This window comes from Pinus tabuliformis, chromosome Q (genome assembly GCF_031772625.1).
Source record: "Pinus tabuliformis cultivar Carrire ecotype Pingquan chromosome Q, CPIR1, whole genome shotgun sequence".
Lineage (NCBI taxonomy): Eukaryota > Viridiplantae > Streptophyta > Pinopsida > Pinales > Pinaceae > Pinus > Pinus tabuliformis.
The window spans coordinates 1,194,948,414-1,195,092,592 of record NC_142296.1 but is presented as its reverse complement, the minus strand read 5'-3'; the positions used below and the strand labels follow the sequence as shown (position 1 = coordinate 1,195,092,592).

At 38.1% G+C, this 144,179-nt stretch overlaps 1 protein-coding gene across 1 annotated transcript; it reads left to right on the top strand.

The window, feature by feature from the left end:
• Positions 1-45,391: 45,391 nt before the first annotated feature.
• LOC149224004 (ATPase, V0 complex, subunit E) lies at positions 45,392-109,749 on the top strand. Its single transcript, XM_089385987.1, has 3 exons — positions 45,392-45,684; positions 109,061-109,108; positions 109,341-109,749. Exons 1-3 carry the CDS (start codon positions 45,587-45,589, stop codon positions 109,405-109,407), a joined length of 213 nt encoding a protein of 70 aa, XP_089242113.1. The 5' UTR covers positions 45,392-45,586; the 3' UTR covers positions 109,408-109,749.
• Positions 109,750-144,179: the final 34,430 nt, after the last annotated feature.

Genomic DNA, 144,179 nt, shown 5'->3' with positions numbered 1-144,179 from the left:
GATAAAAGATGAAGGGTTGAGCAAGGTAAGTAGGCCAAATGAGCCCAAATTGTTACCAAAAATTGGGGCTCATCATCACCCCCCAGCTAAAATATTTGCTCATCCTTGAGCAACTTAGTCCAACTCTTCATCCTTCATTGCTTTTACTGCTACCCTTACATCCCAAGCCTCTGTAGTAGTGTCCTCCTTGCTGATATGAAACCCAGCTTTCCTGTTCACCTCTTCCCATTGTTCATTGTCATCCTTCTCTGCGCTGCCTTCAGTCAATCCTAGCAGCAGTGGTGGGTTGAGTTGAAGGCCAATCCAGCTGGCCTGGAGGTTTTGCATGGATTTCTTGTAAAGGTCTACCCTTACCAAAGCTTCCCTCATACGAGTTGGGGTATGGTACTCTCGGATTTTCAAACTATGTGCCAATGTATTCCACCTGCGTGTGCATGCTTGGGCAGCATTTTCTCCTAACAGTCTTTCCATGTCTTCAAAATGAGCTATGGCTTGGGCCTGTTGATCCATATATCTCAAGGAAGCTGTGGGATCAATAGACAAGTGTTGGTGTGCTGAGATGAGTGCAACTGGATCCTCTGGTTCTGCTCGAATGAACAATGGCTCGTTCAATTCTCGGTTCATGATCGATTTTGCTTCTGCTGCTCTTTGATCCTCATGGTTCAACCATGAAGCGAACGCCATCAATTGCATATCACCCAAGGCAGTATTGGGATCCCAGGAAACTACATTAGGCAAGGCCAAATTGTGGAGGTAGAACTCTGCTAATTTAGCCTTATCCTCGGACGAACTAGTACTGCACAATTCAGAAAATTGTTGTGGGTCTTGGATCTGAGAAATACCTCTTTGTGCCAAGGTATTTATTTGGAACTGCAGCCATTGGTCTTTCAAGTACAAACCATAGGATTTTGCAGGTTGTCTGCATTGTATTGCCTCCATGGCCCAACTGGCCATGCAGGCCAATTGTGCCTCTTTTTGCTGCAACTGTTCTTTTAGAGCTTGCACTTCAATTTGTGCTTGCTGCTCTGCTTCCTGTAGAAGTGTCATTGGCTCCTCAAGACCTGTGGTCAGTTCCTTTTTGCCTTGTTGTTCTTCTGTGGTGTCTTTGGAGGATGTACCTGTCCCTGCCTTCAGCTCCTGTAGCTGCAATCTTAGTTTCTGGTTTTCTTCCTGTAGGTACACTTTTTGGCAATTGGCCACATGTTTGGCCATGGCTAATTCACTCCTGGCCTCCTTGAGTTGCTCTTGTAAAGGACCTATGTCCGCCACACCCTTTGACTTGGCGATCTTCATCCACGTGTGTGTACGGACTCTTTCTTCCTCTAATGCAAAAAACAGGAGCACAGTAAATTTATGCGGTATGATTTTCCCCGCCTCTAAAAAGGTGTAGTATGAACTCAGACTAGGCTAAGGGCTGGGCTCTGGTATATGTTCTTTTTCTACCTCTTTAGGTGGCTCTACCTCACCCTCCCTTGGTGGTGATGAGGGTCCTTCTCCTTCCCTCTTCTCTGTTTCCTGTAGTCGGGCCAGAGTTTCCTGTAGAACATTTTCAGCCTCCTGTAGCCGAGCTTTTTCAGTCAACAGGTCTAACCTTTCTTGCCACTTAGTTTTCTTTGGGCTCCCTTTCTCATAGGTGACTGTTATCCTTGAGGGGGACTTTTCCTTGGGAGAAGTAGGGGTATCTTCAATGACAATCGGGCTGCTGGACGAAGGTTGTGGTTTGCCCGTCTTTATTCGGACACTTCTTCGAGATTTAAAGTATAGAGGGGTCTCCCTCTTTCTCTTCTCTTTTGGATTAGGTGGTGTGCTGAGAGCGGCCAGCACAGCTGCTGCCTCCCTTGCTAGAATGTCCGCCTTCTTCTCCTTGGGTTTTACTTTTTCAGGGCTTCCTGTAGAAGACCCTGTTTTAGCCAATTTCGGGCTTCCTGTAGAAGACCCTTTTTCTGTTTTCAGGCTTCCTGTAGAAGACCCTTTTTCTGTTTTCGGGCTTCCTGTAGAAGCATGTTTCTGCTTTCCTATAGACATAGGTGTCACTACCTTGGCTTGCTTTGCTGCATGAGTTTTGCTTTTTGGTTGGGTTGCGGGTGCTGATGAGGTACTTGTGCTGATGTGGACCTTCTAAGCTTTGTATGTTCTGCTCTGCAACCTTTTCTCTCTTGCTGACAAGATGGGTGTGTCATCTTTTTCTTTGTCATCCTTTTTCTCATGCTTCCTCCTTTGTTCTTTCTTCTGCACTGTGGTCAGGGTCTTCTGGCCTGTTTCTTTCTTTCCCGCGACCACTGATTCTTTTTCCTCACTGCTGGAGGAACCACTTTCTTCAGTCAACATCCTTATGTCTCCATCTCTTGTCAAATTTCTGAATGCTTCCCATGAGAGGGGAACCTTATATGAATGAAGCGCATCCTCAACAAGAAGTTTGATCAATCCATCGTGGGCTACCTGATCTGGTATGCCTTCTTTTAACTTTGTGGCACACTCAATTAGAGACTGTAGCAGGAAATAAGGGATGCTCAGTTTGTTTTCTACAGGAAGATCAATCTGGTGTCTCAATTCAGTGAGCAACCTGAAGTGATACCCGTACACAATGCTAAAACGGCCTTCACAGGTTATATACTTCATGATCTGCAGGCTAACTTCATTCCATGGTGGCAGCAAACTGGTTCTACGTACCCCATTTTTGTCCTCCGAGAATTCCTCCTCAGGTGGAAATAATTCTTTCTTGGCCTGCTGGCTCAACTTCCTTTCTTCCTTATCCCATGGCAAACCCATTGGAAGTTCAGTAATTCGACTGATATATTGTGGGGTGAGCTTGAGGTTTAGGCCCCTGAAGTTCACGGTGGCCAATGTTTTGGATTTCGGCCTCAAAGCATGTAAAAATTCTTCTGCCACTTCGTCGTCATAACCCTGCAACTTGTCACAAAAGGATATCCATTGCACCCGTGTGAAGCGCTCCACCACCTCCTGGTTTTCTCTTAACTTTGATGAATCAGTGGGTTCCCGTCTAATAAACCCACCCGACATGATAAACACTGTTGCTAGAGGTGGCGAATGCGGACGAAATTTGGCCTACTGAGATAGAGCGTATAATTACGCTTCTGTCATGCACATAATCCACGAAACTTATCCCTAAGGACCTTAATACAGTTTAATTATATTGACATCCTGTAGAACGACAGTTTATGCATGGCAGACAACAATTGCAACCATTTCCTACGACCAGACTGTAGACGACGATTCTGCCACCTTTAAAAACCAATTGCATGGAGAGTTCAGGGTTACCTTTTTATCTGCCACCTTTTTACGTGAGGAACCCGCCTTCCTGTAGAAACAACTTTCCTGTAGGAGCAGCGCGTGATTCCTGGGGAAGACTGCAGTTGGTTTGCGCTCTCGGTGTTGCTTCACAGCCGTTCTGATAGCTAAAGGCTTGGAGTTTCGAACTGCAGAGGGATCCGAATGTTCACTCGAGTTTCAAACGGTGAATGATAAATGCATGCGGGCAATCTAGCCGATTAGATTTGAATCGGCAAAATCCGTGGCGCGGGGGTGAGCTGTCCCCGCAGGACCATTGGATGACGTCGTTCCATCATTTGTCTGTGAGTTCACTTACTACCGCATCATCCCTCCAGCAGATCCGCCGTCGTTTCTTCTGCTAAATCCGTTTTTCCCGACGGGGATTGCTCTCACGTGTGTGCTGCCCATTCCTTTTGTCACGGCCGCCACCCAAACATCCGACTGGACCATTAACCGGTCGACGTGGCCAGTCAACTGGCCATACAGCCGCTCAACCCATTCACTTCACACTTTGCAAACAATTCAAAGTAAAATTCATGCAATCTGACGGAAGAAAGGGTCGAGACACTTACCTGCGCGGCTGCAACACGATTTTTCGAGTTTTGGACAATGATGAATGGATCTATCTGCTGCTGGTGAATTTGCACAGGCCCGGAGGTTCACGTTTCCAGGTTGCCGACGATGGAGTTGATGCTTGGCTGCATGCGTCCGCATTTTCATTGCATATGGCCAACGCTGTGAATAGTATACACTCTAGCGGGCTTAACTGTTACAGGACTCCCGCGGGATGTCTTGTGACAGTTCTTCCTCCTTGGGTGCATGCTCCACGACGAAGGATCTGGCCTCCCGATCACGCTCCCAGGGCTTCTGGATGACTGGGATGGATATGGTATGAGATCTCAGCGTTTTTTTTTTATTTAAAAATTGCTTTTTCTTGATAACTCATCGATCTGCTTTGCTGGTGCAGGTAACTTCGTTGCATGTCGACAAGGATGGCAGGACGAGGTGACAACAATGTGCAAGGGAGGTAACAATAGCTTGCATGCGTCCAAACCGATCCTTAGTTGTTATATCTCCTCATAAAATGGATTATGGGCCGTCCTGAACTTCTACAGGAAGTTTCCTGTAGAAATACAGAGCTTCCTGTAGAAGGCACAAGAAAATTCCTTTGACCTTGATTTGAGTGCTCCTCCTGTCATGAAATGTCCTTCTTGCAACCTGCAATTAGCCAATGGAGATTAGTTTTATTTTTCTTTTCTTTTTCTCTTTTTTTTTTGAAAAACAACTAGGGCGCCTCATGGAGGTTTTCACCCTAATTGCCTGCCCTGGGCGCCTCCAAGGAAGGTTTTCACCCAGAGATCTTATTCCATTTTTATTTTCTCTTTTTTCCAACCCATTGACTGCCTCATGGAGGTTTTCAATCAATGAGCCAATCTAAGGCGCCTCCAAGGAGGTTTTCACCTTAGATTTTTATTTTTCTCTTATTTTCATTTTTTTCTCTTTTTTTTTTTTTTTTTTTTCTACCCTACCCTACTTGAAAAACAAAATCATTTTCAAGTATAAGAATACTTCCAATGGAGCCATGTGCACATCGAGATTAGAGAAAAAATGATGTGAAGGCTCGAAATGCATGCTTGGACAAGTATCCAGATCTCAGAGACCAAATGATCTAACTTTGAAGGGATCAAACATAGCTGAGGAAGAGAGTACCACTGCAACTTAGTGACCATCTGAAACCATATCTCAATATAGCTCTGATATCCTTGGTTCTTTTGTTGATCTGGATCATGTTTCATGTCACCTTCTAACATGACTTTCTCATCTTCCTCTTTTTGTTGATCTTTCTCTTGAGTACATGGAAGATTTGATGGTAACCATGAGGGAACTCTCTCGATCTTTGATTCTGATCTCTTCTCTTCATCAAGTGCAGCCCATGGTTCTTTGATCTCCTCTTTGGAATCTTCTTTTGCTTTTGGTCCTTCAATGTTGTCAATATAATCTCTGCTTTGCAACACTCTTCCTGAACTTTGGTGAAGATCATTGGGCTCAAGAGGAGATGTTTGGATATGTTGTGCCTCAGATTTGCAATGGGGTTGAGCTGCTCCATTGTGTGGTTTTGGAAATGGTACGGGTAGTTGAGTGGAGGTGTGAAATTGAGATGGAGATGGATGGCATTGTGGTTGGGTAGGCATTTGGGGTTGCCTTGGTGGAGGAGGAGGCGATGGTTGTGGATGAGCAGGTGGTGGAGGAAAATAAGTGGGAGGAGTGTTGTATTGGGACGTCCACTCTTGATGAGGTGCATTCCACTGAGGCTGTGGCTGAGCATAAGAGTGAAATGAATGAGCAGCTGGTTGGGCGTAATATGGATCTGTGAAGGAACAAGGAGGAGGTGTGAACTAGGAAGGATGAGCAGGGGGACCCCAAAAAGGCATGAAAGTGGCTTGATAGGGGTCATAATAGGTCTCGGGTGTCCCTTGAGTTCCTGCTGGTAAGATCTAGGTCCATGCGGCCAACTTTGGTTCATGTAATAGAGTGATTCAGTGGCTCATTTGGCTCTCTGATATGCAGCTTTGAATCTGGGTAAGGAAGGGCACTGATCTGTAGGATGGTATTCTTCACAAACAAAACAAACTTCTATGGAGTACAATGGACATTCGTTCCTAGGATGCCTTCTAGGGCATCTAGGACAAAAAATGACCAAAGCCCTCTTGGCTTCCTCTTGCTTCTGCTGGATCCGCAAGGTATCCAGTTGCATGGCAAGAAACTGCCTCATATCACTCTTGAAATCTTTGATGTGATTTTCAAATTCATCTTTGGACAAGATGTTGCTCCCAACATTTCTGCTTGTAGCCATTCGCTTAGAGGAATGTTTTCTTCTTCTTCTCCCCTAGAGGTTCTTTAAATATGCCTTGATGTCCACCTAGGGGTTCTTCAATCACAGCCATCGAAGAAGAGAGAATCTTGGCTGTGTGAAGCAGTGGGGGTGTTGTGCAATCATTTTTCTAACTTATCTCTACTCTTACAAGGCATGAAATGAAATCTTTTTGGTTGATTTTTGCTTTTTTCTACTTCTACTTGCAAAACTGAAATAGATTGAACTGCAACTAACTATCTTGCTAAAATGAAAATGCGGAATTGAAATGAAAGCAGGAAATGACTAATCTATTTTGCTCAAATGAAATTGCAGGAATGAAATGCTAGGCTACGCTTGCGGAATTGAAATGCTAATCTACGCTTGCAGAAATGAAATTGCGGAATTGAAATGCTAATCTATGAAAGCGGGAAAGGCTAATCTACTTTTGCATAAACGAAATTGCATAATGGAAATGAAATAAACTACTTACTAGAAGATTGTAGTGGAAAATAGAAGAAAAGCGACAATCACCAATACTCTGACGCTTCCCCGGCAACGGCGCCAAAAAGATGGTGGGCTCCAGTATTGTAGCAATAATGCTACAACTCCTGGAGCTTCCTATCTCTAATTTTATCAACCCGATAGTTCGTAACAAACTTGGAAGCGACGATGCTGTATGCACAAGTACTAGCTCTTGTCGCAGCTGTCACTTGGTCAGCTGGCACAAGTCCGCTAGGGCTCAAGCCAACTTCTATATGTTCTCAGAAGAAGCTTTTTAAATGATGGACGAAGGCTATCTCAAAGGAAATTAACCTACTTTGCAATAATAAACTGAAAGCCAACAAGACATGGAAACCCTAGTAAACCCTAATCTGACTAGCTTAGTCCTTACGATGCAACGATGGGAATGTAACTCCTAAAAATGATTCCATTACTTCTAGTGATATGAGATGCATGAGATTAAACTACCTCCATTGAAAAGAACACTGTTTTTATATTTTTGCTTAAGTGGTTGGAGTTATTATGACATGTTTCTTATTAGGTTTTGACTGTGCAGGGGTGGTTCGAAGGGAAAGAAAGCTTGGGAAAGGTCGGGAGGGCTAGGAGAGGTTCCAGGGGATCCAAAACATCATTCCACAGAAGTCCACACGTTCAGGTGCTCGGCAACCGAGTTTGCAGGCTTCTACAGGATGTCTGCAGGGGATCCTACAGGAAGCTCGGGACTTCTACAGGAAGTCTGCTAACTTCTACAGGATGTTCTGTGGTTGGAGTTTTGGGTGATGGAGGAGTGGAGGAGTTGTATGGGTGGATAGGTAGAATGGAAAGGGAGCTTATGATGGCTCAGGGACAGAGATATGAGATGAGGAAAGAGTGGGTACAGTTGGTTGGTGGATAGAAGGGTGGAAGCAATGAAAAGTCCAAAAAGATGGAGCTACGTGAACAGTAGAAGTGTTGGAAGGCAAACGAGCTGAACAGAGGTTGGGTAGGTGACTTGGGCGCGTTGAGAAGAAGAAGAAGATAACAGAGTGATGCAACGCAGTGTAAAGGAAACAAATCTGCACAAAACCGAGAATTCATCAACCTATCCTAACTGTGTTATTAAATCAACGAACAACAATGTAAACTTCAGAGAAAAATCGTGCATGGAGTTGGAATGAAGAAGTACTGCTCAAGATCAGAATGCATGGATGGATCTACAATTGAAATAACTGTGTTGCAGCTTGAATGAAAGTATAAGACTGTGTTTTTTTGGTGGTTGGTACGGTCTACACCCCCAATCTCTAAACAGAGATGGCAGTGAGGGCACTGTCAACCTTTTCTTGGAGCTCTAATGAATTCTAATCCTCCTACTCTAATCTAAGCTATTGAAAGCACTTTAACCATAAACTAATCCTACTCAATCACATTAAAGAAATTAAATCAGCAGACTGTGTTTTTCAAATGCATGTCAAAGCAAAGAAATGAAGTGCTAAAAGGAAAGACAAATAACAATACAAGGAAAAGGAGGTCTATTGCTCTCAGGTTGGGCCCTAACCTGAGAGCTATAGCTCCCTTAAAAACTCAGAATTGAATCCAAAGCTACCTGCCTTTATTGAATAATCATGAGTCTAACATCATGCCAAAACTGGCTTACAAAAAGCAAAAACCGAGCTGTAGCTTGTGCTTAGAAATTGCAACAGTAGTTCAAAAGTTCAAAAAACTCCTATCAAAGGCTACAGCCTTAATATTTATACATGATGAGGATCAAGCTGGCTTCCTCAATAAGTGGAGCTTGGCTGTCCAACTGAAAGTTAAACTGTTGTTCCTGTAGAATCCGTTGGCTGCCTTTAAGCTCGGTGGGGAGAGTTGTTGGAGCTCGGAGTTAGGGTGGAAATCACGAGGAAGGTCATCAAGACTGTGGACAACCTCCCTAAAAACCCGCAATGCCACCTTGGCTGTCTCCTTGTCTCCATTTGCGTGGTCTTTTGCTCCCTTTAATGCCAAAAACCTGAAATCATCATGTATTAGCCACATAGATATAATGCCTGCCCTTGTTCCTACAAATAACACAAATATACCAAGAAATGAATGCATAAGTGATAAAAGATGAAGGGTTGAGCAAGGTAAGTAGGCCAAATGAGCCCAAATTGTTACCAAAAATTGGGGCTCATCAAAGGTCCTTATCCCAAAGGTAACATCCATAAAGGTAGGATCAAGGGCTCTAAATGGTAGTACTTGACTATATATCCATCCAACAACTACCAACTCATCGATCTTAAGGCTTTTATTAAGAGAAGCTTCTGCTCCATTTTTTGAGAAACTGCTTGAAGAGGACCAGCGTGGATTTCCCTATCAAAGGTCGTGCTACCAACACTAGTCACTTGTTAGACAAAAGATTACCAGCATGAATTTGCCTACTAAGAGTAACGTTGGTCTTGCAAATTAGGATTTTTCACAAGTTTCAGAATTACTTCAAGACATTAGTTCTCCATCTCTTCAAGGATGTGTTGAGCATACAATTCATGGTGAATGAGTTTACATGACTTTTGTTGCTTTATGACATTTGTGACGACAGTGGCACAAGGGACGACACTTGAGGTATAAAGTTGGGAATGTGACAAAATACTGTGTAACACATTTCTCTACATAGAAACTAAAAATGAAAAATATGATTATTGACATGCAATGTCTTCCATGTCAAATGCAATAGCTCCAGGTGATGCAACAGGGAAACACTGAAGGCATTGAGCACAAAATATCTTTTATAACCTTGACCCTGTCTACCCCAGCTAAATGCCTAACCTTAATCGAGTAGTTGTTCATGAAAAAATGATCATTATAGATGACCTGGAGTCAATCCTTGTTATATCTTGACACCAATTAAATGATACGATGTTAATGACATTTTCTATAGATTGTATATGTATGGTTTTGTTTGGAACATAGTATTAGTATCGAGGCACAACCAATCTAGCCATACTAGTGTAGTTGTAAAACCCTTTGCAATATTTTCCATCAAGAATTTATGGATGTGTTTTTTCTATTCTTCAACACATTTTTTGCTAATATAATCTATCCTATTATTGTATAAAAAAAATTGTAGGTAGGATCCCAAGCAATCAAGGATAAGGTGGTGAAAGGAGGGAGACACCTAGAAGAAGCAGAAGGAGATAATTGCAAGTCCATCAAGCTAAGACTAAAAGAAAGATAATGGCTCTATAGAGTTTTAAATGTATCCTCCTGAACTCAAGTGAAAGTATATATATTCTAAGGGCACATTAGGGTTTGGTTTCTAGTTAGTTAATTGATAGCTAATCACGTAGCTAAAACATAGTTAGTAACTAAATTACTCACATGCTTTTGTAAGGATCTAGGTTGGTCTTGAATATGATTTTTGTAATTTATTTTTGTAATTCCCCCTCCCACATTTACTTTCTTTTACAAGCCCTCCAAATAAATGTGAAATAAGGTGCCACTATGATATGGCCCAACTGCCAAGCTTTAGTTATGGAAGAGGGGTCGACAACTAAGACTTACTAACCACAAACTAACATCCTACAGGGCTTACAAGAGACTCAGAGGCCAAATAACCACCCCAAGTGACTAAACCCTGACCTGGATAGCTTTTTCAATGACCTAGACTCCTAACCATATGCACAAGCCTACATAAGTGCAATTGTGACCCTCCAACCGCATGCACAACACAGTCTCCATGCGATTGCAACCCAAATTCTCCAGTTCAAAGGGTGCAGTCCTAATATTTGAGCCACAATTCCAGTTCAGCCTCTAGAACACTGCCCAAAACTTCGTAAGACTTTTCAGAATGATAAATGACTTGAAGATAATGCTAATCATACAAAATTTGAATAATAAATTGACTTAACCAGGCTTAACCATGACAGTCATTTCATCAAACATATGGTGAACATGTAAACTACAAGTCATGAATTCATATCTGATCACAGGAGTCTGAAACTTATCTTAGAATCGCCAAGAAGGTCTAATTCCCTCTCATAATAGTTGCAATAACACTTGTTATCCCATGCATTCATTAACCATCAAATAGTTATCAAATGCTTAACAAGATATAACTAGAATACATTGCAAATCCATGCTTATGACCAACATATAACCAGATAATTAACCATGACATAACAACCATCAAATTTCCATAATAACATGTACAAGTGCTCATAGATTATAATAAAAAAATAGTTCTTATTAATTAATACAAAATCCAACCAAGTCAAGGACTTCCACGTACCGCCTGACCATAGATTGCGCTGAACCAAATCTTTCTTTCATCCAATCACCCCCGTGCCATATTCCAAGCATTAATGTGGGATCTTAAGACATAAAAAACCATGGCTTCCTAGAGATTAACAACCTCCACCCTTAGGCTACCATGATCCTGCCAAAATCGGTCAAGACATCACTAAGCCCAAAACAAGCTTGGATGCCTTAGAGTTTCTTCACCATTACCTTAAGGAAGTTTCTAGTCTCCACCCACCTATCAAGGGCTTCCTGGAGATTAAACCACCTCCACCCCAAACCCTTAGGAATATTACTGAGACCACCTCACCCAATTCCAAAACCTTCTGATAATCAAAAGCTCAACCAAAAAAGATCCCATCACACCATGGATATCCTGAAATGGAAAGGCAAGGTTGAAACCATTGTCACACCAAGAAAAACCCATGCCAATGACAACAAAAGAACCAAATACACAAATTCATGCATCGTGCTTTCACAAACCAACTAGGAAATCACACATACAACCTATTACCTGCAAATCCTCCTATTGGAGATTCTTGGTCCAACCTTCCTTGCTTGTCCTTTGCTTTCCTTGTCCTTCATTTGCTTTCCTTGTCTTTCTTTATCTTTCCTTGCTTTACTTTCTCCAATTCTATAGTGCTCCAAGAATACTCTAACTGTGCAATGGTATGAGAGAATAGAAGAGAGCTCCAAAACTGAACTAACAAAAGTCGTGAACTAATCCTCAAAACCATTTTTATCATTGAGGCCTCTATTTTCTTCAGTTTCCTCTATTTTTCCTTTAATTCTTCTCTCATGCAAATTTTTGACCCTTCATCTCCTTTTTCTCCTATTTTTCTTCATTTTCATAAATAAAATTCCAAATAATTCCTCTTTGCCTTTGCCAATTTCCTTAACCACAATAAACCGAAAGTGACACCCGCTAGGATGTTTTTCATAGCACTCATATTGGAATACGTGTCCCTTGAACTTAGCCTTATTTTGTCTTTATTATCCTTTATTACATGAAATCTTAACCTGGGGATGTTACAAACCCCTCGCCTTTGGGGGAACATTTTCCTCAGTGTTCCATGACACCTATGACCAACAAACCACTGAAAACAAAACATATTGTGCATGGAGCTTTATAACCCAACTCGTTGTAGTATTTACAATGACATCTTGCTAAAAACATGATAACCATATTGTTCACTACAGCTTTATAACACAACTCATTATTGTATTTACAATAAAAACCACATATACATATGCACATTTGCTTTAACCAACAAATAATCATATTGTTTATCGAGCTTTATAACGCAACTCGATACAATGCATATTAATATACACATACATACATATGTACAATTGCTTTAAGTAGCAAATAAAAGGATATGATGTTATTAACAATGTTGGAAATCCGTCAACGAAGGGGTCTCCCCGATGTGAAGTCCCAATTATACCTCACACCATTTGGGATAGGAGCCCCATCCAGAATATGACTCGTTTGTCGGTTGTCTTAAAAATATGCCTTGTCTCTAACTATCAGCAAGTCAGAGGAGTGCAAATGTTCCCTCAAAAAGCAAGGGAGGCATGCCTGTTGAGTGTTTGTTCGTATGTGTGTCAAAGTTCTTTTAATGCGGAAGGGGAGGAGAAATGAGCCTCTAAGAGAGAGGTAATAGTACCACCCTAGTAGAGACATACATAAACAAGAAGAATATGTTCAACATCAAGTGGAATAATCCACAGAGATGTGACAATCCTTACAACTAATAAATCAACAAATGCTTTTTTAATATCCAGCAAAATAGTCCACGAGGATGTGACAATGATAATAACCATTACAACACATTCTCAATATGATAAGTACCAAAATAACCAAAATATTTCAACTACTTTAGCACATATGAAAGCAAACATGAATTACAAACATTCACATAATAGTCTTACAAATATCCATAATCCATGCATGAAGAACGTGCTAGCCATAAGGAATATGATATTAAGAAAAAATTTCAAGACACATGTATACAATGAACACCACTAGCTCCAGTAGTGGGGCATTGGAGCCACTCCTTGCTCCACAAAAGAACTAGTTTGTCTATTCAATTCCTTGTCGGATGAGCCAAGGTGAAAGTCCTTTACTCATATAGTGAGGGTGTATATATAACCAATGAGGTGATGCTTCACCTTCCTTGTAACTCTTTGACTACCATCATGACTATTTGACTTTCTATGACCATTCAACTTTTACATGACTCTTCATACTCTGAATGTGTCCTTTGGACTTCCACTTTATAATACATTTTGAATAGAAAATTACAGAACCCACAATAAATAGGTGGTGTATGATGACTCGTGACCAGAAATGACATGACAATGATAACAGGGACTGCATGATGATGTGGCAGTGCCAAGATGTCCTTATTTCTACTTCTTTCTTTCTGTCTTTAGTAAGAGATGTATCTAATGTTTCATCTTCATGAGAGATATGCTTTGTTCTTCATATCTACCCTCCAAAGGGTTATGAATCAGATGGAGTCTTCATGTGGTTCTGATCTTTGATCTTCTGTTGTAATCTAGTGTTCCTTCATCTTCTTGTTTGATGATCATCTTATCTCTTCAGCTCCTTAGGTGTCTTATAGCATGTCCTCCTTCTTCATAATCTTGTCATAACATGATAGAGCTCCTTCATTTGCAATCCACTAATGACAAGACGACATCAGTCCAATAAACCCCTATCTAAGATGTTGCATGATGATCCATTGCCTGAGCTGGAACTAGGTGGTAGGCTGAGGCTCAGTGACTGCGCAATTGCATAGCTCAGGTAGTCAAGGGTCAAGATTGAGCCTTGAGATTGCATAATGTGCAGTTCAGGCTTGGATTGAACAAAAATATTGTGTAGTTGGTGAGCTCAGGGAACCAGGCTAAGGGCTTGAACATTGATTTTGCCCATTGTGTAGTTCTGGAAGACAAAGGAGAATAGGTGATTGCACAATTGTGCAGCTCAAGAGCACAGGGCTGAGGCTTGAGCTATGATACTACCAATGCACAGTTCAGGCTAGACTATGCAGGAAGATTATGTAGTTTCGAGGCTTAGTGAGTTAGACTGCAAGGTTTTGCATTGTTTCAGTCAATTGCGCAGTTCTGGTAGGCAAAGAAAACCCGATGATTGCGCAGTTGCATAATTCAAGAGCTTAGGGTTTGGGCTTGAGCTCATATACTGCGCAATGCGTAGTTGGGGCCAGGCTAGAGGGTTGGATAATGTAATTTTGGGGGGAAAGGTCTAGGATTGAGCACTAGAACTATGCAATGCATAGTCCTAGGAGGCAGGAATTGCACATTACACAATCTCAAGGGATAGGGTTGCAGCTTAAGGGTTGGAACTATGTAATGCGCAGTTGAGAAAGGTTGGATGAGGCTAGGTTGTATGGAATTTGTTATGAAACCATCTCACAAAATATAGAAAAGATAGATCAATGCCTTAGAAATCAGCCTCTTCGAGGGGGAAACCTCCTTTAAATTACACAAATGAACAATTCTTGGATGATACAAATGACAAGACCTCCTTTCTATATATAGGAGTCTAATGGGTCCCAATACAATCAAAGCCTACATAACAATAATATTGTAGGGGCACAACAATAACAATAGTGGGCTTCTATGGGGCATAATAATAACAACACGGGGACTATATGGGCACAATAATAGAATAAGGGGGTTGCACTAATAACAATAAGGGGTTACACTAGTAGTACAGGGACCTAACAGAAGTTTCCAAAAAATGGCTAAGTGTGGGATCAATGAGACTGATGTGAACAATGATATGACTTGGTTGTGATTAGATAATTAGAAAAATTGATGACATAACAACATAGATCATCCAAAACACATTAACAACATATTTCCCTCAATGCAACAACTTTGCAACGGATTTACGACAAGCGTGATAATAAAGATACACTTTATGATGACACTTGTGCGACAATGCTTAAAACTTTGGGAATGAGTGTGACAGGTGTTTACATGATAAGATCAAATTATTTTCATGAAGATAAACCCTTCAACCCACCAAAATGAGCTTATACACATTGTGTGATAGCTAACATGCGTAAATATTACATTTACTATATGAAGAGAAAAGGAGAGCGACACTTGCGATATGCGAACGATATTGAAAGTGACACATGCCATATTGAAGATAACATGAAAACGATAATAATTAAAGTGAAATCAAGCAAGGGCGATAGTCAAAAGCATGAAAACAACACTCATGAAAATTAAGGTCCACAAAAGCGACAGTTTGAAAAAACTCGCCGAAATAGAAGTACAAACACGACCAAAAGCAAGGGAATGTCAATGACAGTGTGCACTAACTGTCAACATGGGTTGAACATTGCACAAACATTATCTGGAAGGACTATGCTTATGCTTGTTCATGCTTGCATGGAATAATGCGTTCATGAACTCGTTGCAAACTAAGCATGTATGAGCAAGTGACTTCAGTCGATCAAGAACTAACCACGAAACGACTGATGACAAGATCCATAGTAGGCTCCAAAATCCAAGTATAGGAAAATTTTTGGAGGGTGCTTGTCGCATCGACAATACTTGGCGACACACTGGTAGAACTCTAACTTCTCTGCATTGGTCAATTCAGGGTCTAGTTCTTCAGGAAGTATTGATTAATCGTCAAGATTACCATGGCTTCCCCACTTACCCTATGCATAAACATAGTCCCCTTCATTCCTTTACTCGGTTAAACACAAACATAAGATCAACGATCACACAATGTTTTGAATCAAGACATGGTAATGAAGTTCACCAGCTTTAGATTTTCATAGTATAGTTTTCATCTCTAGTGTTGCTCTACTACCAACAAGCCTTGATAGTATCCCGACGGAGTCACTTTAGGAACACAAAAATTGCTCTCCTCCCAGCGATCCTGGACAAATACCCCGACGAAGTTGCTTGCTTCACCTCTCTGAATCAACACTTATTTATTTAATGGGAAGAAGAGGGATCCTAGATTATTAAAAGTAGGAGAGGTTGTCCCTTCATAGAAGTATATATAAGACCTCTGGTATTGGTTTGCTCGTTTATATTTTCCCCTTGTCCTTCTCTACTTGATTGGATTAGCCTGAAATCACCGAAACATAAAAACTCGAGTGTAGAGATGAGGTTTCCATAATAGACATGGAGATCATGGTTCGACACAAGGATTTCTTAACGAAAGGATTGTATTTTCTGTTAGAACATCATCAACCAAAAGATGTAGCCAATACAACGAAGAAGGATAAAAAGTTAGCCAAATGTTGCAGTGTCAGAAAGTCCATTTCTATTTTTCCACATTCCCTTTTGAGCCAACAAAGCATATTCATGCAAGGTCTTACAAAACAAACAAAAGACAACACACAAGAAGGAAGCAAAACTAGAAGGCTAACTGGAAAGCTGATGCGAAACTAAAATGAGAAAACACAAGACAAACTACAGAAAACGAATGCAAGATGGATGTGCAATTAAACTAATATGCAACTAAACCTATTCCTAATCTAATCATCTATAAGTTATGGTCATGTATAATGAAATTTCCAATGAAGCCATCGTAATAACTTTCCACCTGCATTCACAAAGGTATAAGCAATTAAAACAGAAATAAAGCAATGTGCAATACAACATATAAGAACTTGAATAACTTGCATAAAAATTTGAAGGTCTTTCCTGTTAGCATAAAGATAAGCCATAGCCATTATTTCTAACCAGTTCACATTCTTACCTCTTTGATGAAAACCATCATTCAACAAACCTCAAAATCTTCTTGTGAATGTGCCTTCAACTACACCGAACTCTTAGCAAGCATGCCGAAAGATCGAAATTTTTTATTTGCGATGGAGCCGGTGAGGTAAGGTTCTCCAACCATTCAGTGATTGGATCGTAAAATTCGTGATAATCCTCTTGAAAACCCTGAAATATTTGAAAATATGGATTTTCAATTAAAGGAACGAGATTACAATGAGAATATTGTGAGGAGAAATAGATATTATCATATTCAGCAGGCATGTCAAGACAGGGAGGACTTGACATAACCATTTGCGAGTGTGGAAGTGCCTCAACCGCTTGACAAGTACTCGGATAGTGAGATGTTAAACCATAAAAATCAAAGGATGTAAAACGACTGTCATTGGATGTGTTGATGGGAAAATAGTAAGTTGAACGACAATCATCAGAAATAGAATCACGATCAGATGGGATGATTAAAGCATCAGATTCCTATTTTGTAATTACCAAATATAAATCAATTTGAACAGTTCCGCAAATTCTCTGCATAATAGAATCATCTTCCTCACATGACGAGTGTAACAAACCATTTTCTTGTAACTGGTTACACACTGCACTAGCATCGTAATTGTCAAAAGAAGTAAAAAGGAATGCTAGTATAACAAACACATGAAACTAGTCAGGGTAAAACAAGTGAAGAAGAATTTGATTCATAAAACAAAAATCCATAAATTCACTTATACTCAAGAGGATTTCAGGTGTGATGAAGAAAAAGATTAGCATCTGAATATTCACAAGAAGGATCAGGAGCTGATTGTTTTCAGAAGAGTGTGACAGGTATGACTCCTTTGGCCAAAGATAATCTTTAGAATAATCAACTTCACAGTTCCACTATTCTATGAGAGATACACATTCCAAACCTGAGTTTGATACCGGATATTTGCATGAATCTGAATCATCTTCAATCCGATCAAAAATTGAAGCTTGAAGATTTGAAAGATCATTTCCACAATGCCAAATATATCTCAAGAAAGAATTTACATCGAGTGCAACCATGTAGAAAGAATATTTTTGCGAAGAAAACCAAACTTGACTCAGTTAAGGGGTCTTACTAGAGTTGCGAGATCCTGACATAACCGTCAATGGAAGTTGAAGTGCCTCGACTCTCCGGCGAGTCCCGAAAATTTCAAGGATTGTAAAATCGCATTCCGAAGATTGAATTAGATCCTGCATGGTGTGAGGGTAACTTCTTTCACTGACTTGGATGAGATCACTATTAACCAGATGGAAACCATATTTGTCATTTATTTGATCATATTTTACAACTTCGAAAACCAGATTACTCAAGCCGAAAGATTCTTCTGATCGCAAATCTAGAGATGGATAAATTTCATGAGCAAGTTGATTTGAAGAGTTGTCTTCATGCAAAACAAGAGATGATACAAGATAGAAAGGATACTCAATGATATGATTGTTTTCTCTTTCATCATTGACAACCTCACTACCTTGTGTCAATTGAGAAGTAAACTCATGCAATGAAACTCTTTAAGAGCATGGAGTATCTTCATCGCAGGTAGATGCATTGCAAACATGAGAGCACAAGAAAGAGTGGGATGGAGAGGAAGTTTCGATGAGAGCATTTTCTTCGAACGAAATAGATTCCAAATCTAAATCTTTCAAATTAAAATTTTCATGAGAAATAAAAAGATCAACTGATGCACTTTGGCATTCACCATCGCATACATCAACCGAATTATCATCATTAGAATGATTCGTCCAATACTACGGATCTAAACAAACTCATTTCGTTTGATTCATTACCGAGATTAACATATTCAACATCAGTCAACTATAAGGATAAACCATCTTCACACGCATGATTTTGAAAAAGAGAAGAAATATTGAATGAATATTCACCTTCCTGCTCCTCTACCTGTGTAATGTGACTCTCTTGAACCCATCGCAATTTGGGCCAACAACTTGAAAATTAGGAGAGTGAAAAAAACTAGTTGATGGAGCAGATTGATCAAGTGTATCACAATACAAAGAGTCATGACATGTACATGATAGAGGATGACAGAAATCTGAATCACAATAAAGACTAGAGTATGAGTGTTGATACTATCACGAGGAATAGAAAAAATGGTTTTCACCGTAGGATTCATGAGCCATTCTAGGATTTCCTCTATTGGATTTGAATCATGAAAAGTAGAAGGAGGATGATAGGATGGATTAGTGGTTTGATGTGTAGATTTTCCAACTTTACGATCATTGCAAGGAGGCACCCGCATTGGAACTAAAAAAGGAGGAGGACAAGGAACAAAAGGAATAGCAAGTTCCTCCTCTAAAATTAGGGGTGTCTCTTGGTTTACAAGAATTGGGAATGAAGAAACATCAGGTGGTATGGATTCATAGTGCAAAAAGATAAGAATCAAGCACTCAAACTCTTATTTCAAGAAATAACGGTCCATATCTTCTTCAGTAAGTTCATGACAAAGGTGAAGGAATCGATAAGAAAAATCCTCAACTGACTCATTAGGCTTCATTCTTAAGTGTTTGATTATTTTACAAACATCTTGGTATTCATACCTATCAAAGGCTTGATGAAGCTCCCCAACGAAATGATGAAAATAATAGATGGAAGCAGGTGGCAAGGTGCCATTGATTAACACAACCTTCAAGGGAGAGGAAGAAAAGCACACAAGCAAACTCTTCATCATTGATTTCATAAGATTCACAAAATTTAAGAAAATAAAAGATGTGCTTGGTTATGGATGTTCCATCCTCACCATCAAACTTTAACTGAGACAAGTGATAGAGAGGCTCATCGGGGATTGAAAATTGACAAATGGATAAATTGGAGAAACACCCCAGGAGTAAGATTTTAGGATGAGCCATTTTAGATAAGAGGTTCAAAACAGACTCAACAGGCACAACTTGTCATCTGGCCCTCCTTCTAGCGCCATTGTTGACGGTGCTAGAAATCTGTCAACCAAGGGTTATCCCTAATGTGGAGTCCCAATTAGACCTTACACCATTTGGGATAGGAGCCCCATCCAGAAAATGGCCTGATTGCTAGTTTTCTTAAAAATATGCCTTCGCTCTAACTGTCAGCAAGTGAGAGGAGTGAAAATGTGCCCTTGGAAATCAAGGGAGGTGTGTCTGGTGAGTGTTTGGTCACATGTGTGTCAAATTTATTTTACTACAGAAGGGGAGGAGAAGTGAGCCTCTAAGAGAGAGGTAATAGTATCACCCTAGTAGAGACACACATAAACAAGAAGAATCCATTCAACATCAAGCGGAATAGTCCACAGAGATGCGACAATCATTAAAACTAATACAACAAGGAAGGTTTATCTAATATGCAACATAATAGTCCACAAGGATGTGACATCAATAATAACCATTACAACACATTCTCAATACGATTAGTACCAAAATAACTGAAATAGTTCAACTACTTTAGCACAAATGAAAGCAAACATGAATTATGAACATTCAAAATAGTCTTCCAAATATCTATAATCCATGCATGAAGAACATGTTGACCATAAGGCTTCTGATATTAAGAAAAATTTCCAAGACACATGTATATAATGAACACCACTAGCTCCAGTAGTGGAGCATTGGAGCCACACTTTTCTCCTCAAAAAAACTAATTTGTATCTCTAATGCCTTGTGGGAGGAGCCAAGGTGAAAGTCCTTTACTCATATGATGAGGGTGTATATATAACCAATGTGGTGATGCTTCACCTTCCTTATGACTCTTTGACTACCCTCATGACTGTTTGACTTCCTGTGACTTTTCGACTTTTACATGACTCTTCATATTCTAAATGTGTCCTTTGGACTTCCACTTTATAATACATTTTGAATAGATAATTACATAGTCCACAATAATGATGTGGCGTATGATGACTCGTGATCGGACATGACATGACACTGATAACATGGACTGGGATGATATGGCAGTGCCAAATTTTCCTCTGTGTTGCTTCTTTCTTCCTGTCTTGAGTAAGAGATGTATCCAATGTTTCATCTTTATGATAGATATGCTTTGTTCTTCATATCTACGCTTCAAAGGGTTATGAATCAGATGGAGCCTTCATGTAGTCTTGATCTTTGGTCTTTTGTTGTAATCTAGCATTCCTTCGTCTTCTTGTTTGGTGATAATCTTATCTCCTCAACTCCTTAGGTGTCTTCTAGCATGTCCTCCTTCTCCATCTCCTTCATCATCATCTTGCCATAACATGATATAGTTCTTACATCTACAATCCACTCATGAAAAGACAATATCAGTCGGATAAACCCTTATCTAAGATGTTGCATGATGATCTATTGACTAAGCCAAAACCAACTGGCAAGCTGAGGGAGAGGCTCAGTGAGTGTGCAATTGCACAGCTCAATGAGCTCGGGGAGCCAGGTTGAGGGCTTGAACATTGATTTTCCCCATTGTGTAGTTCTGGAAGATAGAGGAGCCTAGGTGATTGGGCAATTACGCAGTTCAAGAGCTCAGGGTTGAGGCTTAAGCCTTAGGACTGCACAATACACAGTTCATGTTGGATTGTGCAAGCAGATTGTGCAGTTTTGAAGCTCAATGAGTCAGACTGTAGGGTTTTGCATTGTTTTAGACAGCTACATAGTTCTGGGAGGCATAGCAGACCTAGTGATTGTGTGGTTGTGCAGTTCAAGAGCTCAGGGTTTGGGCTTGAGCTAGAGACTGCGCAAAGCACAATTAGGGTTAGGTTGGAGGGTTGGATTACGCAATTATGGGGGCCAAGGTTCAGGGTTGAGCACTAGAATTGTGCAGTGCACAATCCTGGGAGGCAGGAACTATGCATTGCGTAGTGTCAAGGGATATGGTTGTAGCTTGAGGGTTGGAACTACACAATGCGCAGTTGAGGAAGATTGGATGAGGCTAGGTTGCAGGGAAGTTTCCAAAAAATGGCTAAGTGTGGGATCAATGAGACTGATGTGAACAATGATATGACTTGATTATGATCACATACTTAGAACACTTGACGACATAACAACATAGATCATCCAGAACACATTAACAACATATTTCCCTCAATGCGACGACTTTATGACAAGTGTGACACTAAAGATACACTTTGCAACGACCGTGATGACACTTGTGTGACAATGCTTAAAACTTTGGAAATGAGTGTGACAGGTGTTTACATGGTAAGATCAACTCATTTTCATGAAGATAAACCCTTGAAACCACCAAAATGAGCTTATACACATTCTGTGACAGCTAACATGCGTAAATACGACATTTATTATATGAAGAGAAAAGGGAGAGTGGCACTTGCGATATACGAACGATATTGAAAGTGACACATACCATAGAGAAGATAACATGGAAACAACACTAATTAAAGTGAAATAAAGCAATAGCGATAATAGAAAACATGAAAATGACACTCACAAAAATGAAGGTTCGTAAAAGAAACAGTTTGAAAAAACTCACCAAAATAGAAGTATAAATGCAACCAAAAGTGAGGGATTATCGACGACAGTGCACACTAACTGTTGACATGGGTTGAACATTGCATAAACATTGTCTTAACGGAATGTGATTATGCTTGTTCAAGCTTGCGTGGAAGAATTTGTTCATGAACTCATTGCAAACTAAGTATGTGTGAGCAAGTGACTTCAATGGATCAAAAAGTGACCATAGAACGATAGATCACAAGATCCATAATAGGCTCCAAAATCCAAGTATAAGACAAATTTTGGAGGGTGTTTGTCGTAGCGACAACAGATGCATGCATTAACAACAAGGGAATCCAGAGGATCACACCTCCACCGTTAAAGTAATACTAGGATTCACCTCTTTCCCAAGAAATCCAGAATCCACTACTAAAGTCAAACCTACATCTAATGTCTAGCACTACGAACCTTGTGCTACTTGTCCCCTTAGTGAACAATTATTGACCCATTGTTCCAAGGCACACTCCTAATGTGCTTTTGATTCCATCTGGAAATGCTAATTACAAAAAAAATCATTCCCTGACCTTCCCTTCTCTACTACATAGTCCCTCAAGCAATTCGGTCACCCCCTTTTGTGCAATCACTCACCTTCCAAGTTCCCCGACATCCCCTTCTCTGCTACATAGTCCCTTGGGTGATCCATCCCTTAGCAAGGCTTCCTCACATCGGAAGGTCCAAAAACCAAGGCATATCCCTACCTCAAAATCATCATATTGGTCATAGCATGCTCATGGAAATCAATGGACATTATTGGGTACCAATGTCCCACAATGGCCCTACCCCTAAATGTTTTACCAAATGTTGTAGCTACTACAACCACGCTCCAAAATTTTTCCCATGTTTTTATTTTCAAGCCTCCCTTCTATCCATAAGAGCTTATCTTTTAATTTCATCAAGTATTCATGCTATGATTGAGACTTATTTTTTGTACTTTGCTTGTGATATTTTGTTTCAATCCCGATTTGATATCTTTCAAACACAAGCTATCTCTTGACTTGAATTTACATCATTGTTAATCTTCCCTCAAGAAAATGTGTAATCTTGGAAGGCGGGCTAGCCTTAAGGATCTGAATTGTGCAATCCAGATAGGCAGGCCAACATTGAGCTCAAAAACTGTGCAATTCTAGGAGACAACCTGGCCTTAAGCTTAGAAATTGTGCAAAGCTTTCCTTCAGCTGAGAAACTTCACAATTCACTAAGTTAAGGAGTTGCCCAGTGGTTGGGAATTACACAATCCTTCTTGGTGGTATGAATGGTTGGTTTCCCTAAAAAGAAAAAAAAATAAAAATAAAAAATCCCTATAAAATAGGGAGTGGATAATTAGTTTCCCGAAGGATGACACAAGTTTTTATTTTTCATACTTTCTCCATGTGTTGCTTTTTCCTTGAATTTAGGCATGTGCATCATAAAACCTAATCAATCTATATCTATATAATAGACACCCCTAGAGCTCGTTTTCAAATTAGATCTTGGAGCTATGACTGGCTTTCCCAAGGAGATCAAGGGGCCTTCGATGGAGTTTGTGATGCTTTCTCAGGTGAGTTTTGCTTTTGTCATCTTTTGTCGCTTTTTCTATTGCTTTTTGTCGTTTTGCTTCCATGAGTGTTGTTTTGCTTGTTTCTTTTCATGGTTGCTGTCGTTTTAACTTATATCATCTTGTACAAGTGTTGGTTCAGTATATCATTCACCTTTTGCAAGTGTCAGATCAGCTTCCTTGTTTTTTCCCATTAGTGGTCATTGTTTCAACGACTCCCTATGCATGTTGTTTTTCCTTTTGCATGTTGATCTTCTACACTTAATATTCATTGATCTATCTTTCCTTCTTTAGATCTAAACTCTAACTTACACTATCACTCAGATCTTCCACTTTCTTATCCTATTTCCAGGCAGTTCTGCCCTTTACTTGGCCAACAATTGCCTTGTTCAACTGGACATTGCACAAGTCCAAGGTTCAAGCTTCATTCTTAGCCTCTGAGACTATGCAATTCTTAGTACCTGGCTAGCCCAACTGTGCATTGCACAATTCTAGGGTTCAAGCCCCACCCTTGTACACTGAGACTACGCAATGTGCAGTCTCTCCCTCAATCTACTCAAGCTGAGACTACGCATTGTGCGGTCTCAAGCCTCAAGTTGCTCCCTCGGCTGCTAAGACTGTGCAATGCACATTTGAGGAAGCCAACCTCTTCCCTCAACTCAAGATTTGTGCATATTTTCCCTTCATTTTTATGGTTGCTGCCTGGATCTTACTTTGTCAGTCATTTTGCTTAAGGTAATTCGTGTTTTCCATGAGTGCATTTTCCTCCTACAGGTATTGCAATTGTTGAGTGCTTCTCTTCATTAGTCATTGTCATCATGGCACCAAAGAGATCTGCTTCAAAGGAAACCATAGAAAGTAGCACTAGGGAGGAAATTGAGAGTACTCTAATAAAATTGCTAGTTTTTTCAGATACTCAATTATTTATAGAAAATGAGTCAGACATCACAAGGCACAAAGTGAATGAGACATTGTCAGCAAGAAGCTTCGGAGCAGATCTTGAAGATCGGTAGGTGTATGTTAATGTCCAAAAGTTAGGGTTGCACAAGGTTGCTTGGAGGTACCTGAATTTCCCATGTGTAAATGTTGTTAGCTATATAATTTATCACATAAATTCCAAGACTATGACTCTGAATAGTGCCAACGGACAAAGGCTTGCCTCTTTTTTGGCACTAGATTACCATCTCATGTACCATTTTCCATAACCAGAATCACTCATGGATTATTACTTCTATGCAGCCACTAGCTACTCTAGCACAAATGAGGTTGTCAAACGCTGAGTGAAAGAGCTAACAAAGTTTTGTCAGAAACCCACCAACACCTACAAGACAAAATCTCTTAGGAAGGCTTATCAATACTTGATAGTTTTGTGTTGCAGGATCCATGGTCAGTAGAGTACTCAGACCTTCCCTGAAGGGTGGGGATTCTTTCTGAACTAGATTGTGAATGAAGGAAAACCATTCAAATGTTCATATTTGCTAGGTCAACAGCTGAAGATCTATGTAGCTAATGCCCATAATCATCCCAAGGGAAAGCAAGCCATATTTGACATGTCTACCTACTTACTGGATGCAATATGCACTCACAATTAATTTCCTGACATGAATTGGACTTGGACACCAAGAGAGTCTACTGCACATATTTATTGCAAGCTGCTTTCGGAGTGCAACCACAAAGGAGTAATGGAAAATTTGATTGATCACTTCCTCATTCCATTATACAAGTTAATCTTTGAGGAAGAGCCACCTTGCATGTCACGTGGGGAAATGGAAGCAGTGTCAAAGATAAAAAATTGGTTTGCCTCACCAAATGACACTTTCCTTAGAGTGTTTGGAAAACATAATTCACTGCATCTTCTACCGAGGTATGCCACTCATAAGTTGGTCATGCAAGAGGTTTCTTACCATATTTCCACAGCGTTCTCTACAGTTATGCACAGGAAGAAGAAAGCACCTTGGATCGCTCTTCCTTTGCAGATTGGATTGTATGAAAATCAAGAATCTAAAACTTGTAGACACCGAAGGCAAGTAGATAGAAAATTTTGCATTCGTTCCTTTGGACTTCAGTCTGTACAATCCTAGGAATGTTTGTAAAGACCATTGTGTAAGGATTCATTTTCAGTTTCCAAGCGAGACCTTTCACAGGTTCGAGGAGGAAGAGACAAATAATTATTATAATGCCTCCAAGTCTTGTGAACCAATCAATTTTGCTGGAACATCGCAAGTTACTTCGCAGAAGGAAGTCACTCCATAGGAAATACCAACAAAAAGGCACAACCCAGTGCGTGAAAAGGGCAAGAGGAAAGTTGCGCATAGTTCAGTGGAAGAGCAGAGCCGCAATATGAAAGTAGATCCAATCATCTTGAAAGCGACCATAGCAACAGAGAAGAGGAGGAAGAAAAAGAAGTAGGAGGAAGAGATGAAGGAGAAGGAAGAACAAGAGTAGAGGAAATAGGAAGAAGAAAGGTAAAGACAAGAAGAAGAAGAAGAAGAAGAAGCAACATGAAAATAGGTTGAGGAACAAGAGCAAAACTAGCTACCAGGAGAGGAGAGCGAACAATTGCAGGACAAGGAGCTTGCTCAAGAAATTGAAGAGTTAATTGTGATTCAAGACATGGAGGTGGAACCAGAGCCATTGAATCAAGATGTTGATTTGATGTCGAGCACTCAACAGGTCACCATTCAGTCTTCTCCCCCTTCAACAATAAAGCAAGCTCCAAGCGAGGAAGAGGAAATTGTTCCTCTTAATGAGGGTCTGATCATGGACACGTACAATCTGACTTATGATGAGCTTCAAAAGAAGATTGTACAAGCAAGGAAGAAACATTTTCCAAACGATCTCACATCTCCTGCATTCATCAAAGAAAGGGTGATTGTGATAGACACTAGAAGGAATCCAAATGCCATTGTCGCAGCCAACTTGGCCTTTGAAAGTGCTATAAAGTCAAACATGGAGTATTTGATGGTCGAGAACAAACAATTAACAAATAACTTACAGGATGTGAGTCAAGAAGTTGAACAACTCCAAGTAGAGGTCCAGAATGCATCTCCCACTTAATTATATCTGGAATAACTTAAGGCGGCCATACTTAGTGAAGTATCGGCATTGGGAGAAACCATGCAGAGCTTGAATGAAGAGCTTGTTACCGTGCATAAGTAAGTTGTTTGCTTACACGACATGTGTCAGAAGTGTAAGGATAATGCTCAAGTTCTCAAGGTTTTCCATACAGACATCACTGCCATGCATGAGTGGTCAATGCAATAAAAAGGGGCACCGACCGAATTGGCGAAGAAAATAAGGCAACTGGTAGAATTGGAGAAAGCACAAGTGTAGATGATCATTCAGAGTAACAAACACTCGCCTCATTCACCGCCAAAATTCAGGCCTCGTATGCACGATTGTACACTAGTATGGATATGATGGTGAAATCGCACAAGATCCCATTAGTTGACTCACTCACTGAGGTCAAATGCAAGAATCAAGTCAGGTAAGAGGTTGAAGAATACCTGGAATGATTCAGACAGGTCACTAATAAGGAATATCTTACAGTGAATAGGTAGAATATGCAAAAGTACATTGGTGGCCCTATCTAGATCAGTACCATGTTTCTCCTGCTCAAGAAGGAAACTCAGATTGGTTCCAAATCAGTGTACCTGGATGCCATGGAGGCTAAAGTCCACTTCCAGCCTAATCCCATCACACAGTTTAGGGAGGTCATCGTGTAATAAAAAACTTGGCACCATCATGTGACTGAGAAATTAAAAGTCAAAGTTGTTGAACTGAAGTTTCCCCAAAATCAAGCTTAACTTATTTGTCTTATTAGGTTGTCTAGTTGGCTCTACCCAATTTTGTCCTATATGGGTACGAGTATATTGTAATATTCTTTTGTAATTAATTTGTAAGTGGAATTCCAAGTGTCAATTGTGGAATGTGAAGAGTCATTTTGTAAATAAGTTGAAGAGTCATGAGAGAAGTCCAAGAGTCACAAAAGGGAGATGAATAGTCACCACTTTTGTTATAAATATGTCCTCACCGCTCATGTAAATGGCTTTTGGGAGCCAAGATTTTGGCTAGGCTTTTAGCTTACAATCAGAAGCTTGGGAGTTTTGTTGAGAGCCTTGGCTTCTCCATAGCATAGAGGGAGTATCTTTCTTTGGAGGAGCAGGTGTAGACTTCATGTTCCACTATTGGGACTAGTGGTTCATCAATGGTATATGTATGCTTGGAAATTTCACTTTAATAAAAGCTCAGAGCCAACACATTTTCATGCATATGTTGTGAATATAGTAGTACTATTCTTGTTAAATTTGCAATTCTTTGGAGGAGTAGGTGTAGACTTCATGTTCCACTATTAGGACTAGTGGTTCATCAATGGTATATGTATGCTTGGAAATTTCACTTTAATAAAAGCTCAGAGCCGACACATTTTCATGCATATGTTGTGAATATAGTAGGACTATTCTTGTTATGTTTGCAATATATGTTATTTCATTTATGCTAATGCTTATGAACTATTTCGTTTGCATTAGTATGAATCTTATTGAATATGTGTTGTTGTTTATTTTTGTCATGGTTAACTTGTGAACTATTTTGCAAGCTAACTCGTGATGTCTTTATGCTCATGTGTTCCTTTTAAGCTGTGTACTATTACAGGCTTTTAAGGGGATCACTCATCTTTCCCTTGTGTGTTAGAAGCTTTCATACATTGCACTTTACCTTCTGCAGAGTCACACTCTTCTTCACCGAAGTCATGAATACACCACTCTATGCATTATTGTAGCCAAGACACATCATTAAAACCCACTGCTTCGACAACTGGTTCGTATTCTAGATGGGGCTCCTACTCCAAATGGTGTGAGGTCTAATTGGGACTTCATATAGGGGAGACACCCTAAATGTTGGTGGGTCTAACATTGTCAACACCAACATATTGTTTCCTTTTCCAATTCCTTTTTATTGTTGCTGCTAATTCTTGCAATCAGTTTCAACCACCCAAACCGGGCACTTCCCTGCTTTCTTGTACCAAACACATAATTGCCATTATGGTAAAAAGGAATTAAATTTCAAAGCATACCTTATTGGTGGCTCATCAATAAGGTACACTTGCAATTCTATTTACTTCCTATCACAACAAGTCAAACTAGCTCTTTGACCAAATCATCATGTATAAACATATCGCATGTGGTTAGCTCAAAAAGCAACCCTCATAAATCAAAATCATAGATCACATGCAATCATAATAAATCAGAATCATAGATCACATGCATAATTAAAAAACTGAAATAAAATGCTTATACATATTTGTCAAATGATTCTTTTGCTTCTGCCTTTGTTCTTTGTCCTTTTCGTACACACACTGAATCGGTTGCCAAACCCGACAAGCACCCAGTGCCTTCTCTTCTCTTTAACCATGTATACACACTGGTTTGGTTTGCCAAAACCAAGAAGCACCCAATGCCTTCTCTTCTCTTTAACAACGTATACACACTGGTTTGGTTTGCCAAACTTGACAAGCACCCAATGCTTGCTCTTCTCTTCAAGATTCAAGGGACTCCAGAGACTATACCACCTCCTCCCTCAATATTATCAACAAGGGTATCCTGAGACTAAACTACCTCAACCCTCAATATCAACAACAAGGGCATCTAGAGACTAAACAACCTCAACCCTCAATAACAACAAGGGTATACAGAGACTAAACCACCTCAACCCTCAATATCAATAATAAGAGTGTCCAAAGACTAAACTGCCTCAACCCTCAATATCAACAAAAAGGGCCCAAACAATCATATACCTGCTTCTCCCATCACATTGTAAAACACATACACATACACAGTGTACAACACAGCACATACACCTACACCCGATGTACAACACAACACATACACCTATACCCAGTGTACAACACAACACCACCTGCACAATATGTACACAACACCACATGTGCACAATAGTAGTACTGCACATCTAGCGACCACACTGTCTCTACCAAGTAACCTTGCTTCTAGCGTCTTTCCACTATCCATGCTTGTCCCAACATGTCACAGATCATACTGCTTTCATTCCACCGATGTATCCCTCAACTTTACCTTCCATAACATAAACATAGGTACAATATAAGCACACAATCTCAAATCATGTCCACGTGATACTGACTTCATAGATATGTCAGGGCTACTATGCCCACTTGATACTAGGAACCTCTTCATGTCATCCACCTACGTAAGCAATCATTCCTCCACAAGCATGATCCCCGGTGATCCTGTCAGACAACGTCATATATATATATATATATATATATATATATATATATAAACATTAGCGTAAAGCAATCATGATCCCTGAAGACCCTGTCAGACAATGACATACGTACATACATATATACATGTATAGACATCAGCATAATCATAATCACAACACAATTACTAGATATCATAAGGTCAAGGTTAAGATAACTCCCTTTAGTCGTGCACAACATGCACAACATTGAGAACAATAGTGCCCAACGTAGTTAAGGCATCTAATGCCTCAAATCCATTCACCTTACCTTTCTTGATTACCTTTCTCATGTTTGTCCTACCACCATCCATTTACCCCAATGGACCCAACCAATCAAACTAACTGTCATATTTTTGCCTTCAGCTGCCCTTATGCATGCACCGACTTCATTCGGGTCTTACATTACTTGTTGGATTCCATTCAACTCTCCCTAAGCTCCATTAACTTTCCTTTCCCAACCAATTCCCAAGATCCCCAAAACATAAAAGGCAAGAAAGAAAACAAGAAGAAAACCAAACAACATTACAACACCATAAACAAAGTGGCATGGCCATGCACTAGACATAAACAAAATCGCAAATCAAGCACAATTAATTCACAAAGCACCGAAAGCATAAGACTCTCAACATACACCATGACTTAATCCCCGTGGGTTCCTAATGCTTCTAAGGGAAAGCTAAACTCAAGTCTTCTTCAAGATTTCATGGCAGTCTCTTTTGCCATGCAATCCCCTGCATCATAATGCCATAAACACATAATTGCCAGTGCTTAAATAAATATACAATATACATGTTACCTTACCTTGTTGTGCCCAGTGCACTGACTTATAACTAAACATGTACATATATCATCTTTCAAGGGACTCCAATTCTCTTGACGGATCCAGCTATAACTAGAAACCAACTATTATGCATGCATCACCCAACATTAACTATATTAACAAACCAATTGTTACCTTGTTGCACTAATATCAAGCATGTTGCCCTGCAAATGTTCATACATGTCAGTCACATGTTCCAAAAATCAAGATATCGTGTCTGTTGAGATTGCAACAAGATGATGGAGCTTAGTGAAAAGAATCGCCTTCACTAAGTGGGCCCGCAGGCTATTTTTGGCGCAAGTCTATTTTTAGACTATGTCTATTTTTAGACATATGGATCATGTCTATGTTTATGGATGATTGATCAAGTTGGGAAAAATAGATGGACTTCTATTTTTGATGAAAGTGTGAGTGATCACAGTGTGAGTGATCAAGTCTATTTTTAGACTGGCTGTCAAAAATAGAAAAGTCAAATATTATTATCTCACAATAATATTTGGACTATAAACTTAATCTTATTCTCTTGGAGCACTTCAGTTTGAGCTACGGAAGTGGCACATGCAGCTGTCAGAAGGAAATTCGTTTTTCTTATGAGTCAGTTGAGTTGTTGCATGCATGACTTCAGTTAGAACTCAAGTGAGTTGAGTTTAGTGGACTGGAGGTACAGTTGATGGAGTTGTGTTCAGTTTAACTTAGTTAAACTGGTTGTAGTTAGTCTAACTGCAGATAGACTAATGATGAGTTGTTAAACTAATTATTAACTCATAATACAACTAAAGAATACATCAGTTAACTCAGTTGCATGTCAGTGCATGTTCAGTTCAACAGGGACAGGTGGTAGAGAATCAGATTGCTATCAGTTGTGACTATAGTTGTGCACCAGATCTTGCACAATCAAGGGATTGAGTATGCCAATGAGTTTGCTCACGTATTTGGCCCACATTTTAGCCTTTTCTCACGTCCAACAAAGTGTGAGTGACTATTTTGCAGGTGAAAATCGAGTTTGGGAAGCTATTCTCATCAGTTCTTGAGCAGGTATTGAGCAGTGGAGGCAGGCAAGCAGTGGAAGAGATTTGGAGATCAGATCTGAGCTGTATTGTGTGTAACGGAGGTGGAGATACTTGTGAGAAGTATTATGCTGTGTAATGTTACATGACTCAATCATTAATATACAGATAGTGTGGGGTTTTTTAGCGAGATGCTTTCCCCGTGATACATACTGTGTTAATGTGTGAATGCTCTTGATGTTTTATTGTTATTGATGCTGCTATATTCTTGATCAACGTAGAGGAGATTATGTATTATACATGTTCCGCTTAAATTGTATGATCAGGATAATCTCTGTTGAATATGTGTTAAATTATTCAAAGTTTCTACATGGTATCGGAGCAGCTTGATTTGTAGAAGAGATTTTTACAGGATATCAAGCGAGGGTTGATCGGAAGCAGTTGAGTTGGTTGCTGGTGGAATTCGAATTTGCAGCAGTGTTTTCTTGGTGACAATGCAGCAATGTCTTTCAACGGATTGCGATTGGAGTATGCTCTTGAGGGCAGCTCAAACTATATTGCATGGAAGGACAGGATGGAGGCAGTATTGGATGATAACGGGCTGAAGGAATTCATAGATACGGATATCCCAAAGCCTACTGATGCTACTCAAGCTGATGCTTGGCAAAAGAAGATCGCAAAATGTCGAAGAATTCTGTTGGAGGGCGTGAAGGATCACATTGTGTCCAGCCTCCATGGAAAGGCTACTCCATATTTGATGTGGAAATCATTAACAGAATTATTCCAAAGCAAGAGCGATCAGAGGAAGCTGGCGCTCAAAGATAAACTCAGTAACAATAAAGGTGAGAATGGATCTTCATCAAAGGTATCTGATGAAGAGAATTGTGCTTTGGCTGCCAAAGCAAAGAAAGGGAAGAGCAAGAAAGCTTCTCAGTCTGGTGCGAAAGGCAAGAAGCAGGATATGTCCAAAGTGAAGTGTTTTCACTGTCACCAGCATGGACACTATGCCACAAATTGTCCGCAGAAGAAGAAGAACAAGCAAGCTGCTGGATCTGCAGGGGGAGAGGCTTTAGCTTCTCAGTTTGAGCTTGATTTTTCATTGATCGCATGCTTGGTTTCAAGTGTGATGGGATCAGTGTGGTTCTTGGACAGTGGTGCGTCTTTTCACATGACGGGAGATAGAGATTTGTTCTCTGATCTGGAGGACAAAGATCTTGGAGTGCACATCGAGATGGGCGATGATGGTAGATACAGTGCGACCGGTATCGGTACCATTTCCTTTGAGAGGGAGTCTGGTAAACCCTTTGTATTGAAGGAAGTCATGCATGTTCCAGGATTGAAGAAGAATCTCATCTCAGTGGCGATGTTAGAAGACAAGGGGTATGATGTTGTTTTCAGCGAGGGAAAGGCCTTCCTGCGCAGCAAGACAACTAGTGAGACCCGGAAGATAGGGGTTCGAGTGAGGAACCTTTATCAGTTGCATGTAGATGGATGCGCAGCAATGGCAGGCAAGGCAGAAGGATTGGTGAGCCGGGATGATGGCGAGTTGTGGCACAGGAGATTGGGTCACCTTCACCATGGAGCCTTGAAGATACTGCAGCAGATCACTACAGGGCTTCCTAAAGGCACACTTGCGCAGTCAGATCAGTGCAAGGGGTGTACTTTGGGGAAGTTTGTGAAAGCCACCTTTCACGAGAAGGATAGTCGCGCCACGTCGATCCTTGAGAGAATTCACACAGACGTGCGTGGACCTTTCTCAGTTGCTTCGACAACAAAACACAGGTATTATGTGATTTTTGTTGATGATTTCTCTCGTAAGTGCTGGATCTTCTTCATGCAGAAGAAGAGCGAGACATATTCAAAGTTCTGTGAATTCAAAGCACAGGTCGAGAAGGAGTCGGGGAAGAAGGTGAAGGCTCTTAGGAGCGATAATGGTGGTGAATACATCTCGGACGAGTTCAAGGATTTCTGCAAGGCAGAAGGGATTCGTAGAGAGCTCATAGCTCCCCATAACCCACAGCAGAACGGGGTAGCTGAGCGGAAGAACAGAACGATTGTGGGTGCTGCACGGGCAATGTTGCATGATCAGGGCCTACCCCTTCACTTGTGGGCGGAAGCATGCAATACAACAGTTTATGTGCAGAACCGTTGTCCTCATAGGATACTTGGCATGAGTACACCCGAGGAGGCTTATTCTGGTAAGAAGCCTGATCTTTCTCATTTGAGGATTTTTGGTGCTAACGTTTACATGCATGTGACGAAGGATGCCAGAAAGAAGTTGGAGCCGACTGCAGAGGTTGGGATATTTGTGGGGTACACTGATACGCCCCACAACTATCGTGTGTATTTGCCAGACAGTGGTAAAACTGTTGTGCGACGGGATATAAAATTTCAGGAGGAGAAAGCCATGAAGTGTTCGCTTGAGAGGGAGCTACACTTGCATGCAGATGAGGAGCTATTAGTTCCTAAGGATGAGCTTCAGGACGTGGATCAGCCACAGGACGAAGTTCATGGAGTGGAAGAGACCACTCATGCAGCGCCAACCATCAGAGGGCGAAAGCGCTTGACAGAAGCTGAGCGACTGGCTCAAGATGCAGAGAAAGTTGTAGGACCACCTACAGCGCAACGCAGGCAGAGACAGTCACCTGATCGGTACACTGGATACATGGCTCTTATGAGCAAGTGTGTTGTGACTGAGCCATCCTCTTTCGAGGAAGCTGTGGAGGATCCCGCATGGGTAGACGCCATGGTGGAAGAGTATGATTCTATTGTCAGAAACAGTGCATGGGAGATTGTTCCTAGACCGGAAGGGAAATCAGTGGTGGGTTCGAGATGGATCTACAAAGTTAAGCAGGCAGCTGACGGGAGTGTGGAGAAGTACAAGGCAAGATTTGTTGCCCGAGGCTTTTCACAGATTGAGGGGATCGATTATGAGGAGACCTTTGCACCTGTCGCAAGGTATTCTTCCATACGAACGATTCTTGCTCTCTCAGCGCAGATGGGATGGCACATTCATCAGATGGATGTGAAGACTGCATTCCTCAACGGAGTCATTGAGGAGGAGGTGTACATTGAGCAACCCGAAGGTTTTGAAGTCTTCAGCAGCGAGTCGCATGTGTGCAGGCTCAAGAGAGCGCTGTATGGGTTGAAGCAAGCACCACGTGCTTGGTACACACGGATAGACAGCTATTTCACAGGACTTGGATTCTCCAAGAGCGAGGCGGATCCGAACCTATACCAGATTGTGGTGGAGGGTAAGTTGCTTATCATTGTACTGTATGTTGATGATTTGATTCTAACGGGTGATGAGCTGTTGATACTGTCATGCAAGAAGGATCTTGCTACAGAGTTTGAGATGAAGGACTTGGGCCTCCTTCACTATTTCCTAGGATTGGAAATATGGCAGCGCAGTGGTGGACTGTTTGTTTCTCAGGGCAAGTATGCTCGGGAGATACTGGAGAAGTTCAACATGCATGGCTGCAAGCCTGTTGATACTCCTCTTCCTGGAGGTTGGAGGAAGGAGGATGCCACTTCGGGAGAAGAAGTGGATGCCACTGTTTATCGACAGTTGGTGGGGTCGCTGATGTATTTGGTCAATACACGACCTGATATATGCTATGCAGTTAACCAGCTTTCACAAGCTATGGTTAAGCCTACCAAGCTCTTCTGGAAGGCGGGCAAGCATGTATTGAGCTACTTGAGAGGCACATCGGGATATGGTTTGTGGTACAGACAGGAGGATGAGGTGAAGCTATGTGGCTTCACGGATGCAGATTGGGCAGGGAGCCCAACGGACAGAAAGAGCACATCAGGAGGGGTCTTCAGTATCGGATCGACAGTAGTTTCTTGGTACAGCAAGAAGCAGAGATCTGTGTGGATGAGGATGATCTTGGTCGGGTTTTTCGGGTCCAAGCACATCAGGTACCATCATATCAGAGATTGTGTGCAGCGGAGGATCATGTTACTTTCGTACATTCCAACGGAGGATCAGGATGCTGATATTCTGACGAAGGCTCTCACCAGGAGCAAATTCGAGTACCACCGAGGCAGGATAGGGGTTGCTGATAATCCATATCTTGTCGAGAGGGAGTGTTAAGATTGCAACAAGATGATGGAGCTTAGTGAAAAGAGTCGCCTTCACTAAGTGGGCCCGCAGGCTATTTTTGGCGCAAGTCTATTTTTAGACATATGGATCATGTCTATGTTTATGGATGATTGATCAAGTTGGGAAAAATAGATGGACTTCTATTTTTGATGAAAGTGTGAGTGATCACAGTGTGAGTGATCAAGTCTATTTTTAGACTGGCTATCAAAAATAGAAAAGTCAAATATTATTATCTCACAATAATATTTGGACTATAAACTTAATCTTATTCTCTTGGAGCACTTCAGTTTGAGCTACGGAAGTGGCACATGCAGCTGTCAGAAGGAAATTCGTTTTTCTTATGAGTCAGTTGAGTTGTTGCATGCATGACTTCAGTTAGAACTCAAGTGAGTTGAGTTTAGTGGACTGGAGGTACAGTTGATGGAGTTGTGTTCAGTTTAACTTAGTTAAACTGGTTGTAGTTAGTCTAACTGCAGATAGACTAATGATGAGTTGTTAAACTAATTATTAACTCATAATACAACTAAAGAATACATCAGTTAACTCAGTTGCATGTCAGTGCATGTTCAGTTCAACAGGGACAGGTGGTAGAGAATCAGATTGCTATCAGTTGTGACTATAGTTGTGCACCAGATCTTGCACAATCAAGGGATTGAGTATGCCAATGAGTTTGCTCACGTATTTGGCCCACATTTTAGCCTTTGCTCACGTCCAACAAAGTGTGAGTGACTATTTTGCAGGTGAAAATCGAGTTTGGGAAGCTATTCTCATCAGTTCTTGAGCAGGTATTGAGCAGTGGAGGCAGGCAAGCAGTGGAAGAGATTTGGAGATCAGATCTGAGCTGTATTGTGTGTAACAGAGGTGGAGATACTTGTGAGAAGTATTATGCTGTGTAATGTTACATGACTCAATCATTAATATACAGATAGTGTGGGGTTTTTTAGCGAGATGCTTTCCCCGTGATACATACTGTGTTAATGTGTGAATGCTCTTGATGTTTTATTGTTATTGATGCTGCTATATTCTTGATCAACGTAGAGGAGATTATGTATTATACATGTTCCGCTTAAATTGTATGATCAGGATAATCTCTGTTGAATATGTGTTAAATTATTCAAAGTTTCTACAGTGTCTATTAATTTGAATTCAACCTTGACCAAGACTAACAACCATGGCATAATCAACTCAAAGTCATTAGTCATAATACTACAACTAGCATCCACTTGCACTCAAGTGGATATCAGTTGTCTCAACACATATTGTGTTAGTACAATCATCTTAAAACAAGAGCATTCCTTCACACAACCTTATAGACACATACTCACATCATGAAATTAATCAAACATTAAAACAACCCGTAAACATACCATGTTAGATAAAACAAATAGATGACATAATCAAGCTCATATTTTCAGGTATCTCAGGGGAGGCTATCACATATGCACAGTTTAGTCTAGATTAGTATGACACAATATCACAAGTATATCAACTCATACCTGAATATCATAACCATAACCATCTGCATAGGCCAATCTAGATTAGCACAATACATACTAACATCAAAGATCTTAGTTGCAATGACCATAATCATCATGCATATGACCGCGATGCATATAACAACAAGTTACTACCATTCATGACTATCTGACACGTGTATATCACCACACTAATTAACTAACATCTATCATGCATGTAACCATAACAACAATAGAATGATAGGCATGTATATAACCATAATGCATATAACAACCATTAGCCATCATACCTGCATGCGCAACATACAAACCTGTATGAAGATCTACTCCTACCTTGAGATCCAATACTGCAACTTCGCTATGATAATCTGCATCTCCTACTCCATCTCAGCCAACATATCAACATCATAACATATCGACAACATCATAACATATCGTCAACATCATGATGACACAAATTGCATAATGACCACCGCGATGCATGTCTGACCTACTATGCATACATGACAAACACATAGACAATCGGGCATATATACACATCAATCGCATCTACCCTGAGGTCCAGTGCTACAACATAGCTCTAATACCAATTTGTAACGCCCCCTCACACATTTACCCTCTTTTACAAGCCCTCCGAGTAAATGTGAAACAAAGTTCCACTGTGACATGACCGGAACACCAAGCTTCATTTATGGAAGTAAGGCCGACAACTGAGACTTACTGACCACAAATTAACATCCTACAGGTCGTACAGGACACTCAAGGGCCAAAGAACCATCCCAGATGACCAAAACCAAAGTTATATAGCTTTTTCAGTGGCATAGACTCCCAAACACATGCATAAGCCTGCATGAGTGCAGTTGTGACCCTCCAACTGCATGCAAAACACTGCCTCCATGCAGTTGTAGCCCAAATTCTCAAGTTCAGAGGGTTTGGTCCCGAGATCTGAGCCATAATTCTAGGCCAGCCTCCATACCACTGCCCATAACTTCCTGAGACTTTCCAGAATGATAAATTACTTAAAGACAATGCTAATCATACAAAACTTGAACAAGGGCTTGACCTAACCAGGCCTAACCATGACAGTCATTTCATCAAACATATGGTGAACATGTAAACTATAGTTCATGAATGCATATATGATCATAGGAGTCTAAAACTTATATTATAATCACCAAGAAAGTCTAATGCCCTCTCATAATAGATGCAATAACACTTGTTAGCCCATGCATTCATTAACCATCAAATACTTATCAAATCCTGAACAAGACATAGCTAGAATACATTGCAAATCCATGCTTATAACTAGCATATAACCATATTATTAACCATAATAGAACAACCATCAAATCACCATAATAACAAGTATAAGTGCTCATAGATTATAATAAGAAAATAACTCTTATTAACTTATGCAAAATCCAACCATGTTAGGGACTTCCACGTACCACCTAACCATAGATTGGGCTGAACCAAATCTTTCTTTCAGCCAATCACCCCTGTGCCATATTCCAAGCATGAATGTGGGATCTCAAGACATAAACAACCAAGGCTTCCCAGAGATTAAACCACCTCCACCTTAGGCTACTGCGATTCCGTTAAAACCAATCAAGAGATCACTAAGCCCAAAACAATCTTGGATGCCTCAGAGTTTCTTCACCATTACCTTGAGGAATTTTCCTGTCTCCACCCACCTGTCAAGGGCTTCCTAGAGATTAAACCACCTCCACCCCCAAACCTTGGGAATTTTCCTAAGACCACCTCACCTGATTCCAAAACCTTCTGGCAATCCAAAGCTCGACCAGAAAAGAATCCCATCACACCATGGCAATCTAGAAATGAGAAGGCAAGGTTGAAACCATTGTCACACCAAGAAAAACCCATTCCAATGACAACAAACGAACCAAATACATAAATGCATGTACCGTGCATTCACAAACCAGCTAGGAAATCACGCATGCAACCTATTACTTGCAAATCCTCCTGTTGGAACTACTTGATCCAACCTTCCTTTATTATCCTTTGCTTGTCCTTGTCTTTCCTTGTTTTCCTTTCTCCAATGCTAAAGTGTTCCAAGAATGCTATAAGTGTGCAATGGTATGAGAGAATAGAAGAGAGCTCCAAAACTAAAGTGATCCTCATTAACCTTTTTAACGTTGAGGCCTCTATTTTCTTCATTTTGCTCTATTTTTCCTTCAATTTTCCTCTCATGCAAATTTGTGACCCTTCATCTCCCTTTTATTCTATTTTCCTTTATTTTCATAAATAAAATGCCAAATAATGCCTCTTTTCCTTTGCCAATTTATTTAGCCATGATAAATCGAAAGTGACACCTGCTATGATGTTTTTTCCCAACATTCAACTTGGAATACGTCTCCCTTAACCTTGGTCTTGTTTTGCCTTTATTATCCTTTATTACATGAACTTTTAACGAGGGGTTGTTACAATTTTGTATGAGTATAACACCATATGATGGATGAAAAGGCACTGGATCACAATGAATATTGATGGAATGAGGCCCCCATTTAAAATTTTCAATATCTTCCTTATGTATGGTGATGATGATGTATTTCATATTTGTTCCTAAAGTGTGCTTATGAATGGATACTATCTAATCTAATATATTGTGCACTAATATAGATGATAATGTTTCTTATGATAGTTTGTTGGATATAATGTTAATTGATGAGAATTGTGCTATGATGGATAAATCGTTGGTCCAATAGTTGGGGAAATATATGCATCTGGAATTGAATGTCAGTCATGATAGTGATGCTACACAAGCCCGATGCTACGCAAGCCCTATACAACCTTTAGTCTTGACACAACATTTTATGTGAGATCTTCCTCTTCCTGGGGACACAACATTTTATGTGAGGATCCCCTTTCATAGTTGCCTATGTGGATCCTAGTTTGAGATTGAGAAAACAAATAAAATCACGGGACATGACATGCATAGTATAAGTCATGGCATCACTTTAGAAGGAGGCTTACAAATACATAAACTAGTCAATCAAAATAATCTAACAATGTTATTAGTCAAGTAAACTATTCTATGCGAATATCTAAACAACAACTTAGTTAGTTGCATTTGCTAGAGTTGAGTTTGATGGGTGCAAGTTATGTTAAAAGAATAAAGGAGAGAGATGAATATGATTTGAAGTGGGTATTCATCAATTTATATGAAAACTTGCATGTAAAACATGCAATAGAACCATAAATATCATATAGTAGTGGGAAAGCATATAAACACATTAAGCATGCAATAGAACTATAGAAATCATTTGGGAGTGAGAAAGTGTTTGAATGATAAATGGATGACAAGCATAACAAATGGATGACCAATATGGTTTGGATCATCCTTTGGTTGGGATCTCATGATACAAATACATATATACTTAAATATAATTATCGTTCTTGTCCAACGACTTTGGGAGTAAGGTATAGTATAAGAAATTTTACAGTATTTGTTGATGTTTCATTTTCATATGATTCTAATGACATTGTAAGGTAATTGTGAAATTTAAGGGTTAAACTTAAGATATTATTAGATATGAATATATTTTATACATATTATGGATTGAAGCCCACTCCCACATTCTTTTTAAGGAAAACACCATTGACAAATATCTCATTTTCATGGTTTACACTCAATACCTCAAGGTAACCATTGAAGAACTTGGAAGAAAGGTTGAACTCATGTAATCGAGAGACGATAATGCATGTGTGTCACTATATTATGGACCTAGGCCCACCCCATGTTCTCCATGGACAACATTTTCCAAGGCTAATTCCCACAAATTTTACTCAACAACTTAGGGTAACCATCAACTCACTTACTAATAAGGATCACGAAATTAAGAGATGAGAATTTGCGTGACCATATCAAGGACACAAGCTCATCTCCATATTCTCCTTAAGGGATACATAATTGAATAGGATTTCATTTCCATGGACCTTTCCTTGACACCTAACCATGGGATACTTGGAGGTATGTGCCAATCTTATGATACTAGGAGGTGAGAACTTGCATGATACAAGAGTCATCTAATCTTGTAGTAAACTTTCCTCTAGCTGTTAGCATTTGGAAATACAAATAAATTAAAGTTCTCATCAATTTGGAGGTTTGATTTATTTTTTAGACAATTTGGATTAATTTAGAATTGGGTACAACCCCAAAAGGTATTATTCCACCATAAATGGGTTTCAGATCAAGATAAATATAATAGCCCCACCCATCGTTCTCTCATAAAATGCACTATAAACATTTTTGCAAATATGTGAAATTAAAAAAAGGGGACTAAGTCAAAGGGGCACAGATTCTAGAGCTGGGGAGGAGGATTGCTTGCTTGGGATGATTGATATTTTCTTGTGCAAAGAAGATATCTGAATTGCTTGGACAACCATTAAAGGTTGATGGGTGCTTGATTTTAATAGGTTGGCTCTCAAATTAAATGAGCTACAAAAGAAAGGACACATACCCATACACTGAAGAACCTTAGCAAGAAAAATAGGACAAAACATTTATGGAGGAGGAAACCAAGCAAGGCAGCAAGGACGTGGATGAAGAATCCATGTAAAACAAGGAAAAGGAAAGCAAGCAACAGGGAGGATTCGAAGAAGAAAGGAAAGCGGGCAGCAGTGGAAGAAGACACGCGTTCGAGGATAAGAGAAACAAAGAACTCTAGTTCGATCATCAGGCAGTGCAAAACATAAGAGAAGAGAGGAGAGGGGGATTTTTCCTAAGGTTCCTTGGAGGTTGTGGGTTGAACTGCTAGTCTCTAAAGCCCTGTAACAACTTGGGGTCCCTGGAGTCTGTGGGTTGAGATAGGATCCTTGGAGCCCTGTAACAACTCAGGTCCTTGGAGGTTGTGGGTTGAGACAAAGTCTCTGGAGCCTTGTAATAGCTTGGGTCCCTGGAGGTTGTGGGTTGGGATGTAATCTCTAGAGCCTTGTAACAACTTGGGTCTCATGGAGGCTATGGGTTGTGATAACAAGCTATAGAGCCCTTGAAAACTTGGGAAGAGGCTAACCCTGAAGCAACATCAAAGGAAAACTTGATCGAAGGCCTCTGGTTTTTCTTTACTGTTACAGTGGATTATGGACTTCTTGGAAGGGAGTGAATCACTGTGTGCACACTTGGGGTGAGGTAGAGAACCTCTAGATTCCTTGTGCTGAAGAATATGGTAGCAGACAACTCGTGGGATTGAGGAAGAGGTCCTCTGGGATTCCCTGCTTTCAATTGGCAGTTGGTGATCGATTCCCTTAAGCAAGCACCCCCCTTAGACTCTGGAATTTGGCTCGGGGGTGACAACTGCAAGTAAGTGTGGTTGCAACTGTCTATGGTTGGGTGGAGAGTCCTTATCCGAGACTCAATTGCCCTGCAAATTTAAAAATAAGTAACTATTTGTGATTGCTTACACATTGATTAATTTATGATGCATTTATGGATGAAATGGTTATGGATTTCTGGAATGTAATAGTGTTATTGATATACTTAACATGTGGTTACTCCTCTGTGTGGAGATAACTTTTATGGTTTTGACAAATATGCATAGATATATGTGTGTGTTGCATGTATGAAAGTATTGTTGTTGTTAAATGCATTGTTTAAGCGTATGTTTTTAGATTGTAAACAGTTGTTGTGTGAAGCGCTTGCCAATGTCGTCATAACCTACAATATACAACAAAATATAACTTAATAAACTTGATAACAAAGATTATGCCACTCCTTTGCATAAGAATCCCGCTCTGTATGAAATACATAACAATGTTGATAATAACACTTAAATAAATAACATAGAAACATCATGCCATGCTATAGGATGTAGCAAGAGCCATAAGAACTTGGAATGAAACTTGGAACATTGGGGCACAAAGATCCTCTCTATTAACATGAAATAATTACATAAGGGACTACCCGCTTAGCAAGGTCCATGCATATACATGGATATTCCTTCACCAAGCTACAAGCCCTTGAACCTATGCAAAAGGCGTTATGCTAATGCTGGAAGGATTATTCTCCCTTTAAGTATGGGGATAATCAAAACCCCTGTAGGTAGGTTTTGCTAGCCATGCATTACCAACAACTTGGGTATCTTCTGCTAGCATCAGGGCGTAGCTAGCTAGGCCTTGGAAGATTATGCATAGCGCCATGGAGCTGCTTGTAGTCTTGACATGGATTTTGGCACTCTCATCTTGTGGCAGACGAGGTGGTGACCTTTCAGGAGCACACCAAGCCCATGGTAGGTAAGGGTTGCAGGAGCGCTTACACCAGCATGCTTGGAATTCCCTATCTGAGAACGGGGAATGCAAATGGGCCAGGAACTCCTTGGAGTTGGATTGGCTCAAGCTTGGGAGGGGTAGCACCATAGGGCACCTTAACAAACCTTTGACATTGGCATCTATTACTAGTGTTGATCCAGAGGTCTGTAGGACCTCTGAGATAGAGCCATGGTCGAAGTAACAAGCTTAGGAAAATCATAGCAGGGTCGAGACTTGCTCTTACGATGGTCATAAAGGTCCTCGTTTAATGCATTGCACAAGGCAAGGTCAAGATCCCTTGGTTGAACCATGATAGAGGTTGAAGGAAAGCTTGATGCGTAGGATGGACTGAACCCTGAACTTATAAGATAGAACTAGGCAACCCTATCCTTAACTAGGTAAAACTATAGTCATGGAGGTTTCGCATTGGCGTGACCGGATTCCACCTGACGTGATTGGACGAGGAAGGTTGACATGGCCTGAAAGGGTTACCCTGGAAGATTGTTATGGGAAGTAAAGGGACCAACTAGGATGATGTCAACCGGGATGAGCTGGTGGACATGCCAGCCTGGAAGTCTTGTTATTAGTCAGAGATAGACCCTCTTGACAAGTCAGCGCGTTCAAGTTCACCTCAAAACATTTATGAGGGTGCGAGTTGGAGAGAGTCGGGTTAGTGTGCCGAGATGACATAAGTAGGTTGACCTGAGCCCACCAATAATCCCATTGATCAGAAGGGTGGCCCACTAGCTAGGTGGCCCATAATTCTAGCTCGAAAGAATGAAAGGAAGGTGTACTAGGAAGCGTGGGGAACACAAAGGCGAGATGATGTTGCGTGATGCCACCCCGAAAGTCTCACTTCGGAGGTATTAAGAAGCACGACTGAAGAGAGCGTCGAGATAGACACAACTAGATTGTGTGTCCTAACTTTTTCACCATCGGTCGGCGAGCAGTCCTACCAACCACATAAGCCTGGTGGTTAGTGAAGGTGTGTCCTTAGGAATGGGCAAGGAGGGACTCAATAGGTTGACGTAAGCCAGTTGCACTCGTCAAACACACAAAACCAACGATATTCTCATTGGTGGGAGGAGGACCCATGGCCAGGTCAGCCTAATGCTATGACCCCAGAAGGGTAATGCAGTGCAGCGAAGGAGGTGCCGGTATGAAGGAGTCATGGTGACATGGGATACGTCACGGTGTCAGGCTATAGTGGAAGGGCGAACCAATGAGGAGGAGATGGTATGGCCCCACCATCCTCGTAAGCCTGAAACAAAGGCCCTGGTGGTAGCTAAAGAGCATGCTTAAGGAATCACCGAGAGAAGGTAAGCGGGGTGGCATGTCCAGTGGAACCCACTTGGAAGGCATAAAGACGTTGTATTTAAAAGCGCCAAATTGTTACAAGAGAGGGAACCGTTGCATTTGACATAATCCAAAGTATATATATATATATATATATATATATATATATATATATATATATATATATATATATATATATATATATATATATATATATATATACTCAATAATGTAGCCTTTAACAATGTGCTTCCACCCTCCACCCCTACTCATAAGTTTTGAATCTAAAACTTAAATAAAAACCCAATTTTAGAGATTAACTAATTTACATCTCAAAATTTTAGAAAAATTAAGAAACTCATGAATATAGCAACTTTTTAAAGATTTTATGGACTATATTTATTTAAAAAAAGGGAAACTTAAACATAAACAAGAACCAAAAAAAACATGTATTTGGATTTACCATAGGCTTTGCGTATAACACCGCTTGGATCATGTCCATCACGTCTTCCGCGAACACAGAGACAAGTCTGGCAGGCTCAAATAATCAAATAATTCTATTAGTGCCAGACCCATTCCTTCTCTTTAACAGGCGTTGATATCATCTGCAGCAGCGATCCAGTCTCCGAGGAATCGAATTATAGAGGATGGGTTTCCTGGTGACAACGCTCATCTTCATCCTCAGCGGAATCTTGGCCTCTCTGCTGGTCAGGCTATGTTACAACAAGGGTTCTTCTGCGAATCTGTGAGTTGCTTCCCCACTTCAATTTTGATATGATTTCAGATCTGACAATGCATACCGAAATATTTCCCACATTTCATGGAAATTCACCAATTCCCCTTTGTTTGCAGTTAGTTTTTTGTCATTGGTTTTTGCTGTTCTATTCATCGGCATGGTGGAACTCTTACTTAACATAAGCGTAGAGAATCCAGATCTGGAAAGCCCATTCTTATTCAAAAAAATTGGCTATTGACCTGTTTTTCTCCTGCTGACGTATGTATGGGAGGGTTTATGACGTCTGAATATGTTCCATTTGGGAGCCTATAACTACTGGTTACATGGTCTGTCGTGGCTCCTGGGTAATCTGTTAAAATGCCCGCCGTAATTGATAGGGGCAACACCAAGCCCCATGTATGGGTTTCTCGTCAATCCAATTCATATAAAAAATTACATGAAAACCAGGCTCTAACCAGTTTCTTTTTTCCATTCGAAAAAAGTGCACTCATTATTTCGTTTACCTCTTACTAAGCTGTGTATGGCTTATAGTGAGTGATTTTTTCGTTTTCTTTGAAATGCGTCATTCTGAAAAATTGTACTTATACCTTTGTTCTTGAATTTGTGGAGCCTCCCATCTTTAACCTTGAACTTAAGGGCAGTTACCTGGTTCTAACTTGCCTGGAGTTGTGTGGTACTGTCTATCACGCTATACCCATTTTTGGGCTCGTTTGTATGGCTGCTGCCTCACAAAGCATCTTATTGGGATACGAGTTTTGCCACTTGCCTTCCTCCTCTTCAACATGTTCTGTAGTGCATTTTAATCCTTGTATGGATTGGTCACTATGTACACTGATCTCTCTCTTTCAACTTTTAGAGTATCTTTGCTGGAAAGGCTACATCCATCTGTCAACAAGCATATAGAAGAAAAACATCTGTAATGGCAATGTGGTGCACTATATCATGATTCCTCAACCATCTATATTACTTCGTAAGAGAATATTGCATATAGAAATGGGTCTGCCATACAAACTTCCTTTGATTTGCCTTCCCCTCACTCATCCCTTTCCAAATTCTTAAATTTCACTTAGTCATATTCAGGGGTCGAGTAAACTCAATTCATGATAATAAATAAATTTTATCAAACTCAATATTTAAATCGATAATATTTTAAGTTGAAGATAATCTTCCTGCTTACATTTCCCTAAACAAGTACACTACCCTGAAGTATAAAATGTTTGTTTTTTCTGTGCGTTGTATTTACTTTTCTACTTCAATTACATTCTTTGAAAGCACATGATCTGCCATCTACATGGGTGGTCTGTGGCAGCTGCTAAAGTCTCTGGTTACATAACTGTCCAACTAACTATGTTGTGATTGATTTGTGGACTTTTCGGGATCTAATACTTCTGGAATCTGAACAGCTCTGTATTCCAATACTGAAATGTGCTGTCGGAGGCCTTCCTCTCATTGTGGTCAATGTTGATGTTTAATAATTTTTTAACAATTTCGATGGTTGTCCTGGGTACCTTGCCAAGATATCTAATATTTGTTTTTTATCTGGAATCTTCATAGGATCTATGTTCATCTGATCTCATTCTATTCAACCTTCTGCCATATTCCAAGGAGAATTACATATATGTGATCTAGTTATATTGAATCTGTAGATCATACTTTCGAAAGTACATTTGCCTTGCACTATGACTTTCTAACTTATATTTATATAAGATTTTAGGATTTGGAGACCCATACGAGAAGAAACCTATAGTACAAAATTCAAATGAGGATTGAAGGAGAATTTAAGACATCCTAGATTCCTGTAGAAATAACTCAGATACTATAAGATCAATTAGGCTTCTTCTATTTGCCATACTCCTTTATCTATTAGGGAAACTACACTATTCACTTTCACCCAAAGACTCTTGATTATGATTTTTGTTTTAACAGAAACAATTTTTTTTATCGAACTGCAAAATTGTACAAGCACCTCAGCAGTGCATGTATATGTTTTGAATAAACACATGAAGAAGCTGCAGAGACTTCTGCCAATGTACCAAACTACAAGGATTTCATAGTGTCTGGGACTTCTCCAGTCTATTTCTGGCCTGCTACTGTGACCATAGTTGCAGGAACTGCCCCCCCTCCCCGCTCCAGACCCCAGAACCTCCCTCCGAGCAGGAGCACTAATAGAAGCACCCCTTGAAGCGCACAGCCAAAAAATAGAACCATGCTTCAGCTTTGATTTGCATGCTTCTTGGAAATTTTGAACCGCCACACTCGCGTACACGCTCCCATGTGCCGAACTGCACTCCCGTACATGCTCCCGTCACACTTCCTAGACACTCCCTAATGGTAATGTATAAAAAAGAAAGATGCTTAAATTTTTAACATTACTGTTAATTGTTTTAGGATGTTTGAGAGTGGTTTCAAGTTTCAACCTCATCGGACTTCAAATGGAGAAAATAGAATTTGATATCCGATTCAAAATTCAGCAGATTTAACAGTTTTCAGGATTTCAGGATCAATGGGATTGCATCATCTCATTGGATTCTATCACATATGAGGGTATGTGATTGACATTTAATCAAGAGCAACAAGTCCTATATGTATACCCTAAGGTGTTGATTGTTGAACTCCTTTGTCTTGGCCTTAGAAAAATGTACCCTTCACTTAAACCAAAATCATTGATTAGGCATGTTAAGCTTTTTCTACGATATTTTAAGGCTTGGATTAGGCGGTTTGATCAAAATTGGGTGGTGTTGACTGATGTCCCTATAGAATCGAGGTAGAGACAAAGGCTAGACAAGAGTAAAAGGATGAATGATGATACTAATTATGAGGATCCTGATATAAGCAATGGTGGAACACTGTTTGTCAAGGAGTGGTGGAACATGCATGGCGGTGCTACCCAACAGCTACAACTTATGGAAACATGGGTGCTTTCACTATTGTTGAACACTTCTTCTGTAGAGAGGTGTTTAACAACTAGCTCAATTTATTGTTTTGGACTTTTGGTCTTCATATTTTGGTGTGTAGATGTCCTATTTTGTAAACATAACTATTTGGTCATGTTATTGTTGACAATTGCTAGATAAAAATTTGTATGCTTGTTTGTAATTGATAGAATCTAGATTCTAGATAGTTGATGACCCAATAATTAATCATTAATGTACTGTGGATGCTATTTCTGTCTTGGTTTATTTACAAATATGCATGTTTTCATATATTCTGCAACTATTTTGGCATTCTGGATTTTTTTGGAATATAAAAACCAATATGATAGACACTCCCAGGACACTTCACTTCCGAGGATTTTTGGAAAATGACGCTCCCGATGCTTTGCTTCTCAAAGACGCTCCTGCTTCGCTTCCACTTTGTGCAACCTTGACTGTGACCCTTAATTCTGGACACTGAAATGTGGGGGAACACTTCTCTTTAGGCCCAAAACATTACTAGTTGGAACCATAAGGAGGGAATTAAGGGTTCAATAATCCTCTGATTCATTTGTATCCAGCCCAGACCTTTCTGTGAGCCGTGGAACATCTTTATAATCTCTGAGATATTCAATGTTATACCCATTTGATGTCTCTCAAGGTCTTCAGTCATTACTTGGGCTTGGGGTCCTTCTGCCTACACTTGTGGATTCCCTCTTGAACCATTGTGAAACCCTCTTGAAGGACTTCAAACTGCCTCTGCAAGACTTTCAAGTGGCAGTTGTGAAGGTTGATTTTGTTTTGGGGACCATGAATTTCCTCCTAAATGCTAGTTTTTAGAGCTGATTAGACGTCTTCATGGCTAGCGAGAAAAAAATAGAAATCATGGAAGATGAAGAAGAATATGAAAGAATATTAAATAAAATTCATCTGAAGATTACCCTCCAAGATTGAAACCAGTCACCTACATCTGTTTCCCCTGGATTCCCTCTTTCCAACCTGTACCCTAGATTCATCTTCCTACATTGCAGAATTATACTGCAAAATTCTGGTTTCAACAACTGCTCCATCCTTATCTCAACATCTTTGCTGTTTGACATCTTCCTATTAATCTCTTTATACTAACCACCCATCCGTTTTCAAGCAGAAAATTATGCACTCATTTTACACAAATAGTAAGGTGCAATCAAAACTAGATACATTCTTATAGGTTATCCTATATTTCAAATGTTATTGAAGAGTTTGATAAATCTGTGCAAGAGAAGTTATGCTAGCAGAACCTTAAAGCAGGAAAAAACCATGGCACACATGCACAGTACACAAGCGATTTACCCTGGAAAACCTTAACTAGGAAAACTAGCAAACTCAGAACTGCACCACTTGTTAATCAAGGTTGTCATTAATGTCAATATGGCATTGTTTGTGATGGAAATATTCTTGTGATGCATGAATAACCCTTTGCCCTAACCTCATGCAAACCCTACGAGAAAACCCTAAGCATGAAGATGATGCATATTCCCTTGCTCTATTAAACCCTAGGAATGCTTGTTCTTAATGATTCCCTAAATGTATGTCTAGCAATGATGAAGCATGCCAAAACATATCCCAAGTCTATGAACATAAATTCTAGAAACCTAGACCTTATCTAAAAACCATATACGTGAATACCCAAACCCTAGCAATATATGCATATAATGGAAAGCTAGATTTTATGATGCCTTTATTATATATGAATAAATACATTACTAAATATAAACTTAACCCTTATCCCATGAGAATTAATGACCGACGTATATTGAAACCATACAAAGACATATTAAAAGCTTTTATAAAGTTGGACAGGATATATATGAAACCATACATGGCATGAACTTTGTTTAATGGAAGACAAACATGGTTCCCTATGACCATACCTGGTAGACATAATGTATAATGCAGCAACATGGTGTTAGACATCACTCACATGGCAGACAGGGATGGCAGATGGGATACAACACTCACATGGCAGACAAAACCTTTTTTGCATGGTGTTTTATATGGTCCATCTTTAACATGGCAAACAGATATAATGCATGTGCATCACATGGCAGACCAAAGATTGACATGTTCTCTTGAATATGTCGTAAACTATGTTGAACATATAAAAAATACATATCAGGTTGGACAGTGGAAAAAGGTTACTCTCGGTGTCCCCAGGCTGAAGAAAAATAGGTGTTGTGATTAACCTACGTGTCAATTATTCTAGCAAAGGCAGCACACAAAAAACTTCGATTCAAAATACATATATTTAAGATTTAATGAAAACATACAGGTCGGCTTCCCCATGGTCATGTCGGCCCTCCAGCCCAACCGACGTGTCTATTCATTAAAGGGTAAAAACTAGTATATATTGGAGTTTAAGTTCCTCATTCAAATTATCTAACTCGATGATCTATTCGTAGAAGAGGCACAGAAGACAGAAAGAATATAAGAGATCAAGTAAAGTAGCAATAAGAGGCCGTGAAGAACGAGATTACTGGTTGGGAAAATTCCGTGATTATCTCTTAAGCTCGGATCAGTGAAAAAGAAGCAGAGTTTGGTGTTAGGATTGCTGACAGAACCTCAGTCCAACATTAAGAAGCTTTTATACCCTCGGATCTGTGTTATATGGCCCAGACAGTCACACATTTATGAAGGAATGGTAATGCACCCGTGGATGCTCAGTTAACCACTGATAAAAGCTCGGACTGCAGTCCTATCTGTGGTACATCGAATCTGTGATCAAAAAAGGGGGCTCAGATTTATTAGCTCGGGTAGACTGCCTGAAAGCTGGGATTGTTGACATCTGTTGCTACTCAGAACAGTTCGGACAGTCCTGTAGTGACAGTCACTTGTAGAGCAAGCATTTGACTATGGAGCTAGGACATACAACAGGTTTATGAAGTTCAGATTCCTACTTGTAAAGGAGCTCGGACTTGGTGCAGGTTACAAACCTCGACCCAACAAACAATCCTGTGGAGAAAAATAAGAAGGCTCAGATTTGTTGGCTTGAACAGTGGAGACCTTTGGAGCCTATCTCTGGGTTTTTGAGCAGCAATTTTGAAGATCCTTGAAAATCTTGGAACATCTTGAAACAATCTTTACCCTTGCAAAAGGAGTGAATCAATTTTGGATGAAGGACAACCTTGGAGCATTCTGAAGTATTGTTTGGAATTTTGAAAGGATACTCTTGAGCAGACCTTGGAATATCATTGCAGAGCAGATTGTGAAGCCAATTCTGGAGCAGTATTAGAAGTCCCTTGATATAGCTTTTGGAGAACCATTGTGGAGGCATTTGTTGAAAACATTGTAAAACACTTGAAGAATTGCTTGGTGCAGACCCATTTGGAGTTGCTTATTGAAGACACTTTGAAGACTTCCTGAAGAGATTTTGAAGGCACCCTTGGAAACCATGATGTATTGCTGAAGTCATCATGGAATAACCTTGGAGATTTTGTTTGGGTGGCATGAAGAGCAGTGGTGATACCTTCTAAGAAGATAAGGTTGTCATTGATGGAGTAGCGTGGAAGACTACAATGAGCTGAAGATTGACAGGGCTCGGTGAAGAAGATTTTTGGAGCCGTGAGTTACTTCCAAACATATCTTGACAAAGTATTGTAGTGGGTTGGAGCCCAAGAGGTTGGAGCCTCGAAAAGACAAGGTTGGTGCCTTGGAGGATAGGGTTAGAGCCCTAGAGGATTGGTGTTCTCAAGAAACCAAGTCGGAGCCTGTACCAGAGAAGGGTTGGTGCCCTAAGGGTTGCCTCTAAACGCAAGGTTGGTGCCTTGAGAAGATAGGGTTGGTGCCCTAGAGGTCGGAGCCTCACTAAAGTCCAAGTTAGTGCTTGGCAACAGGTTGGAGTCTGGGAGATTGAAGATTGGTGTCTTCATCTAGGGTTAGAGCCCTACCTATATTGTACTTGATTTATTGGAAAGATTATATTAATAAGAGCATTTATTTCTATTGTTCATTTTGTGTTCTAAATATAAGTGCTCTAACTGGTAAAAGTAACAATTGAAATGAAATACTGATTCACCCCCCTAGTATTTCCAACACCACTCTTTATTGTTTATCATACAGTGTGTTGGTATTCTACAACATCTTCTAATCCTAATTCAATAACTGGGATTAGATTTCAACTTTAATCCCTTAACTGGGATAAGATTACAATGGGATGAAACCCTAGGTTAAAAATTCACAAAAGTCTATCAAAATTGACTAGTTATTTATTTATTTATTTTTTGGTTTTTGTTTTATTTATATTAATTTGGGGGCAAGCCACACACCCTAGAGAAGGGGGCTGCTGCCCTCCCAACCCTTGCTTGGGGTGCTAACACTTGCACAACCCCTTTGAATTGGAGGCTGCCGTCCCCTACCCTCGTCATGCTTGGATGCAAAATCTACTCACAAGGAATGCACCACATTTGAGAGTTATCTATTCGTTTTCTTTTTCCAAAGGAAAAAGGTCTACTCATTTATTTATGTTAGTAAATGAGTACACAATGCTATTGAGAAAATTTCTACGTATCCGTTGAGGCCTGCCTGTTTACAAAAAAGATCAATCTCTGGGCCTTCTAGAAGTCTATACTACAGATTGTACCAAGCAAAGCATGGAAAGATGTTTCATAGTTATTAAGTAAAATATACAAAATCCAAAAGCTGGAATAAACCAAACCATGTACTGTGGTCTCCAAAAAGTTGGGAATTACGTATGTGCAGCATTAAAATCATTCACATGCATATGCTGTTGTAAAATGTAACTAGGTTCGGTCTTCATAATGACATGATCTTTGTAAATGATGAAACAAAAGAAATAAAATGTTTTTGTATGCCCTGCTTCATGGGTTTCATGAGTAAGAGGTTTATTTGTTAGTGGCTCCCATTGAGAGCCTTAGGATTTACTATTGAGTCAAAGAGTCAATGTCATGTATGAAGAAGCTCTTCTTGAGCATGAGTCAATGTATATATGTCTATAAATATGTCTAAATAGCCCTCCAAAAGACAAGCACAATCCCTCTTGAAGTAGTCGGCCTCCAAAATAGCTAAAGAAGGCATGTCGGCTCACATATAAAGACACACCAGTTCAGCATGTCATGTTGGCTCAAATGTAGAGGCAAACCACTATATATATGCGGCTAGGGTCACCACAGAATTCAGATTCATTTGAAGTTTTTCGGAATGCTGTCACAGGAAGATTTCAAATGTCACAAGAAGAGAGGGCAGTCACAGGAAGGGTTTCATTACTTTCGTATGCCACAATAAGATATTTTGGAAGTCTGTCCATGGTGCAGGATGAGGTTATCTCTGTGGTTTGTGGATGGGTACCACATAGATAAGGTTTCGGCCTCCTCACAAGTCTTGGTGATCACTGTCTCACAGTCACAGTCTCGACATAATTGTGATGAGAAGGATCTCGGTGATCCCACAGTGATCACTGTCTTGGCGTACTAGACACAATCATCACAGTCTCAACATGTTTGTGATGAAAAAGGATCTCGGTGATCCCGCAGTGACACTCTCTGTCTCGGCGTACATTCTAAATTCAATTATCTCAGCATAGATGGAATCATGATCTTGGTGAAGGTGCAACAATGATGATCTCGGTGAAGGTGCAACAATGATGATCTCGGTGAAGGTGCAACAACGATGATCTCAGTAAAGATCTCAGCAATGGTGCAACAATAATGATCTCGGTGGTGCAGTAGAGATGACCTCAGTGTTGCAGCAGTGATGATGATTTCAACAATAACGAAGAAGAGGATTAGTGTCTCGGTCTTGGAGTGGCTTGTAGGTCAAAGGGTCTTGGTCTTGGTATTCGTCAATTGGAATCTCTATAAGAAGAATTTTGTGTAGGTTTTCCTGTCAAAGAGTGAGAGGTTTTGGCCCTGGCAGAAAGCCAACATCTTGTGTTCTTGTCTCTTTTGTTTTAGTAACTATTTGATGATCTAAGAAGACACACTCTAATATTAACAAGCAAAGATTGTGCTAATAAGAAAAATTAAAAGTACCTCACAAATAGTTATCATGGTGAGAAGAATCTTATTAATCTATTTGCCCTATATTCTTCAACATGGTATCAGAGCTAAGGTGTTGAAGTCAAAGGAAGGGCAGAAAAGAGACATTCAAGGATCAAGTTACAAAAAGGGCATCAAAGCAAGTTAAACGATATCAAGATCTACATTGAAGAATCAAACCCTAGATCAAATAAGCAGTCTACAACAACAAGAGGTTTTGATTTCGTAGTCATCATCAAAAGGCCACCAAGACCCTCATCAAGTTGTCTACAAAGCAAGATAGCTTGAAGGACCTCGAAATCGAAGATCACATCATCTTGGAGAAAATCAAAACCCTAGAAGCAGTCTTGATATACACTACAAAAGAAGGCAAAGCATATTGAAGGCAAGAAGGCATGGTCATCTTCAAGAAATGATCATCTCCTTGCCCTAGAAGAAGATCATTCGAGGAAGCAGCAAATCATCCTCATAAAAGGAGCAACCTCTTCTATTGAAGAAAGGCTTTCCATCTGAAAGAAGATCATCCAAGAGGAAGCTCTAATACATCTTCTTCAACCATCATCAAAGTGATCAAGTAGAAGAGTTCATCTTCACTTGTCAAGTAAGTATATTTCATTCTATAATCAAGTTTGGTTAAATGACTTTGTGTTTGCAAGGAGATTGATAAATTGGTTGCGTCATCAAAATTCCTTGCATAATAAAGGAGGATAGGTATAATCCCTGAAAGAGAAGTCATTGAAAAGTCTCTGAAGGTCAAGCATTGTTTGAATGCATGTGAAAGGATCAAGGGACTCATGGGTCTCTTATGAAATCAGTCACATGTCCTCTCATCCCTATGTAGCAGGAGAGGAGACATAAAAGAGATATATGAAATGCTAGAAGATATATTCTCTGAAAAATGTAGAAAATAAGGTCATATCACTTAGACCCGATCTACACAAAATTGAAGGTACCAAAGAATGAAGGGATATCTTCGTAAGATCTCAATTGGAGATATGGGAGAAATGATAAGAAGATAATCATCATTGTTCTTAAATACACTAACTGATAAGCAAGGTAACTAAGTCCATAGACAAGGAAGTTACCTCATTCGACAACTTGTGGTCTCTATGCTAGATAGAAAAAGACAAGTTGAAGGCAAAAGTGTTGAAGGTTAAAGGACTTAAACATTTGCAGAAAGGAAAGGGAAGTTTGGTCCTCAAGCAAGACAAAACAATGCTATGAAAAAATTATGAAAAGAAAGCTCATATCACCGGAAAGATGGAGGAAGCCGAAGAAAAGGGCCAAGGAAAGAGGGAGTAACAGATCTCTATTATGATTGAGATGGTATCCCTCACAAAAGGGCCCTATCATAAGCTCCTAAATCTTTTGTTATAGATATGACTGTGATAATAAGATGCATTGTGGCATCATGGAAGCATTGGAAACAAGAGCTCGTGACGTCACCATGGGAATCATGAAGGACAAAATCATGACAATCAAACATGAAGGATATAGCTCTTGGGAACCTCATTGGACATTGAAGGAAAGGATGAAGTCATGTAGGACAAAGCTCATCATATGTCAAGTCAAAAAGGAAACATCTTCAAGATGGGGATATGTAAGATCCTCAAGATTCACTGATGGAATCCTCATCAGAGGGATTACTAATCTAGAGAGGAAGCAATTGTTTTATCAGGAACTCCAACTTATGGAATTCATGGGATGATGGTATGATGAAGCAGATCAAGGGATTGAAGATCTTTTCAATCAAGGAAGCTGTTAAAAGAACCCTAGATGGCCTAAAGGTAAAATGAGGTATGTATACTTGTATTTAATATTATAAAGTCATGTCGTATGGTTGCAGGTAACATGGATCACTACTTCTATCTTAAGAAGCATGATCAATAGAAAAAGGATCTCCTCCTCTGAAAGGATGCAGGAGGGCATAAGTCACACTAGATGAAATCAACATAATATGTCCTCATATGAAGTATGAGGTGGTTGAATACAATTAAGAAACTCTGATTGAGAGCTCCTAGGAATGGAATGTGAGGAAGGAAGAGATCGTGAGATATGCAACCATGATAAAGGCAATCAACATCCAAAGACCAAGAAGAGTTGACTAGGAAATCTCCTGGAATGATATGAAGACTTTGATGGAAGTCTGAAAAAGATGAAGACCCTTGACAATGGATATCTTTAGGAGATGTGTCAGCCTGTATGCAAGATGCTGATACCTACATGAAAATGTCGTGATGAAGAGCCATCTCGTAAGGTACGATTTGATTTAATGTTATGTTTTGATTTCTTGAATAATATCTGGATGAGTTCATGCAAGGCTACTGGAACAAGAGTTGTGACTACAAGTACAACTAGCATTCATATGGTGGATGGAAATCCTTGAAAGAAACATGATGAAGAAGTAGCCATATGACGAAGGTTCTAGATATATATCAAGAAGACCACTTTCCATGAAGAAAGGAATGACATGACGAACCAAGAAGGAAAGTGATGGATAGCTAATGCCCTACAAGGAAGAAGCTCGAATGAATTTCATGACATCAAGGAAATAAATTGATCAAGTAGTTGAAGGACCCATGAAGAAGAAGCTGCTGATGAAAAAGGAGAGTCCCTAGTTAACAGGCAGCTCTGACAAGTCCCTAATTGAGAGGGAGCTTGGGCAGATTCCTGGTCAGAGGGAACTTGGGTACATTCCTTTACAGGAATGAGCATATCTTCCCTAGTTGAGAGGGAGAGGTAGACACAACATTCTTGCCTTCACTTAGGAAGAAAGAATGGAGGATTGGGTAATCATCTGGCATCTGATGCTCTTTGAGGATGTGTAGGGCATCCAAGATAAGAGTAGGCAAGAGGACCAATATTCTTTGAGGGTTGGGAACCCAAGATAAGAATAGTCCTAGAAGGTCATACTCAGTGAACACCCGGGTGGGTATGTACCTTGAGAGACAATGATGAAGGTGTCTATAGTCATTGGTCTCGATAAGATTGTGCTCTAATCGAATGAGAGATAGAGCTGTCAGTCAAGGCCTTGCTGTGGAAACAATGTTGGTTACAATGATGCTATACAGATGGGTTATCAATCCACTTCTTCTTATGAGACATTCTTCAGATTGAGAATGACCAAGTACCATTATCAATACCTCCCTAGTTAAGAGGGAGTGTTGTAAAATGTAACTAGGTTCGGTCTTCATAATGACATGATCTTTGTAAATGATAAAATAAAAGAAATAAAATTATTTTTATATGCCTTGCTTCATGGGTTTCATGAGAAAGAGTTTTATTTGTTAGTGGCTCTCATTGAGAGCCTTAGGATTTATTATTGAGTCAAAGAGTCAATGTCATGTATGAAGAAGCTCTTCTTGAGCATGAGTCAATGTATATAAGTCTATAATATGTCTAAATAGCCCTCCAAAAGACAAGCACAATCCCTCTTGAAGAATTCGACCTCCAAATAGCTAAAGAAGGCATGTCGATTCACATATAAAGACACACCTGTTCAGCATGTCATGTCGGCTCAAATGTAGAGGCAAACCACTATATATATGTGGCTAGGGTCACCACAGAACTCAGATTCATATGAAGTTTTCGGAAGGCTATCATAGGAAGATTTTGGATGTCACAGGAAGAGAGGGCAGTCACAGGAAGGGTTTTGTATGCCACAGTAAGATATTTCGGAAGTTTGTCCATGGTGCAGTATGAGGTTATCTCTGTGGTTCGTCAATGGGTACCACAGAGATAAGGTTTCAGCCTCCTCACAAGTCTTGGTGATCACTGTCTCACAGTCACAGTATCAGCATAATTGTGATGACAAGGATCTCGGTGATCCCACAATGATCATTGTCTTGGCATACTAAGCACAATCATCATAGTCTCGACATGTTTGTGATGAAAAAGGATCTCGATGATCCTGTACTGACACTCTTTGTCTCGGCATACATTCTAAATGTAGTCATGATCTCAGCGTAGATGGAATCATGATCTTAGTGAAATTGCAACAATGATGATCTCGGTGAAGGTGCAACAAGGATGATCTCAGTAAAGATCTCAACAATGTTGCAGCAGTGATGATCTCGGTGGTGTAGTAGAGATGACCTCAGTGTTGCAGCAGTGATGACTTCAGTTGTAGTGATGATGGTCTTAGCAATAACGAAGAAGAGGATTGGTGTCTCGGTCTTGGAGTGGCTTATAGGTCAAAGGGTCTTGGTCTTGGTATTCGTCAATTGAAATCTCTATAAGAAGAATTATGTGCGGGTTTTCCTCTCAAAGAGTGAGAGGTTTTGGCCTTGGTAGAAAGCCAACATCTTGTGTTCTTGCCTCTTTTGTTTTGGTAACTATTTGATGATCTAAGAAGACACACTCTAATATTAACAAGCAAAGATTGTGCTAACAAGAAAAATTAAAAGTACCTTACAAATAGTTATCATGGCGAGAAGAATCTTATTAATCTAATTGCCCTAGATTCTTCAACATATGCGAGGAACACTAGGAGTTTGCATCCAAGAAACCCCTAAGGGGAAATTCTAATCAATCAATCCATTCATATGTATATTTTTATTGTACAATTAGTCCTTTTATACAATAATAGGTGACCATAACAACTATGTCATAGTTAGATTTTTACTTCAACCATCTCCATAACTATCTTCAATAACTCTGTGAATCATTCAACTTGATTAAAAGAAATCCCTTTCTAACTTGTCTCCTTGTTCTATTTAGGCTTGGTCTACCACATTACATTTATGCAAACCATAAACCTTAGACATTTGTATTCACAAGTATGAGTTATTTTTTCCAATGTTTTAAAACTCCGTTTTAAAACTCCGACTCGGTATCGACTCGACCGATCGTTGTAAAAAATACATTAAATATTTATTTTTTATAAAAACACATAATTTTAAAGATTTTCATTCATGTTTCCAAACACACAACATTAGAATATAGATAGAAGACAACATATGATCAAAGTAGGCTCATGAATATCCATTATATTAAAATGGCACCCAGTGCACTGTCCAATACATACACGATGATGATATAGAGATCAAAACAAAAACACATAACCAAAGAGGCTAGAAATGGCCTCTACAACAAAAGTTTGTGACCAGTACTACTGGCTACTGCTAGAGTTGCCAACATCATCTGGCTCAGTGTTACTTGGGAGCGGGAGCAGGAGCGGGAGCGACATTTTCGGAAGCTCTCGGTTAGGGAGTGAATCCTGGAGGAGTTCGACAACCAATGTCACTAACATCAAGGTACATAGAGGGATTGGTGCTCTTGATTAAATATGAGTTCCATACCCTAATACATGACAAAATTCAATGGAAACATTGCAATCCCCCAATCCTGAAATCCTGAAAAACCGATAAATCTACTGGATTTTGAACGAAATCTAAAATTGTACTTTCTCCATATGAAATCCAAAGAGGCTGGAACCACTCTCAAACATCTTGAGTCATTTCATGGTAATGTTAAAAATTTAAGTAAAAGGATGAAAATGAAGATTAAGGAGAATGTCACTTTTACTTTAATAATTTAACATTACCATGAATAACATAGCCTTATTAGGGCAATATGATCAAATACTAGGGTTTGGGAGAGGGGAATGGACCCCAAAGACCAGCAAACTAATTCATAAACTCCTTTGGAGTCCCCCACACTTACAAAAATAAAAAAAGGCGTGTTTTTATGGTTCACTGGCCACTGTCAGCTACCCGGCCGAATAGTTATGGATCTGGCCGAGTTATGACTGACTCGACCGAGTCATGCTATGACTCAGCCGAGTCATGCTATGACTCAGCCGAGTCATGCTATGACTCCGCTGGGTCAGTCATAACTCGGCCGATCGAATCGAATTTTCTGCTGGGTTGAATTTTTTTTTTGGTTTTGTTTTCCAGCTGGGACCAACTCGGCCGAGTCGGTTCTGAGCCGGCCGGATCTTAAAACAATGATTTTTTCGTAGTCCCCTTAATGAATAGTAATACTCGTGATTCAATCATCTTCTTGCTTTAATGTTTCATCTTGTACCTGGAAAGTATGAACATCATGTTTGTTGAAGTCCATATAAAAAAGTCACCAACTGTTGTATTTGCTAGTTCTCTTGGAAACTTTTTCTTGTATGTGGTTCATCAACCATTCTTGAATAATAGACCTTTTCATTCCCCCTACATCACCATCAATCATCATCCTGGTTTTTCTTTGGCTCCTCACCCATAGCAACATATTGGATTTTTGTGGATTACCTTACAACCACTACAGCTTTGAAGTGGTTTTGGCTTACCACAAACCATTCATTACATCAAGTGGTTTTTGACTGGCCACTGACCTTGATTTGTCATGGCAAGTGGTTTTTGGTTTACCGTGAATTATCAACAGACAATCATGGCTTACAATCATTACATCATCATTTGACTCAAGTACATGCAAAAAGCTTTTCCCGATACATGGTCATATTAGGTTAATTTATCCATTTTAAACATAGGGCTTGTTACCACCTGAACTAGCAAGGTTGCCAAGGTCCTTGCAGCCTGCTAGGATGGCACACACAGGACAAGTACCCACTGTCACCTTGGCATGAGTCTCCACTCTTTAAGCCGAACTCCTTCTATAATGGCTATGGGAGGATTCCCTATGTGAGACAACTTTATCCAAAGAAATATTGACTAGTGCCTTGTATGGAGTCTTGAGTGAAGAGAGGAATTAATTATTGTTGCTTTATTCATTTGGAAATCTAAATTCTGCAGAAAATAAATAGAGACCAGCAATGCGATTCACTCAAATTTGAAATGATCAACATATAAATAGCCAAAATGAGTGAAAAACTAATATATTTACCAATGCTATAAATTATTCTTGATGTAAACTTTGGGTAAGAGGAGTTTTTGTGTAATTTTTCTTGCTGTCCTGTGACTTCAGATCTGAAAATCTACAGAAAAATGCAGAAAACAGCAAGAAATCATCCTTTATAGGGCCACCCAATACTTCCAAGACACTCTAGATTGACAATCTAGGGGTGGGGAATCTAGGACGACAACATTAAATGATTTTAGGCCTTGCCTTAGCTTCAAACCTCTGGTTCCAATTGCTCCAATCTATAACAAAGGAGATAGAGAAAACTAGCACCTTGTCTACTCCCTCCATGTGGCTATGTAGCCCCTCAATGGATCATCCCCCCAACCTTTGTGTAATCCTTACTAATTTTGTTATTATCTTATTAAAGTTCTTTTACAACATTAACCAGGAAAAGATAACATAGAAAAAACCAACCCACAACTGTAACGAACAAAGTTCGTCTACTCAGAGGAATGCTTTGATACCAATGTAATGAACAAAGTTTGTATACACAATAGACTACTTCAGAAGATCTGAAATATATAAACATCCATGATAGGACAATAATATATTATAGAAGAATATTTGAATACAAGTGAGATGAATGTTATGAATAGAATATAAATATAATAATAATACGGAATAGTTAATTAAATAGTAATTAGTTAATCAAGAGGCATGTCCCCAAGGACATGACCATTCATGAAAGGGTATCTACCTAGGTATATAAAGTAGACCCTCATTTGTAATTCAATCATCTCACTTGTATTCAAATATTTTTCTATAATATATTATTGTCCTATTATGGATGTTTATATATTTCAGATCTTCTGAAGTAGTCTACTGCATATATGAACTTTGTTTGTTACATTGGTGTTAGAGTTGTTCGATCCTCTGGTTGCTCAACCGCTGCACAAGAGTCTCGTTCTCTGATCTAGGTCTTTGACCATAAAATTTGTCAACCTTGTTGTCGTTAAAGTGTTTCGCTACAAGAGCTTGGAGTTTCTCCATTTAGCAAGAGGCCCTTGGTCATTTAAGAAAAAAAAAAGAAAAAAAAGAAGATAAAAAAAAATTAGAAAAAAAGGTATATTTAAAAAAAAGAAAAGTAAAAAGTAAAAAAAAAATATTGAAAAAAAAAGGAATTGTAAAAGAAAAGAAAGTTAATTTTTTTCTTCTTTTTATAAAAAAATTATATATATATATATATATATATATATCGTTCGACAGCCAACTTATGATCGCAGTCGTCTGAAAGAACTTCCTGCCGCCGACGACCTGCAATAGCACCGTCGCTATAACTCTGGGAAGCCAATTTTCGCAACCCTCTGCCTTTAGCTACACCATCGATATCAGTCTAGCTCGTTTCCTATTACATCTTTGGCCGCCAATTGCTACACGCAAGTTCCAAGCCACACCGTCCCAATCACGGCCATTGCTCGCGCTCTGCCGGACGACCACTCTCCTCACACCGTTCGACGTTTTGTGCCCTGCACCATTAGACCCACGTAACCTCTCTCCACCTACGCACTGCTATTTGTCTGCCCACACTGCCTATTCCTCTCATCACCCGCTGTTAACCATCTTCCACCGTCGACTCCTCTGCTAGATGCTTGGTCACCACCCACTGAATCCTGCGCCCTGATCTCTGTTGTGTCCGATCCCGACTAGCGACCAGATATTTTCAGGCCATCGAATAGTTGTGTCACCCACGGGCAACTGTCATATCTTTTTGATGTCCCCCATTTATGAATTAATTCCTAAGTTACATAACTTATATAAATAAGTTTTATATTAATTGTGAATTAAATTATTAAATACGAAAAAAGAAGGGGCACGATGATTTATAATTCATATGCTTTGGTTTATGGTTATAAAACCAAAGCTATTTTGATAATTTGAAGGAGTACAACTTAGAAAAATAAATTAATTTTTAGGTTTAATGAAAGGAAATTTAAGGGATATAAAAGGTGATTCTAGAAAAGATTTATCTAAATAGTTTTATAAGAAGGGGAATTTAAAGGTAAAGTGAGAACAGTGAAGTTTTATGAAAAAAGAGAATTTAAAGGTAAAGTGAGAATAGTGAAAATCATTGAAGTGACAATTTTTTATAAAATAAAAAAAGAAGAGAAAAAAAGAAAAAAAGAAGAAAAAAAGAAGAGAAGAGTGAATTAAAGACTTTTATAAGGTCTATATATAAGTAAATAATTAAGGATATAAAAGAAGTAAAGAAAAAAGAAAAAGATGATGTCCACAAGAAACTGTGGTTTCTTTTCAAAATGTCCTTTTTGTTCAGAGGGATATTCTAATTGTCAAGAGTCATTTAGAAATCAAAATGTTGTTTGCACAAAATCTTACAAAACTTTTACTTTACTCGAATATTTGTGATGCACAAAAACAATCGTTAGCAAGAGAGATAGAACAATTAATGGCAATATTTAAACGACAACATGCAGATTTTAATAAAGAAACAAAGAAAATGGAATCCAAATTGCAAGTGGAACGCCCATCATCACTCCTACAAAATGATGTAATCCAGTGTACCGAGAAAGTGCAGTTGGAAGATCAAGAGAAAGACAAAATAACCAAACTTCGGCAAAACAAGAAAGTGTTACAACAGGAATATGAAGATCTTGCGGATATGCATTACAAAGAAGTAATGGAAAAGGACGAAGAAATTTCTCACCTCAAGGACCACATTGAAAAATTAATTGCACAAGTCAAGAAGACTAAGGTCACAAAGAAGGAACTCAAGAAGCACCTATCCGAACAAGAAGAGGAAAATTTATGTTTAAAGAACCTTAATAAAAATTTATTAGAACAAATCAAAAGTTTAAAAGATGAAGAGAAGGATATTAAGGCTAAAGTCAACAATTTAGAAAACGAAGAACTTTCACGTCTAAGGAATCATAATCAAAACCTTCTTACGCAAACAAATAAGCTTAAAAGTGGCAAAAGGTCGCTAAAAGACAAGTTATAACAACTTACTCAAGAAAAAGTATCAAAATCCCCAGTCGTAACAGTGCAAGTTGAAGATAAGGGAACGAATACTAATCCAGTCAATATCACGGTTCAAGAAGAAGATAAATCAGTTGAAGCGAAGATGTACTCAGAAGTTGCAGTTCAAGCGAAGATTTCACAATTAATCAAGTGACTTTTGTACCTGAAAGAAATCAAATTCCTTCAATAAACCACGAAATTATCACAAACAAATTGAGAGATCACATCACAAGAACTCCTTATCTCCATCCAAATTATAAAAGCAAATATCTCAACCAGAAACAAGTGACTTATGTTCCCAAGAATGTCGATGTCACCATAATTCAATCTTGTGATAAAAATTCATCTCAAGTTTTCAGTAACCGCAAGATTCCACAGAAGATTGATTTAGGATGGTCAGATCCCTTCTTAGTGCGACAATTTTGTTTATCTATTAAAAGATCCTATCATCTTGTATCAACAAAGATGACAACTCCAAGAATTCGAAGAGTTCCGAAAGATGCGAAAATATTAAAAGAAAAAGAAACAGATGATACACCTTGTCAACAATAAGCTTTGAGGACAAAGCTTTTTGAAGAGGAAGGCAATGTTATGAATAAAATATAAATATAATAATAATAAGGAATAGTTAATTAAATAGTAATTAGTTAATCAAGAGGCATGTCCCTAAGGACATGACCATTCATGAAAGGGTACCTGCCTAGGTATATAAAGCAGACCCTCATTTGTAACTCAATCATCTCACTTGTATTCAAATATTCTTCTATAATATATTATTGTCCTATCATGGATGTTTATATATTTCAGATCTTCTGAAGTAGTTTGCTGTGTATATGAATTTTGTTCATTATAACAATTTTGAGACAAAAGAATTTGTAAAAAGAGTTCTCTTATGGCATAGAGTGATCTCATAGTTCAACAACAACTTGAAAGAGAGGAGAGGCCAACCTTTTATAATTTATTTTGTTATGGCTAGATAACAACTAGTTCAACCTCTCTCTCAAAAATAATATTTTATTTGTCATCCACATGTTGGAGATGAAGTAAATTACAACAAAATATATTTTTTAATACAATGATTTGCCCACTAAGAGAGTTCAACTTGGCTCAAATGACTCTTGGAAGTCCAATGTTCCACTTGCATTGACCCTAGAAAGGAAAAAGTAGAAAATAGTAGTCAAAAGATGCTCAATGTTCCACTCGGATGACCCAACAACTAGCGTGCTTGGAGTGACTTTGGTCCATGAAGAACTCAACTTGGTCCTTGGAGACTTCAGATTGGTTGAATGGATGAAGACTTGATTTTACAATGACTACATTCTTGTCCACTTGAGATGCAACGTCCACCTTGGCTTTCAAACAACTAGTTTTGACCCCCGACATTCCTCCTTTGTTGACTTTAATAACTAGTAAGAGGGTTGACTTGGCCCACGTGACTTGTTCTTCAACATCCTTGAGAATTTAAGGATTTTGTTTGACTAATATTTTACATAACTTTTGATGTCAAGTTTTCCCCTTCATGACAAGTCTTTTGAACCCACTTGACATCTGATGAGGATGTCATCATGCAATAAATGAGGATCTCTAAAGCCATAAGGGAAGTAAAGAATTTGCCAGTTGGGTTTTGTTTGACTAATTCTCTAGACCACTTTTGATGTATTACATGTTTCAATCTGCCAAAATTTGCCCTCGTTATGCCACTTGGAAACCCCACATACTGCTATCTCACATTTGACTGCCATTTTCTTAATGATGCTTTGCATTTTGTAAAAATTTCAACATGGCATGTCATCTATATTTATTGTGGAACATTTTGAGACTAAGTTGACTGGGAAACATGTATTGCCTTGGGAAGTGTGAACATGCTGAAAAACTATGAGATTGCTATGTTGAGAACTGTCTAATGAATTTACCATGGCCAAAGAATGCATACAGACTTAATTTTAGTTAACAATGGTATGTTTTATGCTTGCAACAATTACTTCAATGTTCTTTAGATAGCCCAATGACAATTTCTAATTTAATTTCCAATAGCAATCACATTAACCATTAATCACATTGTCAGTAACTGTAGATGGAACATAAACAATAAATGCAGAAAACAAGCCAATACAAGAAAACACTAGTATATCAAATGTTCAATAGAGAGAGAGTACAAAAGTCAAAATTGATTTGCCAAATCAAAGTCAAAACAACCCTTTCAAATTTGCAGTCAACAACAATCAAATTTTGCCATAACCGAAAAGTCAACCTTGGTCAACGCAACAACAAACAATCCATAATGTAGCTCGATCAAACGCAGTCAAATTTGGCCTTTTATGCTGGTCAAAGTCAACCCAAAATAGTCAATAAAACAACAGTCAAACTTGGTCAAAGTCTGCACTTTTGTCTTGCGGTCAACTTAGTCAACCTGCCCAGAAAACCTTGATTTTTGTGCCAATTAATGCGGCCCTCGAAAACATAAATTTTGGCATAAAAAGCACAGTCAAAGGAGGTCAAAAGAGCCCTAGTCAACGCTGGTCAAACCCTGCAATAGATCCTAAAATTTGGCCTTGTAATTCGTCCTCTTTCAACCACACGTGTGAGAGAAGAAAAGCTACTCCTATAATTTGTATGACCCAATCAGATGAGGAGAGAAAAATGATGATGTATGTTGATGCCAAATGAGGTTTCTCTTATTTATACAAGTCGTTGAGGGTCAAGAGACATGTCCATTGGGCTTCATGAGCCATCATGATGATGTGGCTGACCTTGACAATTTGCAGATGTGTGGGCTTGACCTCAAAAACATACTTTTCCTTGTCCAAATTTGATGATCTTTAGGTCGATTTTGGTCCTCTTTAAAAGAGGAATTCAATGCAATAATCATCTCCATCAAATGAGCTGTCTAAAGTGGAATTTGGCCCTAGTTGCCAATTTTAACACTCCCTCTCAACTAGGGAGAATTCCATTTGCCAATCCATCCATCATCATGCCATCTTGACATCATGTACCATCTCTGCATCTCATCTCAACTCCGTTGAACACTGATGCAATAATGAAGAAGAATCAAATCGATAGTGAGTCACAAGACCTTGCCACTCTCCATTGACAAAAGTCAATCCAGGGGTAGAACCCTAATTGGATTTGATCCTGAATGATCAAGTTGTTGAACACCATGCATCTTATACATAGGGAGTACAAAAATACATGATGCGTCCATTTGTAGTGCTATGGTCCTTATACACTTTTCCCAACTCATTGGCCAGATGAGAGGTACTTCCCATGAGTCCCGGACTACATGGGTAGGATGTATGTTGGGGCATCCGCAGGAGAAGGTGAACCACTCATCTTGCTCATATGCCATAGGAGAAGGTGAACCACTCATCTTATGCATATGTCATCAATTGTAGTGGAAGGTGAACCATTCACCCTACACACATGTCAACTGTAATGGGGTATCACAGGGGAAGGTGAACCACTCACCCTGTACATAGTGCACCTATAGGGGAAGGTGAACCACTCACCCTATGGTTGCTCATAGCTCCAAGAAGTACCCCAAGCCCCCAGGAGCTCCTAGAGCTCAGTGTCCAACTCAAGCGGGACCCTCATGGGAGGGTCCTTCCACGACTCCAAGTCTCTCTCAGAAGGTTAAGAATTTGACCTTCCCTAAGGGATTTTTGAGAATGTCAGCAATTTGCTCATCAATCCTGATGTGTTGGATCCTTATTGCTCGCCGTCGTACCATATCCTGGATAAAGTGGTACCTGATGTCAATATGTTTGGAGTGGTCGTGGAACACGAGATTCTCTGAAAGGCGAAACCCACCTTGGTTGTCACAATAGATCACGATGGTATCTAACACGTGCTCAAATAGCTCACGGAAGAGCTTCCTCAACCAGACAACTTTACAACAGGCCATACTAGCAACAATATATTCGGCCTCAACGATGCTTAAAGCAACGTATTTCTGCTTCCTGCTCATCCATGAAATTGAAGCAGACCCCAATGAGAAGCAACATCTTGATGTGCTATTTCTATTTACCACATTGCCAACCCAGTCAACATCAGAATATCCATGTAGCCTCAAATTCCTGGCAGTGTACCTCAACCCATAGTTGATTGTGCCACAGAGATATCTCAAGAGATTCTTAGTAGCAATCCAATGTATGTGATGAGGCTCAACCATAAATTGACTCAAAATATTTACAACGAAGCATATGTTTGGACAAGAGTTTACTAAGAACATCAGGGCCCCAACAAGTTGTCGATGCTTGGAAGGGTTTTCTAATGCGGGCCCAACAACACTTCCACATAGCTTCTTGAAGTTGAGTTCCATCGGAGTAGACACAAACTTGCAATCCACCATTCCACATCTCTCTTGCAGCGTCACAATGTATTTCCTTTGAGAAAGGAAAATCTCACCCGACTTTTGCCAGACCTCCAAGCCTAGGAAGTAATGCGTTAGTTCTAGGTCCTTCATCTCGAACTCGGAAGTCAACTCCCTCTTACATTGATAAGTGAGAGGGTATGCACTAGTCAGAAAGAGATCATCAACATAAAGGAAAAAATAAGAGGCATGTCCTTTTCAACCTTGAAGTTTAGATTAGGATCAACATAACTCCTTGTAAATCCCAGCTTCACAAGATAAGTGTCAATCCTCACATACCAAGCCCTAGGGGCTTGCTTCAACCCATAGAGAGCTTTATTCAACCTGCATACATGTGTCCTTTGATCTTGAACCCCAAATCCCTAAGGTTATTCCAAGTAGACTTCCTCCTTAAGCGAGCCATGCAAGAAAGCAATTTTGACGTCCTTTTGATGTAGGCTCCATCCTTGATTGGAAACGAGACCAATAATAGATCAGATAGTGGTATATCAGGCAACCGGTGCAAATATCTCTTCATAGTCCACTTCTTCCTTTTGAGAGAAGCCACAAACAACGAACCTGGCCTTATATTTTTCAGCACCCCCATCAGCTCCATGTTTAATTTTGTAAATCCATTTTGAGGTGACTACAGACTTGTCCTTAGATCTAGGCACCACATTCGAGACATCATTTTTCACGATCGATTCATATTCCTCATTCATCGCATCCTTCCAGATTTGGTGCTTTATGACTTTTTCGAATGTGCAAGGTTCAGCTTGAACAATAGTACTCATGGTAGCCAAGTACCCTTGATACTTGTTCGACTTCTTACTTTCACGAAATGTCCCTCTTGGAGCAATATGTCTTTCAGCATCTTCGAGAGTGTCTTTGAGCCATAGTGGACATTTCCTTGAGGTAGAGGGATCACCAGGAGGTGGATCAATATGATCCATTGGGCCGTCAATATCGGGCATAGGCTCATCTATCGAACATTCATCCTGTTTTTCCGCATCATCATCATTGTCCTTGATTAGGATAGGGAGGATATCTGGCTTTCCTAAGGGCAATATCTTCATCAAAGGTGACATCATGGCTTACTTCCACATCTCTTTGACCAGGCACATAGATTATATATGCCTTTGAATTTTCACTGTAGTCGACGAATATACCTTTCTTCCCAGAAGCTTCCAACTTATTTCTTTTCTCTTTAGGTATCGGACAACCAAAGATTCTAAAATGAGAAACATCAGGTTTCTTACTAGTGAAAACTTCTTCGGGTGTCTTGAAATCCAATGCTTGATGAGGCTCCTATTTTGAACATATACAGTAGTGTTAGCAGTTTCTCCCCACAAGAATTTCGGTAGGCCTTGATCATGGAGCATGGCATGGGTGGCTTTCATGATTATTCGATTCTTCATTTCAGCAACTCCATTCTGCTCAGGAGTGTATGGAACAATTGTCTCCCTCTTAATGCCAACCGCTCAACAAAAGTCATTGAATTCATTTGATTCATATTCGGTTCCATTGTCGATCATTTTTCCTTGTTTGATTCTCCACCAATGCTTTGAAAGAACATAACCATTTGAACACTTCAACCTTCTTCTTCAAGAAATAGATCCATGTTTTGCGTGAGAAGTCATCCACAAAGATTGCCTGATATGTGTATCCTCCTAATGAGGTTATGGGTAGGGCACCAAATAGGTTGGAATGGATGAATTGAAAAATATCGACTGTCTGGATTTCACTAGAAGGGAATGGTCCCTTTGTTTCCCAATTGCTTATCCTTGACAAACTCCTTTATGGTTCATATTAAATTCGAGCATCCCTGTGAGCTTCATCCTTACCCCAGGGAAGACTTTGTAATGCAAATGGGCAAATCTCTGATGCCATAGATCAGATTGAAGTGAAGTATTGCTTGCCAAAGCTCCCAAAGGACTTCCACCAACTTGATAGAGACCATCAATCCTAAATCCTGTTGAAGAAAGTGTAACTAGGTTTGGTATTTACAAATGTAATTTTGATCTTTGTATTTGTCAAGAAAGAGAAATATTATTTTTGTAAATTATAAGAATGAGTTTCTTGCTCTTTTTATAGGTCTAGGAAAGTCAAAGAGTCAAAGAGTCAAAGAGCTCTTCTTGAGCATATATATAATGTATATGAGTCTACCTAGTGACTAGATTAGCCCTCCAAGACTAAGCACAATCCTTCAAGACAAGCACAAAGAAGTCTGCAAGCAAAACGATAAGGAGAACAATCATGTCGGCCTCAAAATATATATATATAACTATCATGTTGGCTCAATAAATAGACACAACGTTTCACATTGTAATGTCGGCTTATTTATGGAGATGTGACAATTATAAATACCCCGCTGGGGTCACCATAGGAAGTACAGAACTTCGGATTACTTTGCAATTTCGGATGGCACAGTAAGCACAAATCTCGGATGGCATAGTGAATCTCAGACAAGTGTAGGATTATAGGAATCTTGGACAAGTGCAGGATTGCAGAAATCTCAGACAAGGGTGCAGACATCTCAGATAATTACAGTGGCACAGTGATACAATCTCATTGTGGTAGAGAAGATCTCGTTGGAAAAAAATGCACAGTCATAACTGTAGTGATAAGGATGATCTCAAGAATCCTACTATACCACACACTGTCTCGGCATGATGGAAGGATCTCACAGTAACACACTATCTCGACATACATTAAGGTGCAGTCACTATCTCGTTCTTGATGAAGATATAGTCACAAAGGTCATGATCTCAGTGAAGGAACAATCACGCTGAGACTGTGTCATCATATTAGTGAATCTACATGCAACTCTCCTATACATATTTGAATATGAAGATATCATTGATGAAGACCTCGGTGATGGAGCAATAGTGATGATGATCGCAACATTAATGAAGAAGAGGACTCTTGGTCTTGGAGTGGCCTAGAAGGTCAAGGGTCATGGTATTGGTATTCGTCAATTGGAATCTCTATAAGAAGAATTTTGTGTGGGTTTTCCTCTCCAAGAGGGAGAGGTTTTGGCCCTAGCAGAAAGCCAACATCGTGTGTTCTTGTCTCTTTGTTTTTGTAGCTATTTGATGAACTAAAGAAGACACACTCTAATAATAACAAGTGAAGATTGAATAAGAAGAATAAATTGAAACACCTCACAAATAGTTATCATGTAAAGAAGAATCACTCTAACTCTAACTGCCCTAGATTCTTTAACATGGTATCAGAGCTAAGGTGCTAAAGTCAAGGAAAGGGTAGCAAAAAGAGAGACTTAAGGATCAGCTTCAAGAAAAGCATCAAAACAAGTTGAAGGAATTGAAAGATCAATCTTCAACAAGCAGTAAACAACAACAAGACAATTCAAGATCAAGTAATCTCAGTTAAAGTGAAGTCCCAATGCTAGTGCTCAGAATTTAGATCACAGTCAAAAGAAGGAAAACACAGTACCTCTCACAGCGTCAGTGCTAGCCCCAAATTGGGTGTCATTACAGTCTATGTCATACCACAGAGACCTCCATGACTAAAGTCTGAAGCAGTTTCGATGCTTGGTATTGAACAATGCTCGAAGGCCTCAAAGATCTTTGCTCATGCTAGTCAACTCAAGCAAGGTTCTACTCCAAGCAAGGAGCACTACAACAAGGTTACAAGGATATACAATCACATCATACATTACAACAATATCACTACAACAGGAGAACACAATGCCACATCTTGGATGGGCATCATGACAATACTCTCAAATTCTTGATTTCGATTTCATACCCTCATAAGGAATCAAGTAATCTCAACATAATAAAAAAGCAGTAGTGCTTGGTGTTGAACAAAGCAAGGAAGTCTCAAGAAAAGTTTTGGAACTCAATTGTACCAGGCAGCTCAAGCAGGAATCTCATTGAAGGAGATCATTCAAGAAAGCATCGAGGTGAAGATTTCAACTTCACATGACAAGTAAGTATCTATTCATTCTATATTCAAGTTTGGTTAAATGACTTCATGATTGCAAGGACATCTATGAATTGGATGGGTTATCAAGATTCCTTGCATGAAGAAGGAGGATAGACATAGTCCTCTAAGTAGCTGAAGTCATCAAAAGAAGAATTTGTCAATTGGAATTTGTATTCGTCAATTGGAGTCTCTATAAGAAGAATTTTGTGCAGGATTTCCTCTCAAAGAGTGAGAGGTTTTGGCCCTGGCAGAAAGCCAACATCTTGTGTTCTTGTCTCTTTTGTTTTGGTAACTATTTGATGAACTAAGAAGACACACTCTAATATTAACAAGCAAAGATTGTGCTAATAAGAAAAATTAAAAGTACCTCACAAATAGTTATCATGGTGAGAAGAATCTTATTAATCTATTTGCCCTAGATTCTTCAACATGGTATCAGAGCTAAGGTGTTGAAGTCAAAGGAAGGGCAGAAAAGAGACATTCAAGGATCAAGTTACAAAAAGGACATCAAAGCAAGTTAAAGGATATCAAGATCTACATTGAAGAATCAAACCCTGATTTCGATCAAACCCTAGATCAAATACGCAGTCTACAACAACAAGAGGTTTTGTTTTCGTAGTCATCATCAAAAGGCCACCAAGACCCTCATCAAGTTGTCTAAAAAGCAAGATAGTTTGAAGGACCTCGAAATCGAAGATCACATCATCTTGGAGAAAATCAAAACCCTAGAAGCAGTCTTGATATACACTACAAAAGAAGGCAAAGCATATTGAAGGCAAGAAGGCATGGTCATCTTCAAGAAATGATCATCTCCTTGCCCTAGAAGAAGATCATCCGAGGAAGCAGCAAATCATCCTCATTAAAAGGAGCAACCTCTTCTATTGAAGAAAGGCTTTCCATCTGAAAGAAGATCATCCAAGAGGAAGCTCTAATACATCTTCTTCAACCATCATCAAAGTGATCAAGTAGAAGAGTTCATCTTCACTTGTCAAGTAAGTATATTTCATTCTATAATCAAGTTTGGTTAAATGACTTTGTGTTTGCAAGGAGATCGATAAATTGGTTGCGTCATCAAAATTCCTTGCATGATAAAGGAGGATAGGTATAATCCCTGAAAGAGAAGTCATTGAAAAGTCTCTGAAGGTCAAGCATTGTTTGAATGCATGTGAAAGGATCAAGGGACTCATGGGTCTCTTATGAAATCAGTCATAGGTCCTCTCATCCCTATGTAGCAGGAGAGGAGACATAAAAGAGATATATGAAATGCTAGAAGATATATTCTCTGAAAAATGCAGAAAAGAAGGTCATATCACTTAGACCTGATCTACACAAAATTGAAGGTATCAAAGAATGAAGGGATATCTTCATAAGATCTCAATTGGAGATCTGGGAGAGATGATAAGAAGATAATCATCATTGTTCTTAAATACACTAACTGATAAGCAAGGTAACTAAGTCCATAGACAAGGAAGTTACCTCATTCGACAACTTGTGGTCTCTATGCTAGATAGAAAAAGACAAGTTGAAGGCAAAAGTGTTGAAGGTTAAAGGACTCAAACATTTGCAGAAAGGAAAGGGAAGTTTGGTCCTCAAGCAAGACAAAACAATGCTATGGAAAAATTATGAAAAGAAAGCTCATATCACCGGAAAGATGGAGGAAGCTGAAGAAAAGGGCCAAGGAAAGAGGGAGTAACAGATCTCTACTATGATTGAGATGGTATCCCTCACAAAAGGGCCCAGGAAAGAGGGAGTAACAGATCCCTACTATGATTGAGATGGTATCCCTCACAAAAGGGCCCTATCATAAGCTCCTAAATCTTTTGTTATAGATATAACTGTGATAATAAGATGCGTCGTGGCATCATGGAAGCATTGGAAACAAGAGCTCGTGACGTCACCATGGGAATCATGAAGGACAAAATCATGACAATCAAACATGAAGGATATAGCTCTTGGGAACCTCATTGGACATTGAAGGAAAGGATGAAGTCATGTAGGACAAAGCTCATCATACGTCAAGTCAAAAAGGAAACATCTTCAAGATGGGGATATGTAAGGTCCTCAAGATTCACTGATGGAATCCTCATCAGAGGGATTACTAATCTAGAGAGGAAGCAATTGTTTTATCAGGAACTCCAACTTATGGAATTCATGGGATGATGGTATGATGAAGCTGATCAAGGGATTGAAGATCTTTTCAATCAAGGAAGCTGCTAAAAGAACCCTAGATGACCTAAAGGTAAAATGAGGTATGTATACTTGTATTTAATATTATAAAGTCATGTCGTATGGTTGCAGGTAACATGGATCACTACTTCTATCTTAAGAAGCATGATTAATAGAAAAAGGATCTCCTCCTCTGAAAGGATGCACGAGGGCATAAGTCACACTAGATGAAATCAACATAATATGTCCTCATATGAAGTATGAGGTGGTTGACTATAATTAAGAAACTCTGATTGAGAGCTCCTAGGAATGGAATGTGAGGAAGGAAGAGATCGTGAGATATGCAACCATGATAAAGGCAATCAACATCCAAAGACCAAGAAGAGTTGACTAGGAAATCTCCTGGAATGATATGAAGACTTTGATGGAAGTCTGAAAAAGATGAAGACGCTTGACAATGGATATCTTTAGGAGATGTGTCAGCCTGTATGCAAGATGCTGATACCTACAGGAAAATGTCGTGATGAAGAGCCATCTCGTAAGGTACGATTTGATTTATGTTATGTTTTGATTTCTTGAATAATATCTGGATGAGTTCATGCAAGGCTACTGGAACAAGAGTTGTGACTACAAGTACAACTAGCATTCATATGGTGGATGGAAATCCTTGAAAGAAACATGATGAAGAAGTAGCCATATGACGAAGGTTCTAGATATTTATCAAGAAGACCACTTTCCATGAAGAAAGGAATGACATGACGAACCAAGAAGGAAAGTGATGGATAGCTAATGCCCTACAAGGAAGAAGCTCGAATGAATTTCATGACATCAAGGAAATAAATTGATCAAGCAGTTGAAGGACCCATGAAGAAGAAGCTGCTGATGAAAAAGGAGAGTCCCTAGTTAACAGGTAGCTCTGACAAGTCCCTAATTGAGAGGGAGCTTGGGCAAATTCCTGGTCAGAGGGAACTTGGGTACATTCCTTTACAGGAATGAGCATATCTTCCCTAGTTGAGAGGGAGAGGTAGACACAACATTCTTGCCTTCACTTAGGAAGAAAGAATGGAGGATTGGGTAATCATCTGGCATCTGATGCTCTTTGAGGATGTGTAGGCAATCCAAGATAAGAGTAGGCAAGAGGACCAATATTCTTTGAGGGTTGGGAACCCAAGATAAGAATAGTCCTAGAAGGTCATACTCAGTGAACACCTGGGTGGGTATGAACCTTGAGAGACTATGATGAAGGTGTCTATAGTAATTGGTTTCGCTAAGAATGTGCTCTAATCTAATGAGAGATAGAGTTGTCAGTCAAGGCCTTGCTGTGGAAACAATGTTGGTTACAATGATGCTATACAGATGGGTTATCAATCCACTTCTTCTTATGAGAAATTCTTCAGATTGAGAATGACCAAGTACCATTATCAATACCTCCCTAGTTAAGAGGGAGTGTTGTAAAATGTAACTAGGTTCGGTTTTCATAATGACATGATCTTTGTAAATGATAAAATAAAAGAAATAAAATTATTTTTATATGCCTTGCTTCATGGGTTTCATGAGAAAGAGTTTTATTTGTTAGTGGCTCTCATTGAGAGCCTTAGGATTTATTATTGAGTCAAAGAGTCAATGTCATGTATGAAGAAGCTCTTCTTGAGCATGAGTCAATGTATATAAGTCTATAATATGTCTAAATAGCCCTCCAAAAGACAAGCACAATCCCTCTTGAAGAATTTGACCTCCAAAATAGCTAAAGAAGGCATGTCGATTCACATATAAAGACACACCTGTTCAACATGTCATGTCGGCTCAAATGTAGAGGCAAACCACTATATATATGCGGCTAGGGTCACCACAGAACTCAGATTCATATGAAGTTTTTTGGAAGGCTATCATAGGAAGATTTTGGATGTCACAGGAAGAGAGGGCATTCACAGGAAGGGTTTTGTATGCCACAGTAAGATATTTCGGAAGTTTGTCCATGGTGCAGTATGAGGTTATCTCTGTGGTTTGTCGATGGGTACCACAGAGATAATGTTTCAGCCTCCTCACAAGTCTTGGTGATCACTGTCTCACAGTCACAGTATCAGCATAATTGTGATGACAAGGATCTCGGTGATCCCACAGTGATCATTGTCTTGGCATACTAAGCACAATCATCATAGTCTCGACATGTTTGTGATGAAAAAGGATCTCGATGATCCTATACTGACACTCTTTGTCTCGGCGTACATTCTAAATGTAGTCATGATCTCAGCGTAGATGGAATCATGATCTCAGTGAAAGTGCAACAATGATGATCTCGGTGAAGGTGCAACAAGGATGATCTCAGTAAAGATCTCAGCAATGTTGCAGCAGTGATGATCTCGGTGGTGTAGTAGAGATGACCTCAGTGTTGCAGCAGTGATGACTTCAATTGTAGTGATGATGGTCTTAGCAATAACGAAGAAGAGTATTAGTGTCTCGGTCTTGGAGTGGCTTATAGGTCAAAGGGTCTTGGTCTTGGTATTCGTCAATTGAAATCTCTATAAGAAGAATTTTGTGCAGGTTTTCCTCTCAAAGAGTGAGAGGTTTTGGCCTTGGTAGAAAGCCAACATCTTGTGTTCTTGTCTCTTTTGTTTTGGTAACTATTTGATGATCTAAGAAGACACACTCTAATATTAACAAGCAAAGATTGTGCTAATAAGAAAAATTAAAAGTACCTTACAAATAGTTATCATGGCGAGAAGAATCTTATTAATCTAATTGCCCTAGATTCTTCTACATATGCGAGGAACACTAAGAGTTTGCATTCAAGAAACCCCTAAGGGGAAATTCTAATCAATCAATCCATTCATATGCATATTTTTATTGTACAATTAGTCCTTTATATAATAATAGGTGACCATAACAACTATGTCATAGTTAGATTTTTACTTCAACCATCTCCATAACTATCTTCAATAACTCTGTGAATCATTCAACTTGATTAAAAGAAGTCCCTTTCTAACTTGTCTCCTTGTTCTATTTAGGCTTGGTCTACCACATTACATTTATGCAAACCATAAACCTTAGACATTTGTATTCACAAGTATGAGTTATTTTTTCCAATGTTTTAAAACTCCGACTCGGTATCGACTCGGCCGACTCGATTTCAATGACTTGGTCGTTGTAAAAATTACATTAAATATCTATTTTTTATAAAAACACATAATTTTAAAGATTTTCATTCATGTTTCCAAACACACAACATTAGAATATAGATAGAAGACAACATATGATCAAAGTAGGCTCATGAATATATTCATTATATTAAAATGGCACCCAGTGCACTGTCCAATACATACACGATGATGATATAGAGATCAAAACAAAAACACATAACCAAGGAGGCTAGAAATGGCCTCTACAACAAAAGTTTGTGACCAGTACTACTGGCTACTGCTAGAGTTGCCAACATCATCTGGCTCAGTGTTACTTGGGAGCGGGAGCAGGAGCGGGAGCGACATTTTCGGAAGCTCTTGGTTTGGGAGCGAATCCCGGAGGAGTTCGACAACCAATGCAACTAACATCAAGGTACATAGAGGGATTGGTGCTCTTGATTAAATACGAGTTCCATACCGTAATACATGACAAAATTCAATGGAAACATTGCAATCCCCCAATTTTGAAATCTTGAAAAACCGATAAGTCTGCTGGATTTTGAACGAAATCTAAAATTCTACTTTCTCCATATGGAATCCAAAGAGGCTGGAACCACTCTCAAACATCCTGAGCCATTTCATGGTAATGTTAAAAATTTAAGTAAAAGGATGAAAATGAAGATTAAGGAGAATGTCACTTTTACTTTAAGAATTTAACATGACCATGAATAGCATAGCCTTATTAGGGCAATATGATCAAATGCTAGGGTTTGGGAGAGGGGAATGGACCCCAAAGACCAGCAAACTAATTCATAAACTCCTTTGGAGTCCCCCACACTTACAAAAATAAAAAAAATAAAATAAAAAAAACGTGTTTTTATGGTTCACTGGCCATTGTCAGCTACCCGGCCGAATAGTTATGGATCTGGCCGAGTGATGACTGGATCGGCCGAGTCATGCTATGACATCATCAAAATGCATGGGTATTGTTGACCTAGGTTGTCATTGATGACAATATGGCAATATTCTAGATACTAGAGGATGACATGAAGCCAAGGGGAAGCCGAGTAGATCCATGAAGAGACAGGAGCAAGGCCATCAGGATAGCCAAGCCATAAGCAAGAGGAGTTACCAGAGGAGGCATATCGAAGCATATTAAAGGATATCAGAGCAAGAGAGGCATGTCGGATAAGGCAGAAGTCATCAAGGCATCAAGGTATAAGAGGAGGTCTTTGAAAGACACTGCCAAGCCAGGGGAGCCACATTGGAGCAAGAGGAGCCATATCGAAGGAGCATTGCATGTAATACATGCCCAAGAAGAACCAAGAGGAGTTACAGGAGGAGCCATATATATATATATATATATATATATATATATATATATGCCAAAACAGAGTTAGAAGAGCCAAGAGGAGCAGACAGAGCCACCAGAGGAGCAAACAAAGCAAAGAGCAGATAGAGCCATTCGAGGAAGCAAACAGAGCCACTGGAGATCATATCGGAGCGCAGACATATATATGCATGCATTTAGTAGCTATCAGGGGCCATATATGCCACAGAATACACTATCAGGAGCTATGGGGAGGAGTATAGTGTATATGCAGGCGGAATACACTATCGGGAGCAAAACTCATATATATATATATATATACATATACATTTACGCTATTGGGCTCGTAGAACCCATATAGCATCACCCCTGTGTATTTATTTGTTTATCGCCAAATGCCTTTTACACAGAGAAATCACGCTAAACACTTAGCGGATTCGGAAAGCGGACTTGAAACTTTATACACGGGAGTGTTGAGTTGTATCGGGTCCGGCACATAATATCGCATCGCTATAAGTGAGTGGTCTGCGTTAAGGTCTAGACCTGGACCTTGCGATTTGCGACTGTCGACATATATCGCATCGGCACTTCGGGAGCGGAGTTACAACGTGTTAAGCGGCCCATTGCAATTGCCGATAGCGATTAGCGATATCGCATCGGCCCTCTGCCAAGGGCAACCCCCGATTGCGATACATATACACGCGGACCCACTACAACATTGTGTTATGGGTTAATAATGTATCGCATCCGCCCATCGCAATGATACACAAAGCCCTGTCCTCTTACAAGCGTCGATTGCGACTTCACTACAGACCCGATACAGTATAGATGCGGGTGTAATATTTTTTGAAGTTTGCCCTTTAGTCTTTTTTGCTTGTTTTGCTCCTATTTCCTGTGTAATTGAATATTTGGCTTGCGTAGCGTTTGGAGGCACAAATACACTAAGGGATGCTCCGGATAATTCGGGAGGCCTGAATGATATCTCAGAAGGCTAGAATCAAGCCGATTGCGATTGCGATAGGACATGGCAGGTTTGTTAAACGAAACTGTCTCTGTGTGTGCCTACTATCATGAAAAAAAGAAATGTTGTTACAGTTTTGGAATATGTGTCCTCTGCATATGATTCGGTCCTCGCCATTGAATCAACGTGTCTCAGGAGTGCTGGTGAGCACGAAGAGACAGAGGAAACCACAGAAACCAAAGAGGAAGCCAAAGGGCCAGCGAAAAGAAGAAACCAATAGACAAAGGCATGGGAAATGAATAAAACAGTAAAAACAAAGAACAGAAGGAGCTGTTGAACGTTGTTGAAATAAGCTGGAGGAAACAGAGGCTATGTGAGGGTCCAGCAGAACAGAAAGAGGGTCTAGCAGAATAGAAAGAGGGACGAAGGACCAACAGGACAGTAGACAGTGGAAGGGGAGAAGTAGCCAACAGAGAAATAGTCATGCTGAAGCATTTACTGTGACAATGAGAACATAAGCTTGAACATAAAGTTGTTCTTTATACAGAGCTTATTGCAGCTAACAGTAGACTGACTAAAGCTATGTGAAGACATTATTAGAGAGCACAAAGGTTATTGGAGACTCTGTGTGGATAGTATGGAGAGTTGTAAAGACTTCTTCATAAGAAGGTTGGTTGTCATTGATGCTGTAGCATGGAGACTACAATAAAGCTATAAACAGACAGAACTCAGTAGAGAAGAGTTCTGAGAGCAGAACATTACTATCAAACGTGCCTTGACAAGATTGGGTTGGAACCCTTGGGGCTGGTGCCTCATAAGTAAGTAGGATTGGAGTCCTTGGGGCTGGTGCCTTACAAGTAAGAAGGATAGGAGACCTTGGGGTTGATGCCTCAAAAGTAAGTAGGATTGGAGTCCTTGGGGCTGGTGCCTCAGTAGTAAGAAGGATAGGAGTCCTTGGGGTTGATGCCTCAAAAGTAAGAAGGATTGGAGTCCTTTGGATTGGTGCCTCAGAATTAGGAAGGATAGGTGTCCTTGGGACTGGTGTCTTAGGAAATGGAAGGATTGAAGTCCTTGGGAGTTGGTGCTCCTAAGTCCAAGATTGGTACCTTGGCGAAATAGAGTTGGAGCTCTGGAGGTTGGAGCCTCACCAAAGTCCAAGTTGGTGCTTGGTAACAGATTGCAACCATCTATATATTGTATCTATTTTACTGCAAAGATTATATTAATAAAAGCATTTATTCTTGTTGTTCATCTTGTGCTCTGAACATATATGTTTTAACTGGTAAAACAATAGTTGGAAAAAAGAAATACTGATTCACCCCCCCTCTCAGTGTTTCCAACAGGTGCATCCCCAAGTAACACCTCATCCAAGCCGTCATCATTAAGAAGGCTTGCATCATCCTCCTAGCGCATGGATAGGTGATGTGGTAGCCCTAGGGCACCATGTTAGCCTTAAAAGGGAGTGTCTACCCTCCCAAATCATCTGAAGTGATCTCCATCCTCATCTAATCTCTAGAACAAGACAACACCTACTAAGTAGGTATAAGGCTAGCCTGGGGGCATCTCGGTTCCTTTGGGCACATCATTAATTAGGCTAACATCTCGTCTTCTTGGCTTGGCATTTCAACATCTAGGGGGTGCAAAATAGACATACGCCCATGCGGAGGATCCTATGGGCCCAACACTCATCTCTAGAAGGGCAATGCTAGTGCTGCAAGGTATTAAATGCTCTGACGTCGAGGCTAGACATCCTCTTCAATGTGCTAGATGTTGAGTTTTGTAGCTTGGAAGGTACTTCTAGTATTGTGTCTTGACTAGAAGAACCTTGATTTGCCTTTTTAGGAGCTTGCATGCAACATTTAGAGTGTGAAAGTGAGTTACACACATGCGAATGTGTTGCATGTGACATGCATGAAATGTGCATGTAAAACAAGCTAAATTTCTAACTTGTACTTGAGTTAAAGTAAAGAAAGCTAAAGAGTTTCATGCATGTAAAACAAGCTAAATTTATGACTTGTACTTGAGTTAAAGTAAAGAAAGCTAAAGATAGGATAGTTAACTAAAGTAAAGTCACTTATCTCTAGTTACCTTGACAAGCTAATTTTGGCTATCAATCTTAGCTTAGAAAAGTTATAAATTGAGCCTAAAGTGAGGAGCTAAAGACACAACAACACAAGATTGAGAGAGGCTTTTCAGTGAGTGTGTGTTGGTCTCGAGAGAGTGCAATGAGGCTGGTGATCAATTTTGTATTTTCTTAGTTGGGCCATTATCCCAAGACAGGAGCCCAAGTAAGTTCCTTGATTAATTTGTTTATTAAGTTAAAGTTGCAACCTCTTGTATGGAATTTCCCTAGTGCAATTGTAAATAGTAATGACAAACAAATGGAGAGAAAACTGTCAGGCCAGGGTAACTCCAGAATGAATGAGCGGAAGAAAACTGAGATGATATTATTCATTAGCTAACTATTATTTATATACATACATATGACGGATCAGTTCATCTTCTAGATGACTGTCCAGTTCACCCATCCGTTTCGGATTAGGTGTCAACATTCCCCCCCTTAATCTGAAGGGATGTTGGTGAGTCCAAGCATCGTTCTGAATCTTTCAAGCTTTTCTCTTCCAAGCGCTTTGGTGAAGATGTCTGCAATTTGCTCGTTTGTGGAACAATGACGGAGATGGATTGTTTTGGCCTCAACATGATGTCGGATCAGATGATATTTAGTATTGATGTGCTTAGTACGATAATGGAACTTTGGGTTCTTGGCCAACTTTATTGCAGAGGTGTTATCAATCATGAGTGGAGTTGATTGTATTTGTTTTACCTGCAAATCTTCAAGAATTTTCCTGAGCCACACAATTTCTTTCGTTGCTTCAGCTGCTGCCACATATTCTGCTTCTGTTGTAGAATCTGCTGGTACTGATTGTTTGCGTGATCTCCAGGAGACAGCTCCTGATCCAAGACTCATAGCATATCCTGAAGTAGATACCCCAGTTTCTTTGTCTACATCGAAGTCTGAATCAGAGTATCCAATCAAGTTGAAGTCGTCCACCTGTGTATACTTGATTCCAAGGTCCTGAGTTCCCTTCAAGTACCTTAGAACTCTTTTTGCAGCAGACCAATGTCCCTCACAAGGCTTTTGCATAAACCTGGAGAGGATTCCAACAGCAAATGAAATGTCTGGTCTGGTAGTAGTGAGGTAGATGAGACTTCCTACAAGCTGTCTATACTTTGTTGCATCCTCAAATTCCTTTCCTTCAATAGATGTGAGCTTCAAGTTTTGTTCCATTGGAGTAGAAAGGGGATTGCACTCTGTCATGCCAAATTTGTTTAACAAATCTCCAATGTATTTCTTTTGAGAAAGAAATATGGACTTTGGATGTTGGGTTACTTCAATGCCAAGATAGTAATGAACATAGCCCAAATCAGTCATTTCAAATTTTTTTCCTAATTCTTTCTTTATGGATGCAATATAGCTTTCATTGTTCCCTGTCATTAAAAGATCATCTACATATACCACAAGATATACAACTGTTTTGCCAACTTTCTTGACAAATAAAGTTGCATCATCAAGATCAAAATGATTGAAGTTGAGTTTCAGAAGATGCTCAGTTAGTTTTTCATTCCAGGCTCGTGGTGCTTGTTTGAGGCCATACAAGGACTTCACAAGTTTGCATACTTTGTGTTCATGTCCTTTCACAGCAAATCCTTCAGGCTGGGACATAAAAACACTCTTTTAGATCTCCATTCAAGAATGCAGTTTTTACATCCATTTGATGGACTTTCCAACCGTTCTGAGCAGCTAGTGCAAAGAGTGTCCGGATGGTTGCCCATTTTGCTGTGGGGGCAAAAGTTTCCTCATAATCGACCCCTTCCTTCTGTGCAAAACCTTTTGCCACAAGCCTAGCTTTGTGCTTGTCAAGTGAGCCATCAGCTTTGTACTTGTTCTTGTAGACCCACTTGCAGCCAATTGGTTTGGTTCCAAATGGAGGATCAACCAGCTTCCAAGTGCCATTCTTTATGAGGGCATCATACTCCTTCTGCATTGCTTCTTTCCATTCATCATGAGAAGCAGCTTCTTTGAAGGAAGTTGGTTCAAAATCTGTAGACAAGTTCAATTCACAATCATAAGTAACATCCATATCAACAGGTGAATTAGAGTTATCTACATCACCTCCATCTTGTCGGTTTGTATTTCTGGTTCATGTTTTTCCAATTTCATCAGGATGAACACTTTCAAGTGTCTTTGTCAACCATTTTGGGGGACCTTTCTCAGATGGGCCAGGCTGTTCTGTTGATTGAGTCGGGTCTGAATCAAGATTGAGTCTCCCAATTCTATCAATTACATCACTTAAAGCATCATCCGTTGTTGGAGTGTCATGCAGGGGAGATTGTTCTTCAGAAGAAGATTCCACATGTTGATCTAGTATAGGAATCCCCCCTTCAAGCTGTGGAATCTGATTATCAAACTCTTGGAATGATTTCGGTTTTGTGAATCTATCCAAGCGATCAAGTTGCCGCTCAACAACACTGTCAGATTTGGATGATTCAAGAAAAATGACATCTCTAGATAAAACAAACTTTTTATTTACTTCATCATAGAGGTGGTATGCTTTAGATGTGTTTGAATACCCCAGGAAGATACACTTACGACTTCTAGCACCAAGTTTGTTTCTATGTACCTTTGGTATTAAAGCATAACAGGTGGAACCAAATATCCTGAGATGTTTTACTGAAGGAACATGTCCATACCACAATTCATAAGGAGTCTTGTTTCTTATAGCACTAGATGGACATCTATTCTTTATATATGCAGCACATAGAACAGCATCAGCCCAAAACATTGTCTTTACATTTTTGAAGAAAAGCATGGATCGTACCATATTCAAAATTGTTCTGTTCATTCTTTCAGCTACACCATTCTGTTGAGGATTATAAGGCACAATTGTTTGATGTTTAATCCCATGTTGGCGAAGATAGTGTTCAAATTCATTTGATGTATATTCTTTTCCATTATCAGTGCGAATAGACCCAATATGAGATTGTGCATCATTTTCAATCCACTTATGAAAATTCTTGAATGTTTGAAAAGCATCAGATTTGTTCTTCAATAAATAAACCCAACACATTCTGGTGTAATCATCAATAAATGTCATGATATACTTATTTCCATTTGCAGAAGAAACAGGCATTGGACCACATGAATCTGAATGAATGAGTTCAAGTTTCCTATGTGCTCTTGAATGTGAATCATGAAAAGACTGTTTGCTATGCTTTCCTAGAATGCAAGCATCACATTTCTTATGTTTTCTAGGAATTGTAGGCAAACCAACAACACCATTTTTCTTCAACAAGTGGAGACTATCATAGTTTAAATGTCCAAATCTAGCATGCCATAATAAACTTGATGGAAGTGTACCTTCTTCATGATGAGAAATATATGAAAAATGTTGTGCATGAGCAGAGGTTCCTTGCAGTTTAAGAAGTCTTTCTTCTTCTATACCCCTCATGACAAGTGAATGGTCAGATGCCTTTCTTACCTCAAGCTTTCCATCAAACATATGAATGGAGTGACCTTGCTGGCGGATGTGGACCAGGGACAACAAGTTTCTCTTGAGCTGTGGGAGATATAGAACATGATCCAGAAGAAATTCTGGAAGACCAGGCAGTTTAAGCCTGATTGTGCCAAGCCCTGATGTCTTGATTTTTGACTGATCTGCAAAGTATACTGCTCCATCAACATTATCAGTGAAATCTTCAAAAAAATCTCTCCTATGAGTCATATGACAGGTTGCTCCTGAATCAAGCAACCAGTCATTTTTCGAAGAAGTAAGTGAAGCATTAAACAGATCTTCATTTACTCCAATGTTACATTGTGCCTCAATATAGTGAGCGGATTCAGGTGCTTTACCTTTGTCTGTGTCATCAGTTTTACCTTTCTGCTGATTTCTTTTCTGCTCAACTTTGTCCCATGGTAGCTTGCATGTAGAAGCATCATGTGATCCATTTCGTTTGCAGCGAATGCAATGCAGATCTGCCTTTTCTGCTTGAGAATGTCTGCCCCCCTGCCTCTAAAATATCTTTCTCTTTCTTTTGAATTCATACTGTAACAAAAATTATTTTTGCTGATAGAAAAATAATTTTGCTGATAAAAAGAACTTCTACTGATGTACAGTGAAACTATACTCAAAAGGGCATTCAAAAATTTCAAATCTCTTCCAATATGTACCTCAATACTTCAAGCTGCAACATATTTCTCCAAATTTATTTCTTTAAATCCCTCCAAAAGCATCCAGTATTTCAAATATTAAGTATTACATATCACTTCAAAATGTAGTAAATGCCCATAAAATATTACATATTACATCAACCTTTTAAATGTACTACAAGTCAGATTAGCAAAATATGTAGGAGCTTGATGTCAATGCTCTCACAACAAAATCAAAACGTGAATTCTTTCACCTTCGAACGCAGAATATGGAAACGTGTTCACCACCTCTCCTTTTCACCACCCAGCGGTCGTACTTTGCAACCCCCAAGGTAGCCGCTTCTTGTCCTCCAACGAGAACAAAGTTACAAACCAGTGGAAGTGTTGGCTCTTCGACTTCACACGGTCTGCTCCACGTTTCCTTGTATGGTCAACATAGCTTCTTGAGAAAACTAAGAGAAGAATTCGTTGCCCAGGTCCGGAAATGCACCACGAGTAATAGACAGTTTATCGACAGCAAAATCTCAAACGCACCAGAAGCCCTCACGGCTCTGCGAGATCTATGAGATAAGCTCGGTCCACAGCGTATCGAGTTCTGGCATCATCCGGACTTGGAAAATGTCACCGTGTCACAGTTGAGTGTGTCCAACAGCAAATTAAACACGACCATGCAGTTCAACGTCTCTGCTCGGAACCCTAATAATAAGATTGGGATTTATTACGACGAGATCGGCGCCAGGGCTATATACCGCGGGCAGAAGATCGGTTGGAACCAGCTGCTGACGTTTTATCAGGTCTTGGGTTTATTTCGGATCCAACGATAACACACAAGATTGACACGGAGGGCAGAGGGCGCACACAATTTTCAGAGCAGTTTCGACTGAGGCCGTGGCGACTCAGAAAACATTCGACGGTTTGCCAGATGATTTATATAGGAGGATATCCAGGCTTGGAGATCCAAAGCGCAGTGCAGTGGATGAGTTGAGTATGGAAAGCAGCGCAATTGTTCTGCAATGCAGGTTAAGGCCGAGAAGCTACAAACGCAGTCCTTAGTTGAAGCCAGCAGTCATGGAGAGCGGTAAGTTTTGAAAACCATGTAGTAATGCCAAATCAGAAGGCTTATGCTAAATGAGCGGAAGCAGAGCGGAGCATGCGGATATGATGACTCTGTCAGGCCAGGCAAACAATGCGCAGAGAGACAGAGGACAACAGTCTCAGCTGTGGCAGCGCTATGTCAGGCATATGCGCAGAGAACGTTGTGGACAGATGCGTTTATGCAGACAAAGGCGTTTCAGGCAGAGGAGTTACAAGGAATCCCATCTGGGACCTGCGCTCTGATACCATGTCAGGCCAGGGTAACTCCAGAATGAATGAGCGGAAGAAAACTAAGATGATATTATTCATTAGCTAACTATTATTTATATACATACATATGACGGATCAGTTCATCTTCTAGATGACTGTCTAGTTCACCCATCCGTTTCGGATTAGGTGTCAACAAAAACAGCTTGGGTATATTGAAAATCCCAAATATGGTCTCAAGGTCAAGTATCCATGCACTAAATCTTGCTTGAACAATGCTTTGAGGAATAGTACATTTCCACTCTCTAATTCAAGATGAGAAACTAAACTTTTCAATCCATATTCAGTTTGTTGGCAAGAGTCCAGAAACTTGACCCCCATATCTCTGCTCAATATGAGACTTCAAATCTCACTAGGAAATGGAGGAAATGTTGAATGATCGAGAGATTATTAAAATGTAAGTGAGAACACTGGCTCTTTGAAAGCCACAAGGATCCATGACCCTTGTTTAGTTACATTTCTAAACTTCTTGATGGGAAAATACATGTTTAAAGCCTTGGTATGATTAAGTAAAAGGCTTTATAATGATTGCATGACATGAGAATATGTTAATAGAAACTGGGAAAGATTTTTATTAATCAAAAGAGGCTGTAGCAGTGCTAAATGGTGCTAGTACATCAAACTTGAGACCTCCAAAATTGTATAAACATGACAGATCCCTACCAAAATACAAAGCTTACTATTGTCTGCTATCAAAAACTCTTAGTATCTACTACTATTATAGATTTGATGGAAAATACCTAATATATAGATAACTCTAAATAACATAGACTAATTAAAAGATATTGCATCTAGTAGCTTCATCTGGTCCGTGGTCAAGTAGCACTAGTTCCCATCATCTATTTCCATGGCTTCAAAAGGCTGTTGGACAATGCCTTCCTCTTTGAGATCTCCTTGCCATGAATTGTCCAGTATCATTTGATTTGAGGCCTCTGAATTACCATTCTCACTTAACTGGACAACCAAATTCCTTAGCAATGCACCTTCTGTCTGCAGGTTAATGACCTGCTCTTTTAACTGTGCCAAAATCCCCATAATGGAAGCCAGCTGGGAGCCTACTTGCTGTTCATTATCTTGAATCTTGACTAAAATGGTGCAAATGGCGGATCTGTTATCTTGGATCATCTCCTTATGTGCCCGCAAGATCTTTATCATTTCTTGCTACTGTCAAAATTCCATAGCTTCAATAGTAAAATTAAACAAGTTCTGAGAGAAGATAACCTAACACCAACGAAAGGGACAAAGAGGTAGTTGAAGGCCACAAGTGTTCTCTGAAAGAACAGAGCACTGCACTGGGTGGTGAAATCATAGACCACAACATCCAATCTGCATACTGGAACTTAAAGACACATCAATTGCTGTGTCTAATAAGGTTCCAGTGTACTTGAAAGAGGGAGATGCAGAACCCCAGAGACTGAGTACTAGACACAGAGTATTGGCATGAAATTGAACCAACAATATGATAACAAACTAGTGAAGAAGTTAGGGTGAACCAACCTGAATACAGTGCCTTGCCTGGAAGGGGTTTCTGAGTGATCCCAATGATTCACAATGCGGGGATGGGGGGGAATCCAATGATCCCTCCGGAATTCTCTATGAAAATTTACCAATACCCCACCTCCACCACAGGGCTTAAATCCACCACGAATTTATTAGTGCAATTCTACAGCAGACTGAACATGTGCGAGGAGGAGACAAGTCTCATCACATTTATAACTTTGCTTCGATATTTGTGCTCCCTCGTGATCAACTTGTATCTTAGTAATTGGGTGGTACTTGTTAAATGTTGAACTGAATTCCTAAGATATGGCATGATATGATAATGTGTAATTGATGTTTAGAACACCTAGTTTTATTCTTGTAGTCTCATTTGCTAATGTGTCATCTTCTGAATTTTGCTCTTGCAATATCTGGATTTTTTTTTGGGAACCTTGTTACCTCTTGTGATATTCTACATAGAATGATTGTGGTTTTGTGGCTGGTAGGCCAAAGAGTTTTGTGCAGTGATTGAATAAGGACCAAAGTGTCTCCTACCATAGTAATAGAAGATATTTTGATGATCCAATGTCAGTCTCAGTCCTTGCAGAAGAGTGTAAACCTTTGCTTGTATACTAGTACAAATTCCAAGACCTCAAGCATGGGACAATTCGTCATGTCCTCTGTGATCATAGAGGATACCCCCCACACCTGCCACCCCTATGACATGAAAATTTAAAACTAAGGCCAAAAGGCATAGTTAATTAAAAGGAAGGTTTATGAAATTTAATGACCATTGGAACATTATTTAATTAGGAGAGACGAGTGTTGGAAAATGTAACTAGTTTCAGTCTTCATAATTGTCATTGTACTCATGTCATTATGTATATCTGATGTAACAAGCAAAAGAAGAAAGAAAAAATATTATTTTCAAGCATGGGTTTCATGCTTCTTTTGATTGGTCAACTAGGTTAAGCACGTTCTCCATGCTTCTAGGTTTTTTCATCTCAGAAAAATAATTGTCATGAGTCGAGAGTCAATATCATTTGTATAAGACCCATTTGGGCAAGTTGTAACATATAAAAGAACTTACTTTTGAGTCTAGAAAGCCAAAAAGACCTCCAAGACCAAGTCGGCCCTAACTATATGAAGTCGGCGTAGGAGAGGCCTATTCGACCTCATAAGAAGGCTATATAAAGATGAATTCAACTCTTTTTGTACACGTAAGTTCAATTTGAAGCAAGCAAGAAGAGGAAGCAAGAGCGAAGGACAAGGGAGCAAGAGCGAAGGTCAAGGAAGCAAGAAGAAGTCAAAGAACAAGAAGAAAATTCTGATTTTGTGCTTGGATTCTCGCACATGTGCGAAATTTAGGGTTTCTGCAATTGTTGCATGGTTGAAAGTTACAGGCTGAAGTTGTAGACCTGATTTGGGGGCCAAAATCTTGATTGGCGCAAACCTTGAAGTTTGACTTTCGTTGACCCTTGTAGACTTGAGATTGTTTGAGGAAGGAATCTTTAGAAGATTGACTTGGTGCTTGGAGGAGGTATTGGCTTTGGTCTTTGGGTTGTGGATTTCTCATTTGATTAGATTCTATAAGAAGAGAAGAGATTCTTTCTGGGTTTTCCCCTTGGAGGGGTTTTGCCTTGGCTTGGAGCCTATATTTTGTGTCCATTGTCTTTGATGATCTTCTTGATTTGTGGTCTTGATAATTGTTTGATGCAAATAATCTAATAAAGAATAACAAGAAGTTAATATAAGTTCACAAGCTTTTATCAAGGATAATTTTTTTAAATAGCTGCCCTATTAGATTCTCCATCATGGTATCAAAACAAAGGTGGGAAGAAGGCAACTTGAAGATCATCTTGTAGGCATAAGAGAAGGGTGCTTGTCAAAAGAAACCATTTGCAAAAGGACACAAGGAAAGGCCTATTGATCTAGAAAGGAAAAGTAATACATTGAGCTCTCATTGAAGACTTCATCATTTTAAGAAGGACCAAAGCCCTCGTTGAACGAAGGAAGGTTACTATCTTTCTCTATATTTGAGCATTCTTTTCTCAAGAAAAGAAGGCCGAAATTTCAGATAGCCGAGGTGAATAGAAGCAGAAGAAAGGAACACATTTTTGTCTTTGTTTGTAGTTTGGTTTGGCACAGGTTTAAGGAGGACAATTGGCCGAGTTCGAGGAGGCAATTCTGGGCACATTTTAGGAAGGGATTCTCTCTGTTATGTAGGCTGAGATTTTGTTGCAATTGTAGGTAGGAGGAAGCAACATTTTGGGAAAGCCAAGTAGCCTTGGAAACTACCTAGACTAGGCTGCATCCTTTTGTGGCAAAACTGCAGCAAAAGAGGGACTGTGGGAGAGTTTGGACGCAAATTGAAGGTATTGCAGGACGCCCTAGTTAGGACCGAAAAAGCTCAGATGAGTGTGTTCAGATTTGAAGATTTCAAAGGTGTAGTTGGAGTCTGGACGTCCTTAAGAAGAAAAGAGTGCAGACCTTGATGGATTATTTATAAGAAAGAAAATATGTTCACATATCTTATGAAGATCTTATAGTTGAGGGACCAATTGCAAGGGATTGGGGAAGCCACTTCTGATTAAGAGATGACCACTTGTGTACTAAATGCTTTGTCACCTGAATGGAGCAGTTTTGCAACTAGTGTCTACTCCTTTTGATGAACTATGGGTTCAATGCGTCTTGGAAGAAACAAGATTGAAGGCAAAAGATGACATTGAATCAAATGAGAAGTCTCAAATCTTTGTTGTAAAATCCAAGAAGAAGAAGAAAGGGAAGTTTTGAAAATCCAAAGGAAAACAAGATATTCCCAAGATATAATGCTTTGGATGCAATGAGTATGGACATTTTAAGAGGGACTGTCCAAACATGAAAAACAACAAAAGGAAGAAAAGGAGTGAATCTGACATAGCTGAAGAAAAGGGAGAACTTGAGAAGAAGCCAAAAGGAGAAGATCCCAAGGATCTTTACTATTGAAGGAAGCTCCATCTCTATCAGGTTCATTTGCAATTTGTCTTTCTTTTAATTAGAAAATATAAAGTAGAGTAACATGCACCGTTGCATTCTCTAGAAGAGTCTTGGTTTTTGTAAAACATGGCATCATAGAAAGAAGCATATGATAGTAGAGGAATTAGAATCTACATGATCAAATTGCTTTGGAAGGAATCATCTAGCTTATAAGAATGAGAAGATTGGGACCATATTGCACATTATAGTTCATCCAAGAATTTTCTAACATAATATTAGAGGTAGTCTTCATGCAAGAAGGATCACTAGGATCCTCTAATAAGAACCATCATTTAGGAAGGTTCTTGGAAGAAGCATTATGACATGACTAGTATGTATTCCATCTAGTATGGAAACAATAGTCTTGAAGGATGAAGGCATGCAGATGGTCAAATGACAGTTTGAAAGGAAGAATTGAAGTCTTTCTACTCTTAAGAAAGGAAAGCTTATCTTTGAAACAAGCTCATTCAAAGAAAGGATGGCTAGATGGTTGTATGGAAGCAAAGGTGTGCATGCTTTTAAGAGTTGGTTATAAGAATGTGCTCGGTAAGTCTTCCATGTGGTTACTCGATGCTTGGAAGAAGAAGTTTGACATGATTTGGAATGGCTAAAGATCAAGACTCTCCCGCAAGATAGCATGGCATAAACATGATGATAATGATCAACATCAAGTATGGTCTCCTGAAGAAAGAAAGGGAGTTAATAATGACAACTCCAAGGAAGAATATATTGCAACTTGCTTCATGGGCACTTTGATTAAAATCAAAAAGCATGGAGAAGGACTTTTGTACAATATGAAGATAGACCATAAGGAAGGATGTTGATCTCAAAGGATACAAGTAAGCAAAATCTGATGTTTTGAAGAAGGGCCATCATAATGAGGTAATTATGATATTGATATTGTGATATTGGTTATCTGGTTGGTACATAGTTTTGCTACGTGGAAGAATGTTGCTGAAGAGCATAATTGCGGTTGAAACAAGTATATCTACAACTGTTTGCGTTGGACTCAATCTAATGAATTCATGGATTGGGTGGATGGTTTTGGTAATCCTTGAAGGATTATGTGGTCAAGATGTCTACATCATCTGGGGATTTGAAAGGTAGCAGTATAAGAAGATAACCTAATGTTCATGTTTCGATAACAATGAAGATCACTTTCATGTTTAAAGGGAGCTATGATTTGCTCTATTTTGGTGGGCTCAATATAAATGATGACTAGAGGAAAGTGATATAAAAAGTTGATGGCCTGAACCCTGTCACAGTTTGGCTCCATTATATCCTGGAAGATAAAAACCTAAATGATGAGATGCAAAGGAGAGGAGGAGCCATGTAGCTACTACTTGAAGATCTCCATGAAGAACTAGTTGCTGATGTATGTATGAGGTAAGTTGAAGAGCTTGTGGTTATGACTTCCTAATTAAAGGAAGTAAAGGAGTCTCCTTGAATGTTTGAGAAGGAGCAAGGATCAATTCCCGGATCGGGACGAAATAAGGATCTCCTCTTTGTTTAAGAGGGAGTAATAATGGACATTTTATTCTCTTCTTCATGTGTCATGCACTAGGCCAGGACTAACAACCGTACGTTTAGTTAAGGCCATGGAGGGAGAATGGAGAAATGGAGGATTAGATAAGCATCTAGGATTGGTACTCCTTGAGGATTAGGAAATCTAAGAAAGGAAGTAATCCTGTGGACCGACACTCTTTAAGGATTGGACAGGTATCCAAGATAGAGGATCGATATTGTTTGAGGATTGGGAATCCAAGATAAGAATAGACCTAAAAGGACATACTTAGTGAACATCGGGTGGGGTATGTACCTTAAGAGGTAGTGTGGTGTCTCACATAAAGCCTCCCAACATTATGCTTTGATATAAGTAGCCCTTGTCAATTAAGGCCTTACTATGTTGACAATGCTGGTTATGATGTTATTTATGCTTAAAGATGGCTTATCAATTTGACTCTTCTTATGAGAACTCTTCAGTTTGAGAAAAATCCTTGTATTGGTTGTACAATCCTAGTTAAGAGGGAGTGCTGGAAAATGTAACTAGTTTTGGTCTTCATAATTGTCATTGTACTCATGTCATTATGTATATCTTATGTAACAAGCAAAAGAAGAAAGAAAAAATATTATTTTCAAGCATGGGTTTCATGCTTCTTTTGATTGGTCAACTAGGTTAAGCATGTTCTTCATGCTTCTAGGGTTTGTCATGTCATAAGAATAATTGTCACGAGTCAAGAGAGTCAATATCATTTGTATAAGACACATTTGGGCAAGTTGTAACATGTAAAAGAACTTACTTTTTGTGTCTAGAAAGCCAAAAATACCTCCAAGACCAAGTCGACCCTAACTATATGAAGTCGGCCTAGGAGACCTCATAAGAAGGCTATATAAAAGAGATGAATTCGACTCATTTTGGACACATAAGTTCGATCTAAAGCAAGCAAGAAGAGGAAGCAAGTGCGAAGGACAAGGGAGCAAGAGTGGAGGTCAAGGAAGCAAGAAGAAGTCAAAGAAAAAGAAGAAAATTCTGATTTTGTGCTTGGATTCTCTCACACGTGTAAAAGCTAGGGTTTGTGCAATTTTTGCAAGGTCGAAAATTGTAGGCCGAAGTTGCAGACCTGATTTGGGGGCTGAAACCTTGATTGGAGTAGACCTTGAAGTTTGACTTTCGTTGACCTTGTTAACTTGAGCTTGTTTGAAGAGGGAATATTTGTAAGGTTGACTTGGTGCTTGGAGGAGGTCTTGGCGTTGGTCTTTGGGTCTTGGATTTACCAGAATCAGTATGGATCACAAAAGTCTAAAATCAAGCATTATAACCCTACACGAAAGGGAAATGGCTGATAAAGTTCATCAATTTGAACGAGCCCGTTTACAGGTTTCAAAGATAAAATCAGATCTTGCTTTTTTTAAACGCTGTAGGGATGCATCCCTAATTCCAGTTTTCGCTCATCCTAATGACTAACTATGGAACCGAATGCATCTCTGCTATTTAAACTTTCTGATTGATTGATTTTTTCACCTTTGTCCTGAAGATGAACCACATTAGATGGTTCGAAACGTCGAGCAACAACTTATGATGTGATTAATCCGAAAGACATCACCAGAGTCTATATGGATCACAAAAGTCTAAAATCAAGCAATAGAAGAGATTATTTCTGGGTTTCCCCCTTGGTGTGTTTTGCCCTGGCTTGGAGCCTATATTTTGTGTCCATTGTCTTTGATGATCTTGATAATTGTTTGATGAAAAGAATCTAATAAAGAATAACAAGAAGTTAATATAAGTTCACAAGCTTTTATCAAGGATAAGGTGAATTGTTTTAAATAGCTGCCCTATTAGATTCCCCAACAACGAGGAGGGTGATCATCATCTATAGATGTGCCTATATATTGGTTAGACAAGAGTTGTGACAATTGGGAAAGTAGAGGGGGTTCTAGTGGGAATCTTAATGCATGGTGCTTTTTGAACTTTGCACTCCTAAAGTGCCTATCTAGGATATGAGCAAAGCATCAAGTGAGCTGGCTGTTGTCCATATTTTAGACTCTTTAAGTTAGCATTGTAATATTGAGTATGCTTGATTGGATATGAAATTAGGCCGAAGTCTTCTATCCTCCAATAGATGGGTCTCCTTTTCCCCGTGATATGGATATTCTCTTCCCTCATACTTTTTATGCAATGATTTACATTTGTATTTAGCTTTGAGAATGCATTAAAGGAACTCTTCTTTTGAAATCTGACATTTTTGTGCAAGGTTTGGCTTTTAGCATTTGGTTGTGTTATACTGGTTGGCTGTTTCACTAAAAGTGTTAAGCCTTTATCTCATTTTTCCTAACATAGACCTCTTAATGTTTTCTTTTCACAAGATAGTGGCAAGCAATCCAGCTGTCTTTGTATCTTTTTTAAGTAGGGAAAATATAAAATCATGCAAATGTAATTGATACTTTGTACAATCTCTTCTGTACTTTGTTGAAGCTCGTCATTGTGTATTCCAAAAAACACGGGAGATATTGGACTGGTCTCTTTGAATCCCTTAACAGTGCATATATATTGAGAAAACTTCAATTATGTGTGGATGTACTCTTATCTTTGTTATTTTGTTGATCAGTATAACATGTTCCTTTTTTGCATTTATATCAGGAAGAAGTTATTGGAATTTTAGTCATCCTTTGTTGTTCAGTCAGATCCCTTTTATTTCCATGTTGCCATGCTCCCACCCTCCAGCCTGTAGGTGAGAATAAGATTGCTGGTATCTTGGCAACCCCAATCAACAACTAGTTCAAGAAGAGTCCCAATCAACATTTGGCTCTGTTGTTCTCAGGATGTTCTATAGAGAAGAATAGGGCCAAGAAACCCTATGAAGGAAAAGTTTCCTTCCCACTTTAGACTATCTGAAATATTCTGGTATCCTGAGGGGGTAACCCTCTTTAATGCAAAAACTCGATGTTAAGTTCAAATATATTGAAGAATTTGATCAATTTCAATGACAAGACCTGAAACAATCAATTGAAAACAACTAATAAACAAAAAGTGTTTAGAAACTGTTTAATCCTCAATGCAATGATTTCCAGAAAGGGCACCATATTCTTGTTTAACCAACATTAAAGATGACTAAATAAAAACAGAAAACTATATAAATACACTAGTCTTTCCAAAAGATACTTGCTCAAGTAAGATTATACCTTAGAAGGAGTAATATATGGAAATTAAAGATGGAATTGACTCTTCAAAACAGAGAAAACTTCTATACTGTATCCAAGATTCTTACTCAATTTCAAGATACTCCAGTAGTGAATTCATAAGCACAAGTATATAAAGCGAACAATTATAATGATAAGAGTCATCAAGTGAACAAATTGCATGACAATTTTTTATATTCAGAACTTTGAATGATTATAGAAAAATGTTTTCTTGAGAGTAAATCTTTTTAAGATTTTTGACTTCAAAGATTGAAGTTCTCCATAAAAGGAAAATAACTACTACAATGAGTTGTTCAAACAGGGGATGAATCCTCTGTGACAATAAAAATACTAATACATAAAACAACTTCTGAAACATCAAATGACCAAAAAGACTCTGAAGCAGGTTCATTCTTCAGTCTGAAACGACACCCAAAATTGACCACTCCTTTCACTTCTATCTTTTAACTTCCAACCATTTCTTTGTTCGGTAACAATTTCTATTTTAGACATGAGGGTGAGTGGAAGCTCTTGTTTCTTGGGAAACCATTGAATGATTGGTATGCATATGTGTTAATTTTAGGTATGTTCTATGCTGATAGAAAATTTACTTCAATTTTCATATTAGCTCAATATCAGTTCCAGATTAGCAATCACATTTAGCATGATAGTAAAATGCAGATAGAACATAAACATAAATCGCAGAGGAGAAGCTAAGACAAGAGGACATAAGATGTGGTGCCCGCCAGGGACAAACCCCAATGTGGGGAACCCTTGATCAATTCTTCTTATGTTCAGCAGAGAGAGAAAGATAGTGCATATACATCAGAAATCAACATTTTGACTTGACAAAATAAGAGCAGAGATCTTCAGTAAGAGGATAACACATGAGGTAGCTGATATGAAAACAGGTGATTCCATCACCATGCTGCACCCATTATTGTGCTGCATTTCATTACACCATGCTACACTATTCATGATCACTATGCTGCACCCATCAGTGTGCTGCATTAACCATACTGCATCCAACAGTGTGCTGCATTCATTGTCACCATGTTGCACCATCATACCATGTCCATCATCACTGTGCTGCACTATGCTGCACCATCACACCATGTTGTCCCAAATTCCAGTGCTGCACTTGACATCACTATGCTGTCCCAAATTCCAGGTTGTCCTTTCAGGTCTTAATATATTGATAAGGCTTCTTCTTCTCGGTGGATAGAAGCCTTTCCATTTGACTGTGACTAGGGCAGATTGTGACTAAGTCCTGCACTTAACAGCGTATGAGAGCTTCTCTTAACAGGGTATAATGGCCTCCTATGAACAGCGTATAAGCTAGGCTTCCATAACATGACAGCGTATAGGCTAGGCTTCCATAACATGATAGCGTATAGGCTAGGCTTCCATAACATGACAGCATATAGGTTAGGCTTCCATAACATGATAGCGTATAGGCTAGGCTTCCATAACATGATATAGGCTATAGGGCATCCATTAGGGCAGCGTATACTCTTAGTGACTTTTCCTTCCACCAAAACCCAAACGAGTGGAGAGGAAAAGATCACATGAGATGAGTGACAAATGACTTGCAAGCCACCTCCTTTTATAGTAAAACGTTGAGGATAGATGGGGGCAATTTGGTTGCTGGCCGACCTTGACGAATTGTCCCATAACACAAATAAATTCATATCTCCATGAATACTTATCGGAATCGGATGATCTTTAGAGCAATCCTACACCTCTTGATGAGAGGAATCCAAGAAAAATATCACCTGCCATGAATAAGTAGACCCACATGGAGTTTGGCCCTAGTTGCCAATTTTAACAATATGCATTCACTTATGGATTCTTTTTCTTTCTTTGCTTAGGTGTCACTGCAAATGTGGAAACATGTGATAATGTAGGTTCCATCACTAACGTGGGAGTTGATGCTGATGTTTGAGATAAGTTCCTGTACGACCTGAGGCTGAAGTGTCCTCTGAGGCTGACATGGCATCTAGCAAGGGAACTTTATCCCTTAGCTTTGCAAGTTGCTTCCATTCATTTTCTTTTGGAATTCTAATATACAGCATGTTTTTTCGAGCAATATCTAATTCTGTGTATAGAGAATGTGATGGAGATTGTAAATTTTTTTCTGAATTTTAGTGAGAGTGTTTAATAACATAAAACATTTATATGATTTCTCATACATAAGAAATCCTCTGAGAGGACCGCGCACATTATTGAATTGTTCTTGATTGGGTCTCTCATTCTCCAGAACTTCTTCATACTTTCAATACTGAAAAACTATTTGTCACTGATCTATGGAGGAGGGAATCCAAGCTCCAAAGCTTCAGTGAATCTGCTTCTGAATTCTTGCCTGAATTACAACACTGCTCTACAGTTATGTTGAGCTGTTGCCGTTAACCTGTGTTTGACATGAACTGTACTTGTTGCATAATAAAAACAGTTCTATCTTTGATCCCCAGGATTTCCAAATGACTCTTTCTTTCTGTTATTTCGGAATTTTATAACATCATTTGCGATTTTTACTGTCTACCAAACATTCCCAGGCCTTTTTAACTTAAAGTTTGACATTTCTTTTTATATTTCTGTATCCTATAATGCATTGAAGTGTCCTCTTAGATGCTGCATGATTACTTTAATCTAATCTCCAACACAATGCTTTGCTCCACTCAATTGTTTTCTTCCAACAATTTTAGTCTTAAACTTCTTTTGTGCTTCTTCAAACTGTGCAATACATTGCTTGGCTTCAATGGTGATTTTGTCTTTGACAGCAATATTAGCAAAATAACTATCAATTAAAGCATTTCTTTTGTCAAGTTGAGCTTGTAAATCTACCATCTTTGTGGACTTCCATTTGACCTTAGTCTCAACTTTCTGTAGCTCTTCTTGGTCTGTTGACAAATTTTTTAAAGTTCTGTAATTTTCTCTTTCTCTAATACGACTAGGATTACCTCAACATCTGGAATGGTTGCCTTTGGAGCTAGATCTGCTGGTGACATCTTTTCTAGATCCATAGTGGCCTTAGTAGTCTCATATTCATGGGACTTGAGATGTTTTTATAGTTTATTAACCTTTGACTGCAGGATTTCCATTTGTAAGGTACCTTTTTCATAATTGCTGGAAGATAACAATCTTGAAGGAGCAGGCCCTTCATGAGTGATCTGTGAATACAAGCTCTCTGGTTTGCTTGGCAATCCTTTTGTTCAAAGCCATTTTTTGTAAATATATTAACTTCTTTTACAATAATTGTGACTTTTTGAAACTTCACCATTTAAAATAGCTTTGCTTGTGCCTTGGTATGCTAAATCAATGGATCATGGAAGTTGAGTGATTGACACCACTGATTTTTCAAAGAAGTGACTCCTCTAAATGCTTCAGCCTGCTTGATTCTTCTTCAAATTTTGTTAATTTTAGGTCTGTTCTATGCTTAAAGCAATTTATTTCAATTTTCACAGTTAGCTCAATATCTTTTCCAGTTTAGCAATCACATCAGCATTAAAGTAAATTGCAGTTAGAACATAAACATAAATCGCAGAAGACAGGCCAAGACAAGAGGACACAAGATGTGGCGCTAGCCAAGGACAAACCCCAATGTGGGGAAACCCTTGATCAATTCTTCTTCTATGTTCTTCAATAATTCAGCAGAGAGAGAGAGTACATTTACAACAGAAGTCAACACTTTGACTTATCGAGATAAGAGCATAAATCATTTCTAAGAAGATGATACATGAGATCGGTTGAAGACAAGCTGCTTCAACTGATTCTCTAAGGTGACTCCTTCACCTATCATCGTGCTGCATCTCGTCACCATGCTGCACCTCACCGTGCTGCACCCATCATCACCATGCTGCACCTTTCACTGTGCTGCTCCCAATCACTGAGCTGCTCTCATCATTGATCTGCACCCAATGCTGCACTCATCATGCTGCATCCATCACTGCATCCAATATGCTGCAATCATTTACACTCACCAGTCTTAGCTGCTTGCTATGGCTTACGGCCTAGCAGAGCAGCTGGACTCCTCCAAAGTGAAGTCAACTAACAGTCACAATGTCTGCCTTGATTTGTCTGCAATTGTCCTCTAAGGAAAGGTTGTCTCTGCCTTCCACAAGACTGTCCTCCATTTACGACAGCGTGTATATATCTGACATGCCATACATCAGATCGAAGATGTCGCTGTCATGTGTTCACATACAACCTAGAGAGCAGACTTCACTACTTCTTCTTTATGACAGTGAATTCCTAGTCCTCAACTCATGCCTTGTAACTGTTTTATTTAACATGCTGTCACCTATAGCACTTAGATTTCCATGCTGTCATCTACAACACACATAGGCACCTACAACACTTAGATTTCCATGTTGTCACCTACAACACTCATAGGCACCTACAACACTTAGATTTCCATGCTGTCACCTACAACATACAAAGGGATAGGCCTCCTTGTGTTGTTGATAAGGCCTGCGTATTTAGTGCCTTTACTTGCTGCTCGTTAGGCCTCCTTAGACTGCGGCTAGGGCTGTGGATCAGGGCCTTTATTTGTTGCTCGCTAGGCCTGCTTAAACTGCGGCTAGGGCTGTGGATCAGGGCCTTTACTTGTTGCTCGCTAGGCCTCCTTAAACTGCGGCTATAGGCTGTGGATTGCAGATTATCTCCTCATTAATGCTGCTAGAGCTCTCCTTTGACTGCGGCCAAATCTCTCCCTTGCCTGTGGCTAAGACCCTCCCTTACTGCGGATAAGGTAAGGCAAGATCTACCTCCTTTTAGGACTGTGTATAGGGCAACATTAGCCTTTCCTTGACAGTTGATTTGAGCTCCTAGATTTGACTGCGGGTAGGGCATTTCATCTCCATTAAGACATCGTAGAACCCTTCTTGACTGCGTAGAGGTGTCTCCTCCTAGGACTGCGTAGAGCCTTCTTTGATTAACTGCGTTAGGGCTTCATCATTAGGGCAGCATAGAGCCTTTCTCGATTAGGGCAGCATTATCCCTTAGGATCTCTCCTCCTACTAAAACCCAAAGACAAGTAGAGAGGAAGAGATCCCAAGTGAGTGTGTAGAAATGACTTGAAGGCCACCTCTATTTATACTAAAACGTTGAGCATAGGTGGGGTTTATTTGGTTGCTGGCCAACCTTGTCGAATTGTCCCATAACACAAATAAATTCATATCTCCATGAATACTTATCGGAATCGGATGGTCTTTAGATCAATCCTACACCTGTCGATGAGAGGGATCCAAGAAAAATATCAGCTGCCATTAATAAGATGACCCACATGGAGTTTGGCCCTAGTTTCCAATTTTAACACTCCCTCTCAACTAGGGAGAACTCCATCTGCTGATCCATATGTCTGACTGTACTATCTCTGCCGTCAGTGCCTTGCTCTGCTCTATTGAACCATGAAGAAGAAGAATTGATCGAGAATGTCTCATACCATTCTCTACTGAACCGAAGTCAGTTCCATATGAAGAGAGTGTGTCATACCACTCTTACTGACTCGAAGTCAGTTTCATTGATCCCAGATCAATATCACAAGAGAGTGCCTCAAACCACTCATTCTGATCCCAGATCAGTTTCATTGATCCCAGATCAATGGAGGTCATCCTAGCATAGGGAGTACGGTAGATACAACGATGCGTCCATGGATAGTACTATAGTATACTATGGTCCCTAACCCCATTTCCCTGCTCATTGATCAGATGAGAGGTACTTCCCATGAGCCCCAGACTGCATGGGAAGGATGCCTCGACAGGAGAACTAATCATCCTGTCCCTAAGTCGCCTCTGGGTATCACAAGGGAAGGCTGAGCCATTCACCCTGTACACTGCGCACCATTAGGGGAGGGTGAGTCACCTTATGGTCGTGTGTTGCTCTAGTAAGTACCGCAAGCCCCCCAGAGCTCCCGGAGCTCAATGCATGCAACATGCACCCTTATAAGAAGGTCTCTCAATGACTCCATGTTGTTTGGGAAATTCACAGATTTGACCTTTCCCCAGGGCTTTGACAAAATGTCTGCGACCTGTACATCAGTCTTAATGTGATGGAGCCTCCTTGTTCATCGATGTACCATATCCCAGATAAGGTAGTATCTGATGTCTATATGTTGGAGCAATCATCGAATACGGGATTCCTCAACAATCGAATCCCCCCTTTTGGTTCTCACAGAGGATCACGGTGGTATTCATCATGTGTACAAATAGTTCACTGAAGAGCTTCCACAACTAGGCAACTTCATACAAGATCATACTTGTAGCTATGTATTCGGTCTCAGCGGTGCTTATAGCAACCAACTTCTGCTTCCTATTCATCCATGATATCGAAGTGGAACCCAAAGAGAACTAGCACTGAGAAGTGCTCTAGTGATCCTCCACACTGCCTGCCCAGTCAGCATTCGAATAATCATGCAGCTTCATATTTCCGCTAGTGTATTTTAATCCATGAGAGATTGTGCCCCGAAGATATCTTAGAAGATTCTTAGCACCAATCCAGTGAGGCTCAACCAAATATGAGCTCACCATGCTCACTGCAAAACATATATCCGGACGGAAGTTCACCAAGAACATCAATGCAAATGAGTTTATGAAACTCAGAGGCATTTTCCAAATCTGGTCCGTCATCACCACCATATAACTTTTGAAAGTTAAGATCCTTGAGGTAGTCACTGGCTTGCAGTTTACCATTCCACATCCGGAATCCAACTCCCTCTTACATCTGCAAGTGAGAGGGTTTGCACCGGTCAGAAATAGGTTGTCCTCAGAAGGTGTCGGTATGAGAGGTCTATCATCGACAACCTTTAAACGATGGTTTGGATTGGCTACACTCTTAGTGAATCTCAACTTCATCTGACAGCTATCAATCCTCTCATATGAAACCCGCAATGTTTTGCTTCAAGCCATAGAGGGCTTTCTTCCACTTGAACACATGAGATTCCCGATCTTGAATCTCAAACCCCTTTGGTTGTTCCAAACCTGTGGACCTACTACATGAGGGGAATGGTCCCCTTATAAGATTTTCCCTTCGATACATCTTAGACATGTACCTTCATGCTCCTTTTGAATTCAGACATCCCTGTCATCATCTGATTCACAAATCTCCGGTGCTATGTGTCAACTGACATGGTCCCCAATGGAGTTCCTGCAACTTAATACAAATTGCCAACCCTGAACCCATGAGTAAAAGCATCTTTTGAAAATTCTATTTTCAAACACGTACCTTTCCATCGATGAATGCCACCCTGAAACCTTTGACTTCCATTGCCGAAATGGACACCAGGTTCTTCTTGCGATCAGGTACATAAAAGAGATTCTTGTAAATGAATCGAGTTACCCTCATTCAATTGAGGGGTAACATTCCCTACACCCTTTTCGGAATAGGTGGCATCGGTTCCAAGTATAATCCCACGATTGTTTCCATCTCTACCTTGGTCTGTTGACAATTTTTTTGAAGTTTTGTAATTTGCTCTTTCTCTAATACAACTAGGATTACCTCAACATCTGGAATGGTTGCCTTTGGAGCTAGATCTTCTGGTGACATCTTTTCTAGATCCACAGTGGCCTTAGTAGTCTCATATTCATGGGACTTGAGATGTTTTCATGGTTTATTAACCTTTGACTGCAGGATTGCCATTTGTAAGGTACCTTTTTCATAATTGCTGGAAGATAACAATCTTGAAGGAGCAGGTCCTTCATGAGTGATCTGTGAATACAAGCTCTCTGGTTTGCTTGGCAATCCTTTTGTTCAAAGCCATTTTTGTAAATATATTAACTTCTTTTACAACAATTGTGACTTTTTGAAACTTCACCATCTAAAACAGCTTTGCTTGTGCCTTGGTATGCTAAATCAATGGATCATGGAATTTGAGTGATTGACACCACTGATTTTTCAAAGAAGCGACTCCTCTAAATGCTTCAGCCTGCTTGATTCTTCGTCAAATTCAGAATCGACTGTTTTCTTCTTAGCTGGAGGTTCTGGTGTATCTTCTTCATAGGATCATCAAACATTTTTTCTTTGAAAATCTTCCTTCTATGGAGTTTCCATTACAACATCCATTTCACTTCTAGGATGATATGCAATTGTAATAATTGAGGTGGATGCAAAGCCTTTTATGACACTTTCTTCTTTCATGCTCTTTTCCTTTGATGATGTTTGATGTTGCATCTGCAATTTGTTGCACTTTTGCCCAAGATTCCTTCTTTGCCAAGCTTTCCTTCCTTGTATCTAAATTATGGATATATGGTACAAAAAATCCAAGCTTCATGTTGGTGATCACGTGATGCGGATCATATTGCCAAAGAGTTTCTTCTTCAAAATGAAATTTTTTCATCTTGTTTTCAATAATAGTAAAAGTTCTTTTGGTTTAACTATGAAAGATAAAAAAACTTTGGCTGCTAGTATGAAAGAAGCTTTTTTTATTCTTTGAAACAAAACGAATACGGTCTTAACTTAATCTTTTCCTAATGTACCAAGGCAAAAATCCTAGAAGTTAGGAAAACTAAAAGCTTTTTGGGCTTCAACTCAAATCCATAAATCTTCAGCACTGTGTACCAATGCCCATATTTTAATTTTGGATCTATGCGCAAGAAACTTTTGCATTCAAGGAATAACCAAGGAGGAGGCTCATTGTAGAACAAAGTATGTGATATGGCCATAAAGTCATCAACAAATATGTTGAAACTATTCAGTTGGCTAAAATCTCTTACAGCTTGAGTCCATCCAAAGCCAAAAGTAACCTTCCCTGTTGATCAATCTTACTCAATATAAAATGTTGAAAGTAGGTTGGTTGATGATATATCGGGAGATACACTAAATATCATTGATATTTGAAGAATTTCCAATCTTCGAAATTAATCAAGTGCTTATGGATTATATCAGATAGAGAACTAGAATAATTGAACCTGGATGATTGAGTTATTCTAAGGATGAACCTTGGAACAATTTCAACTAAGGTATCGTTTACATATCCTAATATTATGCATATCATAGCTACAATTTTCCTAATTGATTCTTAAAATAAAGATAAACTTAAAAGAAACTTTAACTTAGGCATGCTTGCACCCATTGGTTAAACTGAGCGCCTGTTCTACTGACAATGAGTTGAAGTGTTTTCCCGGTTCATCCTTGTCTATTTTCTCTTGGTTATCAGGTAATAGTATCAATTCTAATATGGCATTTTTTGACCCAAAGAAAATAATATGCAGACTGCTCTTGCCTTTCACAACTCTTTGAACAGGGCCATAAAATTTAGTGCACATCATGAAAATCAAAAGCTGCAGGAATATAGGCTGTGTTAGACCACATTTCCAAGCAAGAATAATTTTTGAATTATCATTGATCTTGAAAAGGCCAGGTTGTGAAGTTCTTCAGAGGTTTTTCTTGATAATTTGGTTTCAACATCTTGGTCTTTATCAATGAGGTGTTTTAGAACCGAGTTTTCTAAAACAGGATGTTGGGAAACCATTGTCTTTTTCCCTGGAGCCATTTCATGTTTTTGAAACATCTGCAATTATTTATAGTTGGTTACTTTCAGGAGATACCCTCTCTTAAATGATTTTTTGAAAAATATCGTTTTAAAGTAGGGCTTTCAATTACTTATAGCAAAAAATCAATCTTTGCTGTAGAGAAGACAGACCTTAGCTCTCAAATTCCAATTTCAAACCAAATTTTGATGGCTTGGAATTCAGTGTGTTTAATTTCAAGGTTCAAGTACAACATGAGGTTGGTGAGTTGGTTCTTTTCTTTATTATGAACTTAACACTTATAAAATTTCCACTTCGAGATTTACAATTGTCGCTTTCCTATTAGTGCTTACCAAATCATGTGTTGATGTAATTAGTGTTCCCAACTACCTGAACAACAAAGTGATGGTGGGATTGATGTGATGCAATACCATAAATGGGATCGAAACTTTTTAAAGCAGTTTCAAAATGAACTTTAAAGTCCCTACACCAATGAAAATCTAACATGTGGATAAGAATGGTAAAGCGGTATTGAGAGCTTTTATTCTGTGAACGTTTCTCCACTTAAAGGTCTCAATATGAACCTCAACTATTGATCTTTGTTAACTCTGTTGTTGGATCTAAGTGCCAATTAGTTTTGCAATTTACTATTCTATCAATTCACGCTTTGATTGTGCTCTAAGCTCCTAGGGGCTTAAATTTAGACCCATTTCCATTATATATATATAAATGAAACGGGTAGGATTTTGTATCAGAAAAATAGACTGGTTTCCAGACCAGGACCTTTACATATTTCTGATTTCTCCAGTGCTTCACTGTTCATGCACATCCAAAATAGTTTTTTCCTACCTCTATGTGATCTTCTAGCTACAGTTCTAAACTGGTATCTTCCATAAGCTTTACAAAAACACCCACTAACAAAACATACTTGCAAAACATCTACCGCGTCTGGGATATTATCTTGTTCTTGATGGTCCAACTTCAAAAGCTGCCTTCTCTGGTTCATCGGCAGCATTGTACTCTGCTGGACCTTGCTCAGCTGGTCTTCAATTCTTTTCCAGGGTTGAGTTTCTTTGTTTTCCATATCCTCTTGGCTGTTCTTAGCTCCTTTAATGAGCTCTGCTTTCAATCTTCATCATGTCACTTGTAGGAATTGAACTTGGTTGGGGAGGATTGTATTCCTTCCTCCCAACCACCCCGAATAACCCCAATTGACCATTTCCATTATATTTTGTTAAAACACGCTCGTAATTTTTTATTGTTTGAAATATTGAAAATTAAAATCAGAATTTCAATCACTAAAAGGGTAATAATGAAATAGAGTTACAACATGCTCATGAAGAGTGAAAATATGGCAAGTGGGATTTGAACCCAAGAGGGGAGGATAACAATTTCTTTCTACTACTTGAGCTAGACCCAATTGACATTTTAATTTCAAGGAAATGAGGGTGGGAAATTGAACCTTGCCACCAGTGAAACACTCCTTGCTCCTCACCAATGGATCCAACCCATTTGGGTTTGTAATTTGAAGGCCATGAGGGTGGCCTTAGATCCACTATGTGTCCATAGGTCATGAGATCATTTAATATAACCCCTTTAGGTGCAACCACACACTTGACCATTGCCTTAAGTGATGACCCCATGGCTCCAGGAACAATCATCGTGGGAATTGAACCTTACCCACTAGTGCAAACTCCTTGCTCCTCACCAATAGATCCAATCTCTTTGGGCTTATAATTGAAACTCATGGGGGTGGGCTTTGATCCACTTATGTGTCCACAGATCACATGGTCATTTAATGTAATCTCTATAAATGCAACTACATGTTCAACCCATACCTCAAGGTGATCCCATGGCTCCAAGAAAGTCCTTCCGGGAATTCAACTTTAGCCAATGGTGAAAAACTCCTTGCTTCTCACCATTGGATCCAACCCCTTTGGGCTTTTAAGTTGAAGGGCATGGGGATGGGCTTTGATCCATTTTTGTGTGCATGGATCATGAGATCATTTGGTATTATCTATTTGTGTGCAACCACCCATTCGTTCACTACCTTAAGGTGACCCCATGGCTCTAGGAAAAACCCTCGTGGGAATTGAACCTTTCCCATTGTTGAGAAGCTCCATGTTTCTTACTGGTGGATCGAACCCTTTTGGGCATGCTGTTCAGATCTTACATGTACTAAGTAGACCAGATAGTTTTCACTACCAGGAAACATCTGGCAGTATTATCTTGTGTTACCTTGTTTGAATACATTTTTGCTTTCTCATTTTATTGGCTGAACGAACAATTATAGACCCTAAACTAATTCTTTCTTCGGAAGGTTGGTTTAGCATTCAACTCCATAGCATATATGTGGTTTCTTTGCTGTTATTAACTTATTATGAAACATATTCAAGTAAACAATTAACAAAGATTTGCACGTTATGCTTCTGTAGCTTATGCATTTTTATGTCATCAGTGATTGAAATCCACTAAATTGATATTTTTCTTACAAATCTCTGATGTAGACATTAATGGAATATATGAAAAATGGCAGGTTACATCTCACGTTGGTGATCACTGCTACAGTATGCTGTTGGATGATGTGAGTATTTTTCTCTATTTTCTATCATTCCATATTCTTACCTTGCATTAAGGTTCTGTGTTTATTTATTTTTGCACAGGAAACAGGAAGTTATGTTCGTTTTCTTTTGATAATCATTAGGACAATCCAAATCCTGCTGGAATTTGTACTGAATGCCTTGCTGTATGTATACTGGCAATGCTTTGTTTGTGATGACAATTAATATTGATTTCTGTTTTTGTATTTCTTGTAGGTGGGCAATTGTATATTTAGCACAACTAAAACCTTTAGTTGTGCCTATATTAAGTGAGGGTGACTGAGAAAATTGGAGACTTGTAAAAATTGGAACAGCATTTTCAACTCTGCTTCTTGGGGCTGCTTAAGTGGATGCACTATCATTAGAACACAAGTTTAAACTGGCTGGCATATTTGACTCTGCTGCATTATAGAATTCACTGTTAATTTTATGAGGTCAACAAATGGAGAGGACTGTGACAGGTCCACTTTAGACATTTATTGATCTATGTTTGATTCACTTTTATTATTTGTCACTATGCCATTCCACAACGGAACTGCATTATTTGGCTTACTAGTTTAGGATGATTTTTTATTGTAAAAACTACTTTCTTAATTGTGTATGAATGAATTGTTCTTTACTGGCATTTCGTGGGTTTCGGAAGGTCACTTATTAGGTGTTGCCTACTGAACTTTGGGAACCCTCATCCTTCATAAATTACCTCATGTCCAGTGTAGAAGAAGATGCAACAATGTACGTTCTTTTAAATGATGTTGTGCATCAGAAAACTGGAGGCAGTTCCTATTTTCCACGTTGGTATGTGAAGATCAAGTTATTTGACTGAAGTGTAACTGTGAACAAACTGGAAATGACATTTTCATGTTGGAAGAGGATGCCTGATAGCTTGGAAAGTGAATTGCCTCTCTATTTTCAACTTTTATCAGTTTACTGCCCCATGTTTAGTGCATGCAGATCAGCTCATTTTGTTTATATTAATGCATATTAAATTTGAACCTGGAGATTTGTTGTTTTTGCACCTGAAGCCGTTATATATCATTGCACCTCATCTAGAATCATCTCCTCTTAGCAAGATATTTGCACCATTTCCTAAATCACCCACCTTGAGTGAGTTATATATCATTGCACCTCATCTAGAATCATCTCCTCTTAGCAAGATATTTGCACCATTTCCTAAATCACCCACCTTGAGTGAGTGGTTTGAGCTGTTCTTCGTTTTGTGAAAACCACCGAGCAACTTTTTTAATATGTTTTTTGACTTAAAAAAATCTTGATCTACATTCTAGTGCTGATCTTCTTGACCTGCTCTAAAGAAGCTAACCTGATTGTTTGGTACTGCTATTTGTTTCTAGCTCCAGGAAGTTATAGTGATTGATAAGCCATCTCTAAAGAACAATATGGTTCTGACGTTATGGATGATGACAGAATTTCCAAACACATGCAGTTCATCCTTCCAAATTCAGGTCTTAAATTTTGGGAGAATGTATATATTTCTCGCTTTTTTTTTTTGAATTGGTGAATTTAATCGTATATTGCATTTAGGCAGTAAATACATGACACTGAATAATCGAAGAACTTTGATTCCTTTCGATTATTCAGTGTCATGTATTTACTGCCTCAATGCAATATACGATTAAATTCACCAATTCAAAAAAAGAAGCGAGAAATATATACATTCTCCCAAAATTTAAGACCTGAATTTGGAAGGATGAACTGCATGTGTTTGGAAATTCTGTCATCATCCATAACGTCAGAACTATATTGTTCTTTAGAGATGGCTTATCAATCACTATAACTTCCTGGAGCTAGAAACAAATAGCAGTACCAAACAATCAGGTTAGCTTCTTTAGAGCAGGTCAAGAAGATCAACACTGAATAATAAGGAATCAAGTATTCGTATAGAAAACATAACTTCTAATCGAAATTAATCAAGATTCATATCACACAGCATTAGAACTTTTGGAGGGAGATCTTACTGGTTTCTCTTCTCATTTCATGATGCGTTTGCACATTATAACGCTTTTAAAGAGAGACATTTTCATAACATCGAGGTTCTTTTATATTTAATCTTATTACGACATGTTTATTGAGAGTAGTCTAATCTTATAGTGTATACATGTAATTTAACTTCGTATAGTAGACCATTTTTAGCAACCCTGATGGAAGCAATGTTATGACAATTGGAACTATAACTAACAGAGGGTCAAACAGGGATGGGCTGGATCTGGGTTGGAACCAATTGGAGAACTAAGCGGAAGAATTGGTCTATGAAAAGAATACGTAAAATGTGCTGAACTTTAATAAAAAATATAGATATTAATGAACATCAATGTAGATCCAGACAATTAGACACCAAATATACGAAGTTTGCTTATGCATATGGCATGTAAGGGTGAATATAACAAAATGGCAGGGTGTGATACATATCTAACACACAAACACGAAAAGACATGAGCATCAAGGCTTTAAATGTTCTTGAATTAGAAAAACATAAAGCTACAACAAATAATTCAATATCCTAGTGTGAAGATTCTTTGATTAAATATTGTGCTTAAAAACCCTGGTTAAATTTCCTTGCTTGAACACCCTTAATGCCTCAGTGGAGAGATGGATGAATGATGTTGATGTGGTAGAGTGATTTTGACAAGGAAAATGAGGTGGATTGTGTAAACATAGCATATTTTTATTGGATGCAGTGCCATGATATGGAAAAGGACCAAACTAATTATTAATGACATGCATCCATTTATAATTAGGGAGTTATTGGGTTTACCCCATATCTTTATTGGGGTAATCCTAATATAGGATCTATGGCACTATAAGAGATGAACTCATATAGACCTTAGCTCTACAAACTTGGGTAATGCCATGCGTGGCTTACCTACATTCACAAGAGAGACTTTACATTAGAGATATAGTGGAGGTTTCCCATGTCATGATTGGGTTAATCCATTCCATAGCTCAATGACACTAAGCTAGGGAAAACACATGAAAATCCCATCCACACTATATTGGGGTAACCTTGGAGAACATAATGCTAAGGATTGTTGCTCACTATGTAATCGAGGGTTCTGTAGGTAACACCCACTCCTCACTTGGGATGACTTCATTTGAAGCTTGATGCTAAGGGTTGAGGGTACTCTATCCAAGGCACGACATTGAGGTATCCTTTATATGTGGACTTTTTGAGGACTACAACAACCCATCAAGAGAAGAAATCCTTCCAGGATCCCATTTGCAAAGGAAAGAAGGATCCCACAATAAATGGAGTTCCTACCACATACGTGCAACACATGGCAAGGATGGAGGGCCCATAAGGTATAAAAGGAGCCTTGGATGTTTCTGCGATGTATGAGCACTGCCACATAACAAATGGAAAATACACGAAAGTTTGGTCTCTTGCAGTGAAATGCGTGGGCTTCTACAAAGTCTTGGGTAAATGTTTTCTTGGTCAATTAGGTAACGAGGGAGTGAAAGAGGGGATAAAATACTTCTTGGGGTATGGTGCTAAAAGGTTTGTTAAGGTAGTTGGCCTTCCACTTACTTGGGATTGTTGAAGTTCCTAGCTAGGACAAGTGTCTTCCACATTGGCTTAGTGTCTAGCACGTGGGAGAATGTCCAAAAGTCCTCCCTAGTACATTAAAATAAAGTTAAAGTGACTTTTGTGCTTTTTTGTTTTTGTTTTGTTTTTTAAATAGAACGGGTACAATTTTTATATTCAAAATATGGAATTACGCTTCCAGAATTGTTTTTACAAAACTTCAACAAAACTAGCAACAATCTGAGAATCTATTTCCAGGTCCTAATACATCTAGATTTCTAGTTTATTCCTTCTACAAACCTTTGCAACTATTACAAAACACTGAAAATTCTCATAGATTCTAAGGAAAACACCTAAAATAAACACAAAACGACATAACATGTAACAAGCAGTAAGCTAATTGGACTTCCCAGCTTCCTCGCATTCTTCCTTTTTTTGCCCGCTCGGCCTGACTTATGCATCTTCCACTCCTGCCTGTGTTTGCAGTTGAGTGACGACCTCGTCTGGCAGCCCTACGATAATCTCTTGCACCTTTATGAAGATGTTATCACTTATCAAATCCAAGTTAGTGGACATAAGATCTGTCTCCAACTTCACAACCTGTCTTTCCAGCGTGGCTTCCACGACTTCAAACTTAGCGTTCATTCACACAACATTCGCTGCCCTATCTTTCTCCAGGAGCTCAACGCAATGGGTGAGGAGATCCTTCTTGCCCATAAGCAGCTTAAACAAAAACTCAACAACCCTTTTCCATCGAGCTAGATCTTCCACCGGGGGTTTCTCATCTTGCAATTACCAAAACTCCATCACTGCACCTTCCCTTACACTGTTCTCACCCCAATGCTCTCCTTTCACTACCATAATTGAATCCAAAGGGGATTGCATCAATTTATAAACCGCCCTTTCCTCATCCCCCCTCGCCTCTTCTCGTGCCACTATCTCATGTAAATCCTTGATCCGAAGACCCATTAAATATTCCTACAATCCGATGGCTCTTTTGAACCACCCATGTGACCAATTCACCGGTGATTGAGATGTTGGCCATCATTTCACCATTAAAGTGGCTTTGAGATTTACAGACTCAATTCCTTGCTGAAGGGACGAGATTGCTGCTCTCCAACAAAGAGAATGTCCTTGAATTCCTCGGGGATGCCATGCATTGACTTTTGTGCATTGTTAATGAATAAAATGTTCTTAAAATGATTTAGGACGTGATAATGAGAGATTATGTCACAACCATAGATCTCATTGGCCAAGGATTTAATCTGAGCTATTAGGTCTCAGGGTTAGCTAAAATTTGTTATGATGAGACGTAAAAGGAGTTTCTAGGGAAAGACACATTATTATTCAATTCATACTTGAACGAGAGAGAGAGAGAGAGAGAGAGAGAGAGAGAGAGAGAGCAACAAGGAGTATGCAAACCAAGGAGAACATACAACATTATTGCAGTCATTGAACATATTTTGAGGAAAATAAATCAAGGGTCCTTGCATAGATTTCGAGGTAGTATTTTTGCACAAAAATCAAGGAAGTTTGGCATAGATTTCGAGGCGGTATTTTTGTAAAAAATAAAGGAAGTTTAGTACAAATTTTGAGGCAATATTTTTGCACATAAATAGAGGAAATTTGGCATAGATTTTGAGGTAGTGTTTTTGCATAGAAATCGAGCAAGTTTGGCACAAATTTCAAGGCAATATCCATGCACAAAAATCAATGAAGTTTGGAAAAGATTTCAAGGTAGCATTTCTACACAGAAATAGAGGGTTTTGGCATAGAATTCGAGGCAATATTTATCCACAGAAATCAAGGAAGTTTGGCATAGATTTTGAGGTAGTATTTCGACATAGAAATCATGGAAGTTTGGCACAGATTTCAAGGCAATATTTCTACACAGAAATTGAGGGTTTTGGCATAAGCTTCGAGGTAGTTTTTTCTACATAGATATTGAGGGTTTTGACATGGATTTCAAGGCAATCTCTTTTGCACATAAATCAAGAGCCTTGGAACAATTTTTGATGTGGTGAAGTGGCTCAGAATTCGAGGTAAGTACAATCAATTGTTGTTGGATTTTTGTTTATTTGTTGTAAACTCATTTTTTTTTTCCATGGGCTCATAATAAATATTCTCTCTATTGTTCTCCCTTTGGGGTTTTTTCGGGGACATTGCTCAAAAATTTCCGTGTCATTTAATGTGCTTGTTTTCCCTAGTTTCCACTCAACATTTGCAGTAAATGTTAGGTATTCTATCTAATTTCTTTGTTTGAATGCATTTGTGTATGAGCATTAAACCATAATAGCAAGAAACTAAAACTTATTGAGATTAAAAACCATGATTGGGTCAAATTAAAATTTACATGGTATTAGAACACATGACATTGGAAGGGGAAACCAAATAAGAAAGACAATAGGGATTGTAAGAGAGTTGTAGATTGTTTAGTAAGAAGAGGGTTGAACCTTGTTAACAATTGAGTACGTCATATGGCTACAAGTTTGAGGTTTGAGGATAGATTGGAAGGGGCATAAAATGTTAGCCCATGGAAAGTAAGGATAGTGTTGATTCTAGAGGAATATGAGTTGTGGGACATAGTTGAGAAGCCTATCACAATTCCTACAGATGAAACACTTTTGGCCGAATATAAAAAAAGAATGTTAAGGCCAAAAGATTATCCTTTATGCCATTAAAGAGCATGTGATTCCTCATGTTACAGGTAAGAATAATGCATATGAGACGTGGGATTCTTTATGCAAGTTATACCAAAGCAAAAACCAAATTGGAAAGATGGGGTTAAAAGATAAGTTAAGGAATACCAAGATGACTAAATCTGATACAGTTACATCATACCTTACCAAAGTGTCACAAGTGTGTGATGAGTTGGGTGTTGTTGGTGAGAAGGTGGAGAAATTAGAGTTGGTTACAAATTTAAATGGTTTTTCTAAACCATATAATACATTTGTGCATGGGATTGTTGCTAGGGAGAATAGGCCCAATTGGGAGATACTTTAGGACAATTTTGTGTAGGGGGAGCTTAGAATTGGTTCAGCGCGGGGGCATGATGAGGAAAATGTTGCACTTTCAGCAAAGGGAAAAAAGGGTCCAAGAAAGGTCCTAAAGGTGGGGCCAACTCAAAGGGTGAACACAATAAGGGCATGATTAAATTCAAGTGCTTTGCATGCCATAATTTTGGGCAGGTCAATGTCCTAAGAAGAAGAAGAAGAAGAAGAAGAAACATGTTGTAAATTGAGCTAAAGTGGATGAATTTTCCACTCAATTTAAGAGCGATTTTTCTTTATTGATTTCCACGAGTGCAACTTCTACCATTGTTTGGTATATAGATAGTGGAGCCTCCAACCATATGGCAAGTCTGCGTGAGCACTTTACAGATCTCGCAGAGGGTGGTATGGATCCCTAGGTAGTGCTTGGAGATAACACCAAGGTCAAGGCAGTTGGGTGTGGGACAATATCCTTTAAGAGGGAGTTCCGACCACCCATGGTAGTGAGGGATGTATTGAATGTTCCTAGGTCGATGAAGAACCTGATACCAATTTCTACCATAGAGGACAAGGGTATGAGATAGTGTTCTAAGATGTACAAGTACTCATCCATCCTAAGGGATTTAGTGTCACAACATCAAAAGTGTTTGGGACCAGACAAGGGAAACTATACAAGATCATGTTTCAACTAGCTTGTGCCTTAATACACAATAGCAACAATAATGATTTGTGTGAGTAATGGCATAGGAGGATGGCTCATTTTCACCATAGAGTTCTGAGAGTACCAAGAGTGATTGTTATACAAGTACCAGAGTTTAGTACAAAGCATCAAGATGTGTGCAACGAGTGTGCACTTAGAAAGTACACCAAGACTACTTTTCTAAGCAGTGATAACAAATCAACAGGGATTCTGATTTGGTACACTATGATGTTTGTGGTTTGATGCTATCTGTCTCTTTGAGTGGGTATGAGCATTATGTTACATTTATTGATGAATTCTCTAGGAAGACCTATATTTACTTCATGAAGACCAAGAATCAGGTCTTTGGTCGATTCTAAGAGTTCAAAGCTCTTGTGGAGAACTAGGCATGGAGGAAATTTAGGTGTTGAGGTTAGACATTGGGGGAGTATACCTCCAATGAATTCAAGATTTTTTGTGCATAGGACATTAAAAGAGAGTTGACAGTTTTGTACCACCCATAGCAAAATGGGGTTACCAACAGGAAGAACATGGCCATTTTTGGGGCAGTAAGAGCCATGTTACATGATCAAGGTCAACCGTTTTTCCTTTGGGCTAAGTCATGCAACACAATTGTATATATCCAGAATAACAACCCTCATAAAGTGTTGGGGAGTAAAACTCCCGGGGAGGATTTTACAAGGAGGAAGCTCGAAGTTGGGCACTTGAGGCTTTTTGGGTTCTTAACTTACTCACATGTCCCTTCAAAGAAGAGGAAAAAGCTAGAGCCCACAATAGAAAATGGAATTCTTGTTGGGTGTAGTGAGACTTCAAAGGCGTACTGCATATACATTTCTTCTTTGAGGAAAATAGTGGTAGGCGATATGTGATATTTGAGGAGGATCGAGCCTTTAGCAAGTCATATGAATTAAAAAAGGGGGAGCATCAAGCTCCTAGGTATTAGGTGGATATACCATAGGTTATAGGGTCATAGAGCATAGGTTCACAGGTTTTAGAAGTTATAGGTTCCTAGGTGATAAGTTCACATATCACTGGTGCAAAGACTTCGAGTGCATCATCTTCAAATGAGAGGGATGAGTAGGAGGATTCCACTACACATGAGGTTATTTCAGGGAAGAGGAAGCCAAGATGGCTTTAATAGATTTTGAAGGAAGTCCAGGAATCTATGAGGAGTCCTAAGAGGGTTGTTAGGGAGAGTAAGGCACCAGAGAGGTCTTGCAACTATATGCATTTGGTGAGTAGCATCACTGAGTCTAAGCCTTCTACTTTTGAGGATCCAACAAACTAGTACGTCTAGAGGGATGCCATGGTGGAAGAGTACAATTCTATCATGAAGAATGATGTGTGGGAGGTTGTACTGAGATGAGGAAAAGTCAATGGTGACTTCCAATTGGCTCTACAAAATCAAGTATGTTGTGGATGGAAAGCTTGCATGGTTTGTGGCACGGGGGTTCTCATAGATAGAGGGAGTGGAATATGAGGAGACATTCACACCAGTTGCGAAATACACTTCAATCAAGGCAATCATTTCCATTACATCAAGGATGGATTGGGGGATACATCAGATGGATGTAAGGACAATGTTTCTAAATGAAATTATATAGGAGGAAGTGTACATCAAGCAACCCTAGGTCTTTGAGGTGCATGGGAGAGAGTATCATGTGTGTAGGATGAAAAATGGCTTATATGGATTGAAGTAAGCTCCTAGAGCTTGCTACTCGAGGATTGATACCTACTTGCAATAGATGGGTTTTGAGAAGAGTGAGGCAAATCCAAACCTATACTACATAGTGGTTGGTGGAGATCATCTTATTCTTTTCCTATATGTGGATGATCTCTTTATTACAAGGTTAAAGAGGCTCATAGCTGGTTACAAGTGAGATCTTGGTTTAGAGTTTGAAATGAAAGATATTAGGATGATGCATTATTTTTGGGGCTTTTAGGTTTGGAAGAAACCAAGACATATTTCCTTGGAAATGGGAAGTATTAAGTTGACATCTTAAAGAATTTTAGGTGGAGGATTGCAGGAAGATGTCAACACCAATGATAATCATCTGGAAGAATTTTAATGCTTCTGAGAGTGAGTTGGTGGATCCCACCTCATATCATCAACTAATAGTATCATTGATGTATTGGTCAACACCAGATCATATTTGTGTTTTTCTATCAACACTCTTAGTCATTATATGGTTGAGATGAGGAGAGTGCACTAGGTGGCAACAAAACATGTGCTCATGTACCTACAAAGTAGAATGGATTTTGGATTGGACTATGCGAGAGGGGATGGAGTCAATTTGATTAGTTACACAGATTCATGTTGGGTAGGTAGTGAAATGGACAAGAAATCACTTCAAGGTGTTGTTTCAATTTGGGCTCGATAGTTGTGTCATGACTCAGCAGGAAACAAATGTCAGTGGCATTGGGTTTTACAGATCCAAAGTATATGGCATCTAGTTAGGCGAGTTGTGAGGCCATATGGCTTCACAAGTCACTGGCTGGGTTATTTGGCAAACAGTTGCAGCCTACAATGATTCACTGTGACAACCAGAGTTGCATTAAACTATCGAAAAATACGATATTTCATAAGGGGTAAAAACATATTGAGATCATACACCACTTCATTAAGGATTATGTTCAGAGAGGGGTAGCTGAGCTTTGATATATATCCACACATGAGAAAATTGCGAACATTCTCAAAAATCCATTAGTGAAAGGAAGTTTGTGTTTTTCAGAGACAAGTTGGGGTGGTGAAGAACACCTTCCTCGCTAAGGAGCGTTGAAGTTTTTCTTTTTTTCTTTTTCTTTTTTGTTTTTAATCTCAGACATGTGTCTTCCACATTGGTTTGGTGTCTAACATGTGGGAGAATGTCCAAAAGTGGTCCCTAGGACATTAACTTTTTATAAAGTTAAAGTAATTTTTGTGCATTATTAATGAATAAAATGTTTTTAAAATGATTGAAGTTGTGATAATGAGAGATTATATCACAACCCTAGATCTCATTGGCCAATGATCTAATATGATTAATTAGATCTTAAGGTTCGGTAAATTCGTTATGATGAGACATAAAAGGGGTTTCTAGGGAAAGACACATTATTATTCAATTCATTTTTGAATGTGTGTGTGTGTGTGTGAGAGAGAGAGAGAGAGAGAGAGAGAGAGAGAGAGAGAGAGCAACAAGGAACACACAAATCAAAGAGAATGCATAACATTTATTACAATCATTGCATATATTTTGAGGCAAATAAATCAAGGGTCGTTGCACATATTTCGAGGTAGTATTTATGCACAAAAATCAAGGAAGTTTAACATATATTTTGAGGTAGTATTTCTACACATGAATCGAGGAATTTTGGCATAGATTTTGAGGTGGTACTTTTGCACAAAAATAGAGGAAGATTGGCACTGATTTTGAAGCAATATTTTTGCACACAAATAGAGGATGTTTGGCACAAATTTTGAGGGAGTTTCTACGCACAAAAATCAAGAAAATTTGGCAAAGATTTCAAGGCAATGTTTCTACACAAAAATAGAGGGTTTTGGCATAGAATTCAAGATAATATTTTCTACATAGAAATCAAGGGTTTTGACATAGATTTCGAGGAAGTCTCTTTTGTGCATAAATCAAGAGTCTTGGCCAATTTATCGAGGTGGTGAAGTGGCTCAGAATTCAAGATATGTAGAATCAATTTTTGTTGGAAAAGAAATTTGTTGTAAACTCATTTTATTTTTCTTTGTGCTCATAATAAATATTCTCTCTCTACTAGTTTTCCCTTTGGGGTTTTCCACGGGCATTGCCCAAAATTTTTGGTGTCATTTAATGTGCTTGTTTTCCCTAGTTTCCGCTCAACATTTGCAATAAATGATTCATTGTGTATTCTTTCATAAGTTTAGTTTTTTAATGCATTTGTGTATGAGCATTAAATCCTAGCAACAAGAAACTGAGAAAATTATTGACATTAAAAATTGTGATTGGGTTAAATTAAATTTACAAAGATCACACACATAAAGGAAGGAAAATGGGATGAGAAAGGGATGAGAAAGGGGTTTGTCTAGTTAGATGTTGAAATATGTTTGTTTGAAGGCTTTGCTAGAACATGAAAGGAGGCATAAAGTTTCCCATAGGTTGGGTTGACATAAAGACTTTCATTGTTTGTAGATGCTGAAGAGAGCGACTCAAATAGAGACCAATTTATTGGTATATGAAAGAAATTTGAATATAGTGAATTCAATATTTCTCATTAAAATTATTATATTTCTTGGGTATAAAATCAAGGGAGAATTATACCTATAAAAGTGGTAATAAGAATAATGACAAAGAAATAGCCATTTAAAAGTTGTCAATTTCCCATGTGGGTTTCTCCCATGTATATTTCTATGTGTGATTGAGTGTTTAATTCACTTCATATTGTTTTGTTAAACAAATCACAATTAATGTTAATGCATATAAGTTTTCTTGATACTATTTTACAATCTTAATTATTCTACATTTAGTATATGTGTTGGCGATTTATTATGGCCATAGGCCACACAATTGTGGACCAAGGAAAGATAAAGAAGAATGCCAGATTTTACTGTAAGAATTTAATATTACAACTTTTGGCTTTGAATGATAAAATACATTTTATTTCCTTTTTTGGGGTCAAATTGGTGAGCAAATGGATTTGCAATTTTGGCATTGGTCTAAATTGTAGTTGACTATTTGCTATAAATTTAAATGAACCTATTTATGGTGTTTATGTTTTATTACTTTTCTCCTCGCAAAAGATTATTGAAAAGATATAGGTTTGGTGTGTTGGGCCTCATTATATATTGACATTAACTTTTTTAAACAATAACAAATATATTTATATTAGAAAGGATTTCACCATATCAGAAAGCATTGTAATACAAATAATAGAAGGAGATGAATGTAACCTACTAACAAAATTACAATATCCTTTTGCCAAAAACCCTAAGATTGCATGTCTAAATTCTAAATTGATAAAAATGGAAAAGATATTGTCATAAAAACTAACATAATAGAAACACAATATGAAAAAACATGACAAAGTAAAACTACTTAGAAAAACTAACCCTTGAAGAGCTTCCACTACGAAGACCACCTAAGTCTCCCAAGAGTTCTCCTTAGAGTGCATGTCCATCTTTACCTACAAAATCCAAAAATTCTAGTCAAGGAGATGAATGAGTGTCCATTTTCTAATTTTTGGTACTGAACTAGAGATATGATGAGAGGATTCTTGAGCATATCATAAATCAAAGGAGGGGGGATGTGAAATTACCACCTAGGGCAAGGTGATAGTGGGTAGAAACAAGAGACAATAGAGAAATCAAAGAACCTAATTTTAACCCGAGCTCCAAAAATGTCCTCTTTAATACACATAAAGGTCATGAATTCTTGCTTTAGTTCTCTGTACAATATAATAGAGTGGCATGACAGTCTCCATTATGCTATGATCATATTCTTTATTCTCCCCATCAATTTTTGTTCCTACTCCTCTTTCCATCAACTCCATTTAAGGGTGAAGCTCATCACTAAATTTTGAGCCTTTACTATCCCACACTCACATCGCTTAACATCTCTTTTAGCCTTTGTAAACTTGTGCAAGAACAATAATTATTTTTCAATAACAATGAGTCATTGCAACCACAAAGGAGGAGGATTTCCAAATCGAACCGGCTGTGGGTTGGAAGTGATTGGACTCTTGTTTTATGCCTCCTAGTTGCAGGCTCGAGTTTGCTCTTGAAACAAGATGATTCAACCCTCCAAACCAAATAATAGCAATTAAAAAATAAACTAACTATATAAAGAAACTATTATTAAAAACCAGCTACATAAATTAACTATGCAAATAAACAAACTATGTAAACTAAAAAATAAACAATATAAAAATACCTATATAAAAAAATAAAAATTATACAAATAATATCAATAATATTGCATACCAAATAATAACGCCAAACCATATTTTTTTTTTGTTTTTGTTTATTTTGAAAATTATTGTTATTTTAGGTTCTAAAAGTTGGAATTGGTACAAAACTTGTTGCCAACTTCATCACCTCAAACCAATAACATTTTTTTTGGGAGGGGGAGCGGGTGGGGTTATTCAACACTAAATTTTGTACAATGGGGCATTGGATTTAGTGTTTCTTCTCATGTTCAATTAACAATAATAAAAATTGGCCACTGCAAAAATTAAAACCACATTTTCTAGTTCTAAATAATGGATAGAAGATGTGATTAGGTATATTTTGTTCTTTTGGAAAGAAGAAACTTGAGTGGAATAATGATATTAAGGAAAAGAGGGAGAATGCATTTCGCCAATTGTTGATGGCCAAAATGGACCATAATCAACAACAAGGAGATCACCTGGTCAAGGGTCCAATTACGCCCTTATCCATTTGGGCTAGTGATTCCAACTAGTTAAATGGGTTCCAGTTAGCCCTTGCTCTCCCTGCTTATATGTGATATTTATGATTACTTATAAAAAGGAAGAGGCATTAGACTTACCCTCCTACATCGTGCTTGTAAGAAAGCATTCCTTAAGTTGACATAAGGGCTCAGGCAATCCATCACTGAGGTTGCACCTACGAAAGGAGACTTCTAAAAGATGCATTGAATTAATTTAAATGTGAATGTAAACTAATTTAAGATGCACACAAAAAAATTAAATCTAATCTACTTGATTAGGAAAAGGTGTAGATCTCTTCCCAATCAAGAGCAAGATCATGAAATTCGGACCAAATTGAACTTAGAATGCAATTGAGTTAATTGATCATAAAAATAGTTCTAAGATCTTCTACTAATTCAAACCAATACGCACATACAACTATGTGATAAATGGTTATCAGATCTCTGTTGCGCGTATATCTAAATTCAAATGGAATGAATTTAAAATCAGTAGTATATTTGCATTAAGAAAATATTTCTCATAATACAATTGTAATTAAAACAAAGATAAACGTGCCATCAAATTGGTAAATAGTTATTATGATAACATCCCTATCTATTCGAATTTATTACTCAACTTTGATATCAATCAATCCTACCATGAAAATATAACTTTCCACTCATTTAAATAAGTGATACAATTCAATGGAATTTACAGTAGTGCAAAACCCACAAATTAAACACTTACCTAGACCAAAATTGAAGGCAATCGGTCAACCATTAACTCTGACAATAGTGTACAAGAGTTGCAGATCCGATTTAAAGCATTTAGAGTACATAAAATCTCTATAAATTTCATGATAACATGAAATTTCTTGAAGCTATAATACAACTCTTTAGATCTGGTCCAAAATATTCAATTTCTTCTAATGATCTAACTCCTATAGTTATGCAAAGACCTCCTTTTCATATAATTGGAATCCTAAACTCTTCTTCAAAGCTTTTATTTATAGTTTACAAAATCAGATCCAGAAGAATGAGTCTACTACAAAGTAGTTATGATCTTTAATTTTTTAAGTTGGAAAATCTCTCATTTCTCTTTTGTTGCTCCAATTATATTGCTCTGAAGCTCTAGATCTTAATCCTTTGGAAAAAACTCTGCAAAAATAACAAAATTAAAACTAAAAACCAATTAAAATGAAGACAAAACACAAATTCCCAAATCTGTCAAACAAAGTAACAAATTAATAAAAATAAAATCCAAGCTTTCATTGTTTCTCGTTAAAATTTCATTGGCAAATGAACAATTTGGGAGTGAATTAGTGACAACAAATCTTCTTTGCTAAAGAAATTTCTCCCACAATAAACTCAAAAAATCAATTTTGGTTTCAGATTCGTAGCCTTGGCTGCTAAATTTTTAGGGTAGTAAATGACCAAATTTGCTTGATTTGACACTGTAAGATTGTTCTATTCAGAATTAGCTTTCCAACGAGCCCTCGTATTGTTGATTTGGTGCAATATATTTAGAGATATTACTTTTCAAAGTTAGAGTTTCAAAACTAGTTGAGTTCTATTTATTAAATTATGGGCAATTTAATTTCTATTTATTAAATTATGGGCAATTTAATTTTTTATTTAAAAGACAAAAATATTTTCAAATAAAACAATTAATTTAAATAGAACAAAATATAATATTAAATTTTAAAAGGAGGATTAATAAAGGAGTACGCGAGCAAGGTGTGGGGAGACTATGAGTGGAGAGTGGGCCCTCCCACTCCATCATTGTTTAAAATAGTATATAACCCGCCCCCTTGTATCATACGCTTTGTTACTTGCCTACACTTTATTGCATGCTCCACATATCCCTAGGAGTCTCATCCCAACGAGATTCAAAGGAGCACTACATGAAATCCTTGGATGAAACTCTTAGGATGACATCAACGCTTAAATCTGGTGGTTATATATATATATATATATATGTTATAATTAATTATATTATTATAATGTATTTACCATTTTTTTTATTATATTAACATAAGAATTAAATTAATTAGTTAAATAATTAAAATATATATTTACACATTAATTAATTTTAATTCATTAAATTAAATTAATTTGATTAATTAATAATTAAATTAATTAAATAAAGTTAAATTTAAAAATAATAATAATTTACATGTTTTAATTAAGTAGCTTTATATAATTTATATATATTGATATGGGGTTTAACGGTAAGTTTTGTTGGGTGAAACCCATAAGATGAGGGTTCAAATCTCATTGAGTATATATATGACTTGTTGTGTATTGGCTAGAAGAGTAGGCGACCCCATAGTGGACGTATCGGCTCTTGTTGAGGCATAAGTTTCCTGCTATTGTGCGGCTTGTAGGCTGTTGCACGTAGCTTAGGTTTATAGTGGCAGCCAGTTAGATTTGATCTTGGGTCTGTTCAAGATAACTCTCACCAGTTACCAATTATCCTAGATTAGAAAAAAACTTTATACAATTTATAAACAAAATTTAAATACATATTTACATATTTTAATGCTTAGCCAGTAAAAAATGGCTAAATTTTGACAAATGCTATCTCTCAAACCATGCAATGAAATCAAGTAAAATTTGAATTGTTGGAAAGCTGGTAGCAAAATGAAAACAATGGAGTATTCAACACAAAAATCACAGAAAAACAAAAATAACAAAAAAATAGCTAAATTAAAACATCCCTAAATAAATATTAACAAAATTTACATTGAGGGCCTCATAATTTCAAAGAAATAAAGGGGAGGTATTGAGGCCTCAATAATTGGAGACACACGAAAACGAAGCAGTGATTTTTGGTTTAGATAATAGGACTAAATTTATCAAAGATCGAAATAATAGTTTCCAAAATATTCTCATTCATTACAAAATTTCCAGAGGTCCCACATAAGATAAACCAAAGTAAGATAAGCTATTAAGGAATTAAAGTACTCGATTGCCCATTTCTAAAACAATGAACTTGCATATAGGTGATAATTATTATTTTTTAATCCTCTCTCTACTATTATCAAAGATAGCTCAGATGATTTTTAGGATTAACATACATCTATTGAATATAGAATTACATGTTTTTTCTCACATTTCTCTTCACTGCCCACAAGTGTCCATAACCTTGATGAAGATGTCTCGGTACCATACAAGCATGGTCCCACTTCCAGCGAGCGTCCATAGTCATGACAAGCTTACTTGTACTTTCCACACTCTTTGGTGCTTTCAACTCTCTTATGTGTCAATCTTTGAATTAGCATATTTGTAGAATTGCTTTCAACATTTGGGTGAAGAGAGCAGGGTGGTACAAGAGGTTTTCTATTTAAATAAATAGATGTGGTACTGGTTAAGTTTGACTGCACTAGTCTTCTCTTTATCTAACAAAGTAGAGGATTTAATTGTGGAGGGGTATGAGAGGGATTCAAAGCAAAGATTGCAACAAATTCGTTCCTTTATAAAGGTGAATCTATAATACTTGAATTGTATCTTAATGTTCCCCATAGATAATGACTGATGTATGAGAAAGTGAAAACTTGGTAAGGATGACCTTTAGATAAATAAATTTCTATTGAAATGATAGAGTAAGGATTAACCCTGTAAACCATCTAGTGTTGCATATAATTTTTTTACCCATATAGATTTTGGGAATATTACAAAATACAATCCAAATCAAAACACGTAAATCAAATGACTACAAAACTTTGCAAATGTAAGGCTTTGCAAATTTTGCAAGAGAAAATCTAACACAATGTGAATGTAAAAGAAAACCACTAACTACAATTAGCAAAGAAAGAAAATGCAAACCCATAAGAAAAGGTAAATGAAAAAACCATGATTAAAGGAAAACTCAAACAAGGCATTATATGAAAATATGTCTCAACAAAAGAGCGAATATGAGGAAAGCATGTGTGTTTTACTTGTGTTGAGATCTTGAGACATTATGTCTTGTAAAGTTGTAACTAATTAGGCTTTTTTATTATTATTGAAAAGATTATTAATCCTAAAACTAGCGAGAAATTATGAATAAAAAAATGAAGTCACATCAAGATGTCCCTTGTCTTGTAAATATATTGCTTAATGTCCCTTGTCCTTAATGATTATCTATTAAAGATGAGGCTTACAATAAGTTTTGAAAACAAAATAAGCAATAGACTAAATGAAAACATGATAAAGGTGTAGGAACTCCTTGATGTAACTTATTTGCAATTTGGGCATCATCACAACTGCTTTGCTTAACTTGAAAGCATGCAAAGAAAGGAAGGTAAATTACGAATCTAAGCTAACATCAGAGCTAAACCTTCAAATAAGTACTGAAATACCCGCAAAATACTTAAACAAATCTGAAACTAAAACTAGAATGAAAATTACTAGAAGATGAAAATAAGTATATAAAATTTCCCTTGAAGAACCTCGTTATGGTTTACCCGAGAGATCTCGATTTCATCCAAATTTCATGTTTTATAGAAGTAACCTCTTCTCATGATCAGGATTAAAGAGCATGAAGAGGTTGCATCTTTATAAAAGTTCCCATATGCCTATGATCATCAGATTTATTGAACCTAAACTAAGGCAAGCATCAAGCCCATGGAAAGTACTTACCATAAAAGAAATATTCTAATGTTAAATATACCAACAATTAATAAGAATCATTAGAAATTTCAGATTTGTATTTAAAATAATGGAAATCTGTGAGAGTGTGCATTGCCTTGTGTTGCAGTTGTGGATATCCTCTTTGCAACTTATGATTTTAGTCATGTAACTTGTATAATGTAGGCCAAATGAAATTTCTTTGATTATATATGAACCCCAAATATTTTTTAAATCCAACTTAAACAAATGTTGAAGTCCCAGCCTATGTAGCGGTTATATATATATATATATTTCACAATATTAGAACAATATATAACCAAATTGCAAAAGAATCCTCAAATTAACACAAATCCATATTACTTTTGCATCAACACTAACAGATAAGAGACATGTGGAATGAAAAGGGGATGTGGCAACATGACAAGCATGGTGCTCTAATGGGCTTATGTAGTACTTCATGTCATCTTGATGTTAGAGCTCCCTAGCGAAAAAAGGCATTCCCTTGGAAATTTTATATCCCGAGACAAGAAACTTTAACTTGAATAATTTATGTGAAATATCATACAAATCTCCATCCTAGTGGTAAGTTCTCGACATAAATGAAGGCACTTTTATAAACCTCCAGGGTACATTAGTTATGGGGTGACGTGGAGGATTTAAAGAGAACGACATTGACACAACCAAAAGAGTTGATGCGTGGAAGGGGAAGGACCCACCTAAAATATGTAGTGGATGACTATGTCCCCTAGGCAATAAAATAATGGATTTTTTGAATGAAGTGTCTTTGGAAACCTATGGGGAAGTATTTTCGAGGATGATGTGCAAAATGAAAGGAATGCAAGCTTAAAGTGACTAGAGAGGGTGGAAACGTGGAGGAATGGATCACATAACAATCTCACGTGATAGCCTACGTCATCTCGACTATAACTATCCCCAGTGAAATGAAACAAGGCATGTCATGAAATTTTGGGATATTAGCATCCTGGGACAGGAATAAATGACGTAAAAATCAACAATAACAATCATGTAAAAAGTCTCTTGGCTCGACATTTTGTGAATGAGGATATTTAGAATGCTTTTGGGTGAGATTTTGAGATGGAAATGGTAATGAATAAGGATTATTTATGTCAATTCATGGATCTTTGCCAAGAATTCTAAGCCCTTTTCACTGCTATAATTCTTCTTCCAATTTTCATTTGCCCACAAGAACCTTTGTTCAATTAGCCACTTTAGAAACCAAAGGCTTGAGATATAACAGAACATGCAAGACTCAAGCACTTTGTTTTTGTGGTTATTCTTCTGCCAGTGATGCTCAAATTTTAGTTGTACATATCATGTTGGTGCTCAAATTGTCTTGGTAACTGAGGACAACCTGAGACGACATCATTAAGGATCATAGATCCTCTTGCTCTAGGTGACGAGGGCTGGCTAGTGTTCAAATTGTCTCGGTAACTGAGGACAACTTAAGGCCACATCATTGAGGATCTCAGATCCTCCCACTCTAGGTGACAATGGATGGCCTCCCTTTCACCACAGGGGGTATTCCCTGATAATAGTGTAAATTAAATAGTCATTGTAAAATAGTGTAAATTAAATAGAATTTCTAATTAAACAAATAAATATGATAGATTATTAAATAAAATATTTTTTTTGGGAAAAAGAAATGGTAGGTACATAACTCATGAAAACCTATTAAATAAAAACTTCATTAATGACAAATGAGGTAAATTAATATATATCATAATTCACAGAGGTTAGCAAGAAATAAAAATTAAATTTAAAGAAAAGAGAGAAATTAAAGCACACTTGTGTTAAATACATATAATTGAACTATGTGATTTAAATAACATAACATAACGTCAAGTATTATTATTATTTAACTTGCATAACAATTAGAATATAAATAATAAATATTGGAGACTTATTAAAATAAATGTAATGTGTGAAACATTAGAGAATCTGAATAAGTCAAATAATGGCTAATAATTTCATGTTTTCGAGCGAGTGAAAATAGTGAAAACAAGAATAAAATTAAAATAAATAAAATTAAAAAACCTGATTTTTATAGCTTTTGAATTTACAGTGCACATAACCCTAAATATCATGTACTCATGGAATTACACTTGCAATAAATAAACTCAAAATATGATTAGAAAAACCTAAATATCAAGTATTTCAAAATATTTAAAATCATTTAATGTGTTCGACAATAATGCATAATCAAGTTAAGTTACCATTCTGGGGAACAATGGTCCAGTGCATCAAATTGAAATTAAAATGGAACACAATGGAAGAAAATAAAACAAATAAATTATAATATCATTAATAAAACCTCCACGTCACAATGAAGGAGACCATTTGCAACATGTACAAGATGGTTGTAATAGTTAAAGTCTTCTTCCTCAGAGCTACCATCCTCTAACCTGCCAAAAAGCTCCTGAAATAAACCCTTACATTCTCTTTTATATCTTTGGGAATTTGTTTCCCATTTAGTTCTCGTAAATTCCCAAATGAAATTACATTAATAATAATTATTTTGACTGATCTAATACATATTCCATTATTTAAATAAATTTCTGCTCAAATCCTTCACTTTAAAATTCCTTTAAATAATATCTCTTGCTTTAAAAGAAAAGATATAAATTAATTCTCAAATATAAAACATTATAATAAATGAAGTTAAACCATAAACTTATCTTTTATAATGTTCTCCTCATAATATTATCTCACATACATTATTAATGTTTTTTTTTTTGTTAAATGAGACCTAGTAATTTTTTCCCACTATATAAGACATTAGATCATAACTTATGTATTTAATGTGAACTTATTTAAAAAAATGCAAGATATAATTAAAATATTGAATTTAAATGGTTTTTTCTTTTAAATGTTGAACGCTTGCATTTCTAAAAAATCCATCTGGAAATCTCAATGCTCCTCCATGCTAAAATGATGTCTGCACAATTTCTTCATCCAACTATTAGAAATAAAATTTTTGAGTTTAAATGAATGAACTCTGAAATATAATTTAATATGGGTTTCGCTTTTAAATGTTGAACATTTGCATTTCTCAAAAACTTGTCATGAAATCTCAATGCTTCTCCATGCTAAATTGATGTCTGCACAATTTCTTCACCCAACCGTTAGAAATATTTTTTTTGAGTTTAAATGAATGAAATTTGATATATATATATATATATATATATATATAATTATAATTATAAATTCCATAAGAAGAAATTTCAGCATAAAAGTGGCCTCTTAATGAAAACTAATAAAATAATAGTTAAAATAATAAAATAAGAGTTATGAATTTTGGAAGGAAAATAAGAAAGATATTTGGTTTTAATTGTATTTTTGACTTACCTCTTTATAAGTTTAATCAATTTTTAAGTGTAGACACTCTTTGAATACAAAATTAAATTCCACATCCAATGAGTATCCATTATGCATACTTTTGAGAAGACCCACATTGATAAAAAATGAGAATACATTAAAAAGTGTGTTCTTCAACATACTTTTTTAGTGTATCTTCAATTTTTATCAATGTGGATCTTCTCAAAAGTATGCATAATGGGTACTTGTTGGATGTGGAATTTAATTATGCATCTAACGAGTGCCTATGCTTGAAATTTGAGTAAACGCACAAGGAGATAAGCCAAAAATACAATTTAAAAAAATGGTTTTTCTTCTTTTCCCTCCAAAATATTTACATGTACCTCTTTTTAAATTTAAAAGATTTTGATTGGTTTACTTATTATGACATGGAAATTAGGTGAAATTTTCATAGGCAATTTTAGAATGAAATTTCCTCTAATGCAAATTTCTACTTTGACATAGATTTCAAATAGTTTTCTGAACAACCTAGACAATATAATCTTGTATAAAATCTCATAATAATAATAATAATATATATATATATATATATATATATATATATATATATATATATATATATATATAATTTAAATGATATTGATTGGTTTATTTATTTTGATAGGCTTTTTTAGAATGAAATTTCCTCTAATGTAAATTTCTACTTTGACATAAATTTCAAATAATTTTCTAAACAACTTAGGCAATATAATCTTGTATAAAATCTCAATAATATATAATGTATAAATTTGAGTTTCAAAGTATATATATATATATATATATATATATATATATATATATATATATACACACACACACACGTGAATTTTAATATAATACATGTATTATATATAAGAATTTTAATATATGTAGATACATATTAAACTTTATTTGAAATCCTTAAACACATTCAATATCTTTGTCGGGTTTGTGTGGAGAGAGAAAATTGTAGATTCGATGAAATTTGGACCATTAAAATGTTTTTAATCAAGAGTATAAAATAACATCGGGTGAGAACTTTACGTGGAGGTTAACCTTGCTTGAAGGCTCGATGCCTCATGTGTAAGAGGGAGTATAAGTGTACAAGTTTGGATTGTGGTGTGGGCTGATTGTGGTTATAGGTCTAGCGCTTATGACTTAATGTGATCCTTGGTATTTATGTGTAAGTAGTATGAAAAAGACATGAGGTGAGGAATGTTCAACATGAATAAGACATTAAAGAAATTGAGATTTGAGCCCTTTAAAGATGGTTACCCCTCAAAAATGATTTACAAACAAAATATTTAAATAAGTATTAAAAACTTGTTAATATAGTTCATCATAAGGATCTATAGATGTGTATTCCATTCTACTATGATCACATAAAGACTCTTCAAGATGAAAAAACCTTCATCTTTATTCATTCTAAACCTAGGAAGCATAAAAGGTTTATTTATGTACATGGTTTATATACAAATATTTATCAAACAAATCGAAAATCCAGTGTAACCAAACAGAAAACTTGTCAATGGAAAAATTCCTAACACTGGGCTCCATTCTTAACCAAAACTATAGTATAGGAAGCAAAGAGTAAGTTTCTTCAACTAACTCGCATCCTAGAAGAGAGTAGATATAAAAGCAACATGAAATTGATGTTCTTTTAAAAACTTGATTCATCCATTCCTCCACAAAGTCATGATATCTCATTTGAAAATTTAAATGATCAAAATTTTCAAGCATGAAATTTTTAACAATTATTTCATAGGAGGGCTTCTTGTTGCTTTCCAAAATGGTGATAGAGTTAGTCCCACAACATCCTTCAGATTCATGATTTAAAACAGATAAAGAGTATTCTTCGAAATAGTCAACATGTTTCAAATCAAAGCTTGTAGTACTATGATCCAATTCCTTAGCATATTGTGAAAGAGATTGTAAATGAAAATCATTATTGTCATTATAAGATGCAACAACCTCAAAATTTTGATTGAAAGTGTCATCATTAGAAACAAGAGAAACTGCATTTTCCTCATTATAAGACTTATGTTTAGAAAAATGTGAATTTAAATCATGATTATCTTGTAGGCTATTAGATCAATTATAGCTATAATAACTAGGAGGAGATGAAAGGAAAGAATTGATATGTTTAATTTCATTTTCATTTATAAATTCATTTTCCTCATAGTTATCATAAACAGGTTGCGAAAATGTTGATTCAATTAAGTTATCACAACCCTCATTTTGACAAGTATTAAAAATATCTAAAGTATGTTCAAAACAAAAACTAAACTCGTAATCAGATTGAAAACCTACTCCATGATTCAATTCATCTTTATATTGGTCATAAATAGTGGGTGGAGAAAAATCAACATGAAAACTAGGTGAATTTGAGTCAAAATAATCAAATATAAGTTCATGTAATAACTTCCTTGTTGGATAAAAAAAGTTTAAAAATAAGATCAATTGGGGGAATGACATCTTTGTTGATCAGTCGTTGTTAAGAACTTTCAGGAATATGTAACATAATGTTTGATTGGTAGAATGTAGAATCAAACATTTCATATGTAACCTCTCCTTTATTATTATTATTATCTTCTTCTAAACATGAAATCAAAGATAGATAAGAATCATTAGGAGTTATAGAATCTAAAGGTTTCTTTAAGCAGAAATGTATTGTATGATATTCTATTAAAGAAAGAAAAGTGTCTTGTTCATGGTCTTCAATATTTGACAACACATCATGTTCATTAATAAATGTGATAAAAGGTGATTTTTCAAGGTTTTCAAATTTAGATTCATTAATGTTTCTTTCTATTTCAGATTCATTATCCATTTTAGGTTATTCATTATTATGATCATATTCATTTTCAAGTTTATTGTCATCATAATGTTCACAAAAGTCAAAATCAAGTAATCCTATAGCATACATACATCTATGATTGTCATGAAAAATAGTATGAAAATATTTAACAGAGGATATTGTACCAAGAGAGAGCCTTCTATACCACTTCCGAGCGTCTCCTTCCAAGGAAATCATGAATAACTTCATTAGAACATCTTCATGGTGTACTCCTATCTCTAGAATGCACTCCTGGAAATCTCTAAGGTGTTGTGTTGGATTATCATCATCCTCATTTTGAAAACGAGGCAGGTAAGTCAGGTAAATCATGTCGAGAACTTGTAATGTCAGAAAAAATCAAAGGAGCAAAACATGATGAAATCCATGAAGCCGCCATTGAAACAAAATCAACAATAAAACTAAATTAAGGAGCCACAAGGTGAACAAATAAACAAGAAATATTTACCTTAAACCCTATAAGGCACATACAATTGTGACCCTGTCCACCAAAGGATCATAGATTTAACCATTAACTCAGTTACCAGAGGAAACATAAACTATATCTTTGATCCCCAACAACGACGCCAAAAGATGTTGGTGCTCAAATTATCCTAGTAACTGAGGACAACCCGAGACCACATCATTCAAGATCTCAGATCCTCCCTATGTAGGTGACAAGGGTTGACCTCCCTTTCACCATAGGGGGTATTCCCTTATAATAATGTAAATTAAATAGTCGTTGTAAAATAGTGTGAATTAAATAGATTTTTTAATTAAATAAATAAATAGGTCAAATTATTGAATAAAGAGTGTTTTAAATAAAATAATATTTTTTGGGAGAAAGAGACGGTAGATACATAATCATGAAAACTTATTAAATAAAAACTTCATTAATAGCAAATGAGATAAATTAGTATATATCATAGTTCACAAAGGCTAGCGAGAAATAAAAATTAAATTTAAAGAAAAAAAGAGAAATTAACTGATAAGGAGAGGATGCGCAAGCAGGCTCGACCATAAGGATGCGTAAGCATGCTCGACTGTTAAGGACCTTTAGGTGCTCGACTGTTAAGGAGAGGAGAGGGAGAGGTGCCGTTAGGCCGCTTGACCATAAGGGAGAGGGAGAGGAGGTTTACCCACTTGTGAAACCCTAACTCTTTTTTTGCTACCCCATGTCCCTGCCTGGGTGGCAACATGGGGAGCAAATGGGAGATGGGATTCTATCAACTTGTCCAGCAACCAGATCAACACCACTCACTTGATCAAAGGCCATCTGAAACCCTACGACTAGATCCAAGCAAGCAACCAGAGAGAAGTAGGCAAGCAGTAGGGGAGCCTTGCTATATTCTCATAGCCTTAATCATTTTTCGAAAGTCAATTCTCACACACTCGTGTTAAATACATATAATTGAACTATGTAGTTTAAACAACATAGCATCAAGTATTCTTATTATTTAACCTGCATAACAATTAAGATAATTTAATTTAATAATTTCAAATAATAAATATTGGAGCCTTATTAAATTAAATGTAATGTGTGAAACATTTGACAATATGAACAAGTCAAATAATGGCTAATAATTTCATGTTTTCAATGAGGGTATAGTGAAAATAATAATAAAATAAAAAAGAAATAAAATTTAAAGAACTGGTTTTTATGGTTTTTGAATTTACAGTGCACATAACTCTAAATATCATGTACTCATGGAATTAAACCCGCAACCAATAAACTCAAAATATAATTTAAAAACCCTAAATATCAAGTATTCCAAAATATTTAAAATCATTTAATGTGTTCAAGAATAATGAACAATCAAGTTAAGACACCATTTTGGAACAATGAACAAGTGCATCAAATTGAATTTAAAATAAAACACAATTAAAGAAAACAAAAGAAATAAATTATAATATCATTAATAAAGCCTTTATGTCACAATGAAGGAGGCCATTTGCAACATATACAAGATAGTTGTAATAGTTAAATTCTTCTTCCTCAAAGCTACCATCTTCCAGTCTACCAAAAAGATTCTAAAAGAAACCTTTACATTCTCTTTTATATCTTTGGAATTCGTTTCCCATTTAGTTCTCGTAACTTCCCGAATGAAATTACATTAATAATAATTATTTTGACTAAATGTAATACATATTCCATTATTTAAATTAATTTCCACTCAAATTCTCCACCTCAAAAATCTTTTAAATAATATATCCGGCATTAAAAGAAAAGATATAAATAAAATCTCAAATATAAAACATTATAATAAATGAAACTAAACCATAAACATACATTTTATAATGTTCTCCTCGTAATATTATCTCACGTACATTATTAATGAAATTCATTTTTTACTTTAAGTGAGACCGAGTAAAAATTTTCCCACTATATAAAACATTAAATCATAAATTAAATTATGTGTTTAACGAAAAATTACTTTTTCAAAAATATAATATATAATCTAAAATCTTTTCTTTTAAATATTAAATACTTACCTTTCTTACAAAAAAACCGCCATAAAATTTCAATACTCCATACTAAATTTATCTCTGCATAATTTCTTCACCCAACCATTAGAAAATAAAAATAAAAATTTGAGGTTAACCTTGTTCAAAGGCCCGATGCCTCATGCGTAAAAGGCAGTACCAGTGCGGATGTTTGGATTGTGGCATGGACCATATGTTAATATAACCTTAGTGTTCTTCGAAACTAAGTCAAGCTTCTTTAATGTTTTAAATGGAGAGCCTTTTGCATGTTATGTTTAAAATGGAAAGGATCAAGAAGACCGCAAGACAAAAGTTTACTTTTGTTGGAAATAAAACCTTTGAAGCAAAGTTTCATATGGCTAGAAGGATCCACTCTTAAGGTTGTGATTCAGTAAAGGACAAATCACAGTCAAAGTAGGTCAATGTCTTAGACAACTCACTCTATTTCTGTAGACCAAATAAGACATTGTTACAAAGGACCGAGAGTCTCAGGAAGAAAACATAGTGGCCTCAGAACAAATATCAGGAAGACCAAAGGCCTTGAGACTAATGATAAAGGCCAAAATGTCCTCACAAATGACTCTTAGAAAATTATACAGTCAATATAAATTCCAGTCTACATTTTTTATGTGTAATCCTTTTATGATTTGATCAATGTTTCATAATATCATGAGATAATATCTTGTTTGTAAGAATATGTATTGAGAAAAAACTCGTAATATGTTTGTGCTGACATGATCATAAGACCGAGAAGCCTCCATATGAAAAATAAAACGAGTTATATATCTAAAGCAAAAGAAGGATAATTTCTTGAAGGATCTTTGTGGAAGCTTCTAATGGAAAGAAGAAATATCTATGTAAACTTTTGAAGAAGGATAAATTGTTGAAAGGTTGATTTGAAGAAGTTGATTCCTTTTAGTTTCTTAAGGAGTCGAGCTGGTGTCACTTTGAAGGAAGCAACCCAAAATCATATAAGCCAATAAGTCATCCTTTATGCATAAATTACACCTTGAATCCTTGAGTTAGGAATTGCACATAAAAGAAGGTTTTAGACTGAGATCTCAATTTAAAATGCTTGATGAAACTCATAACCAGTTTCCCTTGAAGAACTAAGATGGATACTAAGAGACAATACATATTGTCTAAAAGAAGATTTGATGCTTTAATGGAAAAGTTGATGTGTTGAAAAATCTAAGCAAGACCCTGTTTCCATCACAGTATGAAACCTGAAAATACAAAGAAAACAACGAAGCTATGAGTCTGTGAAATAAAAGGTATGTATCATCACTCATTTTTGTTTTTGTTTGAGATAAAGTTTCTTTGGCACATTATTGAAGACTATGAGAACCATGTATAGGTCTAATTAATAGTATGTAGCAAAATTTGTATCAAATCTCTCTTTGGAGCTATTGATATATATAGTTCAAAATGTTAGGTTAAATCTCTGTATATATTGAAAGATTCATCTAATCATAGGATTGAAGAAACCTTCAAGGAAAATCATGATGATTGAAGGAGTTCCTTTCACTCATTGTGAGATTCACCTATGATCTTCAATCATATGAAATATATCCCTAATGATAACATTAAAATATGGGCAAGATAAGACCAATACTAAATAAAATTGACATGTTTGTTTGTAAGGTGTTGCTTTATATGATCATAAGAAAGACATTACTTTGAAGCTAAAATCTTGATTGAACTGTTAAGACAAGGCCTGGAAGATGCCAAGTTGTCCTTTAAGAATCACAACATATCCTATCATGCTATTTGAATCAAAGGGAGAAGGGGTGTTAAAAATGCAAAAGAGGCTAAGTCCCTCTTCAAGCTTAGAATATCAGAGCATCTTTTGATAAAGTCATTTGAAAATATAAATGGTTGAAGACATATTGATATGATATTTGATCGAACATGTTGTTGCAAGGAAATATCTTACATCTACTACCATGAATGATTTGGGTGTTGAATATAATTGCAAGACCAATATTCTTTGCACATTGAAATGAATACCAAGTCTTTAAGGATTGAATGATGTTGTTGTTACACTGACTCTAATAAATTGGATTTAGTTGGTTTGGAGTGACTATGGACCATCATTGGACATCCTTGATGATTAATGATGGATCAAGGGAATTACAATTCCAAGGTTTTGAGCAATTGAATATCTAGGGTTTGTAAACCCTAGCAAGTAACAAGGCTTGGATAATAAATCTATAGGGTTTAAGGGCAAAATCTCGGGATTCAATTTAGATCAACGTTTCTATTATTAAAACCCTAGCCTAGGCAAGGAAGAATGAGATCACGGTGATGATGAGAACAAGGATACTAAATTCGCAAGATAAATGCAAGGAAGCTAAGATCAAGAGGGAGTTGATATTCTCTATAATATTAAAAAATAAGTATTATGTATCTCTCCTCATTGATTATTACTGTGTTATTATTAGTTAGTCTCTTGTATTTGCATACTTTTCTTGGGTGTAATTTTTCTTCCATAACCTCCTTGTGAGGATTGAAAGGACATATTTAAAATACTTCCAAGGCTTTTGCAACTAATGGAAGTAAAGGAAGAACGAAGCAAATCATGTGACAAGAGGACTTTCCTAGAATCATGGTTTGTGTTGAGAGATAGAGTATTAGAGGAGATCCAAGCTCAGGGGGAGTAGGCAAATCAGTAAGCTTGAAGTATACATGGTTTGTGCTGAATGGAGTTTAATGGTAACTTCCAAAATAGATCTACATGATCTAGCATGCAACATATGGTAGCATGGAGGTAGAATTTGAGAAGGTTCTACCAGATAGAGGGTGATGATCATAACAAGAAATTTGCCCCAAGTTATGAGGTACACTACTATTATCATTTTTTTGAAAATTGCACCAAGTTGATGCAGAGATTGCTTTCCTCAATTAAGTAATTGAGAAGGAATAAATAAATAGAGTTACCTGTAGTTTTTGAAGTGTGTGGGAAGAAGTTTCATGTTTGAAGAAGACTTTGTATGATCTGAAGCAAATATGTTGGGCTTGGTATTTTTGGTCAATGGATCAAATATGATCCTATATGGTTTGTCTTTGAAGGAACCATAAGGACTCGTGTGTCAGAGGGAGCAGTTGTGCCTGAAAGAATTACTTTTGTAACAAAGGGAGAAGTTAAAGAGACTTTTTTAGCTTCAGAGGGAGTTGATCGTTGAGTTTGGGATGATGGATTACCATTGACATTATCAGGCTAGATAGTTGGAAGGAATGAAAAAGGGACAGACCATAATTACCATTTCAAGATATGTCTTAGTGTGAGAGGGAGCACCTAGTTAGGGTGATAGAAAAGAAGTTGTGGTGAGGGACCCAGAGAAAGGAATATGATTTGTCTTATGAGCCAAGGCATGTTTCTCAACATGGGTTAGAGTATTGGCATGGTATAGTTGATCATGGAAAAGTCAGTTATGTTTTGATATTTGGAGAGGAGGGTCGAGACCTTGCTATAGGCTATTTATAGGGTCGTAAGGCCTAGTTTTGGAGGGTCACAACGCTTGACCTATTGCAGAAATGAGGTTGTAACTGCTAAAGGAACCAAGTTGAGATTTAAGGGTAACGTATGATGTGATCATGGGTCAAGGTTGGGATGAAGTAACCCTAAAAGAAGGAGGCTACAAAGATTTAATTTTTCTGCTTAGTCTTATGTCAAATTTCATGCCCAGGACTAGTAAGTCTTGGAGTTGTGTTGAAGGCTCTAAGAAGGCAAGTTTGCTTGCTTCATGATGGTAAAGTTGTGATGCAAAAAGATATGTTCCTAAAGGGTTTAGGACAACAAGTCCTTGAAGCCCTATTTAAGGCTTTCTCAATACATGTACAATCACCGTGTATCAACCCTTAAGTATGTCCCATTAGTGTGTACAAGGGTACAAAAGTAGGGTGCATCATGTATGGTAGTAGGGTTTTCATGAGGTGTTGAGAAGAATGTGGATTCAAGGAATAATTGAAGGGTTTTGGAATAGTTGTTCAAGGCATGAATAATAGAGGTTTCATGCCCTAGTTTAGGTTTATTTCTTTTATGCAAGGTATGCCACTTAGATCTGTCTCGAAATGTCAAGATTTGTGCATTAACAATGCGTCGTGACCCTTAGAGGAGTTAAAGAATTGGGACGTAGACCTAGAGGGTTATGCATAGTAGGAAATAGGGTTGAAAGATGTCTCCCTATGGATATAAATGAGGAGGGATAGAAAAGAGAAGGAAAACTTGAAGAGAAGAAGAGGAAGTGCATGATTGAAGGATTTTTCATAGGTTCTAATAGGATATTTGAAGAGCCCTAGATCTACGAAATTTGGGGAACAAATTGCAAAACAAAGGGTAGTGTATTTGTAAACCCTAGATCAATCAAATAATTGAGTGTGGTTGGGAATATTTGTGGTGTATCCTAAGAGAATAAAGTTGGAGGACTGTAGTGGCTTGCTCCAAGCCCTAATTACAGTGTCTTGTGAAGGATTGCAGGGTTATTATAGGGTAGATGATATGAAGCTCTAAGGGTTGATCCTTGAGGAAATAAGGGAAATCAAGTGGGCTAGATTCTGAGTCCTAGATCAGTGAGTTGCAGGAGGGAAACTTCAGTGGTAAGAGGGCAACCTCCAAGCCCTAATTCTTACCATCAATGGAGTAGTAAAGTGACATAAGTGTGTAGAGTTTAAATACCCTATGTGTTGGGCTATTTGATGGAATAAAGACCAGCTAGAGGGTAGAATACATTAGGCCAAAGATCGTTGACCTAAAGGAGTTGTGCTCGCTGATAGAGCCAGATTGAGGAGTTGCGTATTGGGAGGCAAGAGGAACCGCCAAATGTGCTCAAGGTACGTGGATTGAAAGGGTTGCGTGTGGCCACCATCAACAAGTAGGTCAAGTGTATCTTGTTTAGGGTAGATTGGTTATCAAAGTGATTGAAACCAAGCCCTAGTTTTATCCTTGTATCAGGATTGTATGTAACGACCAAGATCACTAGTATGGGAGCCCTAAGACTGTTGTATTGTAGATTGTAATATAACAAGTAGTGGGTTTGAAAAAGTTAAAAATTGTCATGTGCGCTAGTTGATTCACTTATGCGTGTTATTTTGTTGTGCAAAGTAGTATTGTTGTGGCATTTGAGTGTGTTTGTGTCATATATTTTAAGACCCAAACTAGATTCTCAAATGTCGTGAAAATTCAACATGGTATCAGAGCTACTTTGAAGGGCCAGTGGATTAGAGTGTGCACAAGGCAAGCATTATGAGCCAGTGGAGATCGTGTAGAGTTAGAGGGAGATTCGTTATGGTAGGTTGAGATCTTTAGGTTCTGATGAGGCAACGACACTACCGAGATAGTGTGATCCATTCTACAAGGTATATTGCAATAGTGGATGCACGATGGACTAGTGTCACCATTGATGCTAGATACTTCAAAGTAGTGGAAGTACCTCCCATGTTAAGAGGGAGTGTTGATTTGTGTAGCTTGGGAGGTACTCCACAAGCCTAGGAGTTGGGTTTGTGAGAAGTTTGGTCACAAAAGGCTTTGTGGGAAAAGAACCCAAGTGGAGGGGTTTTAGACCCAAGAAAGGGTATAAAATATAAAAATAAATTAAAAGGAAAATTATTTTTTTCTAAGGTCTAAGAGGACTAAAACCCTAAATCTAAAGGGTTCCTAGAGACTAAAGGAAAATGTTATTTAAGAAGCATAAGGATCAAGGTTAGAATCAAGTGACAAAGAGCTCATTTGATCAAGGAAGTTGGTTGATGTAGCCGAAAGAGAGACCGCACTAGGAGACCTAGAAGGGCTATAAGGGAGGCCATAATCACCATAAGGAGGCAAGAACACAAGAGCCATAGACTTCTAAAGGTGTTGAATCAACTAGAAGAGGAAGATATCATGTGGATCTTTGTCTTAAGTGTTGGATGGTTGAGTTAGAGATCTGCTCATGAAAGAGTTTGGGCACAAATCTGAGCATCAATTGGCTACATCCATTTAGATCTAAGGAGGAGGGTCGAGACCTTGCTATAGGATATCTAGAGGGTTGTAAGGCCTAGTTTTGGAGGGTCAAAAGGCCTGAACTATTGCAGAAAGGATCCCACAAGGACTAAAGGAACTGAGATGAAATTTAAGGGTGGCATATGAGGTGGCCATGGCTTAAGGTTGGCTGAAATAACCCTAGTAGAGGGAGGCTGAAGAGATCTAAGTGCTAGGCATAGTATTCAGTCAAAGTTCATTCCCATAAATAGTGAGTCTTGGAGTTGTGTTGAAGGCTCTAGGAAGGAATTTTTTCTTGCTTCATGATGGTAAAGTTGCAATGTGAAAAGGGTTATTGCTAAAGGGTTTAGGATAACAAGACCTTGAAGCCCTAGTTAGGGCTTTCTCAATACATGTACAATCACTCTATATCAACCCTTAATCTTATCCCAACAATACTTACAAGGGTACATAAGTAGGATGCATCATGTATGGTAGTAGGATTGTCATTAGGTGTTGAGAAGAGGGCAGATTCAAAGAAGCATTGAAGGGTTTTGGAAGAGTTGTTCAAGGTATGAACAATAAAGGTTTGATGCCCTAGTTTAGGGTTGTTTCTTCTATGCAAGGTATGTCGCTTAGATCTGTCCCTAAATGTCAATATATGCGCATTAACAGGGGGTCGTGACCCTTAGAGGAGTTGAAGAATAGGGCCACAGACCTAGAGGGTTATGCACAGTAGGAAAGAGGGTAAGGATGTCACACTATGGACATAAATGAGGAGGGAAAAAGGAGAGAATGCAGCCTTGAAGAGAAGAAGAGGAAGTGTAGGATTGAAGGATTGTTCATAGGCTTTAATAGTAGATCTAAAGAGCTCTAGATCTGGGAAATTTGAGGAAAAAATTGCAGAATAGAGGGAAATGTATTTGGCAGCCCTATATCAGTGAAATAATTGACAGTGGTTGGGCATATTTGTGGAGTATCCCAAGAGAAGTGTTAAACACACACATATGGAAAGGACAAATAGGAAAGCTAAAACATGAGAGTTCATATTTTATTAACAAAACATATACATTTATAATACATGGTTTGACCATTGGGTTCCACATCCCAAGGTCTCTTGGACTTAGTTTGTCTATTATGCTTCCCCCCTTAATCCGAAGGGTTATGTATGAGTCCAAGAAGAGAGCTGTAACACAAAATGTAAAAAAATGCATGGCAACACTAGGCTGAATGTGCTCTCTGAAATGTTGGTATAAAGGGCAGTGGTTTAAGGATGACCACCAACAATGGAACACTTAGTGCAGTTCCCGGAACTCTTCCAAGTCTGGCATGAAGCTCAAGTATTCAGCTAGAGGAAGTGCTCCTGATGTTTTGAAGAGGGAAACCTTCAACCATGAAAGGGAGGTCTCACCCTGCATAAAAGGGAGAACTTCAACCTGAAAAGGGAAGTCTCAACCTGTGATGGTTTAAGGATGACCAACAACTCTGGAATGCTTAATGCAATTCCTGGAACTCTTCCAAAACTAGCAAGAAGCTGAAGTCTTCTGCTAGAGGAAGTGTCCAAAATTCTATTCCTGGAATTCTTCCAAAACTTGCAAGAAGTTGAAGCCTTCTGCTAGAGGAAGTGTCCTAGATTACCAACTGAAGTCATGCTCAGGGGCATCTTTGTCTCTGGCTACAACTCTGAAACGGGTGTGGCAGGTTGTGGCCCAGGCTCACTTGATGTGGCTTTGAAGCTTGTAGATGACCATCATTTCCCCCCCTGTCAGATACAAGGTGATATGATGGAGAAAACTCAACTGCAAGACTATTCAATACTCTAGAAAAAGTTCTGACATGTGACTGGAATATCTTCTTGGCTGTTGATGCCCATTTCCAAGAAGCGATCCATCCAAGATGAATCTTTGTTATTGCAGGAGGTTTGTTTCTAAAGAATCTGTTTGAAGAATGACTTGTTTTATGATAGTGCTTACATGGATGAAGATAAAAAAAATGATCTTTTAGATGGCCAACTCAGTCACAGTGTTGGAATTTCACAATCTGTTGTGGTTGTTGTTGCTATGGAAGAGGGGCAGAATTTGGAACAACTGGAGGTGAACTGTCATGAATGAATCCAACACTCTGAAACCGAATGGGCTTTGAGTATTCTGGAGTGTGAAAGGACACATCCTTGTCATATCAAAGACCAGTTCTA

Bases quoted from the DNA above. Each gene is read 5' to 3' on its own strand.
- LOC149224004 (XM_089385987.1), top strand. From the start codon at position 45,587: ATGGGTTTCCTGGTGACAACGCTCATCTTCATCCTCAGCGGAATCTTG. The intron at 45,685-109,060 runs GTGAGTTGCTTC...GAAAAATGGCAG, and splicing joins AAGGGTTCTTCTGCGAATCT to GTTACATCTCACGTTGGTGA. The intron at 109,109-109,340 runs GTGAGTATTTTT...TATTTCTTGTAG, and splicing joins ACAGTATGCTGTTGGATGAT to GTGGGCAATTGTATATTTAG.